Raw genomic sequence first — 138834 nt, forward strand, 5'->3', positions numbered from 1 at the left:
CTATCTTTGCAGGGTTCAGGAAGTATTTTTTGAGTTTCCCTTAATCAGTTCTAGGTACACAGAAAATATTTCTTTCATCTGCCTCAGAGCTGTACATCCACAGTAATAAGAAACAACGTTGGATTTGATAAAAAAAAGAAGTAATCTTTATGAAATAAAAATTATTTATAGTTCAGAGTAAATCAAAAGACCTCTTTTGATAAGAAAATAATAAGCATTATAAGCACCTTTATAGTCAGAAAGGTAGAATGAGACCCTGTTTTGAAAGTGAACACGGGTTATATAAATCATCACATTCATTAAATGGAATTCCTACCTCTGCAATACTATATGTTTAAAAACTTGAAGTTTTAGCTATGGCCGTAAATGATATAACTGCAGAAAGATAAGCTAATCATTGTAAAACCCTAATTATAAGTATCTTAGCATGACAGTCTGTTTATTGGAACCCGTTGAATTGAGTCTCAAATGAGGAAAAGCATATCTCTGTTAGAGCTAATAATTTAAATAATCTCTGCTTGGCTCGGGGTGGTAGAATTCATTAGCACAGATTAACAGAATATATACAAAGTGTATGCGATCTCTTAGCAAAAGCAGAAGTCCAGGAACAATTAATTTGCTGCTGAATTTGATGAATAATGTCAAGAGCTGAACTTCCAGTTGTGTATATGCGAGAATACTTGAAGTATGTGCTGTCAAATAAAATCTAAGATTATAAGGCAAGAAAAAAATCAGATTGCAGTATTGGCCTAACATGTCAGACATTTGAAAATATTTTGAGTGGACATGAATAAAGCTAATTATGTTTGTAAGAAAAAAAACTGAGAAAATAATAAGATTACAAAGAATAATTTGCTGATATAATTACACCAAAATTGGGTACACACAATCATCAAATACATGTATTGCTTGACCTTGGTGAGCCAGAGAAATAAATCCTTCTTCTATAGCCTTTGTTAATTTGTTTTTATCATCTCCAAGTGGTGTTTGTGCAGGCAGTGCAATTTGCATGTGTAATTTTGCTGTGCAAATTGACAACAAGTAGATAATTCTGGAAAATAGCTTAGTCCTGCAACCAGTCTATCTTCCAAAGCCCATTCATTTTGAGGAACTGCTGAGGCATGAAACTTATACATCAACTAATTTCTGACAATGCTCAGACTTATTGTCTCCTTAAATGTCATTACAGGTATTATTTGTGAAGCTAATTCATTTATTAAGTTATATTTAATTCAGACAGAATTTGAAATAATTTAAACATTTCTATAGTGGACTGATTGTGATTGTATTTTATAATTTTATTCATTTTTTTAAGGGTTATGTCCTGTCCGCCTGACCCTCCTCTCTCCTCCCTAATGTGGCCCTGATGAACCACGCCTGTTTCTTGATATCCCTCGTTAGAATTTGTATTCAAGTATTTGTTTGTTTCATCATCCCCAGTCCGATCATTAAGATCAGTCCGCCTGTTGCCTGTGCCCGTCCCTGAGTCAGTCCTCTTGTTTTGACCCCTCACAGTCCTATTTGTTTTCCTGCTGTTAATGAAGCCTGTTTTGTTAATAAAGCCCCTTTTTGTTCTCCTGATGCCTGCCCTTCAGTCCTTGGTCCTTCGCAACGTGACATTAAGATATGGTCGCGTTTTTCTGTAAGGATTTTTTCCTCTGAAAAATGGTTATCGACTTTGCGAATCAGTGTTATAATACAAGCAATTATGAAATCTAAAAAGTATGTTACCCAAAGGTCGTCTAACCGAATAAATAATTCAGATTGTAATATAAGGTCTTAATTTTTTAATATTTACTGCATAATTTAATTATGTTATATTAAGATCTTCGCAAATTCATTGGTGGTTTTAAAATCAGACTGGAATTTAATTTAATGCTTGGAGCAATTTGGAATAGCTGACATTCTAAACATATAAACAGACAGTAACTCTGCGATGAATCCCCACTATTTGTATTTAAAATGTGATTAACAGTATGAAAATGGAAGGGTGTGACTGTTCTACTATTTTGAAAAGTGAAATCCGTGCCCAATATGATTCAGATTTGGTGAATGACTCGTCTAGTATAAAAGAATCCACTTTCACTGCCTTCTGAACATCTCTATTAGATGTGCAGTATGTTTCAGGCCATCGATCTGGTGCATAGTCAACTGCCAGTTTCACAGGTCTATTTGTTTACTTCTAAATTCATTCAATGATGTGCAGTTACATCACTAATCAAACCATTAACCTCAATCCAAAAGCAACCCAAGACATGATAAGTATTTTGCTTATTATTTTATTGTTGTTATATATGCCTGATTTTTATTATTTCCATTACTTTGATAGATCTATGATTTGATCACAGACTTTCATAAACCATTTTTTTCATAATTCATGTGGCTTATCGCATGTTTATTGACTAATTCCAGAGGGGCATGTTTGTTCACTCAACTTACACTTGGCAGTGTAGCTTCTGTATTTTTCTTGATAAAGTCTTTAATATTTGGTAATAAGTTAAAAGCACTCAGTATTTGCATGGCCATTAGATAACTATTCCTGATTTCACTAACAGTAGTTTCACATTTACGGACCTTTTCTGTAATACATGAAATTTCCTTTTTTGAGCAATCACTTTCAAACCTGATCTGAACCTATCCTTTGACATGTCATAAATCAGGAAAAAAGAAAACATATGAAAATGTTTTGAACACCTTATAATAAATCATTTTTAATTACGGAGTGAGTATTTACATAGTAAAGTTTCTGGTAAAAGGCTTAATAAAACAGTTATTTCAAGGTGAAAAAGATGCAATGGTGCATTTATATTAAACGGAAAAATCAAATAATCAAAATTATAAACACATAACCAGTTTTGCTACAGGGTGAGATGCTTTAGACTCATTATTAAAGCCTTATAAAGCACTTTCACAGTGAGCTTCTTACAAAGGTCAAGAAGCAAAAAAATATGCAGCTTAAGGCATGTAACATGCTACTCTAGCTTCTTCAAGCCTACTCTACCAAGCTACCCTTGTAATTCTATTAAATAAAATATCACATTGCACTGACAATAAGAATGCTTGAAAGAAAATAAACTGAATTACATATACTGGACATGATTAGCAACAAATTGATGATTTTATTGCTTTCAGAAAATTTTATATGTGGTTTCCTCATCCAGTAACTAGCTATACCCAGTCTGTTTTGATATTCATTCTTTTAATCATTGTAAGTACACTAAGCTACCAAAGAGCCAATATGGGTCTGTGAGATTAAGGAATCATTGTAGGATATTTTATTATTAAAATATTTAAAAGAATAGTTTAATACAATAAAATGCATATGCGTAGTAAATTTGACATTGTAAACAGTGTGGCAGATGGATATTTCAGTTGTGGATAAATTCAGTTTGGGTGAAAACCTTATGATTAAATCTATTATTACCATTTGATTGTACTTGATAGCTGTATTTGCAAAGTCTTACACAAACAATAATTGTGATCAGACAAATCATAGATTTTTTTTAACTCTTGTTCAATTGGTGTGTAAATAAAGCATATTTTTTGTGCACATATTGTGTTTGCAGTTCATTTTATTTTGGTTATGTTAGGTTTCAGATTTACTAAGTATGTAAGTAAAGTAGGCGCCTCATCTTTGTTATCCTTTTGTTGTTTAGTGCTGTTACATTTTGACTGGTCCTGAAGAGGGAATCAGGGTTGTACTGTATAGTCAGTTGTTGATCCCAGATGCCCCGTATGACCTATGGTCTGACCTGAAGTCCTATCAGTTAACAAGGGTAAACAGCCTATCTCAGTCATTATGCCTTTAGTGTCTCATCGCAAGGGTTATTTAGTGGATCTAATCTGTTAACCAGCATTCCACCCCTCCCTTACTGACATTAATCCAATCCGCACCTGGATTCAGTCTTGTACACTATGTCTGACCATACAATACATTGAGGGCCATCCAGTACCTTGAGGTCTAACTGACTGGGTAGGATGGTTGGATAGGTAATAGATATTGATCACATTAGGTTCTAAGTCCCTCTGCAACCCTGATGGGTATAAGCAGTTAGGTTGATAGCTGTGGATGCTTTTCTTTGCAGGACTCTTTAGGATAGTCCAAGGATCTCCAAGGTTCTAGATGATCTACTCCTGGAAACCCAATACATGCTGAATAGGTAAGAACCAGGCCAGAAAAACAGGCAATAGGCAAATACAAAACCCTGCAACAGACTACTGGATCTGTTGGGTTTGGCATGCTTACAGTTATTACTGGATGTAGCCAATGGCTATTACAGATTCCCATACTGAGTCTAAGGGGGAAAAAAATGGGTTTCTTTCCAGATTGCATCAATATTTCTGTTTTCTGTTTCTGCGTGGAGTCACCCATTTTCAGCAGCTAATTGAGCGTGTCTTTGGCCTTCATGTTGCTTGTGCCACAGCATACATGGGCAACACTGTAGCAATGACTGCTCATCACATTTGCAGTACCTGTGGGGCACTGAGGGAGGCAGGACTAGTGTGTTAGTCTGGTAAGGCGTGCAGTTAGTAAGTGGAAGGATCCGTGTTTGCTGTTAGAAATGAATAAGACAGTGACTATTGTAGCCTGTTAGCCAAACAAGGCCAAAAATCAGGGCAGGTAATTTCTGGGACAGACTAATTTCTATAGCCGATTATTTCTTAGCTATGACTCGTATGCTTATGGACCTCGCACCAAAGAGTGTCCTATATTCCATCCAGTGGACGGAGTCCTGCCAGGTGGTGACTATTAAGCAAGTTCTCTGCAGAGTAACATTGTTGATGTCTAGTTCCTTTATTTCCAGATAGATGCTTCAGACAGACAGAGTTATGAAGTGTGGAAGTAGGTCTGATTTCCCTACCATTTTCTGTTCCATTTGTACAAACATTGAAAAAATACGCCATCAGTATGTGTTACATGTTGGTATTGATGACAAAATGAATTAAGTAGGATCCTTGCATTGTACTGTTTGGAGGAATAATATAATTCTATTCAAGTCATGTTGAAAAATCACAATTACAGTCATAAGCATAAGTAAGAAGCTTTTTTACAGATTCAGGGAAAAACGGCACTTTTTAATGAGCTGTCAGATTATCTACATTATTATTAAAAATAATCATTGTGAGGGTTGCAGTTACTCTGAACATCTTGTTTAAGAACAGCTGATTTGTTATGAGAATGGGACTAGCATACATCTCTGTCAATGTGATCATTGTATTTCAATAGAAAATAAATAAATCAAATAAAAAATGATCAGAACCTTAATTTTAGTGTTTCAGAAATACTGTACTTGTCAGTGAAGTATAACATTTACATTTAACAAAACTGCAAAACACAATATTAATATTAGGGGCAGTGAAGCCTCCATTGACCCCTGGAGACCATATAGATGGTGCCCCTCCAGACTTTTCTGTCTTCCGTCCAGGTCTTCAGGCTTCTCAACGATATGTTCATTGTTGCTGTTCATTCTCGTTCTCTTTTACCTTCAGATTTTCGAAGCACAGCATCTCCAAAACAAGGCAGCTTCATCCAGTCGTTTGGGCCTCAACTGAAAGTTTGGACTTGATTTTATCAGAACTCCTCTTGTTTGTTTACCTCGCCGATTATGACATTCTTAAAAATCTTCATGAATGGTAACATTTAAAGGGATCAGCACTATTCCTGACCCGCTTCTTTAATTTCATAAAAAGACCATATTCTGAACAATTCTGATCTTTGTTCTTCTAGGTGCCGGATGATTTGTTGTTGTTGATAATGATGAGGCAAAGGCTATCCATAACCTTTATGTCTCTCATCAACACTAAAATTAGCTCCCCATCATGTGATCATAAACTTTTATTCATATTTAGCCATAGTCCAATCACTCAGTTCTTATGTGCATTAATTTTCTATTCTAATGTCTTTCTCCTATCTTGAGTCTGCAGTTTTCTTGTTTTATTCTCCCATCTTCTCTCATTTTATATTCGGTGTACCAGTTGAAATGGTATGGTAATAATATGCATCCTTGTGTGACTCCTTTACCAATCTGGAACCATTTAGTTTCTTCATATTGTGTACTGACTGTGACTTCTTTAAGGACAGTAAGATGCTCTGGTTCACTTACTTTCCTGATAACATTGCATTTTGAGACAAAATGCAATTTAAAGCCTTTGTTGTAATTGATAAAGAATGTTGACCCTTCTGGTATTCCTTCATTTTTTTGATTATGCATCAATGATATATTTTGTTCCTCTGCCTTTTCTAAATATATCTTGTATATATCAGGCAATATTCTTTCTGTTTAATCTGAATCTAAAATGGAACCAATAGTAATCATGCACAGCTCAGAAACTCACCTAGGAGTTGGGAGACTTCAGTCCAGGGAGAAGTTCTGTGGTCTTCATATACAGTCTCAGCTACATAAGAAACATGTGGAGGTAATAATGATGGAATTGGGTTGAGATTGTGGTTAGTAGAGCAGTGATGCAGAGCGACACCAAACCGGCACAGAGTGACACAATGTGAATGAGGGTGTGACATTTGCTTTATCTTTGTACCATCAGATATTATTTGCATGTTAATGTCCTTCATAATACTCATTTAAAGCTAGAAATTCCTTTTTATCTCATTGATCTTCTGGGAAACAGTTTTGCTATTCCATGTTTATTTCCTTCTTTAATAACTTTTCAGGTTTGGTTGTAATATTTGGACTTCGTCTTTCCTTTATGGAATTCAGTGGTTTTAAAAGATCTTTATCTTTCTCAATTTCGGCTCCTCTTCACAATTTCGACTATGCCTTCTTTCGTCCGTTTTGATTTCTTTGGCTGCTTTATTTTGACCAGCTTTTTCTTGAATTTCTCTTGGCTGATTTCTTTGAATTCCATCCACAGTCTGGTTGTCTATCAGTTAAATCCAGCATCTCCAGTTGTTTTCTGTTGATATGGGTGGACATCGTCTTGAATTAAAAAAGCATACTTTATATTATTATGTTTAAGAATATTTTAGTGCCAAGATTATTTTTGCCTTGAGAAACATTTGATCATATTGCACTGTGCTTTCCAAAGTCTTATATGTATTTAATTGAATTTGAATTAAGTATAGTTATTGCAACAAAATCTGTTAGCATTAACTTTTAATAAACCCATTAAGTTGTACTTTATAAAAATTGAATGTTGAATTAGAAAGACAATTATCCTGACAAATTGAGCCTGCTATATTTTGCTTACATGTTTCTCTAAAAGGCTAATGGTTATTAGAGATGGAGGAACATACAAGCAGATGACTACAGAGTGACAGATATCACCATTTACATCAGTAAAAGCAATTATGCTCAATTATTTTTAGTGTATCTTTACTATTTTATCTTTATGTTTATATGATAGTAAATTAGATCTTATTGCATGACCAGGAGCATGTAATTTAATTATCTTAACAAATATGCACACAAAAAAAAACAAATATTTGTTGTACATCGTCCCACTTGCCATCAGGGCAGTCTTGCTCTGCCAACCCAAATATCAGCTTATAGATTTCCTTTTTTTTTTTGAAGGGGTACAAAAGATTTTTTTAATGTTCTCCGTGCTCCAGTATTCAGGTAAGCTTACCATCTTAGCTCAAAAAGACTCAAATTGTGTAAATCCCTGACCATAAAAAAGGAGTGGAAATGCCTTCCTCATTACATTGCTGTCATTTGCTCTTCATCCCCTGTACTCTTCAGTGGCATTAAGACTGGATGTAAATTTGACAGTTAATGCTGTTAGAAAATGGATAGTTCAAGAAGGGCAGGAATTAGAGATCGGCATTAGGTACTGATAAGCTCCATTTCCTCTGCAGTGCCGGCTGCTTAGCATTCATGGAAAAGTCATCATCAAACAACATTATCAGAGTTCTGTTGACGGCTGAAGAACATCATCACTATGATAATTTTTTTTATTGCTGTGAGCCAAAAAGCCCCTTTTATTTCTCCTGTCTGTTAATGAGATAGGAACTTGTTGGAAGGCAAATGCAAACTTGCTATTTTACAGCATTTGCTTGAGTTCCCCTCCTCTATGACAGTATGTTGAATGTTGCAGGAAGCCTTTAATGTTTTCAAAGAGTGCCTGGCTGCTCTGAAACTGAATATGAGGTTGCACCGTCGCTAAGTCTTTAAGGCTGCCTTGCATATATAAATTAGCATGCGCTACACAGGGGGTATTCTACTGTTTCACACAATGTGGTAATTAGTGTTTCAAAGAAAATAACAGTTAACATGCTATGAGAAATTTATAGACACCAGTGCAGCTCTCCACATGCTTTTTGACTGACAGGACGAAAGCAGACAAAACTGAACCCGCAACTTTGGAAGATGTGATGCTACAGTGCCTACACTGAACGGCATTCTATTACGCTATATTCCATATACTCATATTTGCATTTATATCTTCTTATGGCCGTTTCCAATACAATGGTGTTTATTTTTCCTTCATGACCAGAAGCTTGTGTTGACTGTAGACATTGATTGGCAAAAAAATCTAGTACTGATGGGATCCATTGAGTTTGCTGTGATGATTTTCGCCATTATACAAACCTCCATTTTTCACGGTACACCATCAATGCAATCAGTTTTACAAGCTGTAAATCATTCTCACACCAGGTCCCTGACCACATATTCAGCATTTGAGTCCTGATAGCCCAGATATCTGTATGATTCTTTGTCGAGTGCAGCTTCAGTCTTGTTTTCTCTGCCCATTTCTCTTTTGGTTTTGCTTAAGTTTCACCCCTCTTGGCAAATCTATTATACCAAAAATGTCCTCTTTCTTACCCCCAGTTCCATGTCACACGGATCAGTTCACCACCCTAGATGAAGCAAATCTTATTCTCATTATTGCTTAAGGGGTTCATAATAGATAAAAGTGTTGTGTGAAATTTACTTACGAACCCTTATATCCTGAGTCGGTTAATCATGAAGTATAGTTACAAATGATGACACCCCAGGGCACAGTGCGGTGTGGTGACATTTTCATCCATTCACCTGTGCATAGTTATTGATAATATGAAATGAGCTTTTGCTTTTTTGGAATGAATACATTATGAGAGAGGATCTGTGATCACCCACAAATAAATGGCTTAGTCAAATGCCGAATAAAATGAGAACAGGGACAAGTCGATGGAGAGTTTCTTTTTGTTGTTCTGACAGTACCTCACTCCTCTGCTGACTCTTATATAGCCAGAGGTGCAAGCCTATCTAAAGGCAAAATTCTGAGTGTCCTGGATCCAAGAGAAAAACTCCCCTGAAATCACAAGCGCATTTTCTTACATACATGACAGGAGCTAAATTGTGTGCTTTCAGAATGTGCCTTCACATTGCTCATATTTCTGTCTTCTTCATCTAGATCTAATTTGCCGGGTAAGTGGCCAGAACTGTTTGGCAGATTGGGGATGCAGACTGTAAGGTTCAGCGGATTATTCAGTAGAATGCACTCCAAGTTTATCCACCAGAACTGATTATCTAGTAGAGGGTTTTGGATTTTTGGTCTTCCATACCTGGTTACACTAACCTCCTAAAATACCTCGTATAGACCCCCACCAAGCAGGGTGCTTAGGCCCTCCCATGCTGTCTTCCTGAAAACAACAAAATCATGGTTTGGGAAAAGATGACTAAGATGCTGGACGTGGAGATGATCACAGGATCACATGATGACTGAAGCTGCACTTAGTATTAACGAGCTGCTCAATATGTTGGGAACAGTTGACTTTTATTCTCTAATGAATTTGAACAAAGGTGTCACATTCAGATTCCACTTCACAGGTTATCCACTGCAGGTCTGAATCGCAATACTTATTATCATTTTTAGCGATTATTAGCATTTGTAGCATCCTTTTTTAATTTACACAAAACTTTAATTCCTTAAATGATCCCATTAGTAGTTTACAGTATAGAAAATTGTTATTGTTAAACAAGGATGCTGTTATTCATTCCATAAGACATTTTTTTCCATCCAACAGTTGCCATTACATCACTGCATATAGCATTACATATAACACTACCCTATGTTTTGCTATGTATAAATATATGAGGTCACTGGGTTTTCTGGCACTGAACCACGTGGTGTTTGAATGGTATCTCTGTGAGACTTCTCTAATTCCCCCCCCCCTCCCCCCAAGGTCCAAAACATGCTAAGGTGAACTGACTAATTGTCCATAGGTGTGATTGATGGGACGTCCTGTGATGAGTCGGTGCCCCATCCTGGGTTATTCCCTGTCTTGCACCTGTAGCTACCAAGATAAGCTCAGGACCCTCGTCACCCCGCATAGGACTAGCGGGTATGGAAAATGGATGGAGATGTTCTGCTCTTGCATAAGTTTTATCTTTAGTTGTCTGGCAAGCATATCATATGCAGGATTTGTAAATAGAAAAATGAAATTATCATCTTGTCCTCACTTACAATAACCTAACATAGCATAGATACACATGCTGGTGATCCAAGAGATATTTTGGTTTAGATACTATCAATTTGGTGTGTAGTTCCATAGCAGATGATGATATTTCATTTTAAATTTTTTATTGACCCTCAGAAACATATAATTCTAGTTTCACGAGGTTCTGTACTTTGTAATTTTTTCAATTTCCTAATGAAACTGATGGAGTTTTTCACATTATGAAAACTGCAAGATAACAGAACTTGCAACCCAATGTCTAATCTTTATGTTTAAGATTTCTGGATGATGTGAACTACAACAGTTATTTCTTGTGTCAAACAGATTAACATAACCGCTAACATTGGGGCCAGTTATGTTGTGTAACATTCAATGACACTATTAACAGCAACAATGTTCCAAAAGTGAAGTCTGTGTCTTCCATTAACCATAATCCTCCTGATCAACAGCACACATAAGCAGTAAGCAGCTGCAATACACTTTAAAAAAGGCCAACGAACGCTTTCATTTCAAACAGCGATGTTCAACTTCTATTAACTCTTTTAAAGAGAGATGACTACAGATTAGTGCTCTTTGCAAGGTTTTTCTTTTAATTAATTCTATACAACCCCCACCAGTGTTTCGAACTTAGCATTATTTTAGCTATTTATCATGTACAATAGAAATGGTTTGTTGTCGCTTTTTTAACTACACATGACTCTTAGGACCGGTGCAAATATGAGCCATTTCCCAATACTCAGCCATATTTGACAAACCAACTTGTTAAACTTTTGATGAGGAACATGATTTCCAACAACTTTTACTATTTTACTATTTAGACCTCTTATTCAATTATATGTCATTAACACGACATTCCAGTGATAATTAATTTCTTTGTGTGTGGACAATAGCATAGCACTTACTAAGGTAACTGCAAAATTCCCAAATTGAGTAAAAATAGGTAGTAATCCAGACATTTAATGTATGTGGCAACTGCTATAAAATAATGTTACTGTACTTTACATGTAAGATAGAAGTATTTGCTAGCTAACTAGTTATTACAGCTATCAATTTTATAGACAGCTATGGCACCTGGCTAGCTTAGAACTGTAAGCTCTACAATATCCTTTTAAGTAGCAAACAATCTGGAGAAATATAAGTTTAATAGGTAGTCCATTAAAATCTAATACACCAGAATAATTAGGAAAGAAAAAAAAAACAAAAAAAGAGACTAGATAATGGCTTTCATTTACCCCACAATTCCTCTGGGCTTATGCAAACAAAAATGCAATTATATCTGCCAACATGTGGCTGTTCAGAGTTTTTTTCCCTGTTGAAAGGAAAGTTCTTCTTTTTCTCCCCAATTACTGGTACCCAGTAATTTAACCCACAGAATTATTACAGAGCTGTGATTGTGTCTGCCAGGATACTGCCCTTACCTGAAAAGCCCAATAAACTTTGCATGTTTTTATTAGTAACATGCAATATACACTTTCTCAGAAACTCATCAAATTCTTTTGCATTAAAACTAATTAACCTAATGAACATATACTGGCTATATGGCTAGAACATGGATGGATGGATGGATGGATAGATGGATGGATGGAATGTAATGAATAAATATAGCTTACATATAACAGTACATTCCAGTTATTCAATTTAAACAAGTCCCAGTAATAAGGCCAATAATTAACTAGCATTTATATAGCTTTAATATTTCATTAACCTTATGTGTGGTTGTGGCACAGCAAGGATTATGCCTGGGTGCCTACTGTAGAATATACCCCACTTAAACTGAAATGCCATTTAATTATCTTCCATAGTACAGGTAATGTTATATCATATTTCTGGCAGCTAAACAGAGACTTCCAATATATTATGATATATACATTTAATATTAGTATAAACCAGAGATATTACATACATTAATCAATAAGGTAACTTTCTAATTCCCTTGCAGTTTCAGTTTTAGCACCAGAACCAGAGCTAATTTCTGTGTCTTAGGGGCGAAGAAGCAATAATTAACACCACTGTGTCTGCTGTGGGCTATCAAAGAACATACTTTACATTTGATGGCAGTTTTACACACCTCAGGCTGATAAAATGGACAATTTAGCAATACCAGACTTCAAACAGATGCCATCATACTGCAGATAATTATACAGTTGCTATTTTAACGGCACGTTGTGGGTTACATATAGCAGCACTGCCCACAAGTGGCAGCAATGAGCATTGCAGACCAGTTTTTTGTATTTCAATTATTTTTGTATTTCAACTATTTAAACTGTACATACATTTTACAGAGAGGAGGCTCCTTAGTATGAGGGTAATGATAGATAAATATCTCCTGATATACACAAATATCTGTAAAATATTAATTAAAATGAATTCAAGAATTTCATGGTCTTTGTGTCACTGTGAGTGACCACAATCTATAATGGGGTGCAAAAAAATGGGATGTAACAGTGTGAATGCTTTTTCCGTAAAGGCGCATTCAGGTAAATATAAGCTGTTTTAACTGAGAGGAAATACTATAGGAGGTACTTCATCAAATAATCAAAATTCAAAGAGCAGCAGACATTAGGAAAGAAAAGTTTCATGGTTGGTGACTTAATTTATTATCGATAAATTTGAAAAAGTATTCACTGTCATAAGCTGTATTTTTCCATCTTAACTGAGCATTCCGTAATGGTATTCTGAATGGTATTATGGAATATCTTATTAATATGTGAAATAAATGAATTGATTTTGCACATGAACTCTTTCCACTTCTACTCATTTCTAGAGGATTTCAAAATGGAGTACCTTATAAATATGAACCATAATACTATACAACCTTTCAGCTAATGGTAAATGTTATATAATGGCAAATATTTTAAAAAATGTAAAATAATAGAACATACAGTGCATCAAATGTTTACCCTTATCGAAATTTAACACTTAAACTTAAGCACTATATTTGACTTGATTAAGACTACAATGCTCAGATTTTTGTTTTCCCTTGTTTATGGCCCCATTCCCCAGTGCTCTCAGGTACTGGGAGCCTTACTAAACTGGGGCCCTACCTGTACAAACCCTGGTTTCCCTGTAGGTGTCAGCATGGGTAGGGTCAAGTTCACTTCCTACTCTTTAGATTCTTCTGGTAAATTCCTTGCCACTATTGTGATTTAGTAGAGGTCTTCAGCAAAGAGCCATACGAAGTGTTTGACCCAACATTTACAAAGAGCCGCAATGGGTGGAGAAGGGGGTTTGATGCCATTTTTAATGCAATATTGGTATACATCCATTTAACATGAAAACATAACTTCAAAACGCTGTTTTTTTCTTAGTTGCCATCTAGCAGTTCAGGGGGGGAGGGGGGGGCATGACAGTTTTCAATCACTTGGACACGTAACAGCACAAAGGTGACTAATATTGCAACACTGTTCAGTTCCGTAGTGACAATCTTCACCCTCACCCCTCCTTTCTTGAGTGAAGTCCATTTGGCTCTGCAGTCGTCTGCCCTTCACTCTCTACTTCACTACTGTAACTGTGCTGACCAAGCCGTGCAAAATGTATTCACCACTGCGAACTCATCTGGCTATAATATGTAAATCGGAGAAAAGATAATAACATTTACAAAGACCTGGGAAGGCGTGGGGACGATTTACTATGAAAAGTATAAGAAAGAATTAGGAAACCCAATAAACACTGAAGTGTCCATCCAATCTCGGGTACTGTAGAAAACTCCGGAAAGCATGTAATTTAACCGGAAACATAATCTCTTTGAAGAGAATTACTTTGAAGAAGATGTAGATGATGCATTTAATAAGATGTCACAAATGTGTGCGACAGACCTCCTAATTCACATATAGCTAAAGAAATATCTAAATGAAAAACAACAATATTAAACCATTAATACTTTTGTAGAGATAAATTATTATCAAATAATATGTTAAGCCATGAAAATGTGAATGCGTCTGTCGTTCTGAGAAGAGCTGCAGCCACGTGGTCAAAGAGCCACATGTGGCTCACGAGCCGCAGGTTACCGACCCCTGATCTATACGACTGTGCTATCGATCTGCTTCTAGGCACTGGAAGGGGCAGCTTTATTCATTGTTTGAGATTAGGGAGAAGAGTACATTCCACCTCACCAGCTGGAGCTGGAGTAAAAGACAGCCAGCTAAGATTACAATCAAAACAAATATCCTTTACTTTTGATATCTACAACCTTAGAAAGACTGAGTGAGGCAAGTCTTTCAAAGCTTGATGTATACAATTCTTATAATCTTGTTAACATCTGACAGGTAGATAAGTGGAAGATGGTCTTTAACCCCCTTAGTGGACATTACGAATACCCTGTGTTGCTGTTTGGTCTGTCCAATAGTCCATCAATCTTCCAAAACACTGGTTAATGACATGCTGAGAGATATGCCTGAAAACTTTGTTTTTGTCTGCCCTGATTATATCCTATTTTTTTCTAAGACAGAGCTCATTCAACATGTGGGACTGGTACGTGAATACAGGCTACAGAACAACCTCTATGTGAACTCAGGGACGGCAAAGTTTCATATGTCTCAGGCCTCATTCTTCGTTTATTACATCTACTCTGCAAGAATATCCATAGATATTGCCAAGGTCAAGGTGATTACAGAGTGACTAATCCCCATCAGAGTAAGACAAGTTCAGTATTTTATAGGATATGCAATTCTTTAGGCTTTTAAAGGGATCTCCTTCTAAGTATGAGCAACGGAGGTACTGGCCAGCATCGTTGAACTAACATGTCAAACTAGATTAGAATAAACACTTGGAAGATGGATAGTTGGATCAATGGATGCTGCAGTAATGTTGTTTTAACACTGCTATGGATTAAATGATGGTGAGATAGTCAATTACATTATGCATATTTTCTGAGGTCAGATATGTGTAGATGTACTTTGATGCTCTTATTGCCTGCACACACTTTTATAGTGAATTGGCGCAGTGACGAAACATTCTGGCTCCCAAGATTTGCGAGTTGCACAGCCCGAATTTCTGCAGATGTGAAAGGTGACAGAAGGCAAGCAGCAACCTAGATCTGAAAGTGATAGGGAAGTGCACTTGAAAACCAAGGGGTGGAGCCTGTTAGTCCATTCAGCAGCTTGTTTATTTTAGTCATCTGGATCATGTTATTTGCTTATGTATAGCATATTTTAGTTTTAGCTTTTTGTAGTTAGAAAACTATCAAAAATAAATGGGACAGATTTGGCCACATAGTCTTGCAAGTTACTACTTGTGGTTCCTACCTCGTAACAGTTTCAGTTAGCAAGTAGCTAATGATCTGCTTTGATGGGCTGAGGCACAATTACCCCAATGTTTGTAATGTTTTATTAGTGATGATCTAGCTGTGGTTCTTTTTTGCTCCTGAATAAGCTACTTCTGTACTGTCATATGAGGCAGGTATATGGGTCTTTACTGCACAGTGGATATGGGTCAGATTTGGGTAGTAAAAGATTTGCTATGTGGGTTAACTCCATGTCAGCGGCTGAGATTACAACAGGGGGCATATTACCTTGTACAACCATTTTTACCCATCTATCCATCATTCAACCACTGATCCAGCACACTGTTGCGGTAACAATTACCAAAAAATTACTATTACTTAAAAATGGAATTAATTATTCTCTTCTGCAGCCACAGTCACTTTCACAGGAACATTGGCTCAGCCATGCGCAGAGTATGTATCCCGTGTACTTTGGAAAGGGTCTATTAGTAAGTCTCCCTTTGTCAGGCAATGTCCGGTACAGATTGCTCTCATCTACCTCAGTGTTTATTAGAAACCAAAACAATTGTCACTAAGTTTTTAAGTCACAATGTTTTTATCAACTGGAAGGACAACACAGGACACCTTCATGGGGAATGGATGGTTCACCAGCAACTATACCTCATTAGACATCTAAAAGACTTCAGGCTTCTCCTCCCAATACTAAAGAATCTCTACACAGCCACCGTCGAAAGCATCCTATCAGGGAGCATCACCGCCTGGTTCGGGAACAGCACAGTTACCCCAGCCATGACCTTTTCTCAGTGCTGAGGTCAGGCAAAAGCTACTGCTGCCTGAAGGCCAGCACAGAAAGGCCGATGAAGAGCTTCTTTACACGGCCAATATGGATACTTATAGTTTAGGACCTCCTATAGCCTACGTAACTCACACATGTAGATAAGTAAATATTTATCTGTTTCTGGACTTTTACAGTACCTCAGCTAACTTAATGCCGATTTTGCAGGCCAAAGATATTTTGATTATCATGTTTAATGTCTGTAATAAGTGACATTTTGTCTCTGTCTCATCTTTCACACGTATATCCCCCTTTTCTTGCATAGTTTGCAGATAGGCAACCGTGCATTTCACTGCACATTGAACTCTTATTTCTATAAGCGACGAATAACACTTTAATGTGTTTCCTCTTTGCAGAGGCATACAAGACACGGTAGTCTAATGCTAGTTAAAAGCTGGTCAACAGATACCAGCTCAAATACATCAACTGGCCCAGAAAAACTAATTGTCATTGGGCTCAGAGCCAACATTAACGATACACCTAGTAATAGACTGCAGAGTAGTAAATGCTGGCATTTTTAGTCATTATAGACAAGGGCTGATGATTGATTTCATTTGCTTGAATATAATCCATGACACTAATTTTACATTATTTATCACTAAACACTTCAGATGTATATTCAGAACCATACCTTTATAAACTAAAAACACAAGTGATATCTATCACAGATGTTATCTCAGCAATGGCAACAAACTCTCCTCTCTGCTGACCAGAAACCACATCATCATTCCATCATTTAACATTTGAGTACAGCTGAAACCTACAATCACAGGTATGGCAGTTACCATAATCATCCAAGGACTCTAGAGCTTCATTATGCAGATGTTTCACCAAATGACTTTCCTATTTTGTTGAGCCACAACATAACATCTTACTACAAATGAGCCTTTCATCTGTTTGAAGGAAATTAAAATGCATTAAATACAATTTTGAAAGTACTGCCATTATAACCAATCGTATTTCCATGTGATACTTCTATGAGTCGGGTCGCTGGCCTAGACACTTTCATGCATAGGTATGAATTTAGGTGGTTACCATGCCTACGCTTCGCAGGACAGAAGAGAAAATGGTTAACAACTTTCTAGCACACAAAATAAAACAATAACAACATAACTACAAGAAATGTGTCATAGCAAATGCAAAGTTATGCAATAGTCCTAAATAATTTATGGTATAAGCCCACAGTTTTCGGAAGTGAAGTTGCTGTTCTGGTTTTGTGATTATTATTATTAATATTATTATTATTACTGTACCATACAAAGCATTTTTAGTATTTTTCTCCACTGTATTTAAATTTTATGACATTTAATAGGCCCAATTTTATAATCCAATCTAAGTTTATCAGTTCCAGCTTGTCTTTCTCAGAAAACACTGAAGTGCTATATGGAAAGATAACCATCTTGCATTTTTGTGAATAAGCAAGATGCCAAAGTCAGTTTTCTGCATATCCAATTTTATTAAGGTATGACCAGATGCAACAGATTTTGAAGTTTGTTTTTTGAGATTGCTCTCATTGGAAAAAAAATCAAAACCACACTTTCAGTTTGGCCTAATAGCAGCAATAAGCATAACAATCCTTCCCTAAACAAATCCTGTTTTCGAAAACGATAAATCTGCAATTAACTGGGTTATAAATTCACCAGTGTCTTCTACCTGCTTCATTATGGTTGAATCAGATATTTGCCACATTTTGATTTGCTTTATAATTGTGCCTCTGTTACTGAAATCTGCATTCAATACATGTGTTAAGGTCTCCATCAAAAAAAATGCCTGCACTGCATTTGTCTACCTCTGTTGATATTTTCTGCGTTTGTTGTGCACAATATTGTTCTTGGCAGCATGCGTGCTTTGATTAGCTTACAATAATACACTCACCTCCTTCTCTCCATACGGAAAGATAGATGGATAGATCTCAGATAGTTCATTAGTTGTGGATGCTTTGTTGTCCAAACAAAAAGAAATAGTGTGTGTGTGTGTGTCTGTGTGTGTGTGTGTGTGTGTGTGTGTGTGGTTCAGGTATACCTTACATTTTGGGGACCAAATTTCCCCACAATGTGATAAAAACGTGTTATTTTGCTGTTGTCAGGATCATTTTTATAAAAATCTGTGACTGCAATCAAAAAACTAAACATGCCAATATTTGTATTTTGTTTGGTTACTTATGGTTAAGGTTAGGGGTGGGTAGGGGTTGAGGTTGTCATTGTTGGGATTAGGGTTTTGCCCATAGAAATAAATGGACTGTCCCCACAAAGATACGAGTACAGGTCTGTGTGTGTGTGTGTGTGTGTGTGTGTGTGTACCACCCCCTTTTTTAAGTAAATATAGTTTTGAAAATTACACTTTTTAAAATGAATATATAGTCAAAGACTCTCAGTTTTTGGGATTAAAATGTAACAATTAAGTCCTACTCAAATTGTTCCAAGGTAGGAATTTTATGTTGCAGTCAATGGCATTGCGCCAATCAATTTAGGCATGTGCCTACCCAATCTTTTGTAAAAATGTAATTTAAATTAATTATTCAGTCAACCAATAACATGTCTATATTGTTCGTGAATAACACGTTATTAAACTGGCAGTAAAATTGCAGTCTGGGTAATCTGGCAAATGAGCGTGCTTCTGCCATCAGATCGCATCTCACCCTCATCTACTATCAATAAATCTACCCATCATCAATGAGTAGTCACATCATGACATTCATGCCTTACATCTCAGTGTATGTGTATTTTATGTGTCATATATATGTGTGGTTTTCAAATGGTGCCTACCCACAAATTTGCTTCGCACAATGCCCCTGGTTGCAGTAAATCACACTGGCCTGTTTCAAAGATAGAAGCACTTTCACACAGGACAGTGAAGTTATGTCTGTTGCTTCGTCTTTGAGCTGAAACAAAACCTCAGGAGGAAGTTACATAACCTGAAATAAAAAAAAAAAAAAGCGTAGATTTTCTTGATGTTAGTCATTGACAAACACACGAGAAAACAGTAGGCTACAAGAAGATAGAACATACCTTTGAAAGTAGAACACAAGAAGACAACTTAAGATAGCTTAAGCATAAATGGGTCAAAGGCCTTAACACAGAACCATTAAAAGAAACTATCCAGTGTTTAGCCCAAACACTTGATTGCATCAGAGAACGGGATCCTGGTTCAAAACCAATCTTTTCAAGAAAAGGCATAGAACTGTAACTTCAGGTCTGCATATAGGTCCTTCCTCCAGGCAGCGTACTTAGTCGGTCAGGAACCATCGCATGCAGCAAAGACAAGAAACAAAGCAAAAGCGATAACTCTGAGTGGCTTCTAAACCAGAAGGGAAGTCATGACAAACACATAGCATAGTGATAATTTGACACAGACTTGTCCTTTAACACTCATGTTAATTTTTTATCCAATATGCATTGCCTGCAGCTCAGCAATATTGCAAAACTAAGTCAATTTCATACTTTTCAAAATGAATACATGCATTTGTCTGAACTGAATACATGCTTTACTTTCAGAGAGTACAAACTGTGCACCTTCTGCCCTACAGTAAATTTAAATTGCTTCTACAAGGACATGTAACTTGAAGAAGAAAATCTGATGCATCTGATGCCTCATCACTGGTTTCCTGTGAAGACCACACTTCTTCCTCTGATTTATAAACCATGCCCTTGCTTATCTGACTGAGTTGTTTGTGTACTATCTAGATTGTACTCCTGATCTTGTGCTAATTTCTCAAATGAATAAGATCTGATGGTGGTAAGGCTTTCAGCTGTTGGACTCTTACCTTTTGTAATGGATACCCCTTAAATCACAGTACTGTACAGTATATAAATCTCAGAGCTGAATGAACTGTCAAATGACAACATTGCCTAATACTAGTTCAGGATATTTTTATACCAATTGGCTTATAGTGTGGTCTCACAGACCAAAGTTTTAAGCTGAGGAAAATAGTATTATTTTTGAAATCCACTTTCCCCTGGATCTTGACTTGTGATAACAACAGATATTCTAACCATTGATGCAATTGCTCATTTCAAACTTATCAAAGGCTCATTTGGAGTGGAAATTATACTTATTTCGGCAAACTATTGAGTAAGTTCTTCTTTCTTTTTTAACATTTCCTTAAATACTGTGAGAAGAATTAAATTTACCCATAATAAATTTATGCTATTTAAATAATAGCTTTTCTGTTTTCTGCAAATTCATGAGAATTTCCACCAGTTACTTGTATATTGCTTCCATTAGTGTTACTCCTAAAACAAATTCCCTGTTTTTCTGGCTATGGTGATTATAATGAGTATGGTGCTGGGAAGTTGTTGTTGGCTATTTAGGGATTGACTGTGTGAAATTAATCAGCGTTACTGGTTGTAAAGCATATGGCACAGTTGGTCCCCTTCTATGGGTGGCAGCTAGAGTCCCTGAAATCCGGTTTGGACTGAAATGAGCTGTTACCTTGCCACCTCTTATGTCAGCTGCTAGTCTACAGCTATCTCTTAGCTTACGTCGTTGGATGGATGTCTCCTGTGGGTTCCTGTGTTCCTCTTCCCAGTACATTGCATTTTCACTTTCCAAAGTATCTGTGATTGAGAGATGCAATAGCGATGCCAATTGTCATCTAAGATATAAAGCAAGATGCCTCTTCCAGGCTCTTATTACTATTATAGCTTAAGCCTGGGGTGGCCAATCTCATCGACAAAGGGCCATTGTATATGCAAGTTTCTGGGATAACCTTTAGATCAGCTGTTCAAACCCAGATATGAGGACTCTTCAGCCAATCAGTCCTCTAATTAGTAATCTAATTAGGGAGTTGTAGCAAAAGAACCCACACACAACGACCCTTTTTGGATAAGATTGGGTACTCCTGGCTTATGCAATACTCTGCAACGTGATGGCCCTCCTCCAACTGCAATATACCATACTGTCGTCCCCCCGCCCCGGTTCAATTGAACTAAGGCCTCTGTGTTCAACTACGCTATTCCCTGCTCTTACTCCCCTCTCTATCATAACACTAAGTAAATAAACACTACGGAGATCTACATAAATAAAAATTATATGCAGTACAAATGATAAAATGGTGCTTTTGATGTATGAGTTCACAATCACTTCATTTCTGATCAGTATTACAACTAAATGGTACTAACAGTTTTATTAGTTATATATTTTTAAAGACACAAAATCATTTAAAACACATAAACATCAACAAACAAAAGAAATACCGCTATCAAAATTAAATGTTCTGAAGCTAAATGTCTTGCAAACATATTCAAATTATTTTCATTTTGCCTTATGGAATTGTTTAAAAAAACACTTCTTAAATTATTATTGTGCTCTGAGGTATGTAGGCTTTTCCATTTCTTAACTTTGAAGTATGCTTAAAATATACAGGTAGAAGGGGGCACCATCAAATCATCAAAAAACTTCAAAAAGCAAGCTGCCATTCAACACACTCCCTGCTAATATCCTCAAGACATTTAAATGTAAATTATTCAAATTCATTTAGTGGAGGAAAATTGGTCTAAGTTCAATATGAAAAGTGTCAGAGAACAAGAAGTGCTGCCTAATTGTCACTTGTTTGTTAAATTTCATTTGGATAGGATGGAACCTTCAAGACAATTCTTTTAAGGTGACCTGTGGTTGTATTATCAGCTAAGTGCAGTAAAATCCGTAATCATGTGGTGATAATGAAAACGGTGCTGTATTAACCTTTAGGCTTGAGTATCCGCAGGGCACACAGTAATAAAACATAAGTACTATAGTAGCTTCACCAAAGGACCATTGCAGTGTGGAAAATGTCAATATAAAAACACTGAATTTGAGGTGAGACTTTATTAATTGGAAAAGTATTGCTTTTGACATTGTGGAGATGTTAAGAGAATGAATGTATAACCTTTTTGTTTAGTTAGCTGACCTTTTTTGTTATTGTGAAACTTACAAAATGTAATTGTGCAAGGCGTTAAAATATCTTAATGTATATTGGCATCCAAACATCCACTGCTCCGGAAAAGCTAATATATGCAGCGTATGCTTTGTTAATGTTTTGATCAATCTTCTGGTGCATTTTCAATAGGCACACCAGTGCTTAAGCCAGGAGTGGCCAATCTTATCCGCAAAGGGTCGGTGTGTATGCAGGTTTTTGGGAATACCTGTTGGTCAGCTGTTCCAACCCAAGGGTGAGGACTCTTCAGCCAATCAGTCCTCTAATTAGTAATCTAATTAGGGAGTTGCAGTGAAAACCCGCATACACAGCGGCCCTTTGCGGATAAGATTGGCCACCCCTGGCTTAAGCCTTCTGATATTTTCCGTGTATATTTTACAACAAGCATAAGCCTGTGAAAACTGAATAACATGTTTACATTTCGTAGTTTGAGATAAAAAAAATTTATGAGGTTTTGATTATGAATGTACAGTATTGCATTGGTTTTGACCATTCAATGTTCCTGTTAATTGTCTGTATACTCAAGAAATTGCATTACTTTTCAAATACAGAGTGAATCAAAAGTCTGCAACCACCTAAATACTTAAGGCCTGATGCTGGATTGATATAACCGATATCATTTTGCATTAGATCAATGGGTGCATTTGTAAGACACATGTCATGCCACAGCTTTGTTGATGGTGACTATCTGTGAATTCAGTTAAATATTATTAAATAGAAATAAATCGTCAAAATTTCATACTACATGTGTCTTTCTATCTATTGGAATGAAATTTGACCCAGCACAGTATAGATCTCGCTGAGAGTGATACCGTGTATCCAGTTCATACCATTTCATAAAATGTGTTCATGTATTGCACCTGTATGGTGCTATTTTATTATAGAAAAAGAATCTGTACCGTACAATGAAATATTTCACCACAACTTCAAGTGCTGTCTTCTTTCCCTGCGCTCATTGTTTGTTACCGTGAACACCTTTTAATCTCTTAGTGCATTTTGTGCCTTTTTCATGAAATTTAAGCGCAATCTCCTTTTATTATAAAGTGCTGTGATTTCATATTTACAGTATTTGCTCTAGAGTGCTGTAGATTTATTACAGTATGGTCCTTAATGTCTTGCCTCGCCCCTATAACTATCAAGATAAGCCGGAATTGATGTGCAAACGCAAATCGACGCATTAGTATGTGTCACCTGTCTCCATGCTAGGTCGTTCTCTTTCTTTGCCAGGCCTCTGGTAAAGCTGTCACACAATTCCTATTTTTTTTCTATTAGGTCCAGCAAAACTTCCTCCTCATCACCTGCTTCTCGGTGAAGTTCCGTTTTTCGTCAACTAAATTTCTTAATAGCAAAATACAGTTACAAAATAACAAGTGGAAAAATTATATTACAAACAGTAATGAGGATACAGTATGGAGGACTAAACATGATATAAGCAAATAATCACAAAATATATAAATAAATACATATATACATTTTGTTCATGAAAAACTGCCTAATACAAAAAGTTTATTGTTGTGCTTATTCAAAGAAAAAATATCTTCTTGTCTCAAAATAATGAGATTTGTTATCTTAGGAGAGTGGCATAAATTGCAAGCATGACCGTTTTCAGTTTCCATAATTGATACATCGTCCTCTTGCTATATCATCTCTTGAGAATTAGGCTGAAATGTCAGAATCCTGTTCATTCAAGAGAGTTCAGTATTGTATAATAAGGTATGATGTATTGTATTACTATATTTAATGTTGGTATAGTCTTACTGTGCGTAATTTATCAATTACACTTGACCATATCTATGTACACGAAAATCACGTTATGTATGAGGCTATGAGCTGACTGTGACGTGTGAAAGGTGCGAGTGGCTCAATCCGTGACTGAGCCTGTAGAAAAACAGAGACATGAAGGCCTGTCTTTTTAAAGACATTAATAAAAGAGCATCCTTTTCATCCATACAATGTTTCTACCTCCGTTTGTTCCACCTGCCTCGCCTCATTCCTGCCGCCGTGATGTCTAGATCTGTCAACAGCCACATTTGCTAACCGTTCATGCCTCTATCTTTCTACCGGCTCAGCCACAGGCTGAGTTCCTCACACCTTTCACACCTCATAGGGCTCTCTCACTTTTCACCCCCTGGGAGAAAAGCCTCAAGTCGCTTATGCATGGCAGCCTGCATAGACAGTGTCATCATCCACCCTAAGAGCTGCGCAGAGCAATTTGTCCAAGTCCAAGGAGGATGAACACTTTTTAAAGGCACTATATTATACAAACCAACATCATTAATCCGTGGCACTTTAACTGCCAATGTACATGTCACAATTTCTGTATGTTTACCAGTTATTACCCATTTGGAAGTGTTTTATGTTCATTAAACAGTGTTTTGAAGGGATTATAGCATATTGATTATGTAGTGACTTCAAAAGCAGCAAAGAATCACAGAGAGGCTGAGTAAGGGAGTGTTGTACTGTATAACATGTATCCAAAACACTTTGCAAACAATAATGCTATCATCATTCCTTCACGCTCTTCACATACAAAACAGACATGTGACAAAGTATCAAAATAATACCATAATATTACATTCATTAGCGGTACTTAATTGCGGTCAACAAAAAATAAAGCCTTCTCAATCACCCGCAACCAATTCTGCTAAGCATGTGACTATATACCCCATAATCACATTGATCACATGACCTACATACCATAAAGCATAAAGTAAATGAGCAAGACATGAAAAAGAAACAAACTAACCTCTCTCCTACATATTGATCACTTAATTAATACAAACAAATATTACAAACCATAGTAAATTTTAAAATAATGATCCCGCTACACAAAGTAGTAACAGTGCTACCACTGAAACACCTTAATGCCCGCTGTTTCGAACCCCATAGTTATTGCAGTTCAGGTTAGATTCAAGTTTGCTGAAATGTACACCTAGAATAGGTTAATACTGTACTGTTCAGGATTTGTTTTGATAAAAGGAAGTTGCGGAAGATGTGGCAGTACCCAGGTAACTGCACTAGAGGGCACTATAGCACCAACAGTAGTGATGCCAGGTCGTGTTGAAATTCATCAGGACGAAAACTGGCATTTTATCACCCTTTTACTACATCAAGGATTTGCCAGTCATTTAATGAGATGGTAGTGGCCTGTTTTAAGCTTCCTCTTCCTTTCGCCAGTTCTAGTTCCGTCATCCTTCTACTCTAAACTTTTGTGCAATCTCTTTGACCGGGGCCCATCCAGTTAAGGTCCCAGCATTCCCCATCCCTCCCACAAAGTTCTCCAGTGCCCCAGCAGTAGTACGGAACAAAGTCACAGCAGTTGTAAGGCATTCAGTTACAACTGGGGCGTCTCGTCCACCTGCCAACATGCCACACGTGAAATGAGGCATTTTTTTTTGCCAAAGTGTTATATCATGAGCTGATAGTCGTGTGTTTTTTAACCAGTTGCAAAAAATAGTCTATTGTAGTAAATTTAGTGTTTGAAATAGTAATATGAAATTAAAATACGGCAATGATTAATAATTAAAAATGATTAACCAGTGCAGTAACAACACCTTACGTCAGTTGGGTTTATATAAATTATCACTTATAATATTTATAAATGCAACAATCAGTATACTGTTCATTTATGTTATAAAATATATAAGATTTATTGTCTTTAGATTTAACTGGGTTGCTATAGATAATTTTCCAAATGTATGTAGAATATATAGACCTTGTGTACAGCCACTTGTTTCTTAGAACAGACGACGTGTTTCAGGAAGTAACAAGCTGTCAGCCAACTCCAGGAAGCGGTTGCTATTAATACAATATGAAAGAGATGGTGACAGAGGGCGAAGATCTGTTTCTCACAAAAACAGCTAAATAGAACTAACTAGATGCCCATGTTTTGAACAGGGTATAACTGAAAATCAGAATTGTGAAGGATATTTACAGTGGCATTTAAACTTCTCTGAAATTGACGCTGCACTGTGGATATATGGGTGCATGAACACTGCACCATGATGTCAGCATCATGTGAGTAACATGTACTAATCCCATTTTGTTTTATAATTTTGATAATAAAGCAAGTGAAGTACAGATTTGTTGCAATACAAAGACGGACCTCAATTTCAAAAGAAAGTAGCATTTTAAATCAGTCTTGCTCTGTTCACCAATACCTGGTTAGTTATAACAATTATTCTATGTGCTGATTTTGTGTATTTTTAAGTAAAGTAAAAGTTTGTATTTACTTTGCTTTTAATCAGACAGACATATTTCTACTGAAGGGAAACATGTCTGCAAAAACAGGATGTAGAATTTCTCAACTCTGTCAGCTTAAGCATGCGTGCTGCTCAGTCTGTGAGTGGCCATCAAAACTCAAATAAAATATTGAATGTACTTTACTGAGAAAATTATATCTAGAATCAGTGTTAATATAATGAATGTTATAAAATTTCAGTGCTAAAATTTCCTTTATATGGCCATAAAGATAAAATTAAATACATGGCAGCTAACATTAAACATTGGCGCATAATGTTTAAGCTGACATATTAAATAGCATAAAATATGCAGTAGTATTTTGCTCATTTTTAAGAAACTGTAATGTGACCAGTATGTTACAAGGAGAACTGAGAAAAAGCAGTCAGAAATGTTCTGTATCCCAGGCATTTTGGAAAAGCACATGTACATTTATTTTGATAATTCCATAATTATAATTGGTGGCATTCAGTGAAATATCTGGTCTACTTAAGTGCAAACCCTTTATAGACAGAACCTGAGACAAAGTGTCCCTGGACGAGATGAAAGACAGGGGAAGAAAATCTGCTGCATATTGTTAAATGGAGTTAGCATCGTATCTGGCCTCAAAGGTTAACATTTAAAATAAGGAGAAGTTAGTCATTTTGTGTTAAATGCAATTTTGAACTAGAATAGAAGAGGAAGTTGGATATCATCCAAACTTTCATATCACTTTTTATACTTAAATTTTCAGTACACATCTAACTAGCATTACAAAATGTAATATCCTAAAACACCTTTTTGATGTTTAAAGAAACATTTGTTCACATACAGTATTCTGTAACTACCACTGAAAATAATGAGAAGAGTTTTATATGATAATTTTGGTAAACTGCATTGGATTTGCATGAGAATTATACAGTACAATGATCAGTGAATAATAGATTTACTAAACTGATCAGTCCCAAGTCAAATAGCATTTAGGAATGCAACATTTGGTTTGGAGACTCATTTTGACACTTGGGAACTTACAAAAGTAGTTTTATCCAAAGTACGTTCAACTCTCTGTGTACTGATGCAAGAGTAACGAAACCAAGGTAAAGCAACATTACTATATTAATATAAAAAAATAAGCCTGGCGCACTCAGACCTGGGCATATTCCATCATACAGGCACTACCAGACCAGTCTGTTTTTAATTTAATACAAAAAAATTACTAAATAAGTACATTAACTAAAAAATATATCTTATAAGGTGGTACGTCAATGCGTATTTAACACATGATCATGGTGAATTTTGGAACATTTGCATAAAAAATGCAAATTACCAACTCACAATACATAAAACAGCATATTTTAAACAAGAGGTTACAAATAGAAAAGGTGTTATTGCTTCTGGCCCGATTGTAATTAATTTCTTTGTCAATTTACAAAAAAAAAATTCCTTTGTCCATAAAAAAAAAACTCATCAAAAGGACAATAGTAATTTAACACTAAATTTGATACCTAGGGATAGAACTCGGAGGCAAGCTCAAAAAAAATCACTGTCCCAAAAATTCTTAAACCGTTCTTGTTTTTTTAGTGTACATTAGGACCCTTGGGTGGGGGAGGGGGGGAATCTAGTTTTTTTTTTTTTCCAGATAGCATTTTTCTGAGAATACTGAGAATAAGGTAAAGTAAACAGATAAAAAATAAAACATATTATGGATAAGGAAGGTTATATGCTTGAACAAAGAAAAAGGTTTTTATCTTGATTTTGAAATCAGAGACAGAGCTCAACGGACGCATAGCGTTGGGGAGGGAGGTCCAAAGTCGCGGAGCCAAGCAGGAAAACGCGCCGTCATCATAGCTATGTGGAAGGGGGGGGGGGAGAAGAGAGGATCCAAGGGGGAGGAGAGGCTGGTCAGGGAGAAGACGTGACGGGGCTTGGTTATTAAGAGCTTTGAATGGTGGTGGTGGGCAATAAAGAAAAAAAAAAAAAAGAGCTTTGAATGTTAGAAGAAGTATTTTAAAGTGGATGCATAGTTTTATAGGGAACCAGTGAAGGCTCTGAAGTATGAGCGTGATTCGCTGGTAGGAGCGTAAAAGCGTATGAGATACTAAGTCATAATTATCAGATGGTAAGTCGAAATTATGAGATACTTAGTTGAAATTATGAGATACTTAGTTGAAATTATGAGATACTTAGTTGAAATTATGAGATACTATGTCATAATTATGAGATACTAAGACATAATTTTGAGAAACTAAGTTTAAATTATGAGATACAAAGTTGAAATAATGAGACACTAAACCATAATTATGAGATACTAAGCTTAAATTATGAGATACAGCGTACATTAGTATCCCATAATTTTGACTTACTGTCGTGTTTTCGATGGCGGAAACAGGCTTCCATATACATGCAATAATTTGAAATAAAAAAAACTTAAATATGAAATAAAATGATGTAAGACTGTACAAAAAAAAGATGTAATACTTCTTCTTTATAAGCATGCCAAATGATCAACAATGTTTTCTTAGGAAAAATATGAGTGCATGGTCAGCTGTGTCAAAGGCTGTACCATAGGTTACACCAGCGGAGAACCTACAGAAGCACTGAACAATTTTAGCGAAGTCCAACTTTTTTCTTTTTTTTTACAATCACTGTTACCATCACTGTCACTGTGTTACGATACATGACAGTTTTTGGGTTATGCCCCGTATATGGACTCCAGGATGGCCCCCGGGCTACATCCCGGAACACATCCAGAGTGCCGGCATAAACTGACAATGGTGAGGATGAGCTTACAGAGAGCTGATAAAGATTCCACAGACGGTTTAGTGGAACTTGGGTCCATTGGATGGGTAGTGGGTTTAGTTTTCGAAATCCATGACCTCATTTCTTCCTCACTAAATAAACGGAAGTTGCAAAGGCAATGCTGGGGGAAGGTATATTGATCAACAATTTCAGAATTTACTAATACTAATGGTTACTAATACTAATAGTTAATAGAAATATAACTAATATAAATTCTGTAGGTCATTGGTGGTAGGTGGCAGATGAAGCCTGGCACAGGAGAGATTTTCTCAGATTTCGAGATTTTATGCAGCCACACTTGATGAGGCATTTGGCATGATTTAAGATACTAAACATTTTGATTGACACTGGCGGACATACATACAATGTTACAATGTTATATGGGATCGCCCAAAAATGGCCTATTAGACAACAGCATAAACAACAGATTTTTCTACTGAACCCTGGTATACTCTAAAGTTACATATTATGTGAGGACACATTCATAGATTTATAGCTTTACTCTAATAGCCGTAATTTAACATTAGATCAAATTTGGATGAAGTCGTTTTCTTTGTTGCAATAACATAAATCAGCCTGTCAGAGATATGGGTATTGCTATTTGAAAGAACACTGTGACACTGTGTTTTATTCTGGGTTACTTTTATTCTGTATTGCATACTGCTTTGGTCTGTACAGAGAAGGATTAGGGCCACCATGAAAATATTATTTGAATTCTGACTTTTTTTCTCAGAATTCTGACTTTAATCTCAGAATTCTGACTTTAATCTAAATTCTGACTTTTTTTCTAAATTCAGTATTCTGAGATGAAAGTCAGAATTCAAATAATATTTTCATGGTGGCCCTAATCCTCTTCCGTAGATCTGTGTGACCAAAACTTCATGCGGCATATTTCAAAGCAGCTCAGTTCTCAACAAAACCCACAACAGCAGAATACAAACAGAAGCAGGACTGAAGACTGATAAAGTTAGGGAGATGTCCTTCATCAATGAAAAACAGAGAAGAGCCAGGTTGGAGTTTATGAAAAATGTATATTTTAAAGAAGCATGCCCATAAATTGAGAAATTAGTGAAACTAAAAATATTGCTGTGGCCTCAATTTTTTCCAGAGCTGTATCACTCTGTTTAATATCCCATTTCCCATTTCATGGTTTATATTCACAAACTAACTAAATGTTCTGTGAAGACAGAAGGACAAACTAAGCTGTGCATCTTGCTGGATGAACAAAACACATTATTTCAATACAAGAACAGATTTTCCGTGTCCAGGGCTCAGCTGATTACTTTATAACTGTCTCTAGTAAAGTTTTAATGTGCCATTAGAAAATGTATCAGTGACATCACTTGTGTCCTGTTTGAAGTGGTGATTATTTTCAGTTTAGCTAACCAACCCATCCATGTTCCAATCTGTTATCCTATCCAAGGCAGCATAGGGCACAAAGCAGATGCATAACTTGCACATGATACCAGTACATTGATGGGCACATCAACACACACACACTCACATACAAAATCATACTCTATTTGCAATTTAGAGACCTTTGCAATTTAGCCTAACTGCATGTCTGTGAGTGAAAACTCAATCAACACAGGCAGAGCATGCAGTGTCTGCACAGGCATAATTTGTAGCTGTCATAAGATGAGAGACAAAGGACCCAAAGGCAGGCGTTTGGCAAACAAAAAGAGGTTTATTGAGTTGAATGGGAGCAGGGAAACAAACAAGACCACAAGGGGTCAAAAAAAGAAGGCTAGTACGGGGACGGACAGAGGCAGACAGGAGAAGCGACATCAGTGACCGGGCTGAGGCTAACGAGACAAACAGGTACTTAAAGGCAAAGACTAACAAGAGGCAACTAGCAACAGGCGTGGCTCAACAAGGCCACCTTAGGGAGGAGACAGGAGGGTCAGGCGGACATGATAGGCAGGATGTGACAGTAGTCTAGTTAGACAAAATGTTACACGCTTTATTTTTACAGTATTTCATATACCCACAACATTACTGGATAAGCCATTTGAAGGTGCCCTGCGATGGGTTGGCACCTCATCCTGGGTTGTTCCCCAACTTGCTCCCTTAGCCTCCAGGATAAACTCTGGACCCCCAGTGACCCTGAATAGAAGAAGTGGTTTCAGAAAATGGATGGATGGATGGATGGATGTAGCAAGTGTAGGAATTGTTTTAATGAAGGACACAATAGCTCATTATAAAATCGACAGCCAATACTGATCTAAAATTTGCAGCGGTGCCTGGCACTCACATCGACGCGAATAGACACACTTGATGGTTAGACATTTCATGGTTACATATACAGTATATACATATAAACACACACAGTACTGTGCAAAAGTCTTGGGCAGTCAAAGTCTTGATGTCTGTCAAAGTGTGCCAGCTTTCCATTTCAAATACTAAAATCTTCCCAGGATTTGCAGCAACCATCCACTATATCCATGTATTTTTGACTTGACCACTACCGCACTTTAATTGGCTTATCACTATCTCATTAAGTTAGCTAATTTAACTGATTGATTGATTGATTGATTGATTGGTGAAAATTTAATGAATACATGGAATGTGGGGCTCACATACATATTCTCAATTTTCTCCTTCCTCATAATCATATGTTTCTCAATATATGTCTGTAAAATCTTAGGGGAAAATGGTATTTTTATTAAATATATGTGCACATGCATTCTTTTACAGTAAATTAATATGATCAAATGAATTGTAAATGTTTTGTTTTTCAGTTATCTCTCCAACTATTTCCACGTACAGCTACCAAGTGTTGATTGTTTACACAAGGGACGCTGAAGAATGGGCCACGTACCTTCAAAGTGTCCTAAGCTCTTCTCAGAAGTTTCCTGCCAAGTCAATTCTCTTGTATCCAGTCACTGCCGACGTTTCTTTGCAAGAGGATGAGTTTGCTATTTTTAATGCCAGCAGATGTATTGTGCTTTTGCTATCCACGGAATTTTTGGACATGCAGTGCAACCCAGGAGTGCTTGAGATTTATAAGAAAGTTTTTCGTCCTCCTAATAAAATGGTATTGCTCTTCTGTGGGGTGTCAGAAAGTGACTTGCTAAATGAGCATTTTGGACACTGGCATTTCTGGAGGAAACTTTACCCTGATGATGACCCAGCAATATACATTTCTACTGTTCTTGAGTCTATTTCTGATGGTATGTACTGTATGCATTTTCTACATTTGCATTCATTTCAAATATTGTGCTGCTGGAAAGACAATTGAAATACTGTTACTATTAACCAATTCAAAACCACCATAAAATGAATATTTAAAGTAAATATTTACATGTTCAGTACATTGTGGAATTTGGCGTCTTTTTCTGTTTTACTATTTCTTAATATATTACATAACCAGATGTAATCTAAATGCTTTGCATTCTTTAATATTTTGCTAAAGCCAAACACCTCAGTATAGTAACATGCAAATTAAAGCTGCATCAAAGGATGTTGTTAGGATCTCTGATTTCCTTCAGGTAACTGAAGACATACAGTACAGCCTAAAATGCCAGTAGAGTATGATTGTGTGCATCGTTTGCCATGTGATGGACTGGCATTTTTTGCAGTCCATAAGAACTGTGCGGTCAGTGCTCTCACTCTTGTTTAACAAGCGGCCTCTTCTTGCTAGCATAGACCTCATGTCTTTTCCCACCTGCCTCTCCTTCCTATTAAAACTGTCATTGCGAGACTTGCCACAACTTCTTTATTTCATGCACCCTGCTGTCTTCTCTGTGTCCTTATCGCCTTCCCTCGACCAGAGTGAACCATTCCAAGGTCCAGAAATCAGGGAATGTCTGTCTGCCCACCTGCCTGGCTGTTTTTGTCAGTCACATGACTGTCTCATCTTGCTTATTTGCCTTCTGCCTAAGCCAGTATACCTGCCAGACATTGTGCAATGGGCTGGCCAGACTAGACCCAATGATTTCACTGGGTGGCAATAGGGTAATATTTAGCCCACTAGGTGGGGTCCTTGGTGTGTTTTACTGACCCGGGGGGCATGTGCATTTTGCAAGCATTATCCATTATCATCTCACAATGGAGTTAGAGACATGCCCCAATCAAAATATGGAATTAAATGCTCCATATTTCATTTTTATTTTCTGGTGAGCAGTGGCCACATATTTACTTGGGGGGTCCATAGCCACCCTTAGACCCACCCCTGCTGCCTGCCTGCGCTGTCCTGCCACCTGCCTGAATTTACCCGGCACTAAATTGCATAAACTTTTGCTGCCGGTGCTCACTAATGGAGGACAGAATTAAACATGTGTCCATGAGAGACTGGTATCCTGTCCAGGGTATACCACGTCCTTGTGCCCTATTCTGCCCCTGTCTGTCCCTAACTGCACTGCAACCCTGACCAAGACAAGAGCTAGGAAGGTGGATGGATGGAAAAATCAAATTAAACATTTAAAGGAAACAATAACTGAAAAGTTTTGGGAGTTGAAAGTTATTTTTGAGTACTGAAGACCTGGGATTCACTTATACACTTCCTTGGTAAGAAGTATTAATTTTGAAAAATATTCCTGTAAACACTCAAATGATAGGAATTTGTTTCAAATGTGTTAAACAGGCGATGACGATGTGACAACCAATGAAACTGAAACAGCTGAAAATACAACACAAATGACTCAGAGAGAAGAAGGTGAAGGTGAACCTTCAGTATCAATACTAGAGTGTTCAAAGGCAGAGCAGCTACCTGAAGAAGATGGTGTGAACAATCAGGAGGTTCAGACACCACCTGGAAATGATGAAGATGTCTGTCTCATAGTCCAGCCGGACAGGATACTTTGTGGGGTAAGAACATATTTAAAAATTATAGTGAGTGAATAAATAAGTATATAAAGAAATAAATATAAATTCTGCGCAAAGCATTTCAGTAATGACTTATACTGTATGTATAAAATGGTATTTCTGAAATGGTACTCCTGTTTATGGATCATGCCCATCTACAGTCGCCAAACCTGTAGTCAATCATTGTCCAATTAATCTCTATCCTATGCTGCCGCTTTGATTTATGGTGTCTCGATTATCTGGCTCTACATGTTTTAGCTATTTGAATTATTTTTGTTGGTCCTGGTTTGTTCTCTGTTTGTTTTCTAGTTTAGTTTGCCACTTGTCTGAAACTCCTTTATTCTATGATTTTGTCATTGGTTACTCAGAACTGGGGTTCAGACCAGCAGTTTATCCGTGTATTTCAAAGTTAATGACCTAGTCCCGTCAGCACTTAACACTCCGAAACTCACCTTACAAAGAGGAAACGTATAAAAGACACAAGACCATGCAGCAAAAATCAGGAATTCTTATGTTTTGTCCTGTAAACATAAAATTAGAAACACACCTTCTAAAGAAGAAAAATTTTTTTTGCAAGTAATAAGCAGAATATAATGATTCAAAAAGTCTAATATGAATTACCTAGACAGTTTTCACATTCTGCCAGCTTTAGCAGCTTTGTGTCTGAGTAAATTTAAGCTTTTGATCATTCTTTTAATTTATTTATTATGCACCAAAGGAAATGAAAATGTTGGTAATTTTCCATTTTTGGTAGTCTCTTGAAATGGTGTCAAATACCTAAAATTTTGCTGCCTTAAACCAGTATTTCTCCTCTGGTGGGTTGCAGCCAAGATGTGGGTCACGGGACCATTTTCAGTGGGTCACGAGGTGTGTGGTTGAAAACCCCCCTCCCCCCCGGCGGAAAGTTTTACTGTTAGCACCCATCCCCGGGCTGACAAATGTTACAAACTATTACTTTGGTTTCAACATTAGTAGTGACCGGATCACATGTGCAGCACAAGCAAGGCAAATAGCACATTGCAGTGCATGCTGTCAAGGAAACAACTAGGCATGCTAAGCTTCCAGTGAATGCCCAGGTACACATGTCAGCACTGTATTTGCACAGACAGTGCACCATGAGTACACAGCAGTATGAACCCCATAAGACTGTTCAAGGGCCAGAAGTAGAACATAAGAACATTGAATGAGTATAAAGAGACATAAGGTTAGAGGAAGCACAAAATTGATAGTGAGGTGTCCCTACAGTCCCTAACCCAAATGCTTAAAACAAATGTCCAGTTGTGCAAATGAGAAAAAAAAATGTTTTGTGTATGTGTGTGTGATGTTATAGACCAAAGTGACTATTTACATCCTCCTGAAATGTAAGTTGGACGCTCATGCAGAAACTGCAGTGGAATTTTCCTGTGAAGAATGTGGTGCCAAAAGAGAGCCAGGGACAGTGGAAAATGAATACACTGTGAGCGTCACATCACCTGGTAAGAGGAACATCAGAATAGCACATATAAGTGAAAAAGGAACTCAAAACAATCATTTCATTGCTCTTGTCTCAAGTTAATTAACAGCACATGACCTTTAATGAAGTAAATGTGTTACAAATTTTCATGTCTATAGATAACATTAGATCTGAAATTGTGCCTCTAATCATTATTTCAGACATGCCTTCGGGAAGTGTTTTGCTTTCTCTGTATAGCAATGACTTGATTGTCTGCTCAAAGTCTGTGACATATTTCACTGGCATGGAGGAAGTCAATAGGTACCTGGAAAGTGTAACAAATCCCTTGGAATTTTTCAGTCAGGTAAAAAATATATATGCATTTGCCTACCAAAATGAAATGAAAGTATTTAAATATCTGAATGCCAGTACAGTGTGGGGGTAGGCAGCAGTGATCCAGCAGGTTTGCCCTGCAGGGCATCCGGCACTGCAGGACCAGGCATGTCTACCCCTGATGTAGTGTTTTTAATGTACCCTATTAAAACTCCAGCACAGTGTACACAAAGTAGCATGCATACATGCATACTGTATATACATACATGCATACTGTATATACATACATGCATACATACTCATACAAATTGATATATTGTATGCATGTATGCATATATATATATATATATATATATATATATATATATACACACACACACACACACACACACACACGTGTGTAGATATAATTTTTTTTATTAAGAAATACATTGTGTGTCTGAATTTGTGTCATTTGATTTATTATATATATTCAGGCTTTCAACATCACATCCAGCTGCAGAGAATCTCTGGACAAGGTGCTGGCTGATTTACTTAAAAGTAAAATGCCAACAAGTGGTTTTGAAATCTTTGGAATAAACCAGCTGGAAGAAGAAAACATGTCTGCCTGTAAGTATTTGTGCCTATAGACGGTTATGTGAAAGAAAATGTGCAGACAATATATCAATGTCAATGCAGTGCCATTGCATTAATTATTTTATTTTTCATTTGTGTCTCTCTAAACTATTAGTGTATGGTAACCTTTAGATTATACATTGAATATGTTGTTTTATGGCCATTTTATTGTCTAAACACTGAATCACGTTAAATCTGTCTTTCTACTTGTAATTTTACTTAGCATTCAAAAAGCAATAACTGATTTATTTCTTAATGTATATATTTTATAGATCAACGAAATGAGGAGTTACCTACATTGTTACATTTTGCTGCAAAGTATGGGCTAAAAAATCTTATGACCCTTCTACTGCAATGCCCTGGTGCTTTGCAAGCATACAGTGTGGGAAACAGGCGCGGCGATTATCCAAATAACATTGCTGAGAAAAATGGATTTTTAGACCTTAGACAGTTTATGGACAAGTATGTTGTAAGTAATCAAAATGTACTCCTGCTAAAGAGTAGAGATGGTTAAGAACCTGGCTCATAACCAAAAAGAATTCAGACTGTCTTTTCAAAAGTAGATAAGCAATAATTTATTTTATTTCAACATTTTAAACAGGAAAATGCAGGAACGGACAAGAGTCACTTAAAGGAAAGCATCACAGAAGAGGAAAGTGAAGACGTATATGAGCCCATGTCCAAAACAACTCAGGATAGCTTAACACTGGACACTGAGTGTAAGGAAGACATCTATGAATCAATGCTGGAGTTGGACCCAGATTGCATCCAAGATTTATGTAAGTTTTTTTTTATGAGATAATACACTGCACATGAACATTATGCCAGGAATCTGGTTTCCTACATACGTCTAATAAATAAACATATCAAGAAAAGTTCAGCATTTTAATACAAGACTTCAGTCCCTTGACTACTACTATTTAGAAAATACCATTATTATACACAAATTGTACAATAAGGCATATTTTCTTTCAGATGTCGTTATTTCAGCTTTCAATTCACCTGACAATTTTTTGATTAAACATTTTTCCACAGCTGTTAGTCTGAGAAATATGCAAGACGGGCTAATTATTTTATTTTAGTGATAATTTAATGAAGTGCTTCTTCCATTGCAGATGAGGACATGGAAAAAGCAATGAGGCAATCTCTCAATCCTGAGGAGGCCATGTTGCGTTCATTTTTTCAAGGTAAAATGGAATTTAAATGTGAAAATTGACTATTCCATGATATGTATTCATCAACATATGGATAAAAACATTTACAAAAATGATTGTGACCCAGTAACATTTCAAAAATTGCAGCTGGGACAACAAGCAAGACCGAGAAATTCCTAAACTCAGAGGAGGAAACTCACAGAGAAGAAACAGAGGGAAATGAAAATATAGCAAGTGAGGGGGAAGAGGAAGATCCTTATAACTTTTGTCCTGCTGATGAAATTTATGACACTCTAGATGAGCTTGCCCCAGATCATGTCTCACAGATTATCAGTCGTCCTCCAGCACCGATCCCTAGACCTTCGGTTGTCACTGCTGAGACCGAGGAAAACAAGACCTACATTTCCAGAGGTACATGTCATTACAAGCATGAAAACATACTAATCCTTTGAAAACTTTCACTGCATTGCACCTCTAATTTCACACTGTAATGCATGTGCAAAAAACTAATTGAAATGTCTGTGTAATTGTTATACAAAATACGTTCTGTAAGCAATTGTAGTGCATTTTCTTGCTGTTTACGACACTCTTTGGTTTTCAGTTTTCAGATTTGTTTGTTTGTTTGTTTTTAGTGTTTTCTGAAAAACCATCAATAGCACCCCAGGATATGCGCTTTGAGGAAAGGCTGGCGAGAGGTAAATGATTGATCCATCTTCCAGCTACTTATCCTGTACAGTACTATGAGGGGGGGTGGGGTGGGGTGGGGCATTCTCAGGTAGCACAGAGCACCAGGTGGGGCAATACAGGATGCCAGTCCATTGCAGGGTGTTCACACTACTGTTAAAATCACTGTTATAATCACAACTTAAATTTAGTGTAAAAATTACATGACACAAGAACAAGTAAACTAAAACCTGAGGTACTTGTGGTCTGAGGGAATAGTACTACCCACTGATTTTTAATTTATTGGGTTTAATGTTTATCTTCTATGTTCATCTCTACAATGAAAATAATATTTATAGCATATTTATCCATCCATCCAATTTCTGAAACCGCTGAAATCCCAACTGGGGTCACAGGGGGGACTGGAACCAATCCCGGGAACAATGGGCGCAGGCAGGAACCAACCGTGGGCAGGCACCAACACACCGCTGTGCGCTAGCATATTTATATTACATTGAATTATAGCATGCTCATATATGGAATTAGGTAGCGATATTATTCACTTCATTATCATTCCTAACACATTTAAAATGTTTGCATACTTCGATATTTTTACCAAGGCATGGCAGGTATTGAGTGCTTTTAAGTGACTTCTGAACTGTTGCTTTGTTTAGATTATCTATTCTAGATCAATCTGGAACTCACAGTTATTTAATCTATTTTAAGCTTTGGGATCATTAATAGGATGCAGATAATCTTTAAACACATTAAATTAACAAATAAAACAAACAAATGAGATGAAGAAGTTCAAAAACGTCCAAGTAGAGTTGGTGCTTGAATGTGAATAGTAAAGAAAGGCCGTGTGTTCTGGGGTATTTTGCTATACTGAAATTACTAATCAGACAGTGCGACATATTTTCAAATATATGCATGGGTATTAAGTATGAGAAAATACTACAGCACACTGTAAAGTTTCAAATACTCATTAAAAATATCCAATGTAAAAAAAAAAATCTGTATTCTTAAATGATGTGACCAGTATTTTCTTTCTGATGGTGCTAACAGGACCTGCCAGAGACAGACCTCAAACAACAGCCTATGACCCATATGCAGGAATGAAGACTCCTGGACAGAGACAACTCATTTCCCTACAAGAGAGAGTAAAAGTGGGCGATATTAGTGTGGAGGAAGCTGTTCAAGAATTCAAGGAGTGGCAGATGAATCAGGAAAAGAGATCTCTGTCCCTACGCTTTCAGCAGGTCGTATTCTTATTATAAACCATAATGTAAAAGTACATGAAAAGTATTTCCTGTTCTGGTACAGGAGCTCTCTATGATATGGTAATAAGAAAAGCTTAATTATCTGACCCATCCAACCAATGAACCTAGAGAGGGCGACAGAAAGGCCTGGATACTATCCCAGGCAGTACGAGGCTGGGGTACATCCTGGACAGGGTGCCAGTCCAGCACAGGGTACATACTCTCTGCGATTTAAAGAGACACTGTTTAATCTAACTGCATGTCTTGAAACTGCAGGTGGAAACTAGGAGGGAATCTATGCAGTGCAGGAAGAACATGCAAACTTTGCACTCACAGAGTAAAGGCAGTATTCAAACTCCGCAGTATGAAGTAACAGTGATCCCCATTGAGTCACCATACTGGTTTGTTTTTGTATAAACACATCTTATCCTATGTGGCAGAGTGGCTCAATAGGTGGCTCTGTTGATTCACACTGCAAGGGATGGCGGTTCAAATACCACCCCCACTTTGTGAATGTGTGTTCTCCCTGTGGTGCGTGAGTTGCTCTGGGTACTCTGATTTCATCCCACAGTCCAAAGATTCTGTTAGAATAACTGGCCTCTAAAAATGCTGTGTATGCGCCTATATGCCCCTACACGGACTGGCTTCACGTCCAGGGTATCCCCCAGCCCTGGGCAGTATATTGCCTGGAATAGGCTCCACCCCCAGAACACTGACCTGGGTAAGTGGTTAGAAGATCAAAGAAAGGATGGACAAATGCATCGGTGGTCCAGTCGCTTCACATGTTTGAGGTTTGAATCCTGCTTCCATTCTGTGTGCTTTATATGTGCTCCATGTGTTTTCTGGGCTTATTCAAGTTTCCTCTCACAGGACAAATGCAGTTTGGCTTGAATGTGTCTGTGATTTACCTATAGTGTATGATTGTGTGTCTCTATGATGGCTTTCAATCCTGCCCAGGGTGTACCCCAGCCTTTTGCCCTGCACTATGAACCTGACCAGGATCATCAGAAATAATATCAACACGGATGTAGTCATTCACATTATTTATATTATTATATGAATTATTTATACAAATTACTCTAGGTCCCATTTAAGGTAGGATTTAAGGATTTTCATTTGCATTGATAATGGTGTCCTTTGAACCTATATTACTGGCAGTTTCACCTCGACATTTATTCACTGGATTATGGGACCTCTTTGTATCTATTTCAGGAAAATCTAAAGCGTTTAAGAGACAGCATAACAAGACGACACAAGGAGAACGTGAAGATGGGAAAGGAAATGGGTAAAGTGTGTTTTATCCCAGTATCTGCTGTCTTTTCAGTAGCACTTAATGATGCCGTCATATATGACTGACAAAATAAAACTAAGATTAACTACAAAAGGGGGGTCGGTGTCAAGAGGGGGGGGGGCATTCGCAGGCCATGAGCCCCCCCAAAGGGGTCATTGTGTCTTTCCAGCGCCACCTACTAAGGACACCATCTGTTTTTTTAATTTAAATTTTATTTTTTAATTAAGGCGTTCATCCTAAAACAAATAATCCGATCTGCTAAATTCCCCCGGGGTGTGGCCACAGATCATCTGTTTATCCCTCCTGCCCTGCAAATTATTTTAAAAAGATTTTACATACCTTTTTTTTCTTCTTTAACATTCTACAACATTGTATGCTTGCTTCAGTTAAACTTCTATTTTGTTTCAGTTAAAATGGAAAAAACAAGACTTCAAGGGGGAAAAAAAACCATGGCAGATGCTATCTGCACCCAGTGTAGATAACCAGTCGGTGTTACAAAACTTGTGGTTTAATTAGACATGTAAACAGCATTTGTCAAGCGAAAGAGGAAAGTGCATTCCACTAAAAAATCCATGGTTAATGCTCTTGAATCGGCGCTGTTTTTTATTGCACCTTCCCAAAAATATAAAATTCCTCCCCAGTGGGGGAAAAGGAGAAGTGGCAGGCTTCACATGACCCTATATATTCTGGGGGACACCTGGGGTGAGGCAGCTAGGAGACAGGGTTGTGAGTAGTTAAGTGACAGTGTTAGGATTCTTCGTTCTACTTTGTGATTGCCGGGAGCTTTGGCCATACTGGGTGTGTTCATCACAATATTCTTACCCCACTTTGGCATTTTCTGCTGCTGAAGTGGCAGCAACCATGCACACAACACAGTGTTTTTTGTACAGCCAAGGGGGCAGGAAGCTTGAAGGCTGTATAGCTGCACAGATGCCGTGAGACTATTTTGACCCTGATGCAAACAGACACTTCAAAAAAAGATGATAAAACAACATTTATAGGAAACATTCATACAGTTACATCTGCAACAATTCTTATGTAAATTACCTCTTTTTCCTGAGATATAGAAATCACAGCTCCCTTGCAACACAGCCCCTGCAAGGATATGGCAGTGAAACTGGAATGTGCAGTGTACGAGCCTTGCCCGCGAGTGAACGCCGATCCTGATTATCCAGTTCACATAGGAAATTGGCAAAAAGAGAGCATCTCTTGTATTGCCAGTAAGTGCAGATTTTTGTATTATTTTGTTGTTTTTATGCAAAATTTTGCATGAATATTTTACTTAAATAATATGCATCCATTCATTCATCCATTTTCTGCCGCTTATCTGGGGTCGGGTAGTGGGGTAAGCAGGCTAAGCAGGCTAAGCAGGGACATCTCCCCCTCCAGCTCAATCAGAGAATAGCAAGGCATTCCCAGGCCAGCCGAGAGATATAAACTCTCCAACATGTCCTGGATCTGCCCCAAGGTCCCCTCCCATTTAGACTTACCTAAATCACGAGGGAGGCACATAGATGACTGAACTACGTCAACTGACTCCTTTCCACGCGGAGAAGCAGCGGCTCTGCATTGAGCCCCTCTTGAATGTCCGAGCTCCTCACCAGATCTCTAAGGCTGAGCACAGACACCCTGCGAAGGAAACTCATTTCTGCTGCTTGTATCCACGATCTCATTCTTTCGGTTACTACCCAAAGCTCGTGACCATAGGTGAGGGTCGGAACGTAGATCAACTGGCAAATTGAATGCTTTGCCTTACGGCTCTGCTCCCTCTTAACCACAACAGAATGGTACAGCGTCCACATTACTGCCGACGCTGCATGATCTGCTTGTCGATCTCCTGCTCTATTTTTCTGTCACTCTTGAACAAGACCCCAAGGTACTTAAACTCCTCCACGTGTGGCAGTAACTCATACCCCACCTTTTCCGGTTGAGAACCATGAGCTCAGGTTTGGAGGTACTGATCCTTATCCTGGCTGCCGCACACTCAGCTGCAAACTGCTCCAGTGCACACTGCAGTTCGCCGGCCACCGACAAAAACAGGCCCCCGAACCGGACGCCTCCGCCCCTTGGCTACGGCTTGAAATTCTGTCCATAAAAGTTATGATCAGAAATGGTGAAAAAGGGCAGCCTTGGCAGAGTCCGTCACCCACTGGGAACGAGTCTGACTTACTGCTGGCAATGCGAACCAAGGTCTCGCTCCGCTCGTCCAGGGACCTGCTGACCCCATACTCCTTAAGCACCCTCACAGTACTCCATCATTAGCCATTTCCTAGTCCACAAAATCAGGGTTCATACATTTCTTAATCAACAAATTTCCATGGCTTTCTTATGAATTATCCAGGACAAGCTAAATTTCCAGGAATCAATTCAAAGATAGAATTTTTGTTCAACCCATTCAGGAAAAGTGTAACTTCGTGTTGACGAACCAGTTGGTATGATCTTGCACGTATCCTTTGGATATGAATGTACCTTCCATTGCATATAATTTTAAAGATACGCATGTTGCCTTTCTCTTGTTCAGACACACACTATCAAAAAAGCATAGTTTCCATCTGGTCTAATAATGGTGAGCTGAACAATTATTAACCACATGTTATTTTAGCTAGCTATTTCTTCTAGCTATCACCAGATAGTCATTAATTTATTCCTTACATTTGCAATTACAAGAAATACTAATTACTAAGTTGTAAGCACCAAAAGACATATTACTTGTGTGCCATTAAAATTACCCTAATGTAACATAAGATACGTGTCACAAAAGTTAAAACTAAATAAGGTTAACTTGAAGTACACCCAACAGTTTATATGTAAAGTTGAAATATCAGATGTTATTAAAATAATAATAATAATGGCATAAACAATTAATGTCACAATGCACTTTGCATGTAAACATGTAGCAAGGAAGGTCTTTGGGTGTGTGTTGTGACTTTTTGCACCTGCGTCAAATTATAAGCTAGAAATGACTTTGTACCTTTGTGAAAGTGTTAATTTTACATTTTAAACGTTTTCCTTCCAGTAACCACTTAAATGACACCGACTCTCTCTCTCGCTGTCACGCACACACATCTTTATTTTTACACATTCTGTATCTAAATTTTTCTGCCAGCTTGTACTCATAGCAGTGCAATCTTTTTCACAGGTATTGCACTGAGCAAAGTGTACTGTGGCGTTTCAAAACACCACATATTTTAATGTCAATGCTAAGTAGGACATTGCCGTGTCAAGACTTATAAAGGGGAAAAAAAAACGTTTTCTGCCCCGATGGCCTTCCGTACTCACGACCTGTGCAGACGCGGAAAGTATAATCAAGATAATGCTTGAGAGAGACGAGGTTAAACTGTGAATGTGAATTTAAAAAAAAAAAAAACTAGTTTTCAAAAATCCCATGACTTTTCCAAAACTTTCTGATATTTATTTTGCCAAACTTTTCTAGGTCTGGAATACGTGATTCCTTAATTGCATGATTTTTCCAAGATCTTCATGATCGTACGACCCCTGAAAACACATGTGGACTGGTTGGGCAAACTCCCACAAACCCTCTTAGTATACTTGTGAGTTGGTCCAGTGTTCCACAGCCAGGACAAAATCCGCATTGTTCCTCCTGGATCCGGACCCTCCTCTCTATCCTGCCATGGACCTTCTCAGAGAGGATGAGGAGTGTCATCCCCTTGTAGCTGGGACACATCCTCTGGTCCCCGTTCTTAAAGACTTAAAGAGTTTTATGACTACTTCAGTGACCTCAGCCCTACAGATGGGCAAGTTCCCCTCTGAATCTTCAGGCTCTATTTTGTCAGAGCAAGGAGTATCAGTTGGATTCATGAGATCCTCGAAATATTCTTTCCACCGCTGGACTATATCCCCAGTTGAGGTCACCTCAAACTGTAAACAGCATGAATAAAGTCCTGCTTCCCCCTTCTGAGTCGTCTGACAGTTTGCCAGAAGGCCGTCTGAAAGTCCTCCTCCATAGCCTCACCAAACTCCTCCCAAACCCGAATTTTTGCTTCAGCAACCGCCAAAGCTGCTTTCCGCTTGGCCTGCAGATACCTGTCAGCTGCTTCAGGAGTCCCACCAGCTAACCAAACTCGGAAGGCCTCCTTCCTCAACCTAACAGCTCCCTTTACCGCTGGTTTCCACCACGGGGTTCGAGGTTCGAGGCCTGCAACATGACCCATTCAGGCTCATTGTCCCCTGACTCCCTCAGAGAAGTTCTGCCAGAGGTTAAAGATCTCCCGGACAGGGACCTCCACCAGACGCTCCCAGCATATACCTCACTATGCATTTAGGTCTACCAGGTCTATCCAGCATCTTCCCCTGCCATCAGATCCAACTCATTAGGTAGTGATCAGTTGATAGCTCAGTTCCTCTCTTCACCCGAGTGTCCAAAACACGCAGAGGCAGATCCGATGATACAATTACAACATCAACCATTGATCTGCGGCGTAGAGTGGTCTCATGCCAAGTGCAGTCACGAGCACCATTACGTTCATTTATGTTCATTTTTTTCTCCACTTTTGACTTTTAACAGGAATTGGAAGTAAGCGGCAGAGTACCAACAGTGCTAGCAGCTATACTAGTAGGACAGAGAATGATTACGAGGTAAAACTCCTCTTTCAATAACAGATCTCAGCAATTCACAACAATTTTCGGTATCATAAAATAATGACATCTTCTGCATGTGTAGTGCAAAATACTAAAATTACACCATCCTGTTCATTTCCTCTCAAGGATGTAGATTTTGGTATGGATGGTAGATGTGTGTTTAGGGAGGCAGGGGATTCGGCGCTGATTTGACCCTTACCAATGCTGCAACCAAACCTACACCCTTGTTTCCTGTTTTGATATTTTCTGCAGGTCATTGTTTTTGCCGAGATATTTTAATCTGTATTTAAATTTTCCCTGTTTTCTCAGGTTATACCTTAGACAGATTACTGTATTTATAACCTTTCCATCACTGTTCATGTTACTTAACTGAATTTGGAACATTTTCATGTGATTGGCAAAGTCATCCATGCATTTACTATATAATAAGTGTCATGATCACTTCAATAAATAATTTTTGCATTTTGTTTTTATAAAGTAAAATATAATAAACCTTTCTCGAGAAGTACAGGGCAGAGGAACAGCCTGTATGGGACACATGTCCATCACAGAGCCCTCTCACATGCACAAAAGGCAATTTAGAGATAACAGTTTGCCTAACTGCGTGTTTCTTGGTCATTGCAATGTTTACCAAACCTATTTATCTCCTGGCACATTTATAGGACGAAACCGATTGCAGTTCTGCACCTTCTCTTCCTCCACGTAATATCGACATGCCACCACTGTTGCCTCCTCGAATTCCGCCCCGGTATCCTGAAAGGTGAATAAAATAATAAACATTTATTTATTTTAAAAGGGCTATGAATTATATACAGGTCATATACCTCTCATAAACACATTCACTTATGTTTTAGGAGAACCCGAATACTGTCCTAAGAATCACATTATTTTCAGTTTCCAATGTCACTAACTTGTTTTAAGATACTTCCTCTTTGATGGGATCTGGCAGTTATTTGTGGTGAAACAGAAAAGGAAGCAAAAAACAGACGAGCCAGCAGTTTAACAATGAACATTCAGACTCCATAAATGGGAAATTATTAATCACAGCAATAGTCAAGACAACAGTGTTAAAGAAGATCAAGCTTCATTAACCCGGTCCCCGATAGAAAAGTACACCCTATATTGCACATGCCTGGTTAGGTTTTTATACTTCTGCTCCTTTTCAGCTGGAATGTCTCTAAGAGCTTGATGTAGACAGGACTGCAAGGTATATAGCTACCATGGCAAAGAAGAACTTAAGCTGAGATTCAATGGGTATCACAAGTAACAGTGTTGAGGGACTAAACAAAGTCAGACAATTAGCAACCGGGACCAAGACACAAAGCTATACTAGAAACAAGAGCACAAACTTAGGGTCAAAACCAGGACCAATTTAAGAAATCCAGATCACAGATCCAAACCAGACAACCAAGAGATCAGACAAAAAAATAAATAAATCGCAGGACCGCAAGAAAGTTCACCAAGACAGTAACAAAGAAGTACTACTTCCTCTACTTTTATAGGACTGACAAATGTCATCTGAAGACTAACACTTTTGTGTTTCAGGTTTTCGGAGGGCATGGCCTCAGACCGCTACACATTCTGTCCCACTCGTCTTCAAAAGCCTCCTGAAAGGTCAAACTCTCCTCCACCAATTCCAAGGCGAACACGGTGATAACGTTAGCAGAAGTAATACATTCTAGGCTGTTGTTTTCTCTATTACGGGCAGACCTCAACAATAACAGGCACATAAATAATCGTAGTTTCTTTTTCTATCTATTCTAATGCTTTGAAAGTATTACTTTTGGTTTAATGATACCTTGCAGTTAAAGAAAATGAATCAATCTATGTCTATGAAATGAGTTTGGTGTCTATGAAAGTTGATTATATCCAGGGAAGCCCAAGAGTTTACCATGTGCAAAGAAAAGTTCTTCCAGCTTGTTGTGGAATTTTTAACTGAACATGATGCTATGATAATTTACATAATGTACACATGCTGCAAGGCATTTAGCATTTTTAAATGTAATTTATTTATAATGTATTGTTTTGAAGAAGTATTAAAATAATGCGAAAAATATTTTATTTGTAATATTTTATTTTCTTTTATTTTGTATTTTAACTAAGATCAATTGGCCATAAAAGATTCATTATGCTTTATGATGGGTCAGCACCCCCCCCCCCCCTTCCCCAGGCCCTGCACAGGATAAGCATATAGAAAATGGAGGCAAGGATGATTCATTATGAACTGCAACCCTGTACAGGATAAGCAATGTGGAAAATGGATGGATTGTTGGTTATCACTGGATGACTCGTTATCCTATAAGAACACATGCAGTTAGCACTGGGCATAAGGCCATAAGTATGTGGGCTATCAGTGTATTAAAGAGCACATTTTCACCTAAAAATCTCCGAACAATGCTAGGCAACCAGACAGCACATATATCATCACAGGCTAAGTTGTCAGAATTAATGTTATCTGGGCTAGATATAAGTGAATGAAGATAAAGGCCATTTAAATCCAACAAGCTATCCGGCTAAGTAGGAATTCTGGCTTTGTGATATAGGTCCCAGAACACACACCCAGACCTTGTGACTCAGTATTTTATTTTGCCTTTCTACTCCCCCCGTGCTAAACTTCAAAGGCTTATTTAAGTCCCCATTTCACTTTCCCCATACATCCTAGATTAAGTGTTACATTCCGGCACAGGTTGTGATCTAATGACGCTTTTCCACTGGCATACAGGAACCAAGCCGTGCTCGGTCCGTACCACTAAGAGAGACTGGATATGAGCCCATGAATTCATAGCCTTCATAAATGGCAATGAGAGAGAATATAATGGTAAAAAAAACGTATATTACACTTGCATAATTAACTAATAAAGCGTGACAAAGACAAAAAACCATGTAAGACAAGATCAATGACTCAGTTGAAATATTGTGATATTAATGGAGGATAACATTTTTTTTTAACGTAGAGTCACAAATAGCCTTTACGTAAAGGTTGATGCACGAAGTGCCGTGCATTATGCGTTTTGAAACGCACGACTGCGGAAGAGAAAAACTGTGTGAAGTAGAAGCAGAGTGCATGATTTGGAGAGCACTGATCTGCTCGTACCACTACAAGCTACTTAGCCATGAAAGAATTTTGAAAAGGTATATGATTGATAAGGTATATAGGAAATACACAAAATCCTGAAGGTTTCCCAGAATTGTTAATAGCGTAAATTTATATACACACACACATACATATAACAAAATCATATGACGTGTGTGTGTGTGTGTGTGTGTATCAGGGGATCAGGGATGGGCAATCTTATCCGCAAAGGGCCGGTGTGTATGCAGGTTTTTGGGGTAACCTGTAAGTCAGATGTTCAAACCCAGGTGTGAGGACTCTTCAGCCACAGCCCTTTGCGGATAAGATTGCCCACCCCATATATATATATATATACTGTAGGTATATATATACTAGCATACTATATATATATATATAGAGAGAGAGAGAGAATTAATGTGAAATATAATAACCATAATTGCATACTATGTTTTGGGTAATAGTATCACACACAATAAGGAATTGTTACCTTATCTGCGACTGGGGTCTACATAGCTAGATCTACATGTGTTGTGAACCAATTGAATCCAGGGATGGCGAGCCTAGACAGGAAGCAAGGTAAAAGTGTGATTCAATTACCTGAGGTCCAGAGTCCAAACGAAAGAGGAACATTTTGAGGCGACACTACAGTGGGGATCAATGGGAGACGGACACTGGGACAAAGCAAAAGTTCTAAGATAAGAGTATTAAAAACAGTAGCTAAAGGACAAAGTTGAGAAGTGAGGTAAATAGATAACACAAATAGAGCTTGCAGCACTTCCTGATCCATTTGTAACATGATGAGAGTACATGCTGACCAAGTATGCAACCTCATCGCCCCCTGCTGGATCAGGGAAGTGGTGACCGACAACTCTGACAACAAACACCCCAACACAATAACACAGAAGCGGAAATAATAAAAAAAGAAAACTTCACTATTAAATATTATTTTCTTTATTTCCTTAATATTATATACTTAACATTTGTGTTAAATTAAAAAATAATAAAGTTCATTGTCTTCAGAGTGTCCTGATTGATCAATACAATGAAAAGTGAAATGAAACAAACAACATTTTGCATTTGTAGTTTAAGAAATGTACATAGGTGAACTTCAAGATGATGAACTGAAAGTTTATTGGTGGACATTCAAATCGCACTGCAGTGCTATTTCATGTGGAAGAATTATAAGTTGGATAGTAATCTCACAAATAACCTTTATGTAAGGGTTAATGCATGAATGCACTGCGCTGTACGTTTTGAAACACATGGCTGCAGAGGAGAAGAACTATCATACACAAAGCAGAAAGCAGCTGCCTCTGCGGAATGCAGTTAAAAACTATAATATGTTGTTTGGAGTGCATTGACCTGCTTATATCACGGTTACCACAATTTTTGGCTTACATGTACCATATATGAACAAAAGTATCGGGACACACCTCTTAATCATTGAATACAGGTGGTTCATTCAGACTCATTGCCACAGGTGTATAAAATCAAGCAGCTAGCTGTGCAGTCAGGTTTACAAACATTTGTGGAAGAATGGGTCGTTTTGAAGAGCTCAGTGAATTTAAGAATGGTGCTGTCATAGGATGCCACCTTTGCAACAAGTCAGTTTGTGAAATTTCGTTCCTGCTAGATATTTCAGTCAACTGTAGGTGGTATTATTGCAAAGTGTAAGCATTTAGGAACAACAGAAACTCAGCCACCAAGTGGCAGACCAGTGGCCTGTACTACGAAGCGGGGTTTCTGGCTTATCGGGGTAACTTGTCGGATTTAAGGTACCACAGTTTAAATGGACTTCATATTAGTTCACTTACATTTTGCCCAGACCACCTTAAATACGACAAGTTACCCCGGTAAGCCAGTAACCGCGCTTCGTAGTATAGGCCACAGGTGAAGTAACAAAGCAGGTAACAAACACTGACCTCAACCACATAAAACACCTTTGGGATGATCTAGAATATGAGCCAGGCCTTCACATCCAACATGTGCCTGACCTCACAAATGCTCTTAGGGATGAATGGGCAAAAATTGCCACATACATACTCCAAAATTTTTTGTAAAGCCTTCCCAGAAAAGTGGCAGCTGTTATACCTGCAAAGTGGGGGACCAACTCCACATTGATGCCTATGGATTTAGAATGGGATGTCATAAAAATTCCTATAGATTTAATGGCCAGGTGCCCCAATACTTTTTCTCCATATAGTGTACTTTAAGACATTATTTTCAGGCTTACGAACAGAAAACTTATTAGCAGAACTATTATTTAAGGCTGAGCGGTATACCGGTATCATATCATTCTATTTACATTTGGCAAAACTGTCTTAGGGGATTTCGAAATACCAGAATTCTTTTTAAAAAATACTGTAGACCGCAGTGTAATATCTGGACGGGTGTAAAAAATAAGATATCGCCCCCGCCTACTACTAATAAATACTGTGTTTATCCACGACCCAAGCCACCCATAATACGGTGATGTGTGGCAGACCGACTCACCGAGGCATTGGGACAGTGGCAATTAGGGAACAGGCAGCTTTCGCTGGACTGAAGCGCTCTCTATTTATAACCCTTACAAGAACAAAATACAGACATACGTACAGTACCACACTTATACCCACTGCCCACTGTGCTGGCCGCCCCGACCGCTCCAACAACCCACAGCGGGCGCACACACACCACTATTTTCAAAAATGAACATTAACGCTACACATCACATTACATACAGAGCAATGACACCGCATTACATCACAAATACAGGGACGTACTGTATTTACATACCGCGCTGCCTGATGGGTACCTCCAGGACTACACTACAATACATAGTCCACTGCAAGAAGCGTATTATAAACTTTTCAACCCACGGTTATACGGTTTCCGTTAAGTAATTAAAAATTATAATCGCGCATTGATTTACTATACTGTGATTTGCCTTGACGGCACTACGTGTGCGGTTTTAGAACATTAATCAACGCTCAAATTCGAGATTTCCATAGTGGTGTAAAGGAATGCAAAAAAATGTCATGAAAATTGTATAGCAATATTAACATTAATTTCCTTTCAGAATGAATACAATCTCTATTTTCCTATGCGCAACTTTATTCTTGCAAAAGTCACAGAAATTTGATTATTTTGGTTATTTTCTTTATAGTATTACACAGGATTTTTGTATTAGTGCCAAAATATATTCTGGCTCATGAGGTATGATTGTGATAATATTTTTTTAATTCTAACGAATAAAGTAGATTCCTTGCTGGTCCTGAAATAGTTAACCAGCTTTTTTTCTGCTGCACAGAGTGCATTAACCAACATGTGGTTTTCTGTTAGAGGTAATGTAGGAATGGTGTATGAGGAGTGTCGCTATCTGCTTATTTGTGAGAACTATTCCTGCAATCTCAGTATTATCAATACCGGGATCTGATTTCATTAAGCCACTGTCTTGTCACCTCTTCTGATGCGGTTTTGGGGAGGGGGGGTTTCAAATAGCCATTGAGGATGTCCAGTTTAAAGGCTGACGTGGTTGCTGTTTGCAGATGATATCACCCTTTGGCTTCATCCACCCGTGACTTTGAGTGTGAATTAGCTGGGATGAAAACAAACACCTTCTCTCCCAGAAAACGAGGATTCCTCTGTTTGAGTAAACCTCTCTGTGGAGTAGTTTCTCAGGAGTATCCAACATAATGGCATGTCACTCTTTTAGCAGCATAGAATAGTTCATATCGCATTTGGAAAGAGTACTGAAAAGTTTTTGGATGGAAAAATGAGATACTGTACACTTGTGGGCCAAACCCCAAATTGCGGAGCATTACACTTTTAATCGTCTTAGCAGCAAATAGCCAGAAGATATTTTGGAAAATTTTGAATGCCTAGACATGTTAGTTTGAATTTTATATCAAACATTCATATTGCATTACAATGCATTCATAAAACATTATAAACATGGCTATAAACATTTATTTAAAAAAAAGCATAACGCATTAAAGTCATGTGCATTATGCATTATGACTACCTTATGAAGCTCTCAACTATAATGCTCTATATCAGTGGTTTTCAACCTGTGGGCCGCGGCCCCCTAGTGGGCCGCGACGGTATTGCAGGGGGGCCGCCAATTATTATTAATAGAAATTGTAATATTGTTAATATAATAAAAAATGTCTAGTCAAAATCAAATAAATCATAATTTGATATATAATTAAATAAATTACCAGTTTATTCAATAAAGACAATTAACAGCCTTGCTTCCGAGTACTTAGTTAACCCGACACAAAAAGCGGGATCGTTTAAATTCTTTTGCAGTGGGCCGCGGAAACATATGTGTTTGGCTGTGTGGGCCGTGAGTTAAAAAAGGTTGGGAACCACTGCTCTATATGTACCTTTATAATGCAGTACAAAGCATCCTTGATGCTTATACCAACCATTGTAATGCATGGCCTTAAGTATAGCCCGTATAACTCCCCCTGTTCATCCTGGCAGCACCAGCACCAGAGCGCCATCACCTGGCTGCCCTCCGCATTTACACGCAGATCTTAAAATTTCAACTTCTGAGTCTGGTTGTTTTCAAGCTTTCTTCCTTCTAGGGAGTTTTTCTTTGCCACTGTCACCTCTGGCATGCTCACTGGGGGCTTTATGCGAGGATAATATTAAAGCACTATAAGACAATGTAATGTTGGGAAAATGCACTATAGAAATAAAATTGAATTGAAAATATATATTTTTTTTGCCCAGGAGTGTATATAGTGTATGTCAGCCATTATATTGGAGAACCTCAAACACTGGGAAGTAATTTTGTCGGTATAATACATTTCAAGAAAAACTCCTCGCATACCTGTTCCCTCCATATGTCATCCATCACAGCTTATGCGGAATACGCATTGCAATGAGCCTAAAGTCCATCCCAAGAATCATGAAGCATCTGGCCAGAGGCATCGCGGAGGAAAAGAGTGTTATTAGTGTTTAAGGGGGAAGTGTGTGGCTTAGTGGGCCGAGCCTGTGTGCTTGTAATCAGAAGGTCTCTGGTTCAAACCCCACCTCAGCAAATCTATGGGTCCTTGAGCAAGGCCCTTAACCCCCAGCTCCCTGGGAGCCCCAACAGGTGGCTGCCCTTCACAGACAGCTTACTGTACAAAGGGCAAGTTGAGGGAGGCATAAAAGACAATTTCCCCACAGGTATCTATTATTATTATTTTGCTATAATTGTAAGGGTGTTTTTTTTGCCTGTCATCGTCAAACCAAAAAACATACAAAAAATTTGTTTTGCTCTCTAAGACAAACAAGCAAAACCGTAAAACCAAGGAGATCTGATCCATTGCTTTCAGGTACTCTTACAGTGAATGTGCTTTATAAACAATTAGTTGCAACTAGGTAAGAGGTCTTGTCCCCTAAATTTTCCCCTGTCAAGGATCACAATATGCCCTTTAACTCCTTTTCCTGTAATGAAAATGTTCTTGCGAAATAGTTGGCTAAGAGTATAAAGGTTAGTCACTGGTTGGAAGCGGTTGGTGTGTTAGTTCCGCAATTGAACTGAATCAGTAAATCAGGTTTTCTTGGAGCACAACTTCTTCCTGGGTGCATTCGCCCCAGGGACAGGCAACCCTGATCCTGGAGAGCTGATATCCAACAGGTTTTCCTTCTTACCTGGTCTCTGATGAACCACACCTGATCTCAGGCAGAGAGAGAACCTGCTGGATACTGGATGGATAGGTTGCCTGCCCTTGGGGTAGCACAGTAGCGTTGCTGCTGATTTGCATTGTCATTGGTTAAAAAGGTTGCCAATCATAAATGCACATATTCTTGCATATCCTTAAGTGCCCATCCCTTTTATGCAATTTGTGCAGTGTTCAGCAGAGAAGTTTAAGCCTAGCCAGGTTCATCGTGTAACATTAGTAATGTTATTAGTAATGGGTGTAATGGGTGTAATGCAATTAGAGCATGTACATGAACAGCAATTTACTATATGGGAATCCTGCTATAATTTTCCTGTGTTTTGTCATAGTTGCTAACATGCTAAATAATGCTATCATTATTTATTACTGTTTATTACAGTTGCCCTGGGGTGCAAAACACAATACACTGAGAAAAGGGGTGAAAAAACTTTAAAAAAAAAAAAAAAAAAAAAAAAAAGGGGGGTAAAAAATGGGCGGGGGTAAATGTAGTGTTTCTCAAACAAGTCCTTGGGGACCCAGTAGGGAGCTGGGAGTGAGAAAAAATATGGACTGGGGAATATCCAATGTCTGGGAATATCCAAGGACCACGTTGAGAAAGACGGCCTTGCTTTTGCACTTTCTTAAATGATCTCGCATCGAGCTTCACGACCACCATAGTTTTATAATTACTTAACAAATCATACTAAATATTAGATGTTAATTTATCATATGATAATAGTATCAATTACCAGTATTATAGGAGTTTTTTGCAAGCATTTAGACCTTTGTGGCCCGTACCTGTAATGTGAAGTACACAAATATCTTATAATTTGTTTTTATATTACGTTGTTAATTTAACTGTCTATTAGTGTGTAATTTAGTATAAAAACATATTTATATTTTCAGAAACACACATTCCTGACTCCCATACATATTTGACCTGTCACGATCCGCTCCGTTCGATCCCGATGTGTGCCACGCCCACCTCGTTACCTCGTGTTCAGCCCTGATTGTGATCACCTGAGTCCTGTTATGTCTAGCTTGTCTTTTGTATTTAGTCCTCGTCTGAGTCAGTCTTCCCCAGATCCGTCATTGTATTGTCTCGATGTTCGTGCCTGTCAGCCATCCCGTTCCTATTAAAACCCTGTTTGTTCGACTTCTCGGCTCAGCTCGCCTGCTTTCCTGCTCGCCCGCCCGCCAGTCGTGACATGACCACACATTTCTGAACACAGAAGTTAATGGGGTCTGACTTGTGCATTGACAAAAAAATTGTGTATTTATGTAAAAGGTTATGGAAAATGTCTGGAATATATGCGGTGGTATTCTACAATCCAATGATGGCAAACTCAGAGTAAAGCCTATAACTGAATACAAAACTTTTTATTGCATAGAAACAGCAAATAGACACAAGCAATTCTTATTTATAAAGCTTAAATGACAGGCAGTAACTATACTTAAAAAAGTCACTTTATCACATATCCCTTCTATTTTGTGTCACCAGAAAAATATCACTTTTATTTAACAAACTGACTGGATATAATTTTCATTGATGTCTGATGGTATACTTTCAAAGAACTCCCAGAGCTTTACCTAAGCTAATGGCAAGAGATAGGCCTTTGTCTGTAACAATTACAACTAGTCAAAGAAACCATTACACTGAAGCAAGTGCCTGAAAGGAATTCTTGAGAATGGCAAGGGAGTTGAAAATACACAAGGGAACATACACATCAGTGTAGCTCCAACTGAAAAAAATCCATATTGTAAACCAATGAATGGTCAAGATTTCTAAAAAGCTAATTGAACTCACTGGGAAACACTGGTAACCTTAATTTGACTGCATAAATATTATTGTTCACTGCAAGTTTTTTAGTTAGGAAAAGAATGCCATGTACATATACTGATTCTCATTTAGCTATTAAAAAATAAAGCAGTTAAACATGAATAGAAATCTTAGACTTCTAAGGTAGATATTTTTGTCTGGGTCAGATATGTCTTAAGAGTTAGACATTCCGGTAGAAGTGTAACAGAATAACAGAATAGCAACTGGATGAAACTCTACAAACTCCTGTGAAAATCTTCCTCTCAGTTAAACCTGTACAAGGAAATATAAGCTGTTCCTCCCATCTTCCAGGAAATAACAATGAAACTGAAATTAAATGCATTTCTCCCAGATTGGTAGATACACTGAGCTGTATATTTGATATTGGCACATTCTGAAATGCTTGATAGCTTAATATCTAAAATTAACTTTTTCAATGTCTCCAATTAGTGTTCTTGCCAGGTAGATTCCCACCATCTACAATTGGAAGCAAGGAAAAGGGAAAGTTGAAATTAACCAAAGGCATACAACAACAATGAAACAATGCAGAGGTGTCAGCCCGAAAGAGCATGCTCTGCAAATGCAGAGGTGGCAATTTCAGGTCCAGAAAGTAAAAATCCAGACCATGATTTACTTTCAACCAACCGGTTGAAAGTAAATCATGGTCTGGATTTTTGCTTTCTGGACCTGAAACTGCCACCTCTGTGCAAATGAAACTGGAAAATCTCCCAAAAAGTGGCTGGGTCTTCCTTATTAAGAAATATAACGTGAGGATAAAGGTGTATTTTTGTCATACATGCTCATTTTACAGGCAAAACTTTCTTTACATTTGTTAATATTATTTATGTAATTTTAAGGAGGCTAATTTTTTGATTAGTTAACCCAAAAGAGAGAAAAAAATGAAACAGCGGTGTATGCCTTATGATGCTAATGAAGTATTTATTGAGAATATTCACTACTGGCACTAATTTACCAATTATAAGACACTGTACCAACCAACTAATATTCAGACTGCAACTGCATTTTGTTATTCATGAAGAAAATAGTGGATAGTTTCCAAATTGGCAGTAAGAAAATATTTTATCCTTAAAGTGCATGTTTAAAGGTCATAACCTGCAGCAAGGAGATGCCGATGAAGACCCCAGCCACAATGTAAATGTTGCGTGGTAGCCATTCCTCCAGCGCTACGATGCAGCCCTTCGTAAAAATTTGGCTGCTCCAGTTTGCCTAAAAGGAAATTAAGCTTCATATGAGAAATCAGGTTTAAAAAAATCCTTCAAATTGTGTTTTTTAATGGTTTTGTTCTCATACTGTTTTTTTTCTGTTGCAAACTGAGGAATTAGAAGAAACCACACAGTGTATAATTTGACTGAGACATACTCTGTAGTTAACTTCACTTTGTAAACCGCAGTAAATTCATTGGAAGGTGGTAACTGGGAGACACTGTTCATTGCTGTGTTTTATTCAGTCCCCAAAACAATTCACGATGTTCAATTATGCAGTTTTGGTGACATATTTTCCAATAACCAGCAATATGAGAATCTGAAACTGAACTTTTGGTCTTGTTGGGTTAAGCAATAACAGACAAAATGGGTTTAACAAAACAATTTAAGATTACAGTATATCCACTGAGCCACAGTGCCAAATAAACAGCACTGCTATGTTTGTATGTTATATTTGGCTACCGCAAGTAATCTATTTTTATGGCAACCTTTTTTTTCCCCTCACACTTCATGCTTAAAAACAGAAACAATGTGAGACTCCGATTTCAGTCTGTATTCATACTGGAAATCAAGATCCAGGGAACTTTTGCCCTTCTGCCCCATGGAAGGCAATTTAAGCTTACAGACAGGTTATTTTTTATAAACAATATTAGTTTATATTATATAATTAAAAAGTATTCACATCACTTTTAAAACAATATGCAAAATACTACTATACCAAATAATGAAAGGGCAAAAATAAAGCTTTAACTTCATTTGGCAAATCTGACAAAGACCACACCGCAGTGCTGTTCCTCTCATTTACCTGAAGACAGCCTTAACCTTTGTTTAGGCCATGGGTGGGCAATCTTATCCGCAAAGGGCCAGTATGTATGCAGGTTTTTGGGATAACCTGTAGGTCAGCTGTTCAAACCCAGGTGTGCAGACTCTTCAGCCAATCAGTCCTCTAATTAGTGACCTAATTAGGGAGTTGCAGCGAAAACCTGCATACACACCGGCCCTTTGCAGATAAGATTGGCCACCCCTGGTTTAGGCCGTGGGGTGGGGGAGGTTCAGTCAGATATGGATTTTAGCTTTTCTGTGAATCCATTAATAGTAATGTTTTGAGAATTCAAAAAATTAAAAAATATTCTTTTTTAAAAAGAATAACGAGGATGTAATTTACTTGTAACTTCTTGTTCGAGGAAATAAAAAATATGATGACAATTTAAGGCACATAATTTATAAACAAATTCAAAAACATCTTCAAGAAAAATAGAAACATTATGTTAAAAGAAACAATGTCGTGAAGAGTGTTCTACGTGTTTACTCTTGGGCGTCGCCGCCATTAAATCTGAGGGGGACTACCCCCCCCCCCCCCCCCCCATTTAACATAAAATATAGTTTTAAGCCATCAGTTATGTATTGCTTAACATCAAATGTCTTTTCTATGTCAGTCCATGATCATAAAGGAACTCATTTTATATTTGAGGTTACAAACTATAAATTTCATATTCAGTAAAGGAGGAATTATTTTAATGCACAGTATATCAGAGTAGTGAAAGATAAAATTGTTCAAAGATTGTTGTAAGATTTTATTAGGCTTTACCGGTGGTGCTCTGGTGTCATAGCCACACTGGGTATTCACAACAGAGTCCTGAGTAGAAAGTGAAACAGAGAATTATAGAACATGATTTTAAAAATGATGAAATTTTAAGTATACTGATATTGTAGGGTTATTACATAGATATAGCATGTCAATACTCATAACTAGGTTACATACACAGACAGACATGAGACTAACAACATGGGTACTCTTGTCTAGACTAATGAGATAACATGATACAGTGAAATTAGACAAGTTTTTGTACGGACCTTACGGGGGCCAGTGATACAGCAGGAGAACGGAACTCCGCAACGCTCCCTGCTGAGGTTCTCAGGTGTACAATTGAAGTACATATTCTCATCCCAGTCATTTGGGTTTTTGGCACCACAACACTGGTTCTGTGATTAGAGATCATTTCATTAATTGTGCTGTATTTTGTGAAGTTACGTTTTGATGCTTAGCTGCTACTTGCATTCAATACAACTTAAAGTTTTATACATTTACACAACTGAATTTTATTCAGGATACAGGATTCAGTGTCACTGGGCCCCTCATGGCACTACAAGTCCATATTCCGAAATACTCTCTAGTCTCCAACAAATTCCACGATAAAATGCTGATTGCAAGAAGAAAAAAAAATCAAACTTATATCAAACTCAAAAAGGAATCACAAGTTGACCTTTCTGAGTTATACATATTTCTCCAAGGCGAAAAATCCTGGAAAAATAAAACATAATATTTGCATCCTCCATTATGAATTTTAATTTCAATACCAATTTGCAGCTAGTAAGTAGAATATGTTTGCAGCTGCTTCAAAAATGTAAACAAATAAAAATTATCTCCATGCATCCATATGACTTATCCAGTACAGGGTAACAGTGAACTGGGAGTCTAAGCCTGGAAGCACAGGACACCTGGCACGGGGTGCCAGTCCACTGCAGAGCAGAGACTCATATTAACTACACACTATGGGAAATGGGAGTCAACAATTCACCTAACCACATGTTTCTGGAGATTAATATATGTTAATTCAAATTAACAAAATCTCATCATAACATGTGTTTTTGAGCAAACATATCTGATTTTGACAATATCCTATCAAGTAATCAAAGTGTGATGCTTAAGGGCTCTTTTTCAAACAATGTTAAAAGAAATTGTGTGCTCTGGTGGTTCTAGCCATGGATTGTAATAGTCCTCAAATAGTCCTTAAATCAAGCCTGCCTATGAAATATTACTTGGGGTAGGTTGTGCCTCTTTCTATAGCTTAAAAGCAGAGAAAAAAAAAACATGAAGGGCTCACCAATCTTTGTAATGAATCAATGAGGTTCTGAAGGTCAATGTCATCCCGGTAGGCCTTCACATTGGTCAGGAAGAAATCATTAATCCATTTCTTTAAGGGATCCTTGAAAACGAAGGCTAGCACAGCTGCCGTCAATTCCAGTAAAAAGATGAAACCGATGACTACAGTAAACTGAAAGACAAATGAAAGCTCTCCTGCTAAAAAATTCTGATATTATTACAGAAACAGATTCTGATTCTAAGAGGGATGGATGGAACTACAAGAAACCCACATACTTAGTAACAGATGATAACAATTGTTGTTTACGTACACTTAAAATACAATTGTAATTACAATTAAATTAGACAACCACAGCAAATATTAATGGAAAAAGACATGAAACCTGTAAGTTATAGCTTATCAACAAATTTTAAGTACAGAGGCAGCAATCACTTCGCTGTGTACAGCAACACATTAGCTTTTTAAAAATCATTTTCAATGGCCAGCATTCAAAAGTATGTTTCCCTGACAAAGAAGATAAGCTATATGAGCTATATGAGTGATTCTGAATAATTCACACTAACTAGGAAATCACTGGAGATCCATTTCCCGTGTCAATTCCATGCTAACAACAGGAAGACCTTCTGAAATGAGGAAAATGAGAAGGCCTGCATCAAAATCCAAGGGAGTGCAGAAAAGAGGAGTCAGAACTCACAAACTTCAGAAGGCAGATGTTCTCACGTAGTGCCCCTACACACCCAGCAAATCCTAGGATAAAGGTGACACCTCCCACTACCAGCACCAACCACACTGGGTCAAATCCATGTGACCGTGTCACTTGGGTGAGGTCCAGTAGCACTCCCTGGTGGAAATCAGACACGTGGTAACATAATTCAGTACCATTCATATACGTCACATGTTTCTTTATAATAAGGATATGAAAAGATATATTCACATATATCACAGAGATATATATCACAGATAAAGCATGGTGATATATATCACAGAAAAAGCACGGTGCACAATTCAGCATGAAAAAAGTCGCTTATTCTAGGAAATATCTATAAATAAAACAAAACCACACTTCACAGTACGAATAGTGAAACCACACATCAAAATGAAGTGCTATATGCAAATTAGCCAGCCTGTTGTTCAGTTCCTTTTTAAAAATTCCTGCCATAAAAATATTTCTGTCATCATACAGAACAGGGGTAGGTAATCTTATCCAGAAAGGGCAATTTTGTGTATGGGTCTTCGGTGCAACTCCTTAATTATATCACTAATTACACAACTGATGATCTGAACAGTTCTCACACCTGGGTTTGAACAGCTGACCTAAAGGTTATCCCAAAAAGCAGCACACACACTGACTCTTTGCAAGATAAGACTCCCCACCCCTGATATGGAAAACAAGCAAGCGTTAAATGTTGCATGTCGTGTAAAGTTGTCCTCATTTGTTTATGGGTCAAGTCCCAGTTTTGTCTTTTCCAAGAGTTAATAGCAATCACTCTATGTATTCATCTTCAGAATTTCAGAATATTCAAAACTAAAAGTTAAAAGTGCTTTGTTAGTTCGGAGTAACTAGCAAATACAACACATCGCTATACCACAAACCGTCATCATCAGTTTTAACCTTAAACTCCAAATTAAAGAGAGACAGAAGGCAGAACTTATTTATTTTTTTTAAATAAACAAAGGCAGACTTCATGTGCCATGTTTACAATCAGGACTAATTCTTTAACGCACCGGAATGAATAGTGAGGTCTGTGTGATATACTCCCCCTTTTCACAAACACTGGCTTATACAGATTCTGGAGCCATATGGTTAATACAGTCACATTATGTCAATATGAATGTGAATCCACCCATTCAGATATTTGCAGGAAGTGTTTATCCAGCATAAATGATATGCTGGATGCAATGATGGTTACTTCCTGGACGTGATGCTATTACAAGGTACTCACATCTGTATCAGTTCCGTCATGCAGTTATGTAAAAGGTAGCTTGCAATTAGTATTTTGACAGTGGAACAAAACTGACAGCACGAAGAATACAACAGAGCCATAGCGATGTAATCATTCAAACTGTTATATAAAAAAATCTAAAAATCTAATCTATTCATCTGACCCAGATTTACACCAACCCATGATGAAGCGTTAAAAACGTTTAAAAGAAAAAGAAAATCGGCAGCAAACTATATATTTAAAAATTTAACAAAAAATAATACATCAAATTTTCTCAATTGTACCTTTTCACTCCAAGCCCAGAAGCCAATAGCAATAAACGCTGCTCCAGCCAACTGTAAAGAGATAAAGAATATGTCAAAGGGCATCATAAAACTTTATTTGCATTTCTATAGAAATGGGTTAATTCTTTTAATTAAATGTCAGCAAAACATTTAACATTTAAACATTTAGCATAAATATATGCTGCTGTTTTTTGCAATTCCAACTGCATGAGGCTCCTATGAAATGCAGGTCTGCGAATTCCACTTAGGAACTCAGTGGTGGCTTATTGGTCAGGGAAGCACACTTGTAATTGAAAGATTTCAAGTTTGAATCCCCGACCGGCAAGGTACCACCCCCAAGCACTGCTCCCCGGACGCTGAATTAGCTGCCCCCTGCTATGTCACATTGTCACATATTGGTTAAATGCAGAGAACACATTTCGTTGTGGTGTGTCAACAATGACAATTAATCACTAAATTCTAAATCTAACTCTTTCACGTTGTCCATGCTACTGGTTGTGTATCGCATGTTGGGATGAGTGAAAACGAGAGAGGAAGAAATGCGAGGCAGTAGGCTACCTACTGCTTGCTATTGCTGGTGTGCCAAAACAGTTTTGGCTGACAATACAACTTTAGATGCATGTATGAACAGAACCGCAACTGACTGAATTTGCCCTGTAGCACAATACTAATGATCTCTCCAAAAAGGCGGCTCGTGGATATAATCATTCACGATCTAAGATCATCAAGTCACACACCCCTAATTAGTATTTTTAGACAATTCCATCTGGCACATGGAAATAATTATGGACTATATGTTATTTATTGTTTGTTTCTTAATTGATTGAATGATTTGGCACACACTTTTATCCAAAGCACACAAGCTGGTGACAAAGGGCAGGATCAGCCATTAGCTAGAGCAATTACAGGTAAGGGTCTTGCTCAAGAGCTGAATTGTGAACTTAATTAATGATCACATACGCAACCTTTTATGGAGAGTGTGCAATTTAAAATTTCACCTGGTCTCCTCTTTGCCAGTGCATGATAATCATTAGGATGTTTTACTCCTACAAGGGTACCGCGTTAGCAAATTGTGATTGAAAGTTTTCTTCTTTCTTCCCTGGTTCATTACAGGGCTCTCAAGTGTCACTCATTGAGAGTGACAGTCACTCTTTTCAGTCTTTTGTCACGCACTCCCGCCACACATTGTATTTCTCACGCGGAAAAATAATTTGTAGGCTAATATGCCGCAGAGCCCAATTTTTCCGCAGACCGCGGCACAGTAGCGCCTCACTATAAAACAAGCGTGTCTCCGCTGGAGTCTAATGGTGCGTTCCGTTTTTCTCTCGGAACTCGGAAATTCTGGGTTGAGTGACATTACGTCCGACAATCCCCCGTTCGAGCTACCACATCTCGGAACAAACATGGCTGCCTCCTTGAACACGCTGCTGTGTGTTGTTGCTTTATATTTTAGCAGATTTGGAGTGAGATTTTTTTTTTCCGAGAGACAAACAAACAAGAAATACGAACTAGTCAAACCACATTAAAAGCTTTATAAAATATTTTAGTACATTCATAGCGATATTCTTTTTTCGATAGGTAAACAAACTACAAACAAACCAAAGACACTAACAAGTCTGGTAAAAATCTGATACTGCATGCTAGGATACTGTTTACGGTCATGATATGGTATTCTCTAAATCGAATACGTGCAATTACATTTGTAACTATTAATACATTTAACAAAATAAACATTTTTAAAGATTTATAAAATAGAATTACTGTTGAGTGTGCAAGCCGCTATGTTGAAATTACGTCACAGGGGCAACTCGGACAACTAAAAATCTTGTCTGACATCAACGTCATAAAAGAGGCGTGTTTACGACGGGAAGTGACGTTTCGTGACGTTTTCATCCGAGTTCCGACTTGGAGAGAACGAACGCACAAGAAGCCTAATATATGCCAGTTTAAGTTGGAATTGAAATTTTATTTTAACGTTGGATGGACTTAAAAAAAACCGAAAAGCTGTAAAAACTATCAGTTTATATAAGGCCCTGAAGAATCTTTTGTAAATGAGAAAGAATATGGACCCCTTTTTCTTTAAAATGCAATTTGTATTTGTTATGTGTTTTACATTGTTTGTATACTGTTAAAAAAGCAATAAATAATAAAAAAAAAGAACGAACGCACCATTAGAGCCCCAAGAGCCTGTCACTTACCAGCCAATCAAAAAAAAGAAAGGGCCTACACAATAGCCAATCAGAAAATAGTACTATTGTATCTGAGTAAAATACAACACAACAACCAATGAAAAGGCATCCTGTGGAATGTCACTCTTGCCTGTCTTCAAAACTTGACAGCCCTATCATTATGTCTTTTTTTTTGTTAAATTGGTCTCTCCTTGCCTGCACCCAGGAATTCGTACATATATGCAAACTGATGGTAAAATGCATGAAACCGTGATGTGAAAACGAAGCTGTGCTGTTAAAAATGGAAGCACAGTCTATAGCTGATTATGGGGGAAAAAAAAACAAAAAGAGAGGAGGCTGGTGGAGAAGTATAGCCAGAGAGAGGCCCAAGACAGACACAAGTGACAACAAGAGTAAGGTTATTAAAGCTAATGTTCAGATTAAAAAATTAGGCAAGAACAGTACTTTACCCCCTTCTCTTCTGCGCATTTGACATTTTTGGTTTCAGTCAGATATCACAGAATCTCAGGCGTTGCACAAGCCAAAAGCAATACTGAAAATGATCTGGGTTGCATATAATATATAAATATTATTAATACATAATATTTGTTTAAGTTCATACTAAAAGTCCTGGCTTTGTCGCGGTAACCAGCCTTACCGCAGAATCTCGCATTTCTCTCAGCAACTTTGAAACTTTCCATTGTTGTTAATTTTACATTTTTAAAAATGAGTCCAAAATATAGTGCTTCCAGTGAGTACAATAGTAACTTTGTACACACAGAGGCATATTTCAGATGGTTTATATATTATATAAAAATGTCTTGATAGAAAATGACAAAGTCATATGACGTGGAAAGTGACCAGTACTGTTTGTTCGGAAATTGGTAATAAACAGACTTTTATGTTATTGTTCAGGCTAGCAGGCTGTTATGGGTAGTGGTGAGGGGAGCCTTTATTTATCATAAAGTTGCTTTTCACAAACTGTCACATTCGCAGGGATCTGCCATCCCTAACCCTCATTAATGTGAAGGGGTTACTGTATCAAATCTCGAGTCACTGTCAGTCTTGCATCAATACAAAAACCAGGGTTTGCAAATTAGGACAACTATATATCGGCAGGCAAGGTCATTGATTAATACCATGCTGCACAAAAAAGAAGGGTACGACCAAATCTTGTTCTGGTGCGACCAACTGAGAAAGCTGGTAAGAGAAGTGCTTCCAATAGAAGCTAACCTGGAAACCGGACTTTGCCAGCCATGGGATTCAGACCTGAGCCACAGATCACCCCAAAAAAACTGAAATTTTATATGAAAACAAATATTAAATTATAACCTTAAGACATAAACCCAAAACTTACCCAGAAGATAATGTTATAGCTGAACAATAAGTATTTGTAGCAACAGCTGACTTCTGCATTCTCATATCTGTAATAGTGCATCTTCCACCGTTTCGCTGTGAAGAGACACAACATTATACGTGAATATACGTGCAAAGTCAGAAAATATGGAAGCATCAATCTCCTTACAAGGAGCACATAAATGGTTTTAGGTTTGTTGATAACTCTGGATTCTCTTTTACGGTTTGCTTCAGATCATACCTCAGAAGGGACAAACTATTTGCCATTCCAAAAGATACTTTCTCTTTATTTTGTTGTCATTTGTCAGGCTCACAGACACACAACATATCTTCTCCTGTACTACATCCTGATAGATTTGGAATGCATTGCTCCTTTGATGTTTGGTTTCCTCCAAAATAATGCCGTGCATTGTTCAACTTTTGCTCAACTTTTCTCATATCTGTCCACAGTATTATTGTGAAACATCAAGGCAACTTTAGGAAAAATTACGAAAGGTAACAAAGATTTCTTAGGAGAGCAGGATTTCCTCCAGCTACCATAAACACCATGGCTCCAGTGTTTTTCTTATCTTATTCATTATTGCATGAGTGCAAGAGACACTTGCAGACACATAAAACAAACAAGACAAAATAATAGGGTGATCTTTTTGCTATACTGCATGGCAATGGGTACTTCATGCACTTCAGGTTTGCTCCAGTTATCGGTAATTTACCATTATTTTTAAAACGCTATGGCATCATCATTTTGCTAATTTCAGTACTTAGCGTTTTCTTACTGCTTTTTTCACTGTATTCTGAAATGTACCTTTAAGAGTTCACTCCCGTACCCACCCATCAACACTAAACCGGCGGCTCATGGGTGTGATTTAAGTCACACCCAAGTCACTCTTAGCACTGAAAGAGCTCTAAAAAAACAGTGTGAAGATAATATAAAGAAAAAATATCATGGCTTCGGCATCAGCCCAAACAGTTCCGAAACTTGTGGAAAAACAAGGTTGCTGAAATGAAACATGGAGATAGTGACAGTGTATTCATACAGGGAACTACAGGAATGGAAGGTATGCATGATTATCAGATATATATGCTGAAAATAAGATTGTCTAAATGACAATCTTTTGTATGGTTAGGGTGACCAAAAATTGTGCCTGGCCAGCATTTATAAAACTGTGAGAAGTATCCGGGATTTTTTATTATTTTTGTTGCATGGAGCTCCTAAGAGGTCAGGGTGGGAAAATAATTTTTTTAAATAGTTTTGCGTTCCCTTGCAATATTTTGCATTATTAATAATAACTGTACTGTGTCTGTTTAAAATATAAAAGACAGAGTTAACGTTATAGTGAAGTGTGCTTTAAGCATTAAACTATGGGGGACAATGCTCTTCATATAACTTTCATATTGTGTTTTTATATGTATTCATTAATCATTGCATGGTGTCCGTTCACCGCCAGTTACTTTAAGCTAGACAGCTGGGCCACTGATAGTGAAAATTCGGCCATAAAGAAATCTGGAAAACCAGATGCTTTTGTTGAAAGACATTACAGCCAGAATACCGAATATAAAGCTAACTTTACCGTGGTGTCATAGTTAAGGTTTAAACTCTGACCCACTTTCTGGAATATTTCAGCGTAAATCCACATATTCATCAAGCAAGAGTACCAGGGAGGTGTACCCAAAAGTGGGTTTGGGTTTAAACCTATCACATTAAGTTTTGAATTTAATCCATTGTTCATTTTCAAAAGCCTGATTGATGAATACTTGTACTTTTTCACCATAAAACTTTCGATGTTTATTAATTTGATCAGTTTGTGTGAATATTTATATATTTATTGCATTGGTACCGAACTGGTACCGTTATCAATCTACCATGCCAGGTACCATACTGAACCCTAAAATTTTGGTACTGAACCAACCCTAATGCGTTAACTGAATGCTGCGTTAATGTGAGTGGCAAGCCATTAATCACGTGAAATGACAGATCATACCATCAAGTTGGGAATGGGTGGTCCACAGAGCACAGAGATGAGAGCAGTACATGAACAGCGGAAAACAAGATGAGTGATATTCCCAAACCCACCATAAGTCAAGTAGGTTTATTGTCAGTTCAGCCATATACACGGTTCACAGACAAACAAAATATTGTTCCTCCAGGACTATGATGCAATACAAAGAAAAAAACAACACCAGTACCTGAAATAAGTAACTTTTGGATGCGTTTGAACAGACAGCAGAAAGGCAGAATGTGGAATTTGTAAGATAAAACTACCATTTCGACTAGGGTCTACTAACAACCTTCACTGGCATATCAAAACTGTACTGCACCAGATGTGCAGCATTTAGTGTTTGTAGCAAAATGCTAATACACAACATTCAATACACATGGATAATAGTGTTTAATGTTTTTATGCCAACCATAATGTAAAATAATGGTATTTTTAAACTTATGCGGTTACATTGAATAATTTAAGTGATATACGTGCACACATACCAATCATAGGTCAAAACATGGCTAAATTTGGCTGAATTATAGAAGCCAGAATTGGTACTAAATTAAGAGCCTTTTGGGAGCAAAAAAAAAGCTGGCTCTTATCGTTGAGCTGAGTCAAATGATCCAGCTCATTAAAAAGAGCCGTAATTCCCCTCATTCGGTAGAACAGCATCACTATTCAGTTTAGTCCATTTACATAATACCCGGGGGGCATTCCACAAAGCAGGATTTCTCAGATATCTGGAAAAACTAGAGTCACTATTGTCCAATAAGAGTTTAGCTAAGGAGCATTCCTATTTCACAGTCTTGACTCCTAACTTGTACTACAGGCAACAAATCCTGGGTTGTGTTCTACAAATCAGGGTTTCTCAGTTAGCTAGGTTAACTTAAGCTAGAAGTCATGACTGTCAAATAGGAATGCTCCTTACTGAAACTCTTATTGGACAATCGTGACTTCGAGTTATTCCACCTAACACCCCCCGCCCCCCTTTCTCCCAGACTGGATGGAGGCACAAACCTACCTTGAGTCTAGATTTCTTCGGAAATTATCAGGCATACACCATTTCATCAGAGCTCTATTGTGGAAAACAACATACACAAAGTTTTGGCATTTTTATAAGGCAAAGTAACTCAAACCTACACCTAAATGCTCATGTGTCATCTGACTCCATTTACACCCTTTCACAGACATTACTGAAATATAAATTTGCGCTTGCAGGGATAATACAGGGAATAAATGAACAATAACGGAAAGAAATTTGGGGAAAATACAATTGTTGGAGTGTTATTTGACCGAAGATTTAATCATTTTTTAAAAAGCACTACATGCAGGAATCTAGAAAATTAGAGGCCAACATTTTTATTTTTTAACTAAGCATGTGTTTGCGTTTAAAGCATTGTTTTACCCTTTACACTTCCAAAGGAATTCTGCCAGGACGAGACGCTTTAAAAACTTTATTCTATATTTCAGCTTTAACGTAAGTTTTATTATTATTATTTTCATCAAAGCAGTTTCATGCAGCATTAGATACTTGTATCTAGCTAATGAACTAAGAAGTTACAAATGAGTAGGCAGTGAGACATTTTACTTAACTGTTCAGTTTCCAATAGATAAACACGTTGCGAAAGCTAGCGCGTTAGCTAGTTAGTGTCGGCCTTTTTAAAATGTAAATATACTTCTTCTTTTGCAAATTCTTTGCTTCTGGTTAAGTATAAATATGATTTAATCTCATACTTGAATAGTTTTCCAGAAAATATCTATACTGGGACTGTAGTATTGATTTCCGGACAATCAAAAGTTCTGACTTAGAGCAGTTAGCTAGCTAGCGACTGTAAACATTAAACGGTATTTCTTTGCATGTAAACAAAGAATTTCATAAGTAATGCCAAGTCTATTAAGGGTAAAGACTGTTGTAGAGTGGAAACAGTGATTCTTTCTATACGACATCTTTGTTAAAGCGACTTGCTGCACAACACTACCCTGCACACACGGACAGTGCGACATAGTAAATCAATTCTAACCAAAACCAAACTCAGAACTTTAATATGAATATTCCGCATCAGTGGTCTGGTAAAGTGTGTTTTTATTTGAAAATTTACACACTTACTTGCGCTCTTCCGCCACATACACTGGTTACACGAGTTCTTTTTTTCCAGATATCTTTAGTTTCGGTATTACTCAAAAATCAGCTTTGACGCAATTAGATCTCCACCTAGGGGTGTGCCCCATGTCCAACGCTCGGCCGAATTCGGATCCGTTTACATACTGTTTGTCCAAGTAAATATAACTTTAATTGGGATTAATTAAACTGAAAATATTAATTGCTCGTGCTTCAAATGTAAAAGTATGTTTCATGCATTGCATACTAGCAATGACAAAATTATTTGTTCGTTTACAGTTGCAGTTGTACAGTATTCTGCCACAATGTCAAACCCTGATTCTTAAGAATCGGCTTTTCCATTAAATTTATTCCACAGATACCTATGGTTTAGTTGCGATGTAACAAGGTATTTCATTTGCTTTGCAGAACTGACCCCATTACTGCTTTTAAGAGGTGTTTTGAAGCAACCTTGGCCAAAGGCCCTATTTCACAACTATTTCACAAAATAAATCAATTACTAAGTAATGATAGTTTCAATACAATATCAAAATATTTTATTACATATATATTTATATATTCCCAGTATTGTCCATTTACACAACAACACTTTTATGCACAAAACCCGATACTCATTCTTTTTCCAACAAATAATCCACATAATTAAACTACCTCCCCTATTCACTATTAAAATTAATTTTTCCTTTCATGAGCTTTGATAAGCCTGAAAACAGTCATCAGTCCACCTAAGAGTAAAAATGGCAGCATTTCAACAATAGATCAAGGCATTTTCCATGGTATTTCTTGTCAGTCCAGTAGGCTCTGGCTGCAGCTCCGCCAGGATGTCTTCCAGAACTTGGCCTGACAGATCAGGAAGTGGTGCCTGATTCAAAGGTTCTGAAGAACTGGGCACAGCAGATACCAGGCAGTCAAACGTAGCAGTCTCCCAGGGCTCATTGTACTGCAAACAATAAGTGGAATCAGTGATGCTATCCTTACCTACATCACAGCACCCAGAGTCTGGTGTTGCAGGGGCTTCTGACTGGGAATCATAGTGGTCAAAAAGGGAATGTTTGTCAGCCTGAGTTGGGCAGAGGATGGTACCATGGGAGTTGTAGTTTTGTAGGTGTTGTAATGCTGCAGAGTCCCACAGAGTGTTAGGATATTGTAGACTTGCCATTAGGTACTGTTGGCTCATTGGGAAAAGACTAGCACTGGTATCTTTCAATGTGCCCTCTGTGTGTCCATAGAAGTAGCTAGAATATTCCAGTGAATGCTGGTGATTGAAAAAAGAATCATCATTCCACTCTTCCTTTATCTGAGTGTGGATCACTGGCTGTAGAGAAGGATGCTTTAGATTCAGTGAGTCCTGTACTGTGAGTGAGGCAGATTGTACATTCTCTTCCACTGCCTGGTGGTTTGAGTAAATGGCTTGGCCTTGTTTCCTTGTGCCCTTGTACTTTAAAGTTCTGGCTCTCCTATTCTGGAACCACACCTGGAAAAGAATAATAAAATGAATAACTGAATAATATATATTCACATACAACCAACTGTAATTATAATACTTCAAATGCTTTCATTAATGATTATCCAAACATATTACAACAGTCACATAGATTACAATCAGAGTCTCCTCAGCTAATTTATTATCTAGTATCTTGTATTGTTGCTACTGTTCAGTTTTGTAGAGCCTGTCCACAGTCCTGAGAAAATAGCAGATAAGTTATGGACGCTCATATCATCTTGATACCATGGTTTAACAAAACCTGGTACACTATCGACCATTCATTCATAAGAGTCTCTATGCAATTATAATCTTATTCCTGTCTTGTTGGAGCGTTTTCTTTTACTTAATGAAGCAGTTTACTCGAATATTTATTATGGTATCATAGATGCTGAAGCAATTTACTCGAATATTTAGCACGTGCGTGTGTGTGTGTGTATGTGGGTGTGTGTGTGTGTCTGTGTCTGTCTGTCTGTGTTTTCAAGTGCTACAGACTTTTTGTGTTTGTCAGTGTAGTGCAGAAGGTACAAACCTGGATGCGTGACTCAGGTAGGCCTGTCGCCTGGGACAGACTCTCTCGCAGGCTAATGCCAGGATACGGATTCGTCTCAAACGTGGCGCGCAGCAGCTCCACGTGCTCCTGGGAGAAGCTTGTCCGCTTCCTGCGGCTGGCGGCTCGGGACTGGGTGGTAGGAACTGTTTGGTTGAACATGCCTGAAACATAAAACAGAAAGAGGTGTCAAAGTGTGGTCTGTTACAGGGCCCAGAGAACCTTTTCTATGTTATTATATCATATTAATTATATCATTTTCATTCTTTTAATTATTTTTATTGTTTTATACATATGTAACAGGCATTGAAACACAATTATTATTTGATTATAATAATATTCATGATGATTTCTTACCATGGTTTGATTCTTTCCACATGCTGTTGGGATGAATTGAGAAGGCCGACTGTATCTGTGATAGACAGCAAGTATCTTGGTCTTTCTCTAATGCTGGTGTTTTCTTAAATGTCTGCTTGTGGTCACAGGCAAACCCTTTTATACCGTCCTCTCACAACAACCAACAGAGAAAGGCTTAGTGCTTGTTTTATCTGCAGTGGGGAAGGTTAAGGGTTTGGGCTCTTTGAAAGCTAGTGGTGATGTCACACTCTGATGGGCTGCTAACTCCACAATCCACACCTTAGCCCAGCCTTCAAAGACTCCACACTCACAAGTAACAGGGAAAAATGTTCTTGTTGTATGATTCAGTTTTATATTTTCAGATCTAGATTTTCAAGATGATCTTACACATACTGGTGTCATGTCATGCATTTATTTCTTTTCCATTTAACCATTTTTCATAACCGCTGATCCAGCAGAGTGTCATGGTATTAACCTGGAAGAACTGGCCACAAGCTTGGAGTAGAAGATGAGTGTGTTGCTCTTGTGACCCTTTATTTACCTTATTAGCATTTATTTAGTTATATCAAGTTGATTCGACAATGTGAAAAGAGTTCTAATGTGCTTAAAATTTATGAAGAGAAATCACAGAGTTACAGCAATAAAAGAACCAATATATTAAGCGAAATGGTTTGAAACTTAATGTACGTAAATAATGTTGTCAGTAAAAAAGCAGATATATATATATATAATGACACACAAAGAGTAGTATTAATCTGCCAATAATAATAGTGTAAATTAAAAAAAATGTGATTATGTCAAAACCCAGTTGCAGCTTTTAGATTTAAATGAGCTCAGTTTTTAAAGGAGAAACATTGATCTATTGAAGGTCCAGATGATAAACTTGTCAATACAATTATGTGTTGTTTAGAATAGCTTTATATTATAATTGCAATGCAAACAAGCATAGTTGAGCATTTAATCAATAAAACAAAAGACTTTATAAAATCATTAACTAACACACCCATTAGTAAAATGCTCTAAGCTAATCAGTTCCAATGTCCTTGAAGAAAACCTTTTCCTTAAGTGTTTCTTAAGTTTTATTTGAACACAGAGCATAATCAACTGTCAAAACTACAAAAATACAGGTGATTAACTGTTGATTAGTTGTTCTTCTTTAGGTCAGGCTTTTGGGGTGAGAGGACAAGCAACTTGTGCCGTAAAGTGGCCAACTTGTGCTGACTTGTCTAGACGTAGGACAAAAATACTGCAAATGCTTGTAAATAAATATATTTCATTGCTAATAGCATTATTTGTTTTGCTTTGTTATTCCTGTTTCATTTTATTGTGTTACTAAATTAACTGGCTATAGTGGAGTAACACCTCAATAAAACAAATGCAAAATGTGCTGCATGGGATGGAACAGCATTTGGTAAATGTTATACTGTCTTGTATTATCTTACTATCTGAACTATTCATTGCTGTACAAGCAAGTAGTTGATCCACTATGGGTGAAAACAAGAGATATTCAATTCTGGTTATTCGATGGATACTCTTAAAATATTATGTTAATAAAGAGGAGTTTTAAAAATACTGGCCTACATGAGATATTTTAGATAATTAAATTTGCACTTAACTTGCACTTAATTAAAACATGATTCATGGGGATATTGTCTAATGAATATTTAAAACAATAGTTTTATCATGGCATGTACATTTGTGTAAGTTAGTTCCAAAACGGTTTGTATATTTTTTGCCATTATCTTTTTAAGAACTGTGCACACATCCGCTGCACACCAACAGGGACAATCAGCACTAGGTAGGCTAATGGTAGCTATGGGTAGTTGAAAGGAAACCACATGGACACAGCTGGCGGCCGCTAATGGCTTGAACCAGGGGGTGGTACCATCTTCTCCAGCACTGCCTGGGGAGAAACTCCAGAGATGTAATGAGTAAAGCCAGCGGCACATGCTCTCCCTGCCCATGTGACTATTGGAGCGAGAAGTCATCCAGTATTAGAAAGCCAAACTGCGTTTAAGGACAAGAATTACATTACTGGATATGCCATTGAAAGATGAATGGATTCTAGCAGCTTTCCTGGATTATCCGCAATGCTGAATTGAATCAAGCCCTCTTATTCAGATCAAGACCCGAACCTGTGTGTATGTGGATTGTAATTCTCACAGCTGGTGCATAACTGGGAGAATCATCGCATATAGTTACAGATCTCTATCATCCTCCACAGAAGAGCAGACATTCTTACTTAATCATACTTATATTAAAACTCTTTATCAAAATTTCTTCTCTTGTTTTTCAGCTACAGTCAAGACCGTAGATATGAAGTCAACACCGGAGGGGGACCAAAACCGTAATTATAATATATACTGGGGGACGACGACATTGTGAGCACATCTGAATGCCCCCCCCCCCCCCCAATATATTTTATAATTATGACCTTGGCTACAGTTGTATGTAAATATTTTGGGATCCTTGTTTTAAATGTGAGATCGTTTCCTAAATGTTTTATCTATGTTTTAACAGCCGTGCTTAAGCTTTCACCTACAACCCTGTATCAGGCACTGTTACAGTCATGCATATCGCGTTTGTGGTGATTGACACACACAAAGTATTTAATTGATAATGCAACACAAGATCTTTACTATATGTGAAGCTTTGAAGGGATTGGAAATATTACTAAGATTTTGCATTTATGTATCAGAAGCCAGTATATTTACTGCTGGTTGTGGGGTTTTTTTTAAAAACCATCTGGGAGTTCTTTTTATTTCTGGCGCTTATTTTGAGAGGTCGAGGCCTGAAAAGTTTGGGTACAAATGCCTAATTGCATAATCAGTTATTCACAATGCATTTTTGTATTTGGTGCAAACCGACTTTGTAGTAGCGCATTTTCACCACAAGGTGGTGCCAGTTGACTGTGCATGTTTCATGTCAAATTTGTATTCCTAACCTCAGGATAGGGTGAGCAGCTACAATGTCCTTAAATGCTCGAGGATGGTCTAGATATCTCATGTAGACTTTGAAGGGCGAATAGAAGGACGAGCTTGTTTTTCCATTGCACTGTAATTGATCTGGTCGTGATTGAACTTTTTGGAAAAGTAAGAGGTGTTTGATCTAGACCAAGGCCGTCTTCTTGAATTAACACAGCACCAGTACCCGTGCCGGCCACCTCGGCCTTGAATAAGATAGTGAAATCAGGGGCACACTACTGGAGAACTAAACTCTTGATTTTTAAAAAAAAAAAACAGCTTGACAATCAGAGGACCACAGAAAATCTGGTGTCACAGAGAAGGTTTGTTAGAGGTAAAACGACACTTGAAAAAAATTCCTCAGAACCTTCTGTAGTATCCAGCCATCCAGCCAGGAAAGCGCGAAAGCTCTTCTTTGTCTTGGGTACCGGAAAAAACACTAATAACCTCAATCTTGGCTTCCAAAGGGCAAAGAACAACCCTGAGCAAAGGCACTTAACCCCCGAAATGCTCCAGGGGTCCCAGATAAATGGACTGACCCTGTGCTTAGACCCAGAGCTTCACACTCAACTGTGCAAATGTGTGTGTGTGTGTGGTCCAGGTATACCTAATAATGTGATGAATACCTGTCTTTTTTTACCTTATGGGGTAAAAACTCTGTTTTACAAAAATCTGTGACTACAATGAAAAGACTAAAAATGCAAAAACTCTTGTACTTTGTTTGGTTACTTATGGTTATGGTTAGGGCTGGATAGGGATTAAGGTTGTCATAGTTAGCATAAGCATTTTTCCTATAGAAATGAATGAGCGGTCCCCAAAAAGATATGATTACACGACTGTGTGTGTGTGTGTGTGTGTGCGTGTGTGTGTGTGTGTGTGTGTATGTGTTTGTCTCAAAGGAGAGCATGATGGGATATATGAAAAGAAGCATTCCTATGTACCTGTAATTCAGCTGTGGCAAATAAAGCATCATTTCATTTCCAATCCCGTTTACCCAAGTATGTCACAATAGCATGATAAATCTCAGATGTAGCCTGGTCCAGGGCAAGAGAGATGTCTTGAAAACATGGAAACACAAGGTAAGGAGGGGCAATTATCCACATCAGTTGGGCCTGATTCATTAAGCGTGGAATGTAGCGTGGGATGTGATTTTTTTTCTTTTCCTTTTCATCTGAATAATGAATAGTGTAGGAAGGAATTTGGGATGGAAAAAGCTAATGGAAAAAGCTGAGATTTCAGGAGCTTCTTCAGTGGGTAGGATTTGCCAGTAGCCAAAAGTAATCCTTTCCTGTTTTGTCATTTCTACTGTTTCTAGAATAGTGGAACAAATTCCAGAATACCCTGGAATGTCCAGGGCAAGGGGCATGCACTCCTTTGTCCATTTCAGCGGCTGTATTTTGATATGTTCTTAATGAAGCAGTGCTTCTGCTTTGAAAGTAAACTCTGCCCTTTTCCTTCTTGCCTCCATGGCTACTACAAACCGTAGCACGTTTCTTCTCAACAGCCTCCAAATGGAAGCTACCGTGGTCTTACCTCCAGTCTAACTATATGCCCTTTTGGTTCCTTACATCTGTCTCTCTCATGGGCAGTCTTCACAGCTATCTCTGCTGTTCAAGTAGTCCAGCTTTGCCTCCTTGGCATGATGTTTCTCTTCCTCGCTCTTTCACTATCTGCCTGTGGGCCAGCTCCTAAGATCTGCAGCTGTATGCCTCCAGCCTCTAACAGTTGTCACCTCCCTGTTTTGTGCAGACTCCTCCTGGCCTCTGTCAAGACACCAAATCTCCCCTCCGTCAAGACACCAAATCTCCCCTCTGTCAAGACACCAAATCTCCCCTCCGTCAAGACACCAAATCTCCCCTCTGTCAAGACACCAAATCTCCCCTCTGTCAAGACACCAAATCTCCCCTCTGTCAAGACACCAAATCTCCCCTCTGTCAAGACACCAAATCTCCCCGGCTCCTCTTTGGCACAAACTGCAGTTCTGGTTACTTTCTGCTCACTCTTCACTCTCTACTTTCTACTTCCCTCTTGCATTTGTGGCTTATCCATTTTAGTGGGAGGTCACCACAAATTTCCTAATTTCACTTTGTCCTTAACAGTAATTATGCTTCCAAACTGTCCACTGCTCGAATCATACAGATAACCCAGTGTCTAGTATTATACGGGTCAAGATTAATTTTTTCCTTTACTGCCATGTACCTTAACACAACAACACTGGCAAATGTAATTATTTAACTGATGGTATTTATATAGCTTATCAGACACAACAGCAGCATGTCAGTCTATCAGTCAGTCTACAGACACGATGCCTTTGGACAAAATAAAGGTTCCTGAAACCCCTTCAAAAGCCTGGGTCTGTTCTGTTTTCATTTGGAAACCAGGCAAAGAGGGTGAGAGAGACACCGAGAGAGAAAAGGGAGGGGGGCCTTCTGACAGCCTGCCTCAGCCTGTTAAAATTCCTGTGGTGTCGCTCTCACTAGAACGTTCACTCGTTTTCTCTTACTGTCTCCATCTCTGTTGTGCTCCTGATCACTGTGATTTGACTTATTACTTTTGAAACTTTTTGAAATCATTTCCTTTGAAGAACATCAACAGATTCCACTCTCCCAAAACATCACACTTAGAGTCAGATTCCAGCTTTCACCTATAAGATGGCCTTGTTTGAACTCCTGCATCTCCTCATTGGCCAGGTAAATGTAGGTAAGATGTGTAAATGAGTAGCTCTTAGATTCCTTGCATGGTACAATAGTGGGTGAGCCAAATGGAAAAACTGATCGTTGGAAAAATACTGAAAAATCCCTTTGTTCGTTTCTACTACATTTTGTTCTGAAATATCCAGCAACTCTTGAAGATCTCTGCAAATGTGTCTGTGTACCATTGAAAATATCTGATAGGGATTTTGGATGTGGGTGAGGCTTTTGTTCAGTCATTTGACCGTTTTTTTAATTCTATATTTTAATGCAAATGTTGTCTAATTCGATATCTGTGAGAATATTGAAGTGTTACCTGCAAGTAGCAGTTCAAAGAAAAAATATGTAAACCGCCGAATTGGTCACAGTGTTTCTAACCTCTAACAGGCAGTGTGTCCAAATTGTTTTATAAAATATGTAAGAAACTTCCATCATAAAACAGATAAATGTAATTCCTCTCTGTAAACAAAATATATCCGATCCATCCTTTTGGATGATTGTGCAGTACTTTTAACTACAGATTTACTGTCTGATTTTACTTTTCTCGTCAATTTGCTACATACTCTAAATAACAATATTTGTGACTTCACTCACATAGGAATGTTCAAATTCTGCAAAAAGTTATTAAACAATCAAGACTTGGCTAATTCTCTGCCCCGTCTTCTGATCTAAATTTTCTATTGTTGTTTCTTTGCATATAACACTCACTAGCCCAAGTGTGTGTCAATAATAATCAGTTATTTTTGTGTGAGATTCTTGTTCTTAAGGAGAACTGACCACAACTTCTCACTCAATTTAAGTAAATGAGTACATGGTTACATCCTAAAAACAGTGTTTCATGATTAATGTTGTTGACCTCAAGAATAAGAATACTCCTATTTATTGCTTGCCCCAATGGTCAGCCCTGTAGTGTCACACTGTCAGAGTTCAGGGTTCAAGTCTTGTGCATGGAGTTATATTTTCAGTTAGATGAATTGGGATCTCTAATTGGCTGTAGGTTCACTGTGACCCGGTACTGGATAAGCACTTCTGGTTGGCTGGATGGATGTGTATCAGATCAAAATAAAAGCATTATACACTTAAATACAATATGAGGGAAATAAAAAACTTTATTTTGCAATAAACACTTTCAGAAATTCTCATTTATATGCAAAATAACTATTTGAATTTTACAAAACATAATTTATAACATAAAATGGAATACATCAAAGGCAACTGGGGAGCTTTGTGCTTATTCACTGCTGCAAGATGTATCAAGAGGCACCTGGACACTGTTTTGTGTGCTAGTTAATCTATATTATGTTTCCGGAAGGATACTGGTGTAGGTAAGGTGCACGCTCTGATTACAGTGCGTTGCCGTCCCCACCATGACAAACCGCCTCAGGGGTGAGAACCTGAGTGCAGCCAGGTGGCAGGTGATACCTCAGCACCACACTAGTCCGAATGGACCAGTTTGAGGTTTTTTCGGGTGGCTGAAGTGCCAGTCCTACGTAGGGTATTAACAAAATGGTTGTTCACTAATAGTACTCCTAGTCTATACTGTCCACTTTGTAGTGTGTACTCGAAAAACTGTAAACAAAACAGTATTCAACAGAAACTAGGACACATTCCTAGTGTGTCAGAGGAGCATATTGTCTGGATAAACCTGAGCAGTTTTGGTAAATTATTGGGTTTATGAAGGTCATAGGTGTTCTGTATACACTGAGCCAAGGTGGTGCTGGGTTGAGTCATCCTTACTGCGTTCCAGTGCAGCATAATGAGAAACACATGGTACAGTACAAGCTGTGGAGTGGGAGTAAGACAGGCCAGCACTCTATTCAGATTTCCCTGCCAAATTCAACAAACTGCCTCCGCAGGTCTTATCTCTATGTATATCCGTGTTTGTTAGAGAATGGTCTTCGAGACATTGCAGGATTACCATCGTTTGTGCTTCTCAAGATTTTCTATTTACAGTTTTCAACTGACATAAAATGCTCAATATCTATTAACCTGATGATGGGAGTGTTTCAGAGAGCTATATACAATATCAATATTGTCATCAAGGTAACCTGTCATTTAATATTAGTCCCACATAAACCATTGCATACAGTTTGAACTAGAGATTACAGTAAAAGTTTTTGAGTATTTTATATGGAGCTGGGTGTTACAAGTACTTGTGTTTATGTACAACAGCAAACATTCTGATTCTTATCTTATGTACAACAGCAAAGTACTTAGTTTTTTTTTTATCTGAATGGAAGACTGGGGAACCCTTCAAAATTATAGGATAAGACCTTGCATGACAAATAACAAAAGAAGACAACTGTAACTGTCAAGTTATGTACACTAGAGTAGTGATACTGTGTTCATCCCTGCGGGGTCTTTACCTACCCTATCTTGCTCTCCCTGAGGCACACAGAGGTGTAATGGAGGGTAAACAAAAGTATATGGCAAGGGGAATGCAGGTATACGTCTAAAAAAATGTGTTTACCATATACCTACCTAATTGTCAGAAATGCATATCAGTCAGAGGAGACAAGGGTATATGTAATTATACGGTATAAAAGCATACCACCTACCTGGACACAATATACCACCCACACAGACCCATATACAGAAAACGGAGAGTTTGGGGTACACAGGCAGTACTGGTCAAAGCCCATACAGAGCCCGAGGCAGCTTCATTATCAGCACCCCTCATAAGATGGTGCCCTAGATGGCTCCCAGTGTCACGTGATGGTTAACTGGCACTGGTCACATGGCAGGGTCAGCCAGCATCCCCGGAGCAATTGGGGTTAAGGTCTAAACAGTGACATCATTCACCTGGCAATGGAATTTGAACCAATGACCTCATGAGCGTGGAGTCCTAACCTGCAGAGCCACACATTGCCCCATATTTTGAGAATATTCACCTGACTGATGAAGGTTACTGATCACCACTGTCCTACTCGGGGTTGTGCAGGACAAGAGCACGACCTACTGTGCAAGGCTGTCCAATCCCAGGCTTGCCACGGTCACACTACCCTGCGTGACAGACTTGACACTTTGGAGAAGGTAAGAAATCCACATACCAAAACAGAGCAATTCAGTCATACGTATGGTAAATGCATGCATTGTCATGTCACCCATTGAATAGGTGATGAAAAAACAACTAAAACTGAATATAAAAAACTACTGGCAAATAGGCTCCTATAATCATCTATATATCTTTGTTTGGCAGCATGTGGAAGACGCCATGTGGAAGCTAGAGACAGAACTGGCTTTTCTGCTTAATGTGATTGAACTTCCCAAGTGGCATTCTATTCCAAGCATGGATACGTGACACTGGTATTCTAGCTATCCAAGACCACATTGGGCTATGCTAAAAAGATCAAAAACGAACCACCTTATATTTGCCTTTAAACAGAAGAATTCTAGCTTGATCCAGTTTGTTCTGCCTTTGTTCAAACATGTCTCTCATTTTTTGTATTTAAATATCATAAAATGTGTTTTATATGAGAATAATGTGTAGCGTCATTTTTTAACACATGCAGCAGATATTGAGACATAGATCGCAAAACCCTGTAACACACAGTAAAAGAGGAAACATCTTATTCTACATACTCACAGCACTTACATTCATAGCATATCACTGCATAATGATCGACCTAATCAAAATAAAAATTATTTAGAACTATATATAGAATTGAAAGTTAAGATATTTATTTAGTGTAAAAAAAAATTGTACAATATTTGAGTTTTAGACTAATTGGTTATGAGAATAAAGTAAATAACACAGGAGTGTATTTACAAAATAGAACATCAATGAGAAGCCATTGTTTTGTGCACCAAATTCAGATCAGTGTAACTGAAGCAAAACTGATGTACAATTTAGTAATTACTTCCATTGTTTATGTAACACATAGAGCTCTGGAAAAAAATTAAGAGATCACAGCATAATTTTTTGTCTCACTCATTTCTCAATTTATGGGTGTGTGTCTGTGAATAATGCACTTCCCACCTGCACTTAATGTGTCCTATTCACCCTTGAAGGTCACTTGATGTCATCCTCCGATTTATGAGAAAGTAAGTCGTTTTTTAAGGGAACTCTGAAAAGATGTATGTATGCATTTTACTATATATAATATTAAGTAAAACACACACTTTTTTAAAAAAAAATCTCTTTATAATTTGTGGTACAGCAAGTTAAAGATCATGACTCTAAACACATACTATTGTACTTTATCTAAAGCTTATTAAAGCGCTGTGACTGCATATGGAGTTTGCATCTTCTTCCCCCCACAATACAAAGAGATTAAGTTAGTTTAGTTCAGGGCTCTTCAAATCTGGCCCTCGATTCCAAATCCAGGCCTTGATTTCAGTCCTCCCAGATAGTTAGTTTAATGATGACTGATTCTGATTGGCCACAGAGGCTTCACATATAGCTCACAGGTAAAGGAAGGCTGGAAAATCAGCAGTGCTCAGCCCTTGAGAACTGTTATTTGAATAGCCCTGGTCTGGTTGGTGTCTCTGTCTTTTCTGCTCTGTGATCGACTGGCATTCTGGGTGTAATTGTGCCCTGTGCTGAATAGCAGGAGCTGCTTCAATTACCACAAACCTGCAACTCCCCCTTTTCCTTGTGCTTTCAGTATTCAGCAACTGTTTATAACGTCTAAAATATCTCACATTCAGAATCCGCTGCTGCATTGGCTGTCCTCTTTGTTAAGTTGCAAATGCTTGGAAAATGGATGGATGGATGGATGGATGGAAATAAAGAAACGACAAATTATGTAATAGGAAAGTTTATTTTTAGCTTACCAGTACGTTTAAATACACAAAAAACTTGCAAGTGCATTCATAATGAAAAGGTAACTGGAAAATGCCGCTTTTAAAGTAGTATGAAAAATATGAAGTGCATGAATATATTTAATGATGTTAATTGTCTTTCTACAATGTAATTTAAATAGATGATTTCATGTCAAAGATGATGCTATATATATATGTATATATATAGCAAGCCAAAAACCGTTTTTGAAGACTTTAATTCAATACATGCCCATCGATACTTAATGTTATACCTTGCAAACCTTATTTAAATATACATACATATCCTTTGCAGACCATTTTTACAAAGCCATTGTTCAGATATTCATATTAAAATACATGTATGTAGTGAAACTATTCATTATGTACTGTACATTGAGTTCTATTTTAAATATGGAAGATGCCACTGCTAAATTAATGGTATACATCATTGTTTTTTAACCAGAGTACAGCAACTGAATATTATTACTGCGTAATGTTGACACCGATGGACCAAAAGGCTTTCAGTCATTACAAATACTGATGCATACAATTCAACAGGATATTATCGAAAAGATCAACTGAGTCAAATAATCCTCCAGATTATTTGATTTAGCTAACTGTATTATATTGATATTTATGAATTTTGACATTTTTGTCAAACATTCATATCAAATCCATATTAAACAAGTTGTTTACAAAATGTAAATATGATATTGTGTAAAGCATTTTTGTGACAAACAAGAAACACATTTTTTCTTGCCTATACACCTGGAAAAAAAACACAAAACTCTGTATGAAAACACTATATAACAGTTTTGGTAAATTCCACATATAACTGTGGTGAAGGCGTTACACTGTTAATAATATTTACACGTATGTATGTTAAACAGTCATCATGTATTCTTTCTCACACACTACTAAATTGCTATAGATTTAATCTATATGGAACTAAAATGGCAAAATGAAATCATATATTTTAGTGTTCTATCAAGTTTCACGAGGTGCCTATTCAATATAGAGGGCCAAATGGTACTTTCTCATTTAAACGTTAGCAGCAGATTGTGTGATTAATTGCAGCTGTTGTTAGAAATTAAGATTTAAATAGTTCTAATAACAGTTAATATAACAATATTTAATGACAGGTGAGGTTCCTTAAGTTTACATTCTATTATCACTTGAATATGCCCTTGTTACACCAGAAAGTCCAATGAGTTAAATCTATATTTCTTACATGTTTTTGCAAAAGAAATTCAAATAGTACTGAATGTACTGTATAATGATAGAATATCATAAAATTGTAAAATGTCAACAAATATTTCAGCATTTAGCTGCCATAATTAAACAGACTTATACTATTTACCAAGGAAATTGTAGCAGAATGAAAAGAATACATGTTAATGTTGAAACCCAGAAAGCTTCTTATACATATACTGTGTTATCATGCTCATACTTTGATGGGTTTAATAGCCATTCCACCAAGATTAAGTCATTATTCATGCTTAATATTGCATAGAGATCTTAGCCTATTCTACAGAAAAGAAAGCAGGACCAGTAGGAATTTCCTAAAGTCATACGTGTTGGTGCTACAGCAATGGAGAAATGAACTGTGTTAGAAGGACTCTCCCATCATAGCTACAAACTAGAAGCTACAGGTATCTATACATTTTGTCAGTATAGTGCAACATATCAGAGGATTGAGTTTAAGCATTACATCTCCACTAGGTGGTGCTAGCAACTTCCAGAAGATGAACAGATAGAGCGACACATGTTTAGGGCTGATGTCTCTGGTTCTGTCTCATCCTCCATGCCTTGCTCTGCCTTATCAGTAGCTTCTACCTCACCTTCCCCTCTGGACAAAAGGCTCTCCTCCTGGCTCTTTTTCAATCTGAAACACATGTAAAGAAATTAAGATGGAATGTATCAGTGATGTAGCCAGAAAATCGAGTTTGGGTTGCCAGAGGAAAACAACTCAAGCACAATAAAGTAATACGTAGCTATAATGAACATTGCTTAATTTCTTATTGGCCATGCATATGACCACTGTTATATTGTAGTTAGGGTAGTTACTATAAATCTGCAGAAACAGGGGACACCACCCCCGATAAAATTTGCCGAATTCTATTGCTGAGCCAGTCCAAGCCATATCAAACCATATCAGAAAAATTTCTACTCCAGTTGTGATATAAAGAATGACAAAGGATGACAGATCATGAAGGTTCTGTCCCTTTTCCATTCCAGGAATCATCAAAATCAAAGACCCAACCTTGAACCCAACCATTGTGATATTGAATTTCTGGATTGATTAAGCACTGCGTCTTCAAATGGTAAATGATGGTTCTATAAAGAGATTATTCATAAAGCAGTTTTTTTCCGTAAATTTTGTAAAAGCAAAACAACAATATTAAGTACACATGTCCAATCATTTTTCTCTGTTTCTGCAGAGATTTCCCCAGTGGGCCCTAGAGTCATTAGTCTGATATGAAAAATATTTCATCTCTGCAGTCTTCAGTCATTAACATTCTACAGCTCTATGACTAGCTGGCTACCTGGAAACTATTCCATGGTATCAGCACTTCAGTAACTAATCACAAGTAGATTACCCTCCACCACATTCATTTTCTAAAAAAAAAAATTCTGTCACCACCTTACTGTCAAAATCGCAGCAAGGCCTTTTATTACAGTGGAATGAAGAATAAATCCAGCCAGCTTTTCCTTCATTCTTACTTGGCACAACACTGGAAAAATCACATGTGTTGGAAAGGGGAGCCATGTTTACTGAATTCTAAATGGGGCATCGTGTCCTACTTTTTTTTTTTCTATGAAAACACTGGGGATCCCATTAGAATGAAGTCATGTAGATGTCTATAGACAACAGCATGTTGCTGTTATGAAATACTCTGAATTTTCTTACTTCTCTCTGTTGAAGATCTTAAACTCTTGCTGCACTACTTCGAGATACTCTTGAAGATAGTCACTCTCCTAGGTACAGAGAAGGTATAATTATTGCAAAACATCCCAAAGCATTACAAGAGTAACAATTCCGAAGACAGATATACTATGGCTATTAAATGTTTAAATGTCAAGACTGTTAATAAAAGGAATGCAATTATTAGTGAATGAAAATCATAATCATTAAAAAAATATAAAGTAATGGATACCAGTTTCTTGGTCCCCATAAGGGAAAACTCAATTTAACAAAAATCTGACTGCAATGAAAAAACTAAAAATGCAAAAACTCTTATATTTTGCTTGGTTACTTATGGTTATGGTTCAGACTGGTAGGGGTTAAGGTTGTCATAGGTAGCGTTAGCATTTCTCCCATAGAAATGAATGAGCGGTCCCCATAAGGACATGTTTACCTGACGTGCGTGCATGTGTGTGTGTGTGTGTGTGTGTCTGTGTGGTGGGGGGGGGAATAAACCCAAGCAGCCTAGGACCCAAGGCATTGGAATAGCAGTCAATAGCAGACCACATACAGGCACGCACTCATGCACTATGTGCAACTCAGAGATACCAATCAGCCTAACTTCACATCTATGGACTGTAGAAGGAAATCAGTATATGCCAAGGAGACCTGGGAGAACATGCAAATCACATACACCCACTGCAGAGGCAGGAATCAAAACCTTTGAGGTGTGAAGAAACAGTGCTGCCCGCATAACTGTTAGCATCGCTGTTACATTTCTGCTGCAGAACTCTGCATCTATGTTTAGCATATAAGACCATGCACAAATATGTGCATTGTTACTTCAAAGCCATTTGTAGATTCTACAATAGAAAACAAAATTGGTGAATTTGATGGAAAGGTCAATTCAATACTTTATGTTAAATTACTTGTCCCTCAAGAATAACTGCAGGAAAATGTATTTCCAATTATTTAGTCGTATTTAAGGCTTGTGTACATGTGGTTTTTATGACAACCCTCTTTCCTAATAACTAACAACATTAGAGATTTAAGCCTCTTCTTTTGGTCCAATACATGTTGAGGTAGAGATCTCATGAGTTTTTTCATGCTACTCACAGACTGGGAGTCTTTACTGTTATCTCGAGACCTGTTCTTGGCGAGACGCTTTTTCTTTTTGTGAAGAGGTCGGGATTCCAGAATCATTTCCTCTAGCTCAAAAGTTGGATCGCAGTGCAGACGACCTTTCTGTAATAGTAAGACATACAGAAATCATCTACGGAAGCTTTGTAATGAAGCTCTATATACAAATATATATATTACAATTAAAATATCACAATTAAACATCTGTGATTCTGCTTATGTGTTTGTGTAAGAATGTGGCTGTTTTGGTCATGCTTACATTAGGTACAAACCCTGGCTCCACCTTCTTCTCATAAACAGCGTCCCAGTTGACATCTAGCAGGTAAGGTGATGCTTGCATGTGGGAGAGGCAGGAGTAACGATGCTCGGGGTTGACAGTCAGCAGCTGTGGAGTGCAAGCAGCGTTTTATTAATACCTTTTCCACTTCTAGAAAAGCCCATCCCCTAATAATAAAACATAACAAACCATTTTTGTTTACATTTATTTGCCTACATTTTCTCCTTGAATCTTAGTTTATTCCTTCATCTTTTCTAGTTTATGTATTACAAAAACATAAAGGAGATATAATTGGGAATGAAATTAACATCATATTTTATGGACTGACCAGTAGAGTAAATCATAAGCTAACTGGTGAAAAAAAAATGGCCCTTTAAATGTCAGCAGAACAAACAAATGAAAATCATTAACTAAAATATGATTGTTTCCTTGGGGAAAGATTCTTAGATTCCTAGTGGAATCTCCAATTAACATGTTTCAGAAAACATTACATGAAGTCCACCTTATTGTGTTTAGGTTTGCCAATAAATGAAACACATATTTTGCCAAAGGACTTGCCATATTTCACTTTTTTTGTGATTTTCGGTGTGGTGTCATTGTCGGTGCCGCACGTGTATCTGAGAAACAGCCGCCATCCTGAGAATTTCACAAACTTACAGTGCTTAGAGTTTACAGAGGATAGTGAAAAATACAAAAAACACTGAGTCAGCGGCAGTTCTCTAGGTGAAAACACCCTGTTAATGAGAGAGGTCAGGGGAGACTGGCTGGACTCATTAAAGCTAAAATGCCAAAAATAGCAGCTCAGTACAACAACGGTGTGCAAAAAGCTTCTCTGCTACCCACAGCTCAATTACCTTTGTAACAGCTCTGGAGGAAAAAGTGGGTCCTACCTGGTAACTGATTTACAATCTCAAACAAGTGCATAATTTTAATAATATACAATATTATAGTAATGTATAATACATGCAGTGTATGTATATATATATATATATATATATATATATATATATATATACACACACACACACACACAACACCATATGGACAAAATTATTGAGACACACAGAAAAAAGTACCAATTCGTACCATTGGGGTACATTAATGTTCTTTGTACCTTGGGGAACAAAACTGTGCCAGGGCTGTACCCTGTTTTCTTAAAGTGTATATATAGTGTTTTATTAGAATAAAACTGCATAATATTAAAATTAAAAAAACATATATGGGAAACATAGCGATATTATACAATCTAGAGAAATAATGTGAAGCTCAGTCTTTGGAAAGGCATGGTAGGGACTGTGTCTCACACCTCTTGGACCTGGGTTCGAGTCTCTGCCAGGATTCTGTATCTGTGGAGTTTGCATGTTCTCCCCATGTCATTGTGGGGTTTTCTCTAGGTACTCTGGTTTCTCTCCCCCCCCCCCCCCCCCAGTCCAAAAACATGTTGAAGTTAATTAGATTTACCAGATTGCCCATAGGTGTGAATGGCATGTTCCCTACAATGGGTTAGTGCCCCATGCTTGGTTGTTCCCTGCCTTGTGCCTTTAGACTCTGGACCCCCTGTGACCCTGAATGGGGCAAGTGGTTTCAGAAGATGGATGGATAGAGACCTCAGTCTTACCTTCCTCATCAGAGCCACAAGACCTTTAGGCCAGGCAGGGCAGTACTGCACACTCACTGTGCTGAACAACTGGATAAGAGACTCCACTGAGTTACTGGAATGGATTTCATAGGGCCTCTGAGAGTTTAGACAGTAATAAAGAGAGAAAATCCATCATTTCAAAGATCTGTTGTTTTGAAAAGTTGAAGTATAATAAACCGTTACGTTTTTATGTACTAATAATGGATTGCCATACAGTCTTGTTATGTGCCTTGGGGCAAATGTGTTGTGAAAGTCGCTATATACAACTGATACAAATGCTTACCCATCCCCTGAAGATTTCAAAAACAGTGACTCCTAGTGACCACCAATCCACCTGAAAGGCATAGCCAGCTCCCCCTGTCATAAAGGACTGGAATATTTCTGGGGCTGTTTAGGAAAATTAAAATGAGCATTAAGATAAAAGTAAATCGAAATCAGAAGAAGCAGTTTGCATTCTCATACAATTTCAGCTTATTGAAGAAACTGGATTAGAATATCTAATTTGCATTGAAATGATAAATAGAGCTAAATTCACAATGCATAAATACATAAAAGCAACATAATTCCCTTCGTAAATAAAAGTAATCAATTTCCCTGGAGACCTGAGACCTGACACAGGACCGAGCACTTAAATCTGAAAAGTGTTTCTCATATAAGCCCTGACTTTGCATAACAGAATTATAAAATGTTTGACGGTTATTGTAAGAATATAGGGCATAATCCTGTATTCATTTACTACAGTATATTCTTCACTCTTTATAACAGTACAATAAGTGCCCCCCCCCCCCATAGTGGCATGTTACCCATATAAGGCTTGGTTCCAGCCATGGCAGTGGCCCTCTCCCCATCCTTTATAATTGTTGCAACATTGAAGTCTGTAAGATGAGCATGCCCTGTAAAAAAAGAGATCACAAGAATGCATATATATATATTTTTTGATATTAAAGTGTTAATATATGTGCTTGCCAATTAAGTATTGCTGGTTTTATGAAAACCAAAACATCAAAATGATTATAATAAACATGTGAAATCATAACCATCATCGAAAATGAAATAATTTCAAACATAACATTTAGTTATGAATCCACACTCAAACCTATACATATCTATACGGTATTTTGCACCTGTACTTTACCTGTACTCTCTTAAAATGCAAGATTCTTTATATAAGAGAGAGAAGATACATTAAAAATACAGATACAGAAAAGTAAATAATAAATGCACAAAATATATGTTTATTATCGTTATCAAGTATAATTGGTATGATAAGATATGCATAAGCTAAGCTTACATCTGCTATGTTCAGTCAGGATTTTTCAGCTCTAAAATAAAGTTTTTTTTTCCCTTTGCATTGCAGTGTACTAAGTTTTGCCTATATTTTGATCAGACTGGGCTGCTCCTGTGCAGTCTGTGCTCTCTCTCCTTCACTGTCCTATTGTCCTCCTGTCACGTCAGCACAAGCCTGCAGAGCACAAACACCCACCGCGCTCGGAGTTAGCAGGAACACTAGCTATTTGACTTTTTCTTTTTTTTTTTTATGAAAACAAATAACTTTAAAAATTTCACAAAACAAATATCTGTAAAAGAAAAACTAACTCACTATTGTGCTTATCCAAATACCAGATAAGGCGTATTTTACATTTGTTGCAGCTACATTTATATCACTCCAAATCAGTGGAATCAGTTGGGTAGGAATTAGAGGTAGAATTCCACAGAAGGGAAAGAATGATGCAGGAACCTATGATATGGTGTATTTTAAAGTTTTTAAAGTGAATATAGTACTATAGAAAATAGCATCTGACAGCTTAGAACATTTTACAGTAATTTGCCCATATAGCAGATGGAGAGATACAGAAAGCTGCATTAAATAGAACACTGTGCCCTTGAATTTTAGTCCCATTAGCTTTAAAGTATAGTGGCAGTTCCATGTGATGCCATTTGGGCTGTGCAATGCTGCTGTATTATATATTATCTGTAGCAGATAGAAACAGAATCTCAGTCAGGGATGAGAATAAGCAACTTGCTGTTTCTTGCCTGATGTACATTCCATATACTGTATTGGATCTCTTCCTTCTGTTTTAGAGTTCATAGTCCCTGAATGTATTTGTTTACCACACCAACAGAACATACAGCAATACAGGTGTTTATTGCCATTACTGCAAAAACACAAATTCAATGCTAAGGTTGATCAGGCACAAATATGTGGAGAAGGGTAATCCAATTAAGTATTACAGAGAAGGCAGGCCTAAGTCATACACAGAAAACCCCATTAACTAAAGGCTCAGGCTGCAGCTTGGGAAGAGGTAACACAACATGGCATGGCAGCCAACATAACTACATTAGGGACTTATATATAGAAACAGGTAACAACACAGATAAACAATGATTAGGAAATAGGATTTCTACATTCATTATTCTGTTATGGGGGGGTATGCGAGGTGTGAAATGTACACATATGCTTGTTAACACATTGCATGTAGAAAACAATACATTTCTGGAGAGAAGGAAAATGATTCCTCACCTTGTTCATCCAGTAGGATGTTGTCTGGTTTAACATCCCTTAAAGGGGGCGGAAAATAGCATGGTAAATTGTTACAACTAGAAAATTTTAACTGCTATTCAAATAGTTTGACTTTATCACTTTTGGTTTTTGAGTACACGTCCTTAAGTCAACATTTATTGCTTAACTGGAGCCACTGGTGCAAGTAGCAAATGGCATTTAATTCCTGCAACTGGGAGATTGAGTTCTGAAAGCCAGTGTCAAGTGTAAGTACTGTCTGCAGAGTATAACTCCCAGTTGGAAAAGCAGTAAGTATGAGATTGGGCTGTTAGTAAGAGGAGTAAGAGGAGGTCAAGTTTTTAAATAGCACTTTTACCCATAGAAATGCAGATCTGGAGTATTGTGCAAAAGGCTGTCAAAGAATGTTTAAAGCTATTTTGTAGAGAGTTACTATATATATACTGATATTTTGTTGGATGACTAGGGAGCATGAATGGAAAGTTTGAATCTTCTAATAATATGGTGTAGGTTTGCTTCTGCAATTCAAAAGTGATTTCCTTTCCTGTGTGGTTTGCAATGATCCAGCATCCCATTTAGGCTGTCCCCTGGCATTGAGCCCTTTACTGGCTGGGATAGCCTCTACTATATAAGCCAAATGGAAAATGGATGAATAAATTATGTATTTATCTTTATTGTAACACTTTATTATTGTTGTTGTTGCTGTTGTTATTATTGGTCTTGTTGTTTGTTTGTTCATTTGTTTTTTTGTAAAGCATCATTTCAGGTAATTTTATATATGACTTTAATAGCACCTCAATGGGCCAGTGTAAATGAGTCTTTGTACCTGTGGATAATATTCTGAGTCTGCAGGTAGTCAAGTGCCAGACTCATCTCACAAAGGTAGAGCTTCACTGCTTCCTCTGTGAACTGAACGTTTTGCCTTAGATGGTAGCGCAGATCTCCACCCAAAAGTAAGTCCACCACCATAAACATATCTTCTTCATCTTGGAAGGAATACCTAGGAGAAAAGAGAGCAGTCAAAAAACAAAAGTTAGAATTCACTACACTGTGAATGACTTTCTGGACCTTCAGCCATCCAAACAACAAGTCTCACTCACAGCTGATACAGTCACTTAAAATTTCAAATATCAGTATGTGCTAGCATGTAAAACAAACATTCATTTATTTGTTAATTTATTTGTTTTAATAAAATGCTAAATGTTTTAAGCATGACATTAGCAGGCCAGGCTTCAGCTTAATAATAGCAGCATATTCACCACATTACCTCTCCCTTTCCCATCAGTATGTTTACTGAAAATGTATTTTATTCTTCTGTTTGTCAAAGCTTGCTACCTATCTGTGAAAGGCAACTTGCAGGCCAGACTGTGACAATACAATGACATCTAGACAACCAGAGAGTGTCTGCTAATCTAATAGTATTAGATTGATTGTTTTGCTAAAACCTCGCCGATTCCCCAAGAGGTCACACCTGTGGAGAAAGACTGTATGGTAACCCTCAGAATTCACTGCAATAATCTAATAGAAAGACAGAGTGACAGGCTAGTATTCTCCAGCCTGGTCCAATAGGTTTTGGAATTCAGAACATTCACACATTTCAACCACAAAACTTTCCTTATATATGCCTAAACTGCTTATAATTAAATAATAGTAAATGGATCTCTGAGTAAATGGATCCACAAACCTCATTTGTGGATATAAAGCACCACTGACATTGATATGGGTAAAGTTCAGGCCCACCAGAAGATTTTCTGAGAAGCCAGGTGCATGGTGAGTTTGGACATAGAGGGTGATGAAGTGGAAAGTGGCTGAAAACTCACTGACATAATCAGGTCAGAATGAAACATTATTTCAGGAAGCATAAAATAACCTGAATTTAGTGTGGCCTACATAAGCCTCTAAGACTGGCTACTTAACTAGCAGTGTGATCACAAAATTCCAAAACTCCAGTCCTCTGGCCCATTCTTGAACAACGGGCTCACGGCTACGGTCCTCTGTGCCATGGCTGCATTCTCTCAATGATCATTTTGAAAGGTTTCTTATATAAAAACTGCTCTCTGAATACTAGAACATTTTTTGAAAAACTCTTTTGGTAAAGTCTTATTAGGTCTGAAGGGATGGTCTTGCATTTGGCTCGTCGAAATTACAGAATGATTATTTTCATGATGATTGGTGTTTGTTGTTATACATTGTTTGTATTTGTGGCAGTGTTATTGATGAGGAAGACAGCTTTTGCCATTTGGGAATAATCATCAGTAACAAATGATCGAGCAATCAGGAAATACATCATAAAGTGGCACTTGGCAGAGCTGTGATGAAGTACCTAGAAAAAAATCTTTGAAAGTACTGACATATCACTAAGACTACAGTTGTACAGAATATGGTATTTCCTGTGTAAATTGGACTGCGAAGAAGGACAGGAAGAGTATTGATGCGTTTGAGCTTTAGTGCTGGCAAAGAATTTCAAGAATACCATTGACAGCCAAAGAAAACAAAGAAGTGGTGATTAACTCAAGCCTGAATTTTCATTTGAACCACAATCACCAGATGAATGCTTAAATCTTGTTTTGGGCACATTATGAGAAAATCGTATGAAAATTCATTTTGAATGATTTACCTAAGAATGCTTTCCTGAGTGGTTTATAAGTTACATTCACCCCTTACTGCTATAACATTCTAATATAATAGACATGATCCCTTATATTATGCACAATTGTAAATAGTAAAATAATAATTAACATGGCTTATGGAATAAATGGGGTTGAGACCAATAAATACCTAAACAAAAGTAAATTTATACTAAATTTTATATTTTCATATATGTTTATAGGTTTTCATATAAGTATATAGGTTTTTCTTAAATATATAAGAATGTCTCAAAACTTGTACATATTTTTACAAATACTTCCAAAACAAGTAGATGTTGCACAAACCAAGCTAAGTATATAATATATAGATATATAATCCCTTTATATGTTAAAATACAGATATTTCATAATTAAGCGCTATCATAAGAACATTATAAATGTCTAGCCATATAACTTCTGCAGAATTTCTGAACTCAGTCCAGCAGGCCACAGAAATGTACACTGCTGTTTCAACAAATGCTTATTATTGGATACTAATTTATCAGCAAATTCAGTTTCACTTAAAATATATACTTTTTTACTTTTCAAGATGTACTTTTTTAACAACTTTTACCAGAACATAAAAAAAAAATCGTTTGAAAAATGCAATTGTACAAAGTATAAATTGAATAAAGTATGCTGCCATAAAAGCTTACATGCACCGTGGCCCTCAGAAAATAGAACTGGCCTTAGAATAATTTACCAAAGAATGCCTTCAATTCTGTTGACACTTTCATTTGAATAAACTAGAGGCACAACATGCAAAACACAAAAAAGAAGAGGTGAAAAACACAGGATAGTCACCAGAGGTTTACTAAAAAAACATGTTCAATTTCCTGTAGGATCTCTAGCTCTCTAAAGACGTTTCGGACCTCGTCTCTCTCTATGCACTGCTGTTTGTTCATATACTTCATGGCGTACATCTTCTCTGTGTCTCTCTTCTGTACGATGCACACCTACAGGTGGAAGAAATACAGCTTTGTTAATTTCCTGCAAAATAAAGGACTAGCTCAGCGATTCTTTATAGTACCAAATGATGCATATTAAATTTAATCATGATCATCAAAAGCTGTACTGTTCATCCAGCCACTTTCTATACCCGCTTGTCCCATTCAGGGTCGGGGGTTCCGGAGCCTATCCCAGAAGCTATGGGCACAGGGCAGGTAATAATCCAGGACTGGGTGCCAGCTCCTCACAGGGCGTTGCATTATTCAGGTTATGAATATATGTTGGTCATAATTTCGGTGTGTGGGACACAGTAATTGCAGTGACCTGTTAATCTGATTCACAGCCCCTGTGTAAACCATTACTACATTCCACATTGTAACTATAATGATAGATTGCTTTTGGAGAAAACTGAATACATGCATACAGTTTTTGATGTAAGTTCTGCAAAAATGCTTGCTTTCTGTGTACGCAGGACATAAAAACACACTACCCTTAATGCGTTTTAGGAGAAATTAACATTATTTTAATTATTGAGCACATAAGAGCGCACTCGGTTTAACAAATATTTTTTAGAACACAAATTTTTAGGGGATCTCCTCTTTAGGTCATTTGTTAAATAAGATTACAGGACTATTGTCTACAAATGTTTAAGCCATTCTTTTGTTGTAAGTCTTTGTACTTCATATTACAGATGTGTCAAAATTCAGCGATGGGTAGCAGGTGTTGCAACAAAATAGCTTTTACTTGGAGCTGTTCACCTTCTCCTCTATCCTGACCATAGCTTGCTTGTTCCCGCCATATCATTTGGGTTTCCAGACGCCAGGGCTCTTCAAATCTGGACCTCAATTCGAAATCTTGGCATTATTTCAGTTCTCCCATGTACTAGGTTTAATAATTACTGATTCTGATTGGCCACAGAGGATTCACACCTGTCTCACAAGTAAAGGAAGACTGGAATCAGCAGTGCTCAGACCTTGAGGATCGTGATTTGAATAACGTTGAGCTAGGGTAATTGATATCTCCAGACTGCTTGTTGTGTATGTGCTTTGCTTTCAAAACACCTTGCCTCCTTCTCAGAATGCTACCGTATCGGTGTATTGAACTGTTTGTATTGGTCCTGTTTTTAAGAAGAAAGGTTTTTACTTCTTTGGGGAATGAATGAAAAAACTACTTGGTACTCAACAGTATAAAACTTCCCTTTAAGGTTCAATAATTTATAGATCTGGTGACTGAGGAGTCCATGGAACACATTTGACTTCATCTGGTGTTTTTAAATTGAGCATTGTCATCGTTGCATATGAGAAACAGGGCCATGCATAGGGGTGGCCCCCACCCAACACAAAATAGTCAGTAGTCATAGGTGAAGGAATATGGTTTCATTCAGAGCCATTACCACAGGTGTATAAAATCAAGCACTTAGCCATGCAGTCAGGTTTACAAATGTGTGAAAAAATGGGTTGTTCTGATGTGCTTAGTGAATGCAAGCCAGGTACTCTCATAAGATGCCAGTCAGTTTGTGAAATTTCTTCCCTGCTAGATATTCCATGGTCAACTGTAAGTGGTGTTATTGCAAAGTGGAAGCATTTAGGAACAACAGGAACTCAGCCACAAAGTGACAGACCACATAAAGTGAAACTGAGGGACACAGAGTGTAAAAGTCACCAATGCTTTGTTGACTCAATAGCTGCAGAGTTCCAAACTTCCTCTGGCATTAACCCCAGCACAAAAACTGTGAGCCAGGAGCTTCATGGAGTGGGCTTCCATGGCTGAGCAGCTGCATGCAAGCCTCACATCACCAAGCACAATGCCAAGTATTGGATGGAGTGGTGTAAAGCACACTATCACTGGACTCTGGAGCAGAGGAAATGTGTTTTGTGGAGTGAGGAATCACGCTTCTCTGTCTGGCAGTCTGATGGATGAGTCTGGATTTGGCAGATCCCAGGAGAACTTTACCTGCCTGACTGTATTATACAAACTGTAAAGTTTGGTGGAGGAGGGATAATGGTATGGGATTGTTTGTTGAGGGGTTGGGTTAGGCCCCTTAGTTCCAGTGAAGGGAACTCTTAATGCTTCAACATACTAAGATATTCTGAACAATTCTATATTCCCAACTTTGAGGAAGGGCCTTTCCTGTTCCAGCATGACTGAGCCCCAGTGCACAAAGCAAGGTCCATAAAGACATGGTTGGGTTGAGTGGGAGAACTTGACTGGTCTAGATCCCTGACCTCAACCCCTTCAAACACCTTTGGGATGAACTGAAACAGAGAATGCGATCCAGGCCTTCACGTCCATCATAAGTGCCTGACCTCACAAATGCTCTTCTGGATGAATGGGCAAAAATTTCCTTGTGGAAAGCCTTCCCAGAAGAGTGGCAGCTGTTATAGCTGCAAAGGTGAGACCAGTTCCATATTGATGCCTATGGATTTAGAATGGAATGTCATAAAAGTTCCTGTAGGTGTAATGCCCAGGTGTCCGAATACTTGTGTCCATATAGTATAGTTGATACATGTTGCTAATTGGCATTTAAACTAATATGACTTACCATTGTAGCTGCCTTCATAAACATTCTACTAAGTATACTCTGCTATTTCTGCAACAAATATCTTCAAATCTATTAGATTTTCTAAAATTTATCCAGTAAGGGTTCATGGAGAAGGGGGTCCTGGAGCCAATCCCAGACAACTTCAGGCACAAAAAAGGGGAACACCCTAAATGAGATGCCAGACAATCACAGGGCACTCTCACTATTGTCATTCGTCAATTTAGAGAGCCGTAACATGTAGACTGCAAACTCAAAGAATAGGATAGTCTTAATGATCTAACCTACCTATCTCAGGCATTATGCCGCACAAGGCCGGGATTCAACCTGAATGGGATTCCAGTGGTTCGCAGGACAAATACACACAATACATACAAGCACACAAAATATCATTAACAGCTCTCTCAAATCTGTATTTTATTAGTTAAAACACTTAAATACCAAAGTAGAACTTAATCAACCCAACCTTCCTATATTTCTAACTGAACTGTCTTACTATAAGATTGAATTCATAACATTCATTCATTCATTCTCCTCTTCTTATCCGGGGCCAGGTCCCTAAGCGGGGAATTCATAAAATCATTTTATAAAATATATTTCCCAGGTGTTCAATAAGATTTTCCTATTAATATAGTTATAGCTTTATGTGAGACACTTCCACACTGAGTGTTTAAATTTTTTGAGATCCTGACTGATGTAAAAAAAAAATGTAACTGTGATTAAATTAATTGACTTCCATGGCAACAGTAGTTAAAATTAATCTAAATAACAATGTGATTATTTAAGACCCATTTTAGGAAGCTACTTTACATCCATATTTAAAATAATGAGTGCATGCCAAGTTAGTGCCATCTAATTACCCACATGGTTCTCCAGTAATGGTGGTGATGCATTGCATTTAAGATTCTAAAATTACTCTCAGCCAACAGGTTATGCTTTGCTACTATCTTTGAATGGAGTGCGATCAAAAGAATATGATAGTAATTACCTTGCCGAAGCTCCCTTTCCCAATGGCTCGGAGTATTTGGAAATGGTCAAAAGTAACTGCAAGAAGAAAACAGACAGTTACTACATAGAACAATGCACTATGCAATATGTGTATTTTTTCAGTCTGTTAGAAGCAGAATTCTGGTTGTAATATGTTTGAAGTAGGAGTTTTATTTAACAATAGCAAACTATACAATCATTTTAATTCATGACCCACAGACAGTGAAATGGGGCCAGTCAAATTTGTACATATATGAAGAACATTAAAATTAACAAAAAATTATGCTTAGGAATTACACGCCCAAGCATAGTTTTAGGTTGGCCTGTGAAGAAGTTTAATCTTAACCCTCTGTTCAAATAAATATAGACTGCATGAATTTACACATGAGAATTTGAAACAGAATTGTGTATTCATTATAAAAAGGCAAATCAATTGTTGATTCCAGTTATTTCTTTACAAGTTTTGCTAATAGCTTAAAAATCGATAAGAAAGCAATATATATCTCAGGCTGGAGGCCAGAAGCCTACTCTCGACATAGTGCGAAGTGGTCCAGCATAACAACAACATTTATACAAAGTGAGTGGCATGCGAGTGGCAGAGAGCCCAATACTACATGTTTAGAAGCCTCAGTCAGACATTACTATCAAGATCCTATCTGGGTCTTTCTCCTCCCCATTCTATAAAATCAACTCATGGCCGAACCCATCTGGGTGTAAATGGGTGGTCTGCCTTCTTCTGCATAAGCATTTATTTAGGCGACACTTTACCCAATGCAATGTACAATTCAAAAAGCAGGGTCAGTCTGTCCCTGGAGCAGTCGTTGAGCAATTGCAAGGCAGGGAATAACTCAGGATGGGGCACCAACCCTTTACAGGGCCACTCACACACCCTTCACGCACACATTCACACCTACGGACAATTTGGCAATTCCAGTTCACCTCAGCATGTAAACCTCACACACAGGGAACCATGGCAGTGACTCAAAACCTATACACACACCAATGACCCAAAGCATTATGAGCAACCTGTGAAGTGAATAATGTTGACTAGTAAAAGGGTGTTTGTCAAGGTCTGGGATATATATATATAAAGTCCGTCCCTGTTCTGTGTCTTGTCCCCATTTGGCCAGCAGGTGTCACCGACCATCCTGTTCTGTCTTCTATTGTGTAGTCCCTAGAATGTATACCTGCTCCCCCAGGCCACTGTGTGGCTTAACCGGCCAAGCTGTCGGCCACTATTCCCCACTCCCCTTTGGTGGGTGTGGGTTTGAGGCTGGCTTGATTTTCTCCTAGTGCTGTTTCCCAGTTCCTCTGTTCATTAGCGTTGTTGATTCCACCTGTTTGTTGTTAACCTGTGTCCCATTTGTTTGGTTGATTCTGTTATAGTTCACCTGCCTTTTGTTAGCCTGTTATCTGAGAGTATTTAAAATACCGGAGTGTAATTAAGTGCTCGCCTGTGTTCTATTCCTTAGTGAGTCATTCTGCTAATGTTACTGTGTGTGGCTGCTGTGTGTTTCTTTGCCGGTCCTCCTAGTTCTGTTCCCTGCTTCCCATCTGTGTTACTTGTAGTTATTTCTTGCCTTTTCCATTTGCTTTTGACCCCTCATAGTCGCTGTTATTTTGTTCCTTCCCCGGTGTTCAGTTCCTTTAATAAACTCCTTGTCTCTTAGAGCCGGCAGCGCATCGTCGCCTTCTTTACGCCCACACCATGCCCCACCATCGCGACAGATATAGTAGTTAAAAAAATATTGATAAGATTGTGATCCATGAGATTTTAACAAATTTTATGGAAAATAAAAAGTGATATTAAGGTTGACCTTTCTAAATGATCATCAGTCTGCTGGTTTGACCAACATGTGTTATACCCTGGTTATTTTTGTAATTGTATTTTATGATATTCTTCATATTAGATTGGGCTTATGTTGTCCTGGAAATCATTCTGCTGCAACATATTTATATTATATTGTAACTTTTATTCAAACTTAACATAATTATAACTGAAAATTGTTCCAGCTGTATAATATCTTTTTGTGATTTCTATTTATCTATTTTCTGCTCTAGGCAATAGAAAAAATACAGGGGCGTCAGAAGCATTTTGAATGTGGTGGGGACACACTGACATAAAACTAATATTCTATGTTAAATGTGGGGGGGGTTCCAAACGAATAATTATGAAATGTGGGGAGGACACATCCCGCTCAGATTTAATGGGGGCGACGCCCATGGAAGAATATCGTGGTACCTATAAAAATGTTAAACATAAATAGGATGAAAGTTGAATCCTAAAAAATACCCAAGTGACCTCACACATTTACGGCTGTGAGTCTGTGTCTTGGCTCATTTGTATGTGTTATCTGCCTGGGCTCGCCTGGATTTCCTCACAGGGTCTAAAAACATAAGGTTAAATGAATTAGTGTCTATTTGTGGTATATTATCCGACCAAATTGTATGTTGCTTTGGAGAAAGGTGTCCACTAAATAAATAATTCCATCCATCTTCTGCTCATTCACGCACACAATCATACACTATGGGCAATTTATGAGCTCCAGCTATCCAACCTGCACATCTTTGGGATAAAATCCACACAACACGATTAGAACATGCAAACTCACACACACACAGAGCAGTGCTGCAAATCACACCCCCAATGCAGGAGAAAGTCATGCAGCGCTGCTACCCACTGAAGTCAAGTGTGCATGTGACAGGTGGTGGACTGGTATCCCATGCAGGGTGCCCAGTGCCTCGTGCCCCGTACTTACTGGGATAGGCTTACGGTGACCCTGCTTTCGATAAAGACGTTGTTACTATTTTTAATTTGTTGTTACTATTCATAACCAGCCAGTTTCAAGTGCTGAGAGAATCCCTAATGTTGATTTGCTTTGAAGGACAGCAGAATTGCAAGAAAGATGCTGTTTCACTCATATACACTAATGTGACATTAGACCAGCGAGAAAATGCAGACACACACACATATATATATATATATATATATATATATATATATATATATATATATATATATAAAACACAGATCATTATATACACATGGTTTATTTTGCTAAAGAACCAGCACTAGATCATTACACACAATGCTGACAGATTAAAGAGATGATATGAGTCCTACCTGTACCTTGTAGACTGCATACCTTCTGAATTTGATCTCCTAACATTGTACGATGGAATTTCTAACTATGAAAATTACACTAAGACCCCATATTTTTCTCCTGTCGGCCCGTCATCATTTTAATGAACAAATAATTAAAAAAAATATGACACACAAATAATTTCATGCAGATTATTCAGATTGTCAGCGCATGAAGTAAATTATCTGATTTGCTGCTCTAAGTTGCCAAAACACTGAGAATTAGTCAGCCATGGTTCTGTGGGTGTCAAGTAAAATTGAATAAATCAGTAAAACTGAGCCGTGCAAAATGAAAACCCCCTATACAAGCCACAGTGTAATCAGATATAGCTTTAATATGAGCTAACAAAAACAACTTTGTGATATTTGTAATGTAATAAACTACAAATAATTAACGGTAATTGAACACAGTTTAAGTCAAATGAGTAAAGCCCACACTTTAAATATTTTCTCAAATATTTTCTTATAACTGTTTCATCTTTACTTTTTTATATACTCATATATTTGGATATTATTAGTACTTATATTTAACATATTTTTATTTTGTTATCCTACTGCCTTGTTTGTAACACAGTCTGAAGTAGAGAAAATTTAATTTCACTCCTGCTGACCAGTACATTCATGCATGTCACAAATAAAAATCTTGAATCGTTAAATCCACACATAAAGAGATACAGGAACACATAAAGAGATACAGGAAGAAAGCAAGTGAATCACCATGGCCTGTATTCCCATAAAAGGAGGAAACATAACACATTAAAGTTCGTCAGAGAAATAATCAATAATAATACAATATATATTTAATAAAAATAATCTTTATTTGCTTATTTTCTCATTTGATGTGGGCTGGGGATATTTCAGTTTTGAATTGTACCATAATATAGTGGTATTGAACTCTTTAGGGGGGAATATTAATTGTATCTGTTCTTTACATGTTTGCTTAAAAGAACTGGGTTTGGTGCAACAAAAATGAAAAAAGCAGTGTAGATAAAAATGAATGTGTAGGCCTACTGGTAATCATAAGAAATGATCAACTACTGGATTTGATTTGTATGTTTGGTCACACCTTCTGGGTTTGAGGTTAAGCCACGCCCCTGGCACGATGCACACTGGTCTCCTCCATTTACAAACCTAACACAGCAGGACACATTGGGCTCAGTAGTTTCTAAAACATGCTGGAAGATTTGTTCCACTAAATACTTCAGTGGCCCACTGGGCTTTTTTGGTAGAACGATGTGAAGGAAATAGCATCATGAATAATATTTAACATAAAGGCTTGCTTAAAATAGTATGCATCTCACAATGTCTCTCGTGATTTAATGTGATTTTTAATTTAATATGCAGAACTCATAAACTCAATCCTCAAATCTAATAAATAGCAATGTTAACATAAAGAGATATGTGTTCTCAAATACAGTTTATTATCACTGTCCAATAAAACACAAAATTCCATTATTTCAGCAACGTTAAAAAATGCATTTTCTCAGAAAATACTTAACAAAATAAATCTAAAACAATGTAATCCAACACCCTTAGCACCACAAATAGAAACCTCTCTTTACACAGCCGTTAGTATTATACTGGTTATTAGTATTATATTATAATGGTTTAATGGTTTCAACGGCCTTACGTGGATCATCGTCAGCAAGAGAAATATGTCAGTGTCAACAAGATACGAACTAATCTCAGTTCATATTCACAATTATCAATGATTGTTGCCAGCTAGCTATCAATATTAAGTTGTTAAAATTAGCAAAATAGAGAAATCCATACAAACGACCATCATGAATACAAATACAAACATAAATACTAGCTAAACCGATGAATTCATAAAACGTGTTTTCATTAGTGAATTAGATGGTCAAATGCTATCAGTAGATAATGAACACATACCATCCAGACCATCTCTGGTTGATGAAAATGTATGTTTGCATACTTGACAGTGAGAATATACTGTAGTAAAATCTGAAGCATCTACCATGAAATATGCATAGACTGTTTCTCATTAAAAGGTTTGTGTGTTCTACAGTTTGCTTCGCTATATTGGAAGGTTTGTATCAATATGAGACCTGAATCACTGTGTAAACATGACCTAATTTTCCATCAGAAATTTTTGCTCATGAAAACAATGTAGTAGGTAACATTACTAATCTTGGGAAAACATGTTTTTATAGTTTATTTTTTTAAGAACTGCAGAGCAGACAGAGCTATATGGCCAAATGCCTTTGTATACTATAACATACATGACCTGGCCAGGATTTTGTCCATATAAGAATTGGGCTATTGTAAAACTCACAAAATGGGCGCTGGAACCAGATTGGCTGATGGTGGCCCATCCACCCATCCTTTTTCTGTAGGCACTTATCCTATTATGGGTTGCGAGGGTCCAGACCCTATCCCGGAGGTTACCGGCACAAGACAGGGAATATCCCAGGATGGGGTTCCAACCCCACACTCACACACCATTCACTGATGCATACATACCTACGGGCAATTTGGTAACTCCAATTAACTCAGCATGTTTTTGAACTTCAAGGGGAAACTGGAGTACCTGGAGGAAACCCCACGAAGACACAGGGAAAATATACAAACTCCAAGATCCATAGCGAAGACTTGAACCCTGGTCCCAGAGGTGTGAGGCAACAGTGCTCTGATGGTGGTCTTGTTTTTTATTTCACTATTCAACCTTTTGAATGAAATGAAAATCACAAGTATAAAATTTCAATTATTTTCAGAGAAAGTATACAGATATTTACAGACGCTCAGGACCAATACCAAGAAATTTTCAGCAGGGCTAAAACAGCACTGACCACAGTGTCAGAACCAGGAAATCAACAGAAGAAAACAGAAAAAGAAGTAAGAGATTTATCACTAGCAATCCAGTAGAGCCCAACTCACAAGCCACAGGGAGTATCGCTTATGTCCCCTGCAAGACTACAAAGATACAACAAGCATTGCATCTTTATTACAAAATGACCAAGGCTGGTGGAGATTTGTGTTGGCAAAGTTACAGTTACAGTGGCAGACACCACAACAAAAGACAATTAATGATTAGACAGAGAATAAATACAAGAAACAACATAGAGAACAGAAAGGCATAGACGCAAGGTATGTGTAAATACAGGGGTTTCTGCTAATTTAAGCTAAAAGGTGACATAGGTAATATACAGACAACATACATCCATATATGACGACATTTTCTAATAAATATATAACTCCTCCATGAAACTCTCCATTCTGTTTGTACTGGATACGTCGGGGATCTTTTCCAGTTGCGCCAGCAGAATTGTCCATAGCGGTCTCATCCCATCCTTCCAAGCCCCCCCTTTAAAACCCTGGCAGCTCACCTGTTATTTCTTTATGTGAAATGATCCTAATTATGCACAGTGCATTTTTACAGTGTTTATAAGACTGTAGAGGTGCATTACCTATTTCAGTCAAGTATGAATAGGCCTGTTTGTATTAGCTTTAGCATGTTTCATATTATTTTTCTATTGCTAGCATTTATCTGACAACTAAATCCCAAAATATACATAAAGATACTATAATTTATTGCGTAAATAATAGCTACTCAAATAGTTCAAATGACCTGTGAATGCTGGGGAACTCTCTCTAAGTATTCAGTCATAAGACTAATCCCACAGTGGACAAGAGACTTTTTTGTAGTAGTGGCCTTCAACCCTTTTGAATGCAAAAGCAGACTACTGGAGGCCTTCAGACTACTGGAAGCCTTCAGACTACTGGAAGCCTTCAGACAACTGGAAGCCTTCAGCCTACTGGACGGCATTTCTAAAATCCTGAAGTAATTCTTGACCCCTGGTAAAAGTGCAGCATTCATCCGTCTTTGTGCCAGCAAGAAGATATAAATACCATGATGTAGCAGGCAATCCATAGAAGATTGCTGAGGGGGAGAGCCACACTGGCACACTCTAGCCTATATTTGGTCTTTGACGGATGAGGTAAGGAGAATTCTCTCCAGTCTGATGGAATAAAACAAGACAAATACCAAAAGGCTAAAGGAGTTTCATTAAAGGTATAGCAGTATGCTCTTGAACTCAAACCAGTATTATAAGCAACATAAGAATGACTACTGCCCTGTAGTGCTAACCTCAATCATCATGAAGTGCATGGAGTGACTGCTGATGCATCACAGCGACAGCGCTATTCCCAACTCATTACACCCCTTACAGTTTGCCTACTGGAGGAACAGGTTAGTGGATGATGCAGTTTCTCTGGAAGCTCACACCACTCTTGAATACCTAGACAATAGAAACACCTGTGCAAGGATGTTATTCATTAACTTCAGCTCATCCTTTGACTGTAATACAATTGTTCTGAACAAGCTTGTGGTGAAACTCAGAGGACTTGGTCTGCAACTAGCTAGACCCTGAATATTCTGTCAAGTACACCCCAGGTGATGAAGATGAGGAACAAAGCTTCATCACCTCTGAGTCCATGGCTATTCACCCACTGTTCACTACGTGGCCAAATTTAGCAACAATCTAGCCATCAACTATGTGGATAATTCTGCACTAATTGGTCTTAGAAATGAGATCAAAGCATCTCCAGGCGTGAGGTAGAGGATCTGGTGAAGTTACAGTAGTGGCATGATATCAACCTCACCCTGAAGACTGCTAAAAAACAGGAGTTCAATTGTGGATTTCAGGAAGCCCTTCAGATGTCACATTGCGAGCACAATTGATGGCTCTCCAGTACCCACTGTCAGCAACTTCAGGTTCCTTGGTCTCCAGATGTAAGAAAAGCTGAGGTAGACAATACACTAGATCCACCCTCACCAAAGCCCATCAGCAACTTCACTTCCTGAGATGCCTGAGGAAATGGGGCATGAGCACGGCAACATTTAACAGTTTCTACCCCTGCAATTGGAGGTCAAGGGGCTTTGTTCAAGGGCACAACAGTGAAATTACTCTGCCCACCCTGGTATTTGAGCTGAAAACTGCCTGATCACAGCACAGCAGCCTAACCCACTGAGCCTAACCCATCATTCCAAACACAATTAATCCTTTAATTAAGAAATACTATACTATAATGACTGTTGTCCAAATTAGGTGGATTCATCCAGACAAATGGATATGAATATGTAATGACTAAATTATATCACCATGCCATACTCACACCTGTTATCATGAAGCACTTCAAGAGGCTAGTTGTGGGGCACTTAAAAATTGCACTCCCAGCCTTATACAACATCCTTCCTTTTGCCTATTGCTCAAACCAGCCCATTTAGGATGCCGTATCCTCCATTTTCCCAACCTGCACACAATGAACTCTGTGATACAATGTTGTACATTGACTTCTGTTCATCATTCCACACAATCATCCCCCAGAAGCTGATCCGGAAGTTGAGGCTGCTGGATTTTAACATACCATCATGCAACAGGATCCTGGACTTCCCGAACAAGAGATGTCAGACGTCAAAGTCTCCACAGGGCTGTGTGCTCAGCTCACTTCTGTTGACCATGCTGGGTAATGATTGTACTCCAAAGTATAGCCTAAACAACATCAAGTTTGCCGAAGACACGCAGTGGGTTTCATCAACGGTGATGAGTCAGCATACCGACTGGAGCTGGAGTGGGCTCAAGGCCCGGTGCAAGGGCAACAGACTGTCACTCTACGTGCCCAAAACAAAAAAGATGATTGCTGACTTCAGGGTGGCCCCAGAAGGCACACCAGCATCCCCATTTCCTGTAGTGCTGATGAGTGCAAGCCTTCAAGCCCCCTTCCTCACCACACTCTATAGGAGCACCATAGAGAGTGTTCCAGCAATATCACTGTCTGGTTTGAAAATGGCAACGCCTCAGACCGCAAGTGCAGTGCATAATGTATACAGTGGAAAAATTCTTTGGAACCTCTCTCCACTGCATAAAAGACATTTTCCTCAAAATCTGCATCTGACAAGCCTTGAGCATTGTGGAGGACCCCCCCCCCTTCCCACCCGCTTCCCATGGACTCTTTGTCCATCTGGCAGAAGTTACAGGGGCATCCAAGCCAGTGCTTCCCAGTTCGGTAGCAGCTTTTCCCACAAGGCTGTCAGGACAATCAACACCTTGGTATCCCTCTTACTACTTAACTCCAACTGACTCCCAAACCAATTCCCCTCCTCACTGGTACTGGTCAATTTACTATTTATAGTCAGTTTACTGACACTAGTGTATTTATTGTACAGTTCTATGCTGCTGCATTATTTATTACCATTGATTACACACTCAGGCACTATCTATATATGTACAGCTTCCCTTGTCATACACTGTCCTGTGTTTTTTCACTTTTTAAAATTAACGTGAAGTATTGTGAATCCCTAATTCTATAACTTGCTGTCTGTATTTTACACCACAGTCCTGAGGGATTATCTTGTGCCACTGTTAAGTTGTATATGGAAGATAGGCTAATAAAGCTTACTTGAATTAATAATAATCACCGGACAGGAGTAAAGCAGACCATAAAAGGGTCAAACTGAAATAATTGGTCAAACAATTATGCTCATTTACAGTGAATTTATTGCTTTTATGATATATAAAAATATAACAAGTGCCCCATGTGAAATATGTGAATAGAACCATACCTAAGGGCTGGTTCATAGACCTCTGCAATTTAAAATTATTATGTGAATCACAATACAATAAATTATTTTTGAATCAAAATAGGAACTAGGAAATTTGTTTTTAGTTCTCAAATGCAAAAATGTCACTGTTTGCATTTGATTTGATGACAATTATAGCCTCAGTTCCAGGAGCAAAATATGTTGTGTTTTTCTTCCTCATCGATGATTATATCTTTGGTGTATAGTTTGTGGGGGGTTCACAAAGGACATTAACATCGTTCTGATAGTCCTGAAAAGAAAAGGTTTCTTTAAGGCAAGGTGAATGAACTATAAAACATCCCACATTATGCTTCTGAGATGGAACCAATATCTTTTTTCTGGTTCTGCTTTTATTCCTTCTTAGTCTTCTGTCCTCTTGGAGCGCATCCAGCAAGTTATCAGAAGCCGAACAGCCCTACAAATCAAACACGCTTCCTGGAAGAGAGATTTAGCCTGAAGAAATGACCATTAATCAAATGTCTGACATCTCACCCACTTTGCTACCTCCACTGTGCCGCATGAGGGGAATCAGCTGCTGCACACTGCATTGCATTATCAGTGCTGGCAGGCGTGGTGAAAGCCTCAAACAGTCCCACAACGAAGCCTGCATACTGTAGCACTATCACACAAAGCTGTGCAGGATAGCAGTCCTTTGAATACTAGCTCCCTGGGGTTACATAGGGAAGAAAGCAAGAAATCCATTGTTGACTTCAATCAAATTGAATAGTATAAATGATTTATAGTCCACTGAGTGAAATTTTATGAATGAAAACACAGAATCTAAACTATCATGTCTGAATTGTTGCCATGCTGTTGAAATACAGAGACTTGCTTAAGAAAATCCAGTTCCTACTTGCTCAAAGCACTCAGAGGGCACTCCTGCATCCAGCAATTTATAGTCTGTTCTTCCTGGGCTGTGGGAGCCAAACATCGCCAAATGTCTAGCTTATCTAGCTAGTGGGCAATGTAGATAAACAGCAATTTGGAAAGCAAAAACAAAACTCTGTTCAATAGAGAAATATATTTAAAGAAGTCTTATTTTTTAAAACATATTATTCCACCCAATTCCCCCAAACATCTTTGGCTTTAAAGCATGAACCCGACAAACCAGGTCTGATATATATTTGTTTTCCTAATGATGGGTGTTCTGTAAATAGGTTGAGCCAATGAGTTAAGGGTCTTTTGTTTGTTTTCAATTCAATAAATTGTACATTCTTGGGTTTTATTAATGCCATTAATACATATGGTTTAGCCTCTGGAGCATAAGTGAACTTCTGGATTTCCAAATAATGCAATACGAGGGTATGTGGGATGCTGTGGTTCACCACTACTCTGAATAACAAGATCAGCTCCTGTTCAGATGTGCTGTTGCCTTTACCACCATATTTAGGAGCTGATTCCCTTGAAGACATCTATAGGTAAGTATATATGATCATATATAATGATGAGAAAATAACATTGTACAGTTCATTGTCTCATTCTGTTCTAACCTGGCATATCCTGTCCTCACTGCCTTAACACGGCCTGTCTTGCAACTTATATGTCCATAGTCCTATTTTATACTGTCCTGTCACCCATCACTTAAACTAATAACTAATATTCCACTATGAAGTTGTACTTATGACTTTTACCATTGTTACTATTCTCATTGTTAAAGAGTTGTTTAATGGTTTCCATAAGATACTGTAATCACACCGAAATAAAAATAATAACTTTTATTTTTATAAATTCTGTGATCCAAATACATTTTGCTGAAGTCCTCCCTTGCCAAAAATGCTTTTAGTGCAAAAGTCATACGAATTAGAGGCTACAAACATACTTACAAAATAATTTCAGAAAGAACAGCCATATTGCATATCAGTGTTAATATAATTATACATCAGATAAAACCTAATATAATGTGTCACAGACACATCCTTTTCACACCAACTCTCATCTAATTCATTTCCATTTCTGTATCCTTTCGTAATGCCTTCCGGGAAGTAGACACTTAACCTCCTCGACCCCTACTTAACCTCCTCGACCCCTACGACTGCTGATGCCTGTAAATAATTAAGGTTAGGGTACTTTTAAGCAATTAAAATCAACTTTGAACATACAATACAGCCTAGAGATGGATATTTTAATGAAAAAAAACTATCAAAATTTTTACTACAATATTTATCAACACACCAGCTAAAGGTATAAACAGCTAATAACTGAAGTTCCAGAAGTAAACATTTAATATTTTGTACCTATGGAGCAACATCCTACATCGATCACCGTTTTACTGAGGTAAGTCGCACGTGGATTGGACATTTTCCATAACTGATGATATTCATAACTACAACAGTACTTCAAACACTTTTTGTGGCACCCTAGACTGAATGCTAGTCCCTCACAGATACCCACTAAGGATGAACAGAAAATAAGCGAGGATATGAGAATGATGTGTTATAACATCATGCACAGATCAGGGACTGATGTTAATTTCTTCATTTCCACAAACAGCTACTGATGCATGAGGCAAGAACATTTGATAAGTGATCATGTTACCAGCTGAAATAAACCAGCATTTGGAAATGAGTTAAACACACCAGCTCTTAATTCAGTTTCATATTAATGCATTTATAGGTCATCCCTGAGCTTGTCAGTCTGTATGTTCTTTAAGGATTCAGTATTTTCTCCGTAAAACAGAACTGCAATAGTCATCCATATGCAAATTCAAATGATAACTATATTCCAGAAAGTATGAACGATAAATAGATTTTAAAAAGAAAAAACAGTACTATTTAAAACTATATATCTACAGAATTGTAGTTGTACAGACAAAATGTATTCAGAATTTATTGTGCAGCTGGCATCTTGTCGAGGGTGTATCCCAGCCTCATGCCCAGTGTGGGTCATGTGACCCTGACTGGGACAAGTGGTTAGATGTTGTGGACTTTAATAATAACACTGTCTGAAGCAGTATAGGGCATAAAACTGGGGAAGATCTCGGACAGGATGCCAGTCCATCAAACACACACACTATCATGCACTGCTAGCATTTCATGCACTGATGAGACGAACTGTATGGCTTTGGACTTCAGGAGGAAACACATACAACATATGGAGAACATGCACACTCCACACACAGAGCAGAGAGAAATGTATCTAAAATTCCTTTAATAAGCATTTTTGGCCACTGATGGGAATGTTCCTACAAGTTTGATTTTGCATACTATATCAAAATCATAATGTTGTCATTTCCTCATTTAGACTACATTTTCCCAAAAATTATCAATCTTCAATGTGCTGACCTAGTTGTAAACAGGATTTTTTCTTCAAAGACCTTCGAATAATATACAAGTATATATACTGTATAAGATAATACATAAGATTTGCAATAAAATATAAACCTTCGTCTCCATTCTAAAAGCATCTGAAAACATGTATTATACAAATACGAACAAGTTATTGGTTCTACAGAAACTTCATTTAATGAGTTGTTGAACAATACGCATTATTAGCATTGCTTTGCAACACTTGTTTCTGGAGCTTCACTGATATTTGGCAAAATAAGCAGCAAATAAAATGCCATAATGACTTGTGATTGATGCAGAACAGAAACCTCACAAAGCATACGTGGTACCAGCATTTTATGCCAATATTTTTTTTTCAGATTCCACCAAGCAATCATACATTAAATATGAGTCGAATGGTTCATATTGTGACCATTAATCGTATTCATAAAAAAACCCTTTTACTGTTGAATGAAAAGCGAAAGACAATCTTGACATCATCTAAGAATATTACCCGTTACAATGGCTTTTGTTTGGCGAGTTGCTCCTCCTACTTCGATCATGTTTAAAAACCAATTGCATATTACATTACTTACGATTTTTTAAACGGTTACTATGTTATTTATCAGTTCTGTTTTACAATAGACTATGTAAGCTACATTTAGTCACAAAACAGAGTATTTTTTTTATTTGATCAAAAAAAAGACAAGTCCGTACTGGCTTATTGTGCACTCACCGTCTTCCTTTTCGTCGAAGACCGGTCTCTTTGATGAACTGTTAGCTCCCATTCTTTTCTTCCACTTGCCCCGATGAAAGATTAATTCGGGAGCTTAACATTTCTTACTTTGTAAATAACAGGCAATACTGTGCATTGCACGGCTGAATTAGTGTTCCTTAAATATCATCTTCAAAATACTTTTGCCTCAGATACCAACAATAAAGCAAACGGCACAGCTATTCGAGCAGATACTTAATATAGAAACAGAAATAATTTCCTATGCATTTTAAATTGAAACTGCTGAGAAATAATTGTACTTCTTTTCAGTTTCAAGGCAACGGTGTGAAGCTGACTTTCTCGTCAAGCTGTACAAGGCATGGCCAAAAACAACCTTCTCCGTTTTACCATTCGTGCTGACGTTCATGCGGAGCAAACCAAGGAAGATTTCCCGTCCGTACCAGTGCAAGGAAAGTACAGTACTTAACTGCATTTTTTTGTAAATCCAATTAGTGATAGGTGGCGCCAGATTATTTAAAAAGAGAGTTACCACCAGCTGTAAAATCGAGTGCACAAAATGTAAAGTACATTGTTATTATTTCTGCTTCTACTGTAGAGTGGGGCTCTTTGGAAAATGGACTGTCTTCATAAAGATTGCGCTGCCAAGTTCAAATAAACAGCTAAGTATGTGACGTCAACCTGTGTCTGCAACCACATTCTTGGTTTTGCCCTCATGATGGTACATTATGGGATGAAAGCTCGCTCTTCAAACATATCCCACCATCAGGGGAAGGCATGTCTGAATCTCTGAAGAGTCAAAGAGCAGATATTGAATGCTCACTGAGCTCTGGTGGAGAGATTAGCATCATGAGAAAGAGTGTGACACCTGACCAGAGTTAAGAGACTGCCAGTGGTCCAGGTGGGTCACGCCAGTGGAGCATCAAAGACAGGCCATGGACCTGTGAACTGGTGTTGATGCAGCTCTCACAGTACAATGGGAGGGAGAGCCAATGGGGGATGTATGAAGCTCAGCAGGAGATGACAGCATGGTGGCTGGTCCAATGAAGTAACGAGGCTATATAGGCCCTCGTAGATGGTAGACCACCAGCTTGCCACATCGACGTCCAGGAGTGCTTCAGTACACACCTGGTCTCAATGCATCTCCTCCAGCACGTCTCCAGTGGATGAGGGAACAATGTAGCAACCATTGGGGTGCAAGAAACAGAACACCATACACTGGCTTAGCAGCTGTATCTCTACTACCCAAAGAAAGGTTACAATGACCTGGCACTGCAAATCTGAATGCTATTAACAGTGTCGCAGGGTAACTTTCATGTTTCACCAAAAACACATTTCCACAACAGCTTCTTTCCAGCAGTAATCAGGTTGTCTCTTAAAGGACATTCAGGATGGTGAGACGTACTCTCACTCAATCCCAATCTGAATGTCATTGTTAAACTGGACTGTCGAATCACACCTGGCCAACTGCCCCCACCATTCAAGGCACCTTTTATGTTAATTCATTACACCTTGCTTCTCCTTTTGTTAAATTTAACTTAGGATTGTGGCTGTCTGCAGCAGAAGGCAGAAGACATGAAGATTGCCACTTGGGTAGCAATCTCCAACCTCAACAAGCAGCATGTTCACACGGAGAAAGAAGTCACTGAATCAACAAAGCCAAACCAGTGTGGGCAGTCGCTTGCACTCCAAGGGAACTGAGGACTTGCCTCAGAGAGAACAGCAGCCCAACTATAAGAGTAGACAACAGGCCAATGGTAAGGACTGGCTAGCAGTGCATGATAAGAGGCAGCAGCACAAGTACATTATTAGGACGACAGCAGAGCTATGAAGGAAAGCCACAATGAAGTTATTGCTCTTCATCCATGTTAATATCTTTGCTGCCCATGACAAGGACTGCACCCAGACCAGTCTGGTCCAACATACTATTAACACCCATCCACTTTCATTCCACTTGCTAAGAGGTATGGAGTGGAGAGGATCCACTACCAATCCAATGGAGCAGAAACTGAGTCAGCATGGATCAGCATCTCTGTGAAACAACAGCTCTTTGAGTCCATGCCACAGTGAATTGGAGCTGCTATGAGGGCAAAAAGAAATACAGCATGGGTGGGGGGGGGGTATTCTTGGTAATAGTCTTGCTTATTCATCCATGATGTCCCCATGAAAATGCATTAAAATATCAAGTTATTCACAGGATGCTTCTTACACAAGTCTTACCTCTAGCAAAGTCTAGCTAGTAAGTAAAGTTTTGGCAGCAGTACAGAAAGCGAATAAAACAAAATACAAAAACACCAGGTGTCATGTAGCAATATCTCACCCACTGGAGAAATTAATGTCTGTTCAGGGCCACTAATGATAATTAACATTAAGGCTGATGAAAAACTGTAATTTTGTGTAAAATTGCCTTTTGGGACATTAAGAGAAAAGGTTAACGTTGAAGGAGGAGGAGCTGTGATTCAGCAAGGTGTGCTTTGGACATAAAGAGGCGGGGACGGGCTCCGGCAGGCTCCATCTATATTTAAACCCTGACTGTTTCGTGAACAGCTGTAGTGTATAATAATATGCACAGGATTTCATTTAAGAAAGTTTTGCGACATCTGCTGGTTGAACTGAAGTTACATAATGGTATTTCTGCACGAAGGTGATGATTTTATAGGGGACCACATTTGAATTAATTTATTTATAGGAGCTCTGTCAAAATACAATTAAATGGTTCGTTTTTTTCCGTCTATGTTGAGGACTAGGAAAGGATCTGGGATATTATAATGCATGCCAACATTGAAAACAACACTGCACCACAACGAGGTACAGAATAAGCAGTACAGAAGACAGATGGGTAGATGGATTTTTTAAAACAATATACACATACATTATAAAACAAACAGGCTATGAGGAAAATAATCCGAAGTCAAGCACGGAGGACTAAAATACAAAATATGGGATACTCCACAAGAAAGCCATAAACACATCAAAAAAGCCTTTCCTCACCCTAACCATCTGCATAGTGTATAATCAGAGCTCTAGTAGTTTTTCCCGCTGCCTCAGGTAAAATAGAGAAAAAGAGGGACCAAATTCATCTAAAAGTTTCTTTATTCCCACATTTACAGTACAAAGCCCGGGGGGAATATATTCTTTTAATACGAACATATTTAGAAATGTTTGTTATTTTGGTATTATTCAGTAGGCCTATGATATTTTTAAGATAAACGACTACAAAATGTTAATTGGTTAGCCCTAATGCAAATGCTATTAGCATTTCAATGATAGGCAAAGCGATGTTCACTTCCACAACGTTAATTATTCATATGCAAGAAAAGGAATGAAATTTCTGTGCAATGCAGGCCACGTTTCCATGACCCAGTATTGCGCTCTTCTATCCCCACAGTTAACCAATCAGCAGTATGAATAAAAAGTTTATTTAATCGTGTCTTAGCAATTTATGATTATGATGAATGAACAATGATTAAATTACAGTTATTTGTTTTTTAACCATACAATCTGTCATTGTTATTTATCATTCTGTCCTAAGGCTATAATGTTTGGGGTTGTTGTAACATGATGTGGACTTTTTAATTATTGTGCCCTAAGACTATGACGCTGCATTTGTTAATGCGTAGGCCTACTTTCTAAGTGAGAAGCGATATCAAGTAATTCATATGAATTTTATTAGGTAACTGATGTCTGGAACATACAGTATTTGCTACAACACAACCTCATAATATGTGCATATATGTCCAACAGTTTTTAATAATAATTAATGACTGGCACTTTTTCGTAGGAATACTATAAGTACGTCTTTCGAAAAATCAGGGTGGTTGGATGCTTAGGCATTGCAGGTTGGGGATCCCAATCCTGCCCCTCTGTTAGTGTAGGTCGTACATGTTGTCTCCGTTTGCTATGGTTTCCTCTTACAGTCCAAAAATGGCGCTTAGGTAAACCGGTGCCTCATAATTTCCCTTAATGCATTAAAGTGTCTACTGTGATACCTGGGATGGGATGGGGGCTCAGCAAGACATAGGGTACTGGATGGACGATTAAGGATCAGTCATGGCTACCTGAACAAATTGCCTAATTAATTTTGAATATGACATTTGATAACTATGTGAATCACATCATTAGTAGGAAATTTAAATTGAGACGTTAACAATTTTAACTGCAATTTACAGTATTACTGTGCCACATGAAAGAGACCCAGGTCTATAATTAAGGTCATAATATCTGTGACAAATACTATAGAACAAAACAAACATCCGTTCGTCTTCGCACCGTTGGTCAGGGTTGCCGGAACAGCAATTTAACACTTTGATAAAAGCCTAATGACACTGGAGTACTCTAACAGACGACCTGTGTTTCTAATAATAATAAAAAAGGAAAGGGTGTGCGTACGACTGGGCCGCGCTGTAATTCAGTATCTTTATTCCGAAATTCTCAAACACCGAATGATGTCGTTAGTCATAGCTTAAAATAAAAACCTCTGTGTTCAAAAAATGTTAATGTTTAATAATCATCATATGTTGCGTCATTCAGTCGAAGCATCTATATAATAGACATATCAATTTTCAAGAAAGCCATAAGCATCGAGCATTAGGCAACACGAACTCAAGAACGAGACATGAACAATGTATAGTATACATATCCATCCAAACGACCCATCTACTGTAATACCGTGGCTTTAGAACATTTATTTATACAGCAAAGAAAATTAATTGTCCTCCTTGCGAAGGTGCCACCAAAGACGGCCCTGTTGTAATGTAATTATTTTATAGAAACTAAGATGTTTTGTTTTAATGATATGAATTTCATCATAATACATTTACTTGTATTCTAGTTTGAGGTATCATGGATAGATTTTTACATTTTTGTAATAATTGCATGCTTTTAAGTGGCATGCTGTAGCCGGGCCGGTGGAGGTGATGGCGTCATTCAGTGTCTCGGTGTAATTGCTCCGGTGGAGGTGATGGCGTCATTCTGTGCCCTGGTGTAGCCTCCCCGTGTTTGGAAGTAGGAGAGAGGAGGATCTTAGGCCGAGGCGACGTGGCTCTCGCAGCCGGGATTGAGCAGCGCCAAGTCGGACTACTCAGCCGGGCAACATGGAGGCTGTGGCGGAGGAGCTGCGGGCCGGCTCCCAGATTCCGGTCACCATCGATCAGATCATTAACGACACGCTGGTTGTGACTCTTAGCTACCGGGACAGAAGCTACACGGGAATATTACTCGATTGCAACAAAAAGTAAGTGATTTGTAGCCGAATTATAAGCTGGATAGTAATTTGGAGCCGGTTTGTGGGCCTGTAGTTATACAAAGGGAGGACGGCGGAGGATGTTAGCACTAGGCCTTAATCAGCCGAAACAAAATAATTTAAATCTGATATGTAGTTTAACGTTTGGCAGCAGCTGGCACGTTAAATGTACAATTAAGAAGTTTGATTAGTGAACGATATGTGTTGGTTTTTTTTTTTTTTTTTTTTAAATAAAACCACAATTAGCTTATGGTGGAAATTGGGCATAACCTAGGTCAAAAAATGGTTGAGTTGGCAAATGTGATAAATTCTGACGATTAAAATCTTATATACAGTCGATGTTTAATTCACATTTTGTTAAAGAAACTGCTACAGGATTATTCGTGTTTGTTTATATTTTTTAATACATCAAGTTACCTAAGGGTGGATTAAACAGCCCCAGTTGTAGCTTAGCTAAATCATTTGTGTCGCTTATTCATTGTTCACTCAAACTTTAAAATATCTTCACATTTTCAATTATAAGGGAAAAGGCGACTAAGGTGAGTTTTTGGACGTTTTGACGTTTCTATGTTTCTCCACATTGTGCAAAGCTAATTCCTAAACCATGCGGGATGGGGGCGGGGGGGGCGATGTATAAATGTAAAGCATGTCGATCACCACAGGTACACTGTACAGTTATTTTATCTTAAGTAAAATGTTTATTTTATAATTTGGTTATGTTGGTTCGGTTTTAAGGGATATGGCAGTGTGGGGGGTTCTTATTTTGCTAGTGCAAATGTATAGTTTAGTCTTAAAGTGTAGAATAGCATTTATTGATACTAATTCACAAAATGTCTTTTTTTGAAAACCAGCATTCCCTGGTGGTTTACTTAAATGTAATTTCCTTGTTGCACTAGTATAGCAATGTAGCCTGAGTGAGTTTAGCTGCCTTTGAATACTACCATCAGTCATACTTCACATACAAAAGGAATAGCAATGGTGCATGGGGTCAAGCTTTAAAAGGTCAGTATTACAACAATTAATATTATAGTTTCAAAATTTGTTATTCATTGTCATTTGTTTTGAATTTTTGTGATGCTGTTCCTTTAATCTGAACCGTGATGTGCTTGTATTTTTACATGCTTTTATTTCATAAACTTAAAGTACCTATTCTTTTTGTTTGTTTTTTTTTGGCCTTAAGTATATAAAAAGGAAATGAGACAGTATGAGTTTTATATCTCGTAAAATGTCAATGGGGCTTTGGTACAACCCAGAATGTACTTCATTAATTGCTATACACAAGTACATAAATACAGACGTTGATATAAAGTCAGCTCTCTGGGTTTCTTTGGATTGCAAGTGATTCATGGGGTTGTTTTGTTTGAAAAGATGGAGGGGGTTTTAGGGGCATCCTGTTGCCTTTTGTCTGAACAGTGACAGAACAGAAATACTACTATACTGTAGCTGCAGCTGTCATTTAAAGTGTGCTATCTCTTTTTAATATGGTAGCTGGACCAATGTGGTGTCAGTATTTTGAAGAGGATAGTTTTGTGATGAGGGAATAGAAAACATCCACATTGAGTGTGCAGTTCTTTTTTGTAGCAAGAAGCACACAATGCCTTGGCAGCCAAGTGTCCCAGCCCCCACTCTAGCAGTCTGTTAGCATGAACAGTATGTATTCAGGTGATCTTCTGCAGCAAAACCTATGACGTTTTATAGCTTTGGAGATGTGGTTTTGTTTTAAAATGAGTCATTGGCAGAGTGTTAAGGCTAATCACATTCTAAATTAGTGGTCATTCCACAGTCCAGATTTGCATATCCCTGAGGAAAAACCAAATCCATTGATTTGTCATTTTTTGGCTTATTACCATCGAACCCAAGAAATGTTCCTGGGAATAGATCTTTGACAGTTTCGGTGCCTTACTAAGGTTCTTTAGACCATCAGAAGTTTATAGACTTTGTGAATAATCATAAATGCGAAAGACAAATAGGAGGTTCGAGTTGGTACTGTTTATTCTAGCCTTCCAAGTTGTAAAACCACCAAACCAGTCTAACAAGTGCTGCCACAGCGTGCTTACACTTGCCTGTAAAAGGTACATTGACATATGTTTTGCAGACAAATAAACTTGCATATTTAGCTTTCTGCTCACATTTGGGGAGATTTTGTCATACTACCAACTAGAATTTTTCCTGTTCTTTTTATTACTTAATATAAATGTTAGAACTGTTTTTCTGCATAAATGCGGCCTTTATTGTTCTCCCGTACCTTCCCGTCTGTTTCCTTGGCAGCAAAATTTTGTACCTTATTTTATTATGTATTTAGTGTTTAATCTTGAAAGAATATAAAATGATATAAACAAAGTATCCCATCAGTTAAATTTAAAAAAATTAATATTGAAAATACTGCCTATTCTACAAGGAAAAACTTGCATTTAATTTTCATAAACATTTTGTGCTCCAGTGAAATTCCATCCAAACCAAAGTATCTTGATGGATTTTGGTATAATTTGGTATAAAACTGTCTTTGATGCTGACAGTATTGCAGTGCAATAATAGGAGAGAATGCCTTGTCATTGCACACAACAGGTCCAACAAAAGGCAGTGAGGTTGTTTCCAGGGTTGAGAAATGCCAAAAAAAAAAATTCCATAAAGGGTTTTTGGCTGCCGTTAACATATGATGTTTTGGAATTATTCCAGATACTGCTTAAGTACTGAAACACACTTTGGGTTTTTTGCTAGAAGTTTCCTTAATATGTGAGGAATGGTGGTTGTTACTTATTCCGCGGGGGAGAAAATTTTTTGCTCAAAGATTGAATTGATGTATGAAGTAGTGTAAATAAATGTTTGTTCAAAGACTTTTTAAAAACTTAAGTACCCTCCTCCCTTTTTGAACAGGACTGGCTTGTTTTGTCTTCAAGATATCACATCCAAGCAAGACGACTCGCCTCTTCAAAGGTCCAACAGTGATGTCTTAACCGAGGACCCTTGTTGGAAGCCATCTAGTCAACCAGAGCAGCAACCAAGGGATGAAAATACTTTACCAGAGAGAGAGCCTGGTTCAGGTCCTGAAACTGCCCCAACCCAAGTCCCTGCCCCTAGTCCAGTCCCCACAGGCCAGTTTCCTTATCCCCCTTATTTTGAAGGAGCCCCATTTCCCCAGCCCTTATGGGTACGGCACAGCTATGGCCAGTGGGTCCCTCAGCCCCCACCACGTTTAATTAAGCGAAAGAAGAGGCGGAGCCGTGAGACAGGCAGGATGACCATCAGCACCATCAGACTCCGCCCTCGACAGGTGCTGTGCGAAAAGTGCAAGAACACATTGAACAGCGATGAGGACAGTCGAGATGGACAGTCATCCAAAACGGTCAAGAAAGAAGATGCTGACATTATGAAAGACCCCAAAAAACGTGATGAAACTACAAACTATGAGAATAAAAGGTGTAGGAAGGACAAAAGGGAGGAGGAAAAGTTTCCTTCTGAGATAGTTCCTCATAGTCCAGTTATCAAGATTTCATATAGCACGCCTCAGGGTACAGGTGAAGTTATGAAAATCCCCTCCAGGGTGCATGGTTCAGTCAAACCTTTTTGCCCCAAACAATTGATACAGAATGGGCTGGGCACTCATGACCAGAGCCCCGAGCGGCTCGAAAGGTCAGGAGCCAGCGCAGCTTCAACTGTTCCGAAAATCAAATTGACGAGACCTCTGCCATCTGAACGGGAAGTTACGTCCCCAAAGATTCGACTGAGACCGAGGGCGGCTGAAGACGACAGTCTTTCGGTTTACGAGGCAGAGCTAGTGGGTGGGGAGCACAGGCGAAGTTCCAGAGTTCAGGGTCCCGCTTTGGGACATTCGGAAGACTCTGCAGAGAAGAGCTCATTGGAACTGTCGTCAGGGAGTTCAGGGGAAGGTGAGGAGCTGGAGAGGCATGGAGACCTTACCCTTCTAATAAATTTCCGGAAGAGGAAAGCTGACTCCTCCAGCTTGTCAGTCTGTAGCAGTGATAGCTTAGATGAGTCAAAGTCCTTTAGTTCTGATGGAACATCTCCAGAGCTGTGCGACTTTGCTCCTGGAGAAGACATTGCTGTCTCATCTTCATCTAGAGATGAGAATAAGACAGTTCCTCCGCTGACAGTGCGACTTCACACTCGTAGTATGACCAAATGCGTAACTGAGGAAGGACACGCGGTTGCCGTGGGTGATGTGGTGTGGGGTAAGATCCACGGCTTCCCGTGGTGGCCTGCTCGCATCCTCAGCATCAGTAGTAGTCGGAGGGAGGCAGGCAGCGAACCCAAGTCCTCATGGCCTGAAGCCAAGGTGTCCTGGTTTGGCTCCCCTACCACCTCCCAACTCTCGGTCTCCAAACTCTCCCCATTTCGTGAATTTTTTCGCTCCCGATTTAACCGCAAGAAGAAAGGGATGTATCGCAGGGCTATTGTTGAAGCAGCGAAGGCCGTGGGTCATATGACTCCAGAAATCACTTCTCTCATTTCTCACGGTGAAACGTAAGGTGAGTCTGCTTCACTCCTTTACCATCTCCTGAGTTGACCAGTTTCAGTATGGGCACTATTACTGTCCTTATCAGCTTATTAATAATAAAAAAAGAACTCAAACTTAAACTGATAGCCTACTTCTGACATGATTCAAATGACTAAATCTAATAGGAACTGAAGAAAAAATGAAATTTTGCCAATTCCTTTTTAATACCCTTAGTGAATACTGATTAGTCTCATTCACATCAGTGTGAATTGGTAAGACCTTAGATTATTTAAAAAACTTTTAACAGTTCTGTATCAATACACCTGCTTTATTCAATTTATCTAAAATGTTTTGGTTCAATTAAATAAACTATATATATATATATATATATATATATATATATAAATATAAAAGAACTCGCTTTGGAAGTTAATACTTGTACAGTTGCAAATCTTATATTTGTATTGCTTTCAGAATGGATAATGAGTTAATTGATTTTATTTTTATATTGGACTAGAACTTTATACGTAAGCTTCATTGTAGCACATTCAGAATATTGTTTACAACCTACACCTCAATAAGGTAGTTGACTGCTCTTATTTTGCCTGTTTTTCTGACTGCGGTTTTGTTTTCACTAATCTAGAAAGTTTTTATAATTCACTATATTCAATAAATTGCACTGCTACTTTAGATACCTAACTCAAGTAGGATGTCTTCTGTCCATTAAATCATTGTTTCTGTTTATTATGTCAGTAAAAATTAAGAGATGGGCCGATCCACATTTTTTTCAGTCACGATCAGATGAAAAATCCTTTAGGCTACTAGAAACATGCATAACGTACTATTCCACCCCATTTGTTTGTCTTGTTTTAAGTGTTTTTGAGGCATTTTGCAGTTCAATTGGAATATCTTACAATAGAATATATGAAAGTGGTGAATGCTTAAAATGTCTCTCAATTTTTCTGACTGGCAACAACGTCACTTACGCTCCGCTGCGATTGCAGCCCTCGTGTTTCACAATCTGTACCGCAAACAGCCCAAGTTGGCAACTCCCAAATCATCCATTGCGTTTTTCATATTACTCGCATTGTTTCACACATTTGTGTGCACTTTTAATGCCATTTTCCACGCTGTTTTCACCTCTTTAAACTTTGTTTTTACAAATATTGCAAATCGCTGTGCTACTAGTTGCCGTTCAAAGCGCAAAATGGTCCCAGATCGTCACCCTCTTATGTTCTTACGCTCCCCTTCTACTGCGAAGGGTATGCGCATGACGTCACAGCTGGCGTAAGTCACTGCCCTCACACCCACTGAGAGGCAAAAAACGGAACGGCAGCGTTAACAGCTTGAATGCTGCAAAAACACATCTAAAATGGGAAATAGCTGTCGTGCGATTCATTGTGCTAATGGCTCCTATTGCATGTTAAATCTATCTCTTTAGAGACTGTCAAAAACTAAATAAGAAAGTATCGGACGTGGATCGTTCACGTATGGCTGCTACACGAATATCAGATCGGTGCATCTCTAGTAAAATCCAAGCAATACATATATCCAGTTCTGGGTACACAGTCCAGATAAGCTGAATTATAGGCTCCTCTGTTTAAAAATCATATTTTTTTCTGACTATGATTGCACTGTGCCATAATTCCTCTAAAAATTTCCAGAGATTTTTTTTAAGGAGAAATATCCACATAATGGCCATTTTACCTTTCCAGATTGCAAAAGATTGACTCCCAAGAGGTTTATATTATATTTATACAAAATGTGTTCAGGCTTCTATCAGAGACAAAATGAGGATTGATTTATGCCTTTTTTTCTTTGTTACAGCTGTAATTAAATGGATCTGCAGTTTTGGAAACTCCTTTGCTTTCCTTGTATACTGAGCTGTCTAATAGTAATATAAAAAAATGCATGCCTTGGTTCCCATGTGGATTAATCCTTTCTTTCCCTCCTTCAAAAGGAGTTCAAGCTGGACAGCCAGTCGTCGTAACACTCAGTTCCTGTGGCGCCACACCTTGGGAAAGGTGGAGTTCCTGCTGTTGTCACGGAAACACTATGATTGAAGTTTGCAACATGGAGGAAAATGTCCACTCAGGTGAACGTGTGTCCAGGTTTGGGAGCAATGCCTGCACTTGGCATCTCAAGGACTATTTGGAAACGATTCCTTTTTAAAAAAAAAAAAAAATGAAAATTTACATTATTGCAATAGAATGAATAGTGACACTACAGATCAGAATGTATTTATTCCATACAACACTTTAGTCAACCTTTTAGGACTACATACTGCTGCTGTTTTCCCTTGGATTTGAATGACTGTTCACCTCCAGCACCAATGAGTCAGTTGAATTGAGTTATCCATGTGTCATCCTTTTAAAAGACACAACTGTATGTCCACAAATGACTAATTGTCTTATTGTATGGTTGTCACTCTTCCCATTAGAAAAATGAAATGTGAACGATTGTTTTACTGATACTATGCTGTGGGTCTTACCATATGCAGTATTGTTTTACTCAATTGCAGTCTTCTTAGCCATGTATTCCTCCTTTACATGCAAAATAGGAGCTTGTCACCCTCAGATTTTGTCCAGATGTTGTAGTAATTGTTTTTTTTTAGTTTGCTTGGTAAGATATCGTCAATATCCAATTCTGCTCACTTTAATTATTTAATGACTCAGAAAGAGAAAGCACTTTATCTTTGCCTTGGTGGCCTGCTGTAGACCAATATTATTATTATTTTTTGTGGCAACACTAACTGGACAGTCACCATATTGGTAGACAACAGCATTGCATGGAGTACAACTGAACACCGGAACCTTTTTTGGGGTGATTGCCTATAATGTGTTAATGCAGTAATTGAGACTGTCTTGTCTTTCACAAAGTACCACTGGACAAATCAACCAAGTGTTAATGATATCCTATGCATCACATCTTTATTAAAGCTTTAAACGAACCATTGAAAGAACACTGTGAACTCAACACTGGTGTATTCTGAAGGGGGGGGGTGTAGTGCTCCAGATCTGCCACTCAACAAAGTCCCAAGCAAGTGTATTATGGCAAGGGAAGCAGAAGGTGTGATTGAAATCTTACTGTATACTGTACAGCCCTTGGTGGGCCTCGGTGCATCAGTTTCTGTGTATTGCATTTTTTCTTTTTGTTTGTTCCCCTCAATTTTTTTTTTCTCTCTCCCAGTGCAAAGACGATACTGGGGTTACTCAGTTGTCTTCTCCTCCTCTGTCATTTGATGAGGACTTTGCGGACGTCGTGAAATTGCTTTTAAGCGACGTGGCAGCTCATTGTGGCTTGCCTCGGTCAATTTAGTGGGCTGTTTTTTATTTACTGTATATAAAATAAAATATACAAGCAATACTCAGTCTGGTGTACTACTGTTTTCTAACTTGATTGTAGCATTCTACATTCATATTTGTTTTTCCCTGAGACCTGCAAAGTAGATGCAACCACACTAAAAGTGAGATTTTGGCCATCTGATTAAGTACTTGTCCAAGCTGTTACCTAACTGTTTCAATATTTTTACATTTCATTAGATAAACAGAGATGTTAGTCAGTTTGCATACATTTGGAGAATTGGATTGACCCCAGAGAAAGACAACCATATTTTAACAGGATGTTTTGCATCTGTTGAGCTTTTCCAATCGCACCAGACGTTTAATGTGGTTTAAGATTCCAACTGTTAGGTAATGGTTTTTTGCTGAGCTTTAGGCCCCTGCCTTTACAGATTGATGCTACATGATTAACTAAATCGTACGTCACCATTCTTTAACCTGAAACGAGCTAGTAACATACTAATGACATGATGGTCATTTGATGTGTTTACAAGTCATATTCTGGTCAAAGTTCTCAGCTGTTTGTGTCAAACCTAAATCATCCTCTTGCCGTGACACACTCTCTCATACATACATATTATTTGTTAAGTTTTGTTTGTCTGAGAGACTGAACCTCTTTGTGCTGATAGCTTTGGCCTGTGGCATGGCATCTGCGGTGTCGTTAGGCTATGTTTATGTCAGAGGAATTCCCGGGATGGAGCCATAAACCTTCATGGATGTACTATGGGGCAATACATGGGTGTGTACATTGCAAGAGAGCAAAGATGCTTTTAAACGTTTTTAATCTTCAGTTGGATTATTATCTGTCGAGATAAAGAGGGGGGGCTGTGCGTCAGTTACTCTTGATTTAAGCAGAGATGTTGATTATTGCTTGTGTGTCGCATTTATAGCCTTTTGTGATTAAACTCGTGGTTTGAAAAGCAAGCCTGTTTTTTTTTTTTTTTTTTTTTTTTTTTTTTAAGATGAGGGTTGGTTGAGCCACAAGCCCAAGAACTCAGCTTGGATCTGACTCAAGAAATAAAAAGTATCTTGCAGCAGAATTAAAAAAAAAAAAAAAAATGCAGAAATCAGGCTGGCAGGATGAACATTGCCAAAGGGAGAATCACTGCGGTGCCGTGCATTGTGAGATACTGCAGGCTGGGCCTCTCGGCACACCCAGGCCGTCTGTTCCCACCAACAACGGAGGAATAATGGCTAATTAAATTAGTCACTAATCAAGATCTCCTGCGCTTACCCTTCCTCCCCAGGCTCAGCTGCCCCTGGGTTAAGAGCATGGAAAATGAGTCCCAGAGCTGTTTCACATACTCAGGAGAGAGTCACATGCACGCAAGGGTTGGTACGCTGTGCCACAGAGACTGATGCGTTGCGCCAAAATATTCATACATGCATTTGGTGAGGGGATAGGTGATGGTAGTTTGGATAGAATAGGGATGATTTATAGAATATAAAGGGGGAAAAAAAATTATTTGTATGCCCTTATTGAGAATGGTATGTCTAATTGCAGAACTTTACTATGATTAACATGGATGAGAAGTACACACAAAGAACACCCAAGTGATTAAATAATCCTGAGTTACGGGAATGGTAGGACCAATTTAAACAGCATTGCCTTTTTGAGGAAAAATAGACCACATATGAAATCCCATGCAAACAAACATCATTTGTGCACTATGGGAAAAAGTCTAAAACCTGTCTCTGTAGACATTTCTTTGGTATTAAGTAAAGTTGTAGTTGAGTAATATTGTTTTTCCCAGAGGAAGGTCTGTTTCACAAAGAATGCAATAATTTTTACAAGGTCATTTATGCTGCTGTCTGCCCAAGGATACATTGTTATTTTTGGGCTCTGACTTTTATTTATTTATTTATTTATTTATTTATTTATTTTTAAATGCTTTTGTTTCCCCCTTACCTGTTACTATAGGGTTGAAAGCATTATCCCAAGTGCTTCTAACACACTCCTGGGTAAAAAATAAATACAGTGGTACCTCAGTTCTCGAACTCATTAGAACTCGAATTTCTTAAAAGTCGAACCAACCAGTTCGAAAAAAAAATTACCTAGAACTCGATCTGAATTTCATAAGTCAAACCGTGAACCGTGAAGATAACTTGTACACGTGAGGAAATGAGTCACTCGGCACGTCTCTCAGCGGAAACAAAGGGTAAGGCTTCAGTGTCAGCTTTGCATTCGTTGTGATAGCATCGTGCATGTTTACACTATAGCTGAATACATATATTTAGACAGTAAAAATACATTTAGACAATGATAGACAATAACAGTGATTATTATTATTATATAATAAAATACATTTTAAAATAAAGATTTCTTATTTTAATATTAATAATAAACCATTAATACATTTAATTATAATAATATTGTTCTGCGGAACAGGGACGGAACGGAGACAAAGGCGCAGACTTCAGGGTATCGGAGAATACGGGGTTTAATTACAGGTAAGGCAGGCAAAACGCAGATGGACAATACAATGACCGGACTGGGGAAGCAAACTGAAACGTGGACGAAATACAGAGGACTCATGACAACAACCAGAAACAGCTCATCACATGGGGATTCCACATGGGGTTAACGAGGGGGCGTGGCACACGGAAGGAGGTGACGATTGGGGCAGGACACTTTTTTTTTTTAACTTTACACATTGTTTGGATACATTTATTTTCTTACTTTACAAATTACTGTTTTGATAAACGTGCTTAGATGTGTTTAGTACAGTATATGCTCTTCTTGTTTTATCCGGTTCATTTTGCGTTTAAATGCTAAAAAAACATATTTAGGTGTAATTGTTTGGGGCCGGGAACCAGTTAATTGGTTTTCCATTATTTCTTATGGGGAAAATTCAATCAGAACTCGAACTTTGTAGGTTTCGATCTGGAGTTCTGAACGGATTAAGTTCGAGTTCTGAGGTACCACTGTAAATAAATAAAATAAAGGGCCAAACCCAAAACTGCAAAACAGCAACGATTTTAACAGCAAATAGCTAGAAGGTATTTTGAAAAATTTTGAGCACCAAGGCATGTTAGTTTGAATTTTATATCAAACACATTTTTTTTATTTTATCTTTGCATACAAGACGACGATATAATATACATGAATTTCCCTATTTGCAGGTTTCTAGCCACCCCCCAACAGTTCAGTGCGGCAATGAGAAATCGTGGCACAGATACCGGGAGTGAATTGTTTTTTTTTTTTCCTAATTATCTGACCAATGATTTGTTCATAAAACCATTAAAAGGCAGTCCACGTTTTTGCTTCCTCTCACGTTTCTGCCAGAGCAAAAAACGTGGACTGTCTGGCCGGGGAGGGGGTGGGAGCGACAACAACAACGTGGGCTGTCTGTGGTTCCCCAAGGACCGGGTTTGGGAAACACTGCATCAGAAAATAGTATGAACATCTGTTAGCAGGCCTCCGTTCTAACGTGACCCCTTCAATCCTCCCCCTCAGGGGACACACTTTTCGGTTCCGAGTTGAATGACCAGGTTGAATTCACACATAAACAAAAGCTTTTCATTATATGTGCCTGTAAGTGTGGCTGTGCCTCGCTCGCAGAATTCTGAAGAATTGCTCACGGGCAGCATGTCTGAAATTAAACAAGCAAGCTCCTTTTTTTTATAGCATCAAGGAAGTTGAATATGTTCATAGTTAAAGAGACTTGTTTTGCAGGAAATATTCAATACTCAAGGAATGTAGACCTTCAATGGAGAGTTTATGTTTAGTACATTGACCATTTATATATATATATATATATATATATATATATATATATATATATATATATATATTTACCATATATATATATATACCCATTAGTCTATCACACTAGTATTTTTTGGTACAACATGTTCCTTGTCCTACCCAGGAGTATCAGACTACAAAGGCTTATTTCATACAATGAAAGTAAAAACACTTAGACATGAACATAACAAATCCTTTTTTTTTACTTTTAAATCTGAGATATGTTTAAAATGATTATTTTAGATTCTCTTGAAGACATAAAGCTTCGTAAAACTATAGATTTTCGTGTGGAGGAGCAGAATTGCAGGCTATCTACAGTAAATTAGAGCTGGGGGGGAGGTGACAGACAGATTATTCAGCTGGTTACTCATTAACACAGTCTGTCACTCTGCTTGTTCATACACATTTTCAGCTGAATGAGTCCTATGTGCCTCAGCATTCAGGAAAAGGGGGAGAGACTGAATTTGTCATCGGAAAACAGCCATCATTCCTATAACTTCTGTAAAGAATACATTTTGAGAAGATTATCCAATTTCACAGGTTAAAAGGATGAAAGTATAATGCACGTATTACGTTGTTTTTGTATCAAGTTTTAATTAAGCAATCTTGTTTTCAATGGTGAAGTGTGTAAATTTAACGCTGCTATGAAAAAAAAACTGCTCAGATCATTTGTCCAATAAGCTAACAATACATGTGTTGGTATATTAATATCAGAAAGTGTAGCTGACTTCCTGCTTTTGAATGAATCCCTTTCATAAACATATTTCTGTTGTTGTCCCTATAATTTCAGATAATTTCCATTCCTTGTGCAGATGTCATCTACAACACAAAGGATTAATCCAGTAGGTTTAGGGTAATGAGTGCTCTCTTGATGCTGTGCGATTGTTTATATTACATTAATGTGAGCCAGTGACAGCGTGCTAAAACTTCACCCTCCTGATAATAGGGGAGAGGTTAAGCTAACATGCTATTAAATGGTATCTACAGCGGAAATACTGGAATGTGGGTATGATTGAGATACTGTCATTGTTTCTTTTGAGTATTGTACCCGGTAAACTATGTAGTAGCTAGGGAGAGCTGGTGAACAGAGATCAACTTACGCGAAGATGCAGCGCACTTTATGAAGCATCGCAAAGCTTAGCGTTACTGATATCTTATCCATTGAATTGGTGTGGAGACTTCAGTGCAAGAAGAAAAGTAATTAATTAAAAGAAACCTAGAATTAATAGAATAATGGGATGTTTGTGTACTGTTTTCAGGTTGATATTTCAGTGTGGCTCTGGGGTTTTCAGTGTTGACCTGAAGTGTGAGTGTGTGCATACATTTGTTTGCTTTAGCTGAAAGGGAGTACTATGCTGTACCACATGCTGGCTTACACCTCGCTTGTGTTTCACATTCCATGCCCTAATAAGGAATGCTGACTTATACAGGAGGAAACCTGAACACAGTTCCTTACAATCCCTGACTCTTAACTCACCGCTCTTTTGCTCAAGTGAAGAATTCCAAAGGCACATTTTGCCATTCTCCAACAAAAACCATATTCCTATAAATGTCTTCACTTCACTTTAAATTCCCGTATATCTTTATGTGAGTCAATTATACAACATTTCAGATCAGATTCAGGTAAGAAAAGGTGTATAACTCAATGGCAGCATTCAAAATCTAGAGCAAGATACTAAATCATCGGTCTGTCAACAACGAAACCTGGGGTATGTATTAATATGTGTACTTGACAATTTTTGTTTTCACGTACCTGTTTGACATCATCGAAGTACAGTTTCAATGCTCAAGAACAGAAGTATGAAGCATGGTAAACAGTCCTAGTTTTTGGTTTTCCAACCCCAAATATTAAGAATGCATTAGTTGCTTCTTCGCCAACGAGAACAATCCCAATGCGTCAATCAATCATTCAAGTGGAATCAAGCTGGCAATACCGTTTTTGTAGAACACAAGAACTATTTTTGCATCCTTGGTGTTGATAAACACTCCTAATCTGGGTCATGGGATGTCATTAGTCCTTGAATGGGGTGCCAGTCCTTTGTAGGATACAACCACAAAGTCATATGCTATATGAAGTTTTAGAGACACCAGTTAATTTACCTGCATGTCTTCAGACTGGAGGAGAGGAACAGAATCCCGAGAGGATCCCCATGCAAAATGGTAAAAAAATATCCCTAAAACATTTGTGCATTTCCCATACAAAACATTCATAGCATTATATGCATTCAAAAATAGATGTGGTGATGGTTTAATGTGTTGATGATTCAAAGCCACAAATGTTTTGGCTTATTGATTTGTCAAAAGTGTTTTTGGAGCCCTTCATGTTGTACACTTTTGCAAATTAGAGCTCCCTGTTCTTGTTCGATGAAGAGAAATAATAATCTTGCATCAGTGAGCATTCATCCTTGACACCCTCAGTGTACTGGGGGCGGTGTGTAGCTCAGCAGACTAAGCCTCTGTGCCTGTGATCAAAAGGTCAATGATTCGTGCCCGGCCTTGGCAGAATAGCCACATATCCAGGGACCCTTGAGCAAAGCCCTTAACCTACGGCTCCCTGGGTGCTGCAAGGCGGATGCCCATTTGCTGTGACCACCAGGCATGATCTCAACTGCATGTAGAGCAAGGCGGGGCGAAGCGAAAAGAGATTTTCCCCACGGGGGTTAATCAAGTATCATTATTGCTATTGTAATCCTTTCTGCATCATTATTCTTGTGTAGGTGCTTATAAATTACAAATATATGGGAAGAATATGCATACTCTGCATACAGAGCAGAGGCAGGATTCAAACCCCCATCCCTGGAAGTGTATGGTGATGGTGCTGACCAGTGAGCCGACACGTCACCAAGACAATCGCTAGCTATCCATTTTCCATAATCACCTGCCCAGTTCAAGGTCACAGTGTCTGGAGCCCTTTCCAGGAAGTGCATAGCACAAGTACACAGCAATTTGCTTTATGTCATTGTCCACTTATTCTGCTGTATTTATTTCTACATAAATTATCCTTGGTTGTATTTGTCCCTTCCGTAATACTATACAAAGAAATTTCCCCCCCCACAGGTATTCCAACTATGGGACATGAAGAAATTGCAGGTGAATAGAAAAAAAAAACAGAGGAATGAAGGAGGGGTGGCTGAGATAGGAGCTGACCTATTTCAAAACTGCAATCCTCAGAAATATTAAAAAAATAATGTAAACATGTTATCTGCCGCTTATCTGGGGTCGAGTCGCAGGGGCAGCAGTCTAAGCAGGGATGCCCAGACCTCCCTCTCGCCAGCCACCTCCTCCAGCTCCTCCAGAGGAATACCAAGGCGTTCCCAGGACAGCCGAGGGACTCTGCATGTCCTGGATCTGCCCCGGGGCCTCCTCCCAGGTTGGACATACCCGAAACAACTCCCCAGGGTTTTATATGACAATAAATTAAAATAATCACATTTTTAATAATTTTATTTAATAATAGTTTATTTGCCATCATTGTTTGTGTGTGTGCGTGGCCAGGCCTAACCCCTAAGCTGTGTGAAACATTTCGGAGAGTAATATTCTTGGCCTTACTGTCCATGTATTTTTAAATACAAGACGTAATATATTGTAGTTCTATGCATATGCTTGCTTTGAGGATAATTATACCACATAAGCTTTTTTCCCCTCTCCCATGAGCAGATGTTGCTTTTGTTATGTAAGATTCCATTTGTTAGAAATTACCCTTTTCTGACTCTCTGATCAGTCAATTAACAGCTCAATGCCTTTATTTCAAAAAGATGGTGGAAAATCTATGGCCCTCTCCAATGGTTTTTCGCTCCTATTCTGCACATCACTGTGTGTTTTTCTTCTTATTTGATTGTCTAATGTTGTTATATTAATCCAGCAATGGTATTCCATGACTTTTTGGTAGTATAAACTGGTATTGTACCAAATGAATGCATAATAAATAATACCGTCATTCCTGAATTGGAGCGAAACCCATTGTTATTCCTTTATTGACATTCAGATGTGAAACCGAAATGGACATCTGTGAACATTATGCAGATTCTTCTGACATTTTAGTGACTGGAGCCATATGAATCACATCTGATGCCAAATACATTAACAAGCCTGTCATTTTACTTTAAAACAGCAGAAAACCCAGATGTGTCATCCACAATTACAGTGTGTGCAGCACTCTGCTTCAGCTTCAGTATCAGTGCTAAATTATTCAGATCATTATCACATATCTTTTAATATCAAGTACATATGGTGTGAGCATTAATTTTTCAATGTAATCAGGAAATTTATTAAAATTATTTGGCTAGCACAACCAGGAACTGAGTTAGACAACCTAGTTGTTTATCAGTGCTTGAACTGAAAAATTGTACCTTGATATTTAATAGTAAATTGTAACCAACAAATGCAATAAAAATATGTGTAAATTCATTAATTGAGGTTACATCAGTATGAAGTGGTTTTAATCTACTTCCCATTTGTTACCTAAGAACTGGTCAACAGTTTTACCTGGTCAATTTTACCTTTGGACCCTTGAACAAGGCCATACACATTAAACAGAGAAAGTGAGTGAAAACACATGCAAAGCATAAATCAGTTAATCTAAACACAACATAACTCCCAGCTTGTGCGTGGTTGGAGATGCTTAGGTTGCATTAGCCAGCTAAACACCGGTCCTGAAAATATAGCTTTAATACATACATTCACACATAGAGGTAGGTAAATATATTTCCACAACACACCAAGAATAACAAATATTGGTGGAAAAATATCACACAGTATCTTTATAAAATAAAAAGCCATTTCGTTTGGACACCATGAAATTCCAGATGCCAATTAACAGTCTGCTTCAATTCAGTTAGGGAACAGAAAGCTCAAGATACAATAAGTCAGAAGAAGGCTACTTCAGAAAGATTCTTTGATATCATATTTCTCATTCACATAAAACCGGATTAGACTAAATCTAAACAACTTCTAAACTAGATGTGTGCTTTTTACAACAGTATGATACTTATATCACCCTTATTTTTATTTTTTGATCAACATGTACAATACTATGTGTGGTTTTTCACTGTCTTCAATAGTTCAGTTTCTGCCACCTTGTGGATTTTTTTTAAAACTGCAACTTCAGAATTTAGTACTGCTGTATTTAGTTACACCAACGTCTACAACATAAAGACATACATTTTTGCCTACAGCATGTGCCCTGCAACGGTCTGGAATCCCATAAAGGCTGTTGCCCTGCCTTCTATCCTACGCCTGCTGGAATAGGATCCAGGCAACCTGCCATCCTGTACCAGATAATCGGCTGGGAGATAAAAACACTCTCATTAAAAAAAAAAAGATTGTATCCTTGTTAATAAAGAGAGACAGAAAAAAACAACTGTCAATAATAAGAATTTTACATACTGTAAGACTATACTAGGTTTTTCGACCAGAAAATCTACAACAATACTGCAACTTGCTTCCCTGTGGATCTACTATCAGTGCAGGAATAGCTGGATCTGGCAGCAGACGCACTGGAGTGCACTGTAAGGGAGGACAGCCGGCCACCATAATCTGGTCAGAGGTTTTGCCGGCTTATAGTCCAGGCACTGAACTTTGTTACAAACCAGATCCTGGATAAATTGCCTTTATTCATGAATCCCACAATAAGCCGGTGACCTCCTGACATTGATGAGATGTCTTTAGCTCAGGCAGCCGGGACGAACATAAAATTTCTGGCTGTGACTTCTGGCAGGGCACTTTTGATGCTTATTAGAGCTACAACAGCTGGCAGGCCACCTAAAGTTCCTGGAGAAGCTATGGCAGTTGGCAGGCCATTTCTGATGCTTTGGAAATTTGTGACAACGTCTCGGAAGCTTATGGCAGCATTTTCTGGCAGGTCATCTTGTGATCTCATTTTCCAGCGTCGTTCTCTAAGCACCAGTGCTCCAGCTCTCGCCCAACCAGTTATATCTCGTGCACCATAGCAAAAACTCTCCATTGATCTGATGTCATTGGTCCTTCAAATTAGGTTGCCAACCTGCTTCGTTTGGACACACAGAAAATACTAATATACTCTTGAACTAAGTTTCTGTAATATCTGTTGCACTGCAGCTATCCCATATATCTTTGTAGAGATACATCCCAGACCAGACCACGCCCTCTACATCTGAATTGCCCCTGGGCTATTCACCTACCTTGGGCTACCATCACCTACTTGGCATAATACTGTTCTATCTCTGAAACAAGGCCCTCTGTATGTGCAGAACGAGGACGACAACATTAGCATTGGGGCTAGTGGTGACTGCATCTGTTGCTCGCATACCAGTGGCTCCATCCAGTAGGCTGAGTGGCCGCAAATTGGAGACCGTTGTGAATATAGTTTGACTAGATGTTTCTTTACCTATACTGTCCTACAAAGGCAGAACACAATAACTTTGCTGACTCTGAAACTGAACAAAAGCACATTAGCCTTGGTTTTAGCGTGGATTGTGCTGTTACTTTTAATTTTAACATTCTGTTTTCTTCGAAATCAAGCATAATTAAACTAAAGTATTTTGCCACAGGATGAAACAGAGCCTACGATACTCAATTTGGGTCATCACTCAATTTTGATAAAATATGCAGTTACAGTATTTTGCTTTTATATGGCAGTATTCCTATCCACAAAAATAAAAATTATGACTAGTTACAACTGGATTGTAGATATCTGAAATGGGAGTTTTTCCTAGTAAGAATTCAATTGCAGATATCCAGAATGAACATTCTGGATATTTGAAATATAATTGTAGATATCTCAATTAAAAGCCCAATAGACATGAATGGCAAAAGTGACATAATTTCTCCTAGGAAGAATGACGATGTGGATATCTGAAATGACAATTGTGGATAGGAAGAATGCCATTGTGGATATCTCAAATGCTCTTTTTGACTAGGAAGAATACAATTTTGACTAGGAGAAAAGCTATTGTGAATATCTAAAATGTAATTACTGATAGGAGTGTGACTTGATTAAATGCTAAAACGGCTTGCCATAGGGGCCAGGGTTTGAGTCTCTGCTATGGCTCCATGTGCGTGAAGTTTGCATGTTCTCCCCAATATAACATGTGGTTTGTTCAGGGTTCTCCCAGAGTCCAAAAACATGCTAAGGTGAACTGGGGTTGTCAAATTTAGTGTGCGATGGGTCGGTGCCCCATCCTGGGCTGTTTCCAGCCTTGTGCACATTCAGTGTGCGATGGGTCGGTGCCCCATCCTGGGCTGTTCCCAGCCTTGTGCTCAAAGCTTCTGGGATTGGCTCCAGACCCCTGTGACCCTGCAGAGGACAAATATAGAAAATAGATGAAAATACTGAATTAGGAAATTAAACTCAAACCTATGATGCACCACATTCTGCAACTCATATCTCTCTACCCTCCCAATACTTAGTCCAGCAGTTTTATATAAGGAGTCACAGTTCATTAAGTACAACAAGATCAAGCTGGACACTATTACAATTTCCTTAGTCAAACCAAACCAATACTTATATAATTATGAAAACAAACTTGGGAGGACCCGTATCTATGAGTAGGACCTATTGAGAGATGGATGGATTTAAATTTGGGATGACATACTAAATTAGAACATAAAACCCAGACATAAATAAAGCACTTTTTGCAGCTGAAATAGGTTTTTTTGGAGCTGTCTTCTTCCACATAAGGGGTTCATTCAGTCCAGCAAGAGTAAGCTGGGTATTATTAGCAGGAATACATTGGGGTGTAAACCAAGAACCTAAAAGGGAGATGGTGAAGCCGGAGAAGTGCACACACAGATGTTATTCTAACTTGACGTCTCCTCCGATGTCCATAATACTGGACACACTAAACAATGTCTCTTATGTCCTCCTCTGCTATACTGTATGACTGTTTAAAATTTCAGGTTTTATTCTTTAAACTGCTTGCCTTTATTAGGGTAGTATAATTAAAACAATAAAAAAAAAATATTAGATATGATAATTCTCTTGGGGTGGCGTGGTAGCTTGCTGGTTGGCACCGTTGACACACACCTCTGGGACCAGGGTTCTCTGCGGTGGCTGTTCTCCCTGTTGTTGTTGGGGGGGGGGGGGGGGTGTTTACGCTGAATCACTGAATGGTGAGTGTGCCCTGCAATGTGTTGCTGCCCCATCCTGCGTTGTTTCCTGCTCCATCTCTCACGTCCAGTAATAAAAACTACTAAATGTTTCATTGAGGACAGCAGGGAAATCTAGGGACTCAAACCTAAACTGTTTCCAGGGCAACAAACAAGACTTTTTTTCATTTTACTTAAAATTGTTATCATTGTTCTCTCACAACTAGTTCTTTCACCATGATGGACTAAATATAATTTTTTGTATCTGTTAGTATCATTTGCACATAACTGTAGAAGATGGGCATATTATGCAATATTAATGAATGAATGAGCATTGATATACTAGCAACTACATGGACATGCTTGTATTCCAAGCACCAGCCTGGGATCACAGTAATTGACGCTGTGGCTCTTAAAGACGCTGTGGATGTTGTTGGGTTTATATGATCATAGGGCGGTTTTCTGAGCATTTCTGTATATGTGCATGTTTATAAATATTAATATTTAATAAGTAATTGTAAAGTTTGACATAATTATTTGTTTTTGTTTCACTTCAATTTAAGTAAAGCAACACTCCCAAAAGTATCTATCCTAATCCATCCTTAACTGAGCAAACCATTTGACTCATCGTACATCATTTAACTTCAATATAACATAATTCTGTCTTGTAGTTACAGGAATACAAGCCAATGTGGTTAGCTTGACAGGGGTATAAATAGGCTTTGTATTTGTGGAGGTTGTTACTAAGCGACATAATCAATTCTTTAATCATTTTAACTGAAAACAGCAAAATGTCAGAACTGGAGTCATGCATAGTTATATTTGGAGCAGAAGCCTCCTTGTTCTATGGAGGAATATCGTGTGGGCGTTTGCAAACAATTTTTGAGCTTGTGCTGAAACAAACAAAGCAGGCAAGGAGGTGTAACAGAAAGCTGAGTATAATGTTCTTAATCTAAATTTGTGTTGCTTAAGAGGGCGTAATGCTTTAACTGTTAATTCCATGAAAAATATTTCAGCATTGCATTAGTATTATTTTGAAAGCAGAAATATTCCCAGGCTATTTTTATAACGTTTAATTTGGTGGCTTTCCAAATCCTGCACTTGGTGACACCGGGTGTCCTTAAAAGGCCATTTCTGCCATCAAAGCACTAAAACAGGGCTCCTTGTGTTTACTGCAACAGGCCTGCTGCTGGTTCACTGTGGACTTTCCTGGAACTGGGCTTCTGAAATATAGTGGTTATGCTTTAATAGACAGTCAAAATTAATGGAAAAATATACAAAGGTTGCATTCTGTTCCCTGTGTTTTAGGAAAATGGGGCACTCTTTGAGGCTGAAGTGGTGACATAAACATAGGCTGTGAATATTTAATTCCCTATTCATTGCCTAAGTTAAACTCATACTGGAATAATGGTTATGTGTATATTTTTTGTTATATATTTGTAGTTCATCATATTAAACTTTCAGTTATATAAAATAACTGTTACTGGATTAGTAACCAACCAACATGAGATATTATATATATATTTCTTGCTTGTAGAGAATATGACTTCATGTATGCAAAATCCTGACATATAGTTAGATTCGTTGAAGATGATTTTAAAGTCCATACAATTATAAATTGTTTAATGAGTCTAGTAAGGATACGTGCTGACATATTTAACTGTATTGTAATAAATTGTATTGTTATTGATCTTTGCTACCAGAACCTGATGTTCAATAGTTAAAGGTTAAAATAGCAAATAAATTATATAAAAATAATATAAATTATTATTACCCTGGATGGGAGTCCAGTCCACAGCAATGATGATATTGAGGGTCACATGGGTTTTTC

The 138834-nt window shown here is 38.0% G+C and overlaps 4 protein-coding genes and 2 long non-coding RNA genes across 10 annotated transcripts; 3 read left to right on the top strand and 3 right to left on the bottom strand.

Moving 5' to 3' along the window:
• Positions 1 to 19466: 19466 nt before the first annotated feature.
• LOC111859418 (uncharacterized) lies at positions 19467 to 23664 on the bottom strand. Its single transcript, XR_002841817.1, has 3 exons — positions 23558 to 23664; positions 20934 to 21008; positions 19467 to 19677 (listed from the first exon to the last, which is right to left on the bottom strand). It is a non-coding gene; the product is annotated as an uncharacterized lncRNA (long non-coding RNA).
• A 2467-nt stretch (positions 23665 to 26131) lies between these two features.
• Positions 26132 to 47591, top strand: pik3ap1 (phosphoinositide-3-kinase adaptor protein 1). The gene is made up of 17 exons (XM_023842038.2): positions 26132 to 26383; positions 32125 to 32556; positions 33969 to 34192; positions 35520 to 35664; positions 35843 to 35985; positions 36431 to 36563; positions 36842 to 37038; positions 37171 to 37348; positions 37685 to 37756; positions 37871 to 38134; positions 38356 to 38418; positions 39452 to 39645; positions 40858 to 40930; positions 42004 to 42156; positions 45462 to 45532; positions 46198 to 46295; positions 47081 to 47591. The coding sequence occupies exons 1-17, from the start codon at positions 26368 to 26370 to the stop codon at positions 47187 to 47189; spliced, it is 2565 nt and encodes an 854-aa protein (XP_023697806.1). The 5' UTR covers positions 26132 to 26367; the 3' UTR covers positions 47190 to 47591.
• An 8014-nt stretch (positions 47592 to 55605) lies between these two features.
• tspan14 (tetraspanin 14) lies at positions 55606 to 70163 on the bottom strand. 2 transcript variants are annotated; one of them, XM_023841673.2, is made up of 10 exons: positions 70015 to 70163; positions 68929 to 68982; positions 65924 to 66018; positions 62399 to 62449; positions 60866 to 61012; positions 60172 to 60342; positions 59141 to 59269; positions 58875 to 58922; positions 57177 to 57290; positions 55606 to 56540 (listed from the first exon to the last, which is right to left on the bottom strand). In XM_023841673.2, exons 3-10 carry the CDS (start codon positions 66002 to 66004, stop codon positions 56475 to 56477), a joined length of 807 nt encoding a protein of 268 aa, XP_023697441.1. In that variant the 5' UTR covers positions 66005 to 66018; positions 68929 to 68982; positions 70015 to 70163; the 3' UTR covers positions 55606 to 56474. The 2 variants fall into 2 exon arrangements, with proteins under 2 accessions (XP_023697441.1, XP_023697451.1); XM_023841683.2 differs by lacking the exon at positions 70015 to 70163 and adding an exon at positions 69501 to 69842.
• On the top strand, positions 66788 to 81491 carry LOC140588178 (uncharacterized). 2 transcript variants are annotated; one of them, XR_011989473.1, is made up of 3 exons: positions 66788 to 66980; positions 81011 to 81102; positions 81269 to 81491. It is a non-coding gene; the product is annotated as an uncharacterized lncRNA (long non-coding RNA). The 2 variants fall into 2 exon arrangements; XR_011989474.1 differs by lacking the exon at positions 66788 to 66980 and adding an exon at positions 69288 to 69384.
• Positions 81492 to 82813: 1322 nt separating this feature from the next.
• Positions 82814 to 112795, bottom strand: LOC111858105 (serine/threonine-protein kinase 32C). 3 transcript variants are annotated; one of them, XM_023839542.2, is made up of 12 exons: positions 112156 to 112793; positions 98415 to 98470; positions 94744 to 94895; positions 92139 to 92312; positions 91316 to 91353; positions 89598 to 89687; positions 89078 to 89181; positions 88774 to 88890; positions 87138 to 87263; positions 86855 to 86983; positions 85745 to 85812; positions 82814 to 84718 (listed from the first exon to the last, which is right to left on the bottom strand). In XM_023839542.2, exons 1-12 carry the CDS (start codon positions 112205 to 112207, stop codon positions 84562 to 84564), a joined length of 1263 nt encoding a protein of 420 aa, XP_023695310.1. In that variant the 5' UTR covers positions 112208 to 112793; the 3' UTR covers positions 82814 to 84561. The 3 variants fall into 3 exon arrangements, with proteins under 3 accessions (XP_023695310.1, XP_023695320.1, XP_023695334.1); XM_023839552.2 differs by lacking the exons at positions 98415 to 98470; positions 112156 to 112793 and adding an exon at positions 97715 to 97760; XM_023839566.1 differs by lacking the exons at positions 82814 to 84718; positions 85745 to 85812; positions 86855 to 86983; ... (2 more) ...; positions 89078 to 89181; positions 89598 to 89687 and adding an exon at positions 89727 to 90256 and having other exon boundaries at positions 112156 to 112795.
• A 4259-nt stretch (positions 112796 to 117054) lies between these two features.
• On the top strand, positions 117055 to 125220 carry pwwp2b (PWWP domain containing 2B). Its single transcript, XM_023842137.2, has 3 exons — positions 117055 to 117385; positions 120269 to 121881; positions 123811 to 125220. Exons 1-2 carry the CDS (start codon positions 117246 to 117248, stop codon positions 121878 to 121880), a joined length of 1752 nt encoding a protein of 583 aa, XP_023697905.1. The 5' UTR covers positions 117055 to 117245; the 3' UTR covers position 121881; positions 123811 to 125220.
• The last annotated feature ends 13614 nt before the right edge of the window (positions 125221 to 138834 follow it).

This window comes from Paramormyrops kingsleyae, chromosome 3, assembly GCF_048594095.1.
Source record: "Paramormyrops kingsleyae isolate MSU_618 chromosome 3, PKINGS_0.4, whole genome shotgun sequence".
In the NCBI taxonomy this organism is placed as follows: Eukaryota; Metazoa; Chordata; class Actinopteri; order Osteoglossiformes; family Mormyridae; genus Paramormyrops; species Paramormyrops kingsleyae.

Excerpts from the sequence above, each read along its gene's own strand:
- pik3ap1 (XM_023842038.2), top strand. Across the intron at positions 37,039-37,170 it reads AGTTTATGGACAAGTATGTT|GAAAATGCAGGAACGGACAA; the intron begins GTAAGTAATCAA and ends CATTTTAAACAG. Across the intron at positions 45,533-46,197 it reads GGACAGAGAATGATTACGAG|GACGAAACCGATTGCAGTTC; the intron begins GTAAAACTCCTC and ends GCACATTTATAG.
- tspan14 (XM_023841673.2), bottom strand. The coding sequence starts at position 66,004 with ATGCACTATTACAGATATGAGAATGCAGAAGTCAGCTGTTGCTACAAA. Across the intron at positions 62,450-65,923 it reads GCTATAACATTATCTTCTGG|TTGGCTGGAGCAGCGTTTAT; the intron begins GTAAGTTTTGGG and ends ATCTCTTTACAG. Across the intron at positions 61,013-62,398 it reads TCTGGGCTTGGAGTGAAAAG|GGAGTGCTACTGGACCTCAC; the intron begins GTACAATTGAGA and ends GATTTCCACCAG.
- LOC111858105 (XM_023839542.2), bottom strand. The coding sequence starts at position 112,207 with ATGGGAGCTAACAGTTCATCAAAGAGACCGGTCTTCGACGAAAAGGAA. Across the intron at positions 94,896-98,414 it reads GGAAAGGGAGCTTCGGCAAG|GTGTGCATCGTACAGAAGAG; the intron begins GTAATTACTATC and ends TTCCACCTGTAG. Across the intron at positions 89,688-91,315 it reads CATCCTACTGGATGAACAAG|GGCATGCTCATCTTACAGAC; the intron begins GTGAGGAATCAT and ends CTTTTTTTACAG.
- pwwp2b (XM_023842137.2), top strand. The coding sequence starts at position 117,246 with ATGGAGGCTGTGGCGGAGGAGCTGCGGGCCGGCTCCCAGATTCCGGTC. Across the intron at positions 117,386-120,268 it reads TTACTCGATTGCAACAAAAA|GACTGGCTTGTTTTGTCTTC; the intron begins GTAAGTGATTTG and ends CTTTTTGAACAG.